This window comes from Vulpes vulpes, chromosome 12 (assembly GCF_048418805.1).
Source record: "Vulpes vulpes isolate BD-2025 chromosome 12, VulVul3, whole genome shotgun sequence".
Taxonomy (NCBI): Eukaryota; Metazoa; Chordata; class Mammalia; order Carnivora; family Canidae; genus Vulpes; species Vulpes vulpes.
This window is the reverse complement of record NC_132791.1, coordinates 169704631-169843754: the sequence shown is the minus strand read 5'-3', so window position 1 is coordinate 169843754 and position 139124 is coordinate 169704631. Positions and strand designations below refer to the sequence as shown.

The following is a 139124-nucleotide window of genomic DNA, read 5'->3' as shown; positions in this document are numbered from 1 at the left end:
ACAAAACCAAACCTGCAGGACATGAAGACAAAACCCCAAAATTTTTCTTCAGCAGTGTATAAAATCAGACAGTACTCTAGTGCTTTAAAAAAATTTTACTGAATATAATTAGAAATATATAAAAGCCTCTTTTGAGATGTCTTAGTGAAAGACAAAAGAGACACATACTATTGGGGAAATGCTCGTTCTTCCTGCTACCATAAAAATGGATAAAATAATACAAAGAAAAATGTAAAATCCGTCTCTTTGTCAGCATTGCCATGGGAAAAGGCATAGAAAATGTTGAAGATTTGGACAAACTGGAATTAGAAGAAAGTAGGTTCTGTGGGAGGTTTTCTATGCAACTGGACGAGAGCACAGATTTTTTTTTTTTAATGTCATAACTAATGGTATTTGCTAGATTTTGTTTCAATGGAGAAATGTACAAAAAACTACTTTTTGTGAGCTATTAAGTAAAAGCTTAACCGGGGAATACATATTCTTAATAGCATACTATTCTTTTAAGATGTTTTATTTAGTTATTTGAGAGAGGGAGCATGAGTGGGGAGCCCCACACAGGGCTCGATCCCATGACTTTGGGATCATGACCTGCGCCGAAGGCAAATGCTCAACCAGCTGAGCCATCCAGGTGCCCTTCAATAGTATATTCTTTAATGAGAATAATGTCTGTGGAAGAACTGTGTAAGTAGAACTAATGATGGAATAGGAACACTCAGACCCATGTGCGGGCGTGTGCAGGCCTAAGAATTTCAAATGAAAAAGTTTGCACCACAAATTGCTTAATAGATGATATAAGGAAAACCAACCCACTAGACAAGATCCCCACATAAAGCCTTACATAAAAGTGGCCTCCAGTGAGCTGAAGAGTTACAAGTGAGAAAAGAAACAGGAAAATAACTTTGTGAGCCAGGACAAAGGAAGAAATTCTCCAAATGCGTTTCAAAGGGTCAGCCATGAGGCAACAAAATCAATAAATGTGACTAGATCAAAATTAAGACTTTTTTCAGAAATAAAGGACACGGTGAATAAAGTTGATAAGAAGAGGACAGGCCAGGAAAAGATGTTTGTGATGTCTCAAATGTACGAGGGCTTGATATCTAGCCTTGTTCTTTTCACTAGAAATATAATGCAGCCCGTTCCATAATTTTAAGTTTTCTATAGTCACACTTAAAAACATAAAAATAGGGACACTTGGGTGGCTCAGTGGTTGAGCATCTGCCTTTGGCTCAGGGCATGATCCTGGGGTCCCGGGATGGAGTCCCACATCAGGCTCCCCGCAGGGAGCTTTCTTCTCCCTCTGCCTGTGTCTCTGCCTCTGACTGTGTGTGTCTCATGAATAAATAAAATATTTAAAAAATGTAAAAATAAATGAACTTGATACTTTATTTATATTCGGATATATCTATAATACCCTTACAACATGCAAATAATATAAAAATTATGGAGAATTTTGCTTTTTCTTTGTCAAGCAGAGGCTTCACAATCTTAAGTGCATTTTACACTCGTCAGCATACTTTGGACTGGCTGTATTTTGAGCAGTCAGTAATCACACATGGTCAGGAGCCACCATGCAGGGCAGCACAATTTTAGACTGTTCACAGAACCGAAAATCAGCAAGATGAAGGAGTAATCCCAATAAGAAAACGGACAAAAAAACATCAACAGGTCACCTATAAAAGAGGAAACCCAAAACGCTGACAAGCATCTGAAAAGATGCTCCAATTAGCAATCCTAGAAATTAAAACAATGACAAAGCACATTTTACACCTTTTGGGCTGACAATAATTAGAAAGCTGAAGAATGCCAAGTGTTGGCAAGGATGTAGGCACCATGGGACCCCCTGTCCTGTCGGCAGAACAGTTGGCATAGCTACTCTGGGGAGGAGAAAACCAGTACTAAGTCAAATGTGCCCAACAGCCAGCAAAGCTACTATCAGGTCTGTATCTCAAAGAAGGGTCCCCACAGCTTTATAACAGGACAGGTACAAGGCTGTCCTATGTGTTACTTCTTGTGGTGGCAAGGAGTCTGGCAAGCTGGTTGCCCATTGCTGGGAGAGAAAGAAAAGATGTGGTTGCTGACCACAGCAAGGCATTTGAGGGAAGAATTCAGACGCACATGCAGCAATATGAATGGATTTAACAACAGATGCTCAATGGGAAAAGTAATGAGATTTAACATAATACCATTTACATTCATTAAAAATACATCACACAAGACAATGGTATATATTTTCCAAAGACACATACCCTGAAAACCCCACATGAAATATGAGAAGTGTTGCTTGGTGACCTGGAGAAATGGGAGTGACCGATGGGGACCAGAAGGGAGTATTTATTTTCCATGAGAGATCGTGGGTGAGCCAACGATGCGGATGTGCTATGAGTAGAAGAGTAGGCTCGACTCAACTCTCCACCCAAGGTCAGAAGGGGGGAAGAGAGGAAGGAAGGAAGGGGATCTGGTGAAGTCAGAAGTATCACACATCTTAATGCCTCTAGATGTCATCGGTGCAGGTGACCCTGTGAGACCCAGAGCTCATAATGAGGGAGAAACCCCACAGATATGCAGGAGACCCCGTGGCAGAGGCCATAGAAGAGTCGTTGAACTTAAAGACATTACACTTGCTTAAAAACAAAATAACAGACATTTAACTTTGCTTAAGCTTTCCATAATGACAAATAGTTCTGAGGAATCTATAACCCCACAACTAATTTCAAGAGAATAAGCATATCCACCTGTTAAATAAAGATTCCATTCTTTATGCAGACAAGAAAGAGATTGTTTTTCTGAAGAAAATCCTGCTATGGAGAGAGCATTTGAGGGAAGGTTTTCATTTTTATGTCACTTTTCCCCCAAAAAAATTAAACCACTTTAAAATGTACAAAGTTTAAAGTTTAAAATGTACAAACCACTTTAAAATGTACCCTCTGGGCAGCCCGCGTGGCTCAGCGGCTTAACGCCACCTTCAGCCCAGGGCCTGATCCTGGAGACCAGGGATCAAGTCCCACGTCGGGCTCCCTGCATGGAGCCTGCTTCTCCCTCTGACTGTGTCTCTGCCTCTCTCTGTATGTCTCTCATGAATAAATAAATAAAATCTTTTTTAAAAAATGTACCCTCTAGGGATGCCTGGGTGGCTCAGTGGTTGAACATCTGCCTTCAGTTCAGGTCGCGATCCTGGGATCTGGGATCGAGTCCTGCATCGGATTCCCACATGGAGCCTGCTTCTCCCTCTGCCTACGTCTCTGCCTCTGTGTGTGTGTGTCTCATGAATAAATAAATAAATAGAATCTTTTTAAAAATGCATTTTAAAATATTATGTTTTGATTTTAACCTCTTAAATTTCTTTTTTAGTTTTTAACGTATCTGTTTGCTTTATATATGCATGCATCTGTACACTGCAAACTTTTTTACTGATGGGTATGTTTGGTCAAAAACGTTTGGAGACTATCAGTTTCCTATGGCCGCTGTAACAAAGTGCCTTAACTTTAATGGCTTAAAACAACACACAGTGTTTTACTAGAAATCTGAAGTCTAAAATGGATCTCATGGGGCTACAATCAGGGTGTCAGCAGGACTGAGATCCTTACAGAGGCTCTAAGGGTGAATCACTTGCTTTCCTGGCTTCTACAGGTCACCTGTGTCCCTAGGCTCCTGTGTCACACATGCTTCTCTGTCCCTCCTGCCTCACTTTTTTCTTTAAGTTTTATTTATTGATTTTAGAGACAGAGAATGCAAGTGGCAGGAAGGACAGAAGGAGAGCATCTCAAGCAGACTCCCTGCTAAGTGTGGAGCCCAACATGAGGCTCAATGGGGAACTGGATCTCCAGACCCTGAGACCATGACCTGAGCCAAACCAAGTCAGAAGTTTAACCAACTGAATTGCCCAAGTGCCCCTCCTGCCTTGCTTTTACAAGAATCCTTGCAATGAAGTTGGGCCCACCTGGACAATCTCTCCATCTCCTCAATTCACATCTGCAAAGTCCCTTTTGCCATGTAAAGTCATACATTTGTGGGTTCTGGGGATTAAGATGCAGACATCTTTTGGGGCCACCAGACTTCAAGCAAGAACTGTGAAATTGGCCCAAGGAAGAAAAAATTGTGCCAGCCAGGATCAGATTGGGTGTGGGAGCTGCCAGCAGGGCAATCTCCCCAAGCTCACTCTCAAGGCTGTGCTTTGAGAGGAGCTGGACCCCATCGTTAGCTAAGCATATGGCGTTTCTTCCATCACATGTCTCCCCTTTTGGCTAAACGTAATAAACCTCCTCCTGTCTAAGTAACTGGAAGCTGGAATGATATTTTGCTGTCTACTGGGTCAGCTGGACCAAAGTTCAGATCTTGATTCAGGTACTTCTCCCTATATGATCTGGACAAATTTCCTGCCCCTCTGATCCAGTTACTCTTTCTCTAAGAAAGAGAAGCTAATCTAGGCATTGCAGTGTGACAAGGAGGACAAAAGGCACAATGTATAAAAATCCTTGCACAAGGCAGTGCTAAGAAATGTCGGTTTCTCTCCCACCATGGGATCAGAATTTCCATCCATGCAATTTTGCATCCATGGAATAAACCTCATTGGTAAAGATGCAGAAACATGAGAGCAAAATGAGCCCACTTTGCACCGATCTCTTGGTTTCATTTAGGAATTAACAGACATAGAGCTTCATTCACAGCTTCCTAAAAAAGCAGGGCCACGCTTGACATTGATAAATCAACCAACTTAGAACCAAACACATCCTTCACCTGGCAGTGGGTGTCAAAATAATTTTCTTCAAAACAAAGACTTCCCTAATTTAATAGCTGTGTGTTTTGACAATTTCCCAGATTCACAGAACATAGCACAGTCAGCCATATTTGTTTTACAAAGTGCCTTGATTCTCATTGGAGATCTCGAAGGGTCTGTGTGGTGGAGAAACCCATTCACTGGTGGACATTCTCCAAAGGAAACGTCTTCATTTTTCTGCTCTAGAAAGTGGGGCTTGTCAAATCCCATTTTCTTGCCAAAGACTTTTTCTTTCATGCAGTAACATCTCCCTCTGCTGGAACTCACAGATTTTGCTACAGTATTAATTAAGAAATGTTTTAAAAGAAAGGAGGAAAGAAAAAACAGGTCCTAAATGGGGTGATCTCACACACACACATACACACACACGGTACAGGACAGGAAGCCTCCCCAGGAACATGACCTGTTAACAATCCATCTGAAATTTCCTGATCGGCACTGGGGAGGTAATCCATGTGATTAAAATCCTGCCAGTCCCTGCCCCCCAAAAAACATGTCCTTTCTTTTTCTTTGGCTAATCACTTCCTTCCCTGACCCTTTTACCCATAAAAACCTTCCATTTTGTCAAACTCCTCTAAGCATCTCTCTGCTTGCTAGAAGGGATGCCGCCCAATTCGTGAAATTTTTAATAAAGTCCATGAGATCTTCAATTTGGTCAGTTGAATTTTGTTTATTCTAATTCTAGTATAATCAACATATAGTATTAAGTTAGTTTCAGATATACAATATAGTGACTCAGCAATTCTATATATTACTCAGTGCTCATTGTGATAAGTGTAGTCTTTTTTTTTTTTTTTAAGTAATCTCTATGCCCAATATGGGCCTCTAACTCGTGACCCCAGAGATCAAGAGTCACATTCTTCACCAACTGAGCCAGCCAGGGGCCCCATAAAAAGTGTTCTCTTAATCCCTATCACCTGTTCCACCCATCCTCCTAGCCACCTCCCCTCTGGTGACCATCAATGAGTTCTCTATAATTAAGAATCTGGTTTTTGGTCTTTTTATTCCTTTGTTCATTTTGCTTTTTAAATTCCACGTATCAGTGAAATCAGATGGTATTTGTATTTCTCTGACTTATTTCACCTAGTATTATGCTCTCTAGCTCCATCCATGTCATTGCAAATGGCAAGATTTCGTTCTTTTTATAGATGAGTGTATATGTATGTATGTGTATATATGTGTGTGTGTGTGTGATATATATATATATATATATATATATATATATATATATATATATATATCTCACATCTTCTTGACCATTCATCAGTCTGATGGACACTTGGGCTGCTTCCATAGTTTGACTATTGGAAATAATGCTGCAATAAACATAGGAGTGCATATTATCCTTCCTAATTAATGTTTTTGTATTCTTTGGCTAAACAGTAGTGTGATTACAGGATCAAATGGCAGTTCTATCTTTAATTTTTTTGAGGAACCTCCATACTGTTTTCCAGAGTGGCTGTACCAGTTTGCATCTCCATCAATAGTGCACAAAGGTTCCACCCTTTTCCCACAGCCTCGCCAACACTTGTTGTTTCTTGTGTTTTCTTTTGAGCCATTCTGATAGGTGTGAAGTGATAGCTTGTTGTGGTTTTGATTTGCATTTCCCTCATGATGAGGGATTGGATTTTATTTTTTAATAGAACCAGTAAAAATTGAATAGAAGGGATGTCTGGGTGGCTCAGTGGTTGAGTGTCTGCCTTTGGCGCAGGGTGTGATCCAGTTTAGGGATCGAGTCCCACATCAGGATCCCTGTGAGGAGCCTGCTTCTCCCTCTGCCTATGTCTCTGCCTCTCTCTGTGTCTCTCATGAATAAATAAATGAAATCTTTTTTTAAAAAAATTGAATAGGAGATGCACTTTGCGTTCAAGCCAGTAGTTCTTAAACTTTCACGTATGTAAGAATCTTCCAGTGTACTGATTTTTTAAAAATGGAGATCTTTATACTCCATGCCCATCTCCTAAGACTTAGAAGGAGGAAGCCTGCAGTGGGGCCTGGTTAGAGTCCTCGCAACCGCACACTACATTCCTACTTGTACCAGTGAGTCTGATACACATGGCCTTCCCAGGAGTATTTGGCTGAATTCTGAATGAAGGAGGGCAGATGGGGATCCCTGCGTGGCTCAGCGGTTTGGTGCCTGCCTTTGGCCCAGGGTGTGATCCTGGAGTCTCAGGATCGAATCCCACATCGGGCTCCCTGAGTGGAGCCTGCTTCTCCCTCTGCCTGTGTCTCTGGCTCTCTCTCTCTCTCTCTCTCTCTCTCTCTCTTTCTCTCTCTCTGTCTCTCATGAATAAATAAAATCTTAAAAAAAAAAAAAAAAAAAAAGGAAGGAGAGCAGGTGCTGGACAGTGGAGGTACCAGTATCAAATTTGTCCCTCTAGGAAGATTTAGCAGGAAAAGGGAGATTTTCAAGCTCAAGAAATCTGTATCTTCTCCTATCTTCAGATTTATTGAGGCATAATTTTCTTTTAAATTGTTACTTATTCATAAGAGACACAGAAAGGCAGAGACACAGGCAGAGGGAGAAGCAGGCTCCCCATGGGGAGACTGATGCAGGACTTGATCCCAGGACTCTGGGATCATGACCCGAGCCAAAGGCAGACGCTCAACCACCGAACCACCTAGGTGACCCGAGGCATAACTGATATATCAAGAACTGTATGTATTTAATGCACACAGTTGATGAATTTGGACATATATATAAATCCTAAAACCTTCACTGCAATCAAGTTAATAAACATTATCTGTCATCTCCAAAAAAGTTCTTTGCATCCCATTTGTTTGTTTTATTTCATTACTTTTTTTTGTGATAAAAACACTTAACATGAGATCTACATCTTAACACATTAAGAGCACCATATAGTATTGGTAACTATAGGTCCAATGTTGTACAGCAGAGCTCTAGAACTGACGTGTCTTGCATAACTGAAACTTTATATAGTTAAAAAGGGACTTTCCATTTCCCCTTCTTCTTTAGCCCCTGGCAACCATTAGTCTGTGTTCTGCTTCTGTGAGTTTAATTGTTTTAGATACTGTATATAAATGGAATCATGCAGTATTTGTCCTTCTGTGTTTGGCATATTTAGCATAATGTCCTCCAGGCACATCCATGTGGTTGCAAATGGCAGGATTTCCTTCTTTGTTTTAAGGTTGACTAATGGTCTGTGTATGCATATACCATACTTTCTTTATTCATTCATCTGTCTGTGGATATTTTGATACCAGAGACTGGACGGGTTCCTGGGCCCTGCAACCTCAACCACCATCCAATGCCAGGTTCTTGACTTTGGACCGAGAAGAAATTCAAGGATGGGTCAGAGTAAAGCAGAGAAGAAGCAGCTTTATTGCAAAAGGGAAGAGTACACACTGGATGGGGGAATGAGGGCCCAGTCAGAGATCTAAGCCTCACTGGTAGATGTGGGGTTCTGCTTTATTTGGGTAATCTCTTAATAAAGGGGTGGGATATTCAAATTGGGTTCTGGGTGTGGGTGGGGACTTCCAGGAACTCTACATATCATTGCACATGCTCGATGCTGGTTACTCTGTGCAGGGTTAGTCTGATTTTTCTCCCACGGATGCTCCATCTAGAGTCAAGATCTACTAGGAGTCCTCTAGTGCCCCAGTGGAGGGGTCATTCTCGGTCATTTGCAGGCTCACTGGGACTTGGTGTGCTCAACAACAGGATGCATGTAGACTAGAGAAACCACAATGCTATTGCAGGGTTTATTCCATCGTGACAAACATACTGTTGGGTGTCAGCCTCCTTTCCCCCTCTTTTGTTCCTCCTGCAGTCAATTACCCAGCAGCACCCAATGACATGCCTCAATTTTGCATATTCCCATACATTGGCTATTGTGAACAGCACTGCAGTGAACGTGGGAGTGCAAGTATCTCTTTGAGATCTTAATTTAGTTTGGAGGGAAAATGTACTCAGAAGTGAGATTGCTGGATCATACATGGTAATTCTACTTTTAATTTTTTGAAGAAGAATACTTCCATAGAAGTATTCCATAGAATATTTCCATATTGTTTTCTATAGTGTCCGCTTTCCCACCAACGGCACAGAAGGACTCCAATTTCTCCACATCCCCACCAATACTTACTGTCTCTTGGCATTTTGATAGGAGCCCTTCTAACAGGTGTGGAGTGATACCTCACTGTGGTTTTGATTTGCATCTCCCTAATGAGGATGATGTTGAGAGCCTTGTCACGTATTTGTTGGCCCTTTATAGGTCTTCTTTGGAGAAATATGTATTCAAGTCCTTTGACCATTTTTAATTCAGGCTATTTGGTTTTTCTGCTACGGAGTTGTGGGAATTTTGCATGTATTTTGGAGGTATTAACCACTTACTGCAATACATGGTTTGGAAATATTCTTTCCCATTCCATACGATGACTTTCCACTCTGTTCATTGCTTCCTGTTGTTGGGCAGGAACTTTTTAGTTGGATATAGTCCCATTTGTCTCCTTTTGCTTCTGGTGCCTGGGCTTTTGGTGTTTCATCCATGAAATTCTCACCCAAATCAATGTCAAGAAGTTTTCCAACTGTGATTTCTTCTAGGAGTATGACAGTTTCAGCTCTTCCATCCCAGGCTTGAATCCATTTTGAGTTGGTTTTTGTATTTGGATGTTTTCTTGAAGGCAGACAGAAAAAAGGGAAAGAAGAGATATGGGAAATGATAACAGTGTTATTAAAGCAATAATCACAATCCTCACATTAGTTTCCCATGGCCATTGTAAAAAATTATCACAAACTCAGTGGTTAGCAGTTTAAAATACCGAAATTTATTCTTTTACAGTTCCAGGAGGTGATGGGGAGTGACGGCATCATGGAGTAAGAAGGGGTCACATCATAAAGGGCTCTGGGAAGGGTCTCCGCTTTCCCCAGGTCCCGGGTTGCAATTTTGTAACAGAGGCACAAAGCAGTGTTCCTACAATCAGAACAGCCTCAGTGGGTGCTCCGCTTTTGTGCAATTCCAAACACACAAACTCCACCTCCTCCCTTCCTTCTTCTCAACTCCTGAGAAGTTTCTCAGAAGGCAAGTGAGAGTGATGTGATGATTAACAGGTGAATGACTCCAAACCCATGGTTTTTAATGGGGCTACAGTGCACAAATTCTAAGGGTACAGTTCTATGGCTTTAATATAGATACACGTCCGTTTAATCTACTCAGGTAGAAATGCAGAACTTGAGGTGCCTGGGTGGTTCAGTAGCTTAAGTGTCTGCCTTTGGCTCAGATTGTGATCCTGGGATCCTGGGATGGACCTCCCACCCCCACCCCGCGTCAGTCTCCCTGCTCAGAGGAGCAGGCTGCTCCTCCCTTGCCCTCTGCCCCTCCCCCCACCCCCCACTTTTGCTCTCTCCAGTGTGCTCTCTCTCTATCTCTATCTCTCTCAAATAAACTTTAAAATCTTAAAAAAAAGAAATGCAGAACATGTCCCACACCCCAGAATGCTCTCTTCCCAGTGAATACACGCCTCCCACAGATGTAACCACTATTCTGCCTTTTGTCACTATAGATCAGTGTTCCCTGATCTTTCGTTTAATATATATATATATATATATATATATATATATATATATATATATAATCTATATATCTTCTAAAAGATATATATATATATATATATATATATATATCTTTTAGAAATTTCCAATTCAAAAAATGTTTAAGTCATCCGCAAACAGCCACATTTTAACTTTTCACAGTAAGTATCAAGTTATTTGGGACATAACCCACAACTGCTGCAAACCCAAAATGCTATAGCTTTGACCCATTCCTGAAAAATCTGTTTTGAGTGACCAAGGGTGTTGACAAGCTTTGAGCAGAAGAGTGATGCAGTAGTTTACAATTTGAAAACAATCCCTCTGGCGGCCGCGCACCACCATTTGTGACTAAACTGATGCCCTCATTTGGGGCAGCCCTGTGCTTTGGCAGCTGAAAACACAGAGGGTATAATCAAGAAAAGAGAATGCCCACTGTTGTGGGTTTGCTTGTTTTCCTTTTCACTTCTGCCATTTGTCACTCCATTTTGGAAAAGCCCGCAGCTGGGATTAAATTTCAGCTCAAGGAGCAGATCTGTCTCTCTTTGCACTGCGCCTGCCAGAAATCTCCATTCAGCAGACTGTGGTCCCATCCAGAGGTGATGGCACATCGTTCCCATCTCCATCAGATGCCACAGATACCATGAAGCAGAGAGTTCATGTTGTCCACAGCATGTCAGCCACCCATTGTTGCCTCCTGGGAAGCAAAGACATGCAGACAATGTTGGTTTCACCAAAAAACCCAACCTGAACAGACAGGAGCTGGAGGAGGCCTGGAAAGTGAAGAAGCGTGCAATGGGACATTCTGGGGGTGTCGCTGCTGCCATTCCTACATCTACACTCACTGCCTTCAGAAGGCAGCTCAGACCTCAGCTCCTCTGGCTGTTGCTGATCAGATCAGAGCTACACATCTGCCTCAGAATCTGGAAACAGAGTTCAGAGCTGCTGAGCCTCTGGGCTACCTCTCTCACGGGGCATGTGAGCCCAGAGATGCAAGTGGGCCACTTACTGCTGCTCCCCCAACACATCCTCTGGGCCCGGCTCTGCTGCAGACCCTGGCACGGGACAGACAGCAAGGCATATGTGGTCCCTGCTTTCAGGGAGCTTCTATCAAAGTGGGGAGAAGAGAAACAAAACTTACTTAAAACTAAATCAATAAAGGGATGCCTGGGCGGCTCAGTGGTCAAGCATCTGCCTTCAGCTCAGAATATGACCCCTCATCGGGCTCCCTACAGGGAGCCTGCCTCTCCCTCTGACTCTCTCTTTGTGTCTCTCGTGAATAAATAAACAAAATCTTTAAAAATACAACTAAATCAGTAAGTATCTATTTGTGAAGGGGATGCTATGATGGAAACAAAAGCTTGGACAGAGGAAGGAAGGAATGAGTGGGTGGTAGGGTGAGGGAGGTAGTGTTGGTAAGGATCCACCTCTCTGAGAGGTAGCAATGGGATGGAGCAGAGCAGCTGAAGAACAAGGGAAGCATTTGCAAATGCCCAGAGGTCAGAAAGCGGAAAGAGCCTGGCACACCAGAAGGGCTGAGAGATGCCAGCTGTGACTGGGGCCTGGGAGCAAGGGAAGAGCGACAGGAGACAAGATCGTGGAACTGGATGGGTGAGAACATGAAGGGTCATGTAGGACATGGCCTGGAGTGCAAATTTTATTTTGAATGCAGCAGCAAACTACACCTACCATTAAGCTGGGAAAGAATTATGTGACCCATGAAGACTTACAGAACTGAGTTCAAGGTGCCTCAGGGGAGGAGAGGACAGTGGGGAGTAGGGAATGGTGATAGTTCCTTTACCGTCATTTCAGTGTCATCCGTGGCTCTTGAGGTTTTCCTCTTCTTCTTGGGTCAGTTACTTTAGGCTTTGGATGCATAACGTTAAGTACAGCGAAGAGGATCTACTGTGATGAGTTTTCAGTAGGTGAATGCACCCCTGTAATCAACATCCAGATGAAGAAACAGAACATTACTCCCCACTCCCAACTCCCTCATATCTCAGCCCCCAGCCCCGAGGAACCACCATCCTGGCTTCTAACAGCAGAGCTTAGTTTTGACAATTCCTGAACTTTATAGAATAGAATCGCACAGCCTGTGCTCCTTAGTGACTGGTTCCTTTCACTTTGTACTGTGTTTGGAGACTTGCCCAGCCCATGGAGAAGGCTGAGGTTGCTCATTATCACTACTGCACAGTATTCCATGGTGTGATATGCCATGCCTTATTTGTCCATTCCACCATTGACGTGGTGGACAGACTCTAAGGGGATCCCACGGTGCCCACCTCCTGGTGTCCATGCCTCTGTGTGGTCCCCTCCCCTTGGCAGTGGGCAGGGTGTATGATGTGATTGTAGCCAATAGAATACAGTGAGGGCAATGGCATTCACTTCCATGATTATATTACAGAGCACTATGGCCTCCACTTTGCAAGGAGATTCTCCTACTTGCTGGCTCTGACGAAGCAATGGCATTCTGGGGAGGCCCATGTGGCAAGCCCCTGTGGCCTAGGGCAGCCTTTAGTGGCTAGGGATGGCCTCCAGCTGACAGCCAGCCAGAAACCAAGCCCCTGGGTTTTACAGTCAAAGATGTAAACTCTGCCAACAACCACATGAGATTGGAAGTGAACCCTTGCCATTGAGCTTTGAAATGAGCCTACTGCCTAGCCGACACCTGGATTGCAGCTCGTAAGGCTCTGAAGCGAGGGCCATCCCCAAATTCCTGGCTCACAGAAACCATGGGATGAAAATGTGTATTAGCTTAAGTCACTGATTTTGTGGCAATTTGTTATGCAGGAATATTATGGACATTTGGGTAGCGTCCAGATCTGGGCTTTTAAAACCTGGGCTGCTACGAATATTCCAATACATGTCTTTTGGTGAACATATGTTCTGTTTGGTGTATACCTAGGAGGAAACTGCCCAGTCATATGGGGTACATATGTTCAGCTTGAGTTGATTCTGCTAACAGCTTTACCAACCAAGTTATATTTACATTGGTAAAGATAGCATTTCAAAGCCAGGTATACACAGCTCAAAATCTCCCTGTTTTCAGCTACCATATTTGCTTTCTAAGTTATATGACAAGTGATCTTACAACAAGAAAATAAATGCTGCTTCGTAATAATTTTTGGTGAGCAACGCTTCCGAGCGTAAAGTACTTTAAGGCAATAAAACTCACTTGTATATCTCATTATATATCACCTAATAACTCATATCTCATTGAATTCCCACAACAATCCATTTAGGGAGGTGCTGGTATTATTGTGCATATATGGATGAGGACACTGAGCCCAGAGAGGATGAAGGGTGTCCCTGAAATCAGCCGGCCCTGGTCTGGTGCCACTTCAGCAGGCTGGCATCAGGCCCCCTCACTCCCGGGCCTGGACTCTGCACTGCCCTGTGCTCCTGTCTCCCTTTTCTCTTCCTTTCTTTTTCTTTGGGTCTCTTCCTTTTTAAAGAGATCATGGTCTGTGTCAGGATGGGGGCAGGCGGGGACAAGGAGATGCAAGGACAACTTTTCTCTCCCAGCATCAACTGCGTACACGCACCGGTACATAGTCACTGGTCAGGAGGTCAGGAGCCAGTACCGCGTGAAAATCCTCTCTGCTTATTTGACCTGAGAGGCTTCATAATTCTGAGTTTCATAGTCTCATAAACTAAATCCCAGGTCTCAGAAGCGCCTTCTGTTTCTCTAATCAACAAATATTTGCTGGGTGTCTTAGAATGGATCCTTGCCACAATTTAATTAGAAAGTGGTTTTGAATGCTACACATTTCTTTCCAGGGAGCTCAGAATGGTATAAACTCCTAGAGCACACAAAGCGGGAACACACCTACTGTGTGCAGGGCTTTCAGCAGCAGAGATGCCTGCACATCGTGAAGGATGACGGACCTCAGGCTCCCAGACCTCTGTCCGGTACTCACACTGGGTACCCACTGCCGGGCAATGGAGCAGCCTGAAACTCTGTGACTTGAAACAACCAGCCAAAGTTTACCTCCCAGGGCCTCAGTCCTGCAGGAATTTGGGAAGGGCTAACCCAGGCAGTCCTGGCTTCCCAGCTCTCCTGTGGTTGCAGTCCAGTGACGGCTGGAAAGGGAACAGGAGGGGATCAGAGTAACTGGTGGCTGGCAAGGCTTCTCCCTCTCCTTCCATGCAGCCCAGGGCCTCTCTCTCTTCCTCACTAGTCTGGGCTTCCTCACACCCTGGTGGCCTCAGGGGAGTCAACCTGCCTCCCTGGCAGCCGGAGAAGCTGCCTGCCCTTTATGCCCCAGCTTTGGCCGTCATGCAGCAATGCTTCCATCACGTTCTGATGGTCACAGGACAGCAATACGCTATGTCTGCTGAGCCCCCCTGGGAAGCAGGCACTGGGACAGGGTTAGGAGTATAAGAGGTTGCTTGGGAGTAAGGCCCAAGAGAGAACAGCAGACCAGCCAGCAAGACAGCCAGGAAAAGCCTTCAGAACACAGGGTGGATCTGACACCTGGTAGAAAAGGGAGTGCCTCAGATGGCAATGCAGGTTGGACTGTGGTGGTCAACCCAGCCTCCCACTGCAGGGTAAGACTGTCCACAGGAGGATGCTGTGCTGGATGGAAATGGCCTGGGCCCTAAACCTGCGCCCTGCTGAGGTGCTGATGGGGCTGACCAGGGACAGCCTGGCTTTGGCTTGAGATGGGACATGGGGTACACACTGCAGGTGACAGTGGTCTTGGCCTCAGAGCAGGAAACTTTCTTGAAGGGAGATCTGAGCAGCAAGTAGGAGCCCCGTAGCATTGGCAGCCTCACAGGCCCACTCAGCCTCAAGGGGAGACTGAGGCCACACCCCTTGGTAGGAATCTTTGAGAAGCAACATGCTGGACCAACAGGAGGACAGGAGTTATCCTTACCACCTCACTCTACCCCACCCCACCCCACCCCCAACCTTGTCTTGGGAACAATCTGCTGCAGCCCATGATGTGTACTGTGCACCCGGAAAGGTGGTACAGCAGGGAGATGAATGTCTTATGCCTTAGAATCAGCTGGAATGGGTTCAAATCTTGGTGCTTCCCCTGACTAGTTGTGTGACCTCAGGCAAATTACATAACCTGTCCAAATCTCAGTTTTCTCACTTGTAGAATGGGAAGACTAAGCCCCTCCTTCATGAGGTCATCTGAGAATTAAATGAGATCAAGTGTGCGAAAGGCTTAGCATCTCCCCTGGCATGTAGTCAGTGCTCAGAAGGTGTGAACATCATCATTATGATTACTCAGACCACTTGGTCCTGGGATAAGTGACCCTATGTGCTGCAGGAACATGCTAACCATGTCATGCAATAGGAATTTATCTTCAACAAAATATTTCACTATGACTTGGGTCTTTTTTTTTTAAGATTTTATTTTTATTTATTCATGAGAGACATAGAGAGAGGCAGAGACACAGGCAGAGGGATAAGTAGGTTCCCTGTGGGGAGCCCAGTGTGGGACTCGATCCCAGGACCCCAGGATCACTCCCTGAGCCAAATGCAGACCCCCAACCATGAGCCACCCAGGTGCCCCTATAACTTGGCTCTTGGTGAGAACACTGAATTATCATGAAGAGATTGAATTGTATTTAATACATTATTAAGGAAGAAAATGTGAGACATTTATAAACACCAGAAGTGGTGACTCGAGCACTCTGAGCTCTCTAGAAGCAGGAGCTTGCTTTCTTCATCCTTGTCACACCAGGGTGGGGAGCTGGCACACAGCAGATGCCCTCCAAGTATTCATGGGATCAAATCGCATCTAATGAAGGATGAAACAAAGCTTTCTCAAAGATGCACAAATTATGAGCTAGATATAGATATAGATATAGATATAGATATAGATATAGATATAGATATAGATATCTTCTTTTCCATCCAAAATGGAAATGGGGAAAATATGGCTTTTTCTTATTATTAAAAGTCACGCATGCTCACTGTCATATTTTTTTTTTAATTTCAGGTAAAAATTTCAGGCAACTGGAAAATATATTTAAAAGACAGTTTAAAAAAAGAAAAGTCATCCAGAAATAACTACTATCAACATTTTGATGAACTTTTTTTCAAGGGCTTTTCAAGAAACAAAAATAGAAGCATGATATAACAGTGTTTTGCAACCTGATATTTTTCACATGGCAGCATGATCACCAGACCTGCCATGTGCATTGCAGGGAATTAAAGCAGGACAGGAGCAGAGGAGCCGCGGGGCAGCTGCTCTGCTTGCCTGCCTGCCTGGGTCCTCTCCCTCATCCCTTTCTCTGTCCTGCTTTGCATGACCACAGTGTAACGGGGGGGGGGGGGGGGGGGGGGGGGGGGGCATTGTCCCTATACCTGCTCCTTCCCTGCAGGTTTGGCTGAAGCTCCAGCTGTTGGAAATGCCTGGTTCTCAGGCTCCATGCCTGACCCCTGTCAGCATTTCCCTTAGGGTCCCTCCTCCTCTCCCTCCTCCTCCTCCTCCTCCTCCTCCTGCTCCTCCCTGTCAGGCAAGCAGAAGGACTAACACCTACTGAGTTCTGGAGTCTCCAGCGCTGTGCCAAGTACCTTACACACACTCTCCCAATCAATCTCCACTAGCGCTCCATGAATGGTACTGTCGCCACCACACCCATTTTACAGATGAGGACGTTGAGGCTAGGGAGGTGGAGTACCTTGCCTCTGGCTACCATAAGCAAGTGGTGGCTTAGGATTTGAACTCAGGACCTAAGACTCCACGTCCCCTGTCTTTACCACTTCACCACTATCCTGCATTATAGAATGAGGTAGGGGCAAGAAGTGGAAATACATTTATCGAGGGCTTTCTCACACTTTCCTCACATCACTGAACTACCAGCCCTTTATGGTAGAGTTGAGTTGTTATCCAGCGAGGCAGCTAAAGCTCAGAGAAGTTAGGTGACTTGCCTGGAGTCCCACAGCCCATAAGACAGAACTATCCCTGGAACCCTCACCTGCCTGATGCAGAAGCTGGTTTGTGCTGCAGTAACACAAGCTTGTACCTCTCAACGCCGATGCCCTGTGGTTATGTCCCACCACACAGCTCGAAGGGCCACAGTCTTACCCAGAACTGACCTTTGAGTAACCAATCACAAGTGCAGCAGTATGTGGCGTGGACACTGGAGCCCGACTGGCTGCCCAAATAACCTTGGGTAAGTTATTTAACCTCTCTGTACCTCAGTTTACCTTATCAGTAAAAGCACAGACAAAGATAGAGCCTACCTCTCGGAGCTTTGTGAGAGCTAAATGAATCCATTTATGCCAAGTGTGTGTAGGACAGTGTCCGGCACCTAGTAAGTTCAATACCAAGCATGACCTATTCTGACTATTAATAGGGGCCAAAGTTTGATACAAAACCTATTTTTCCCCTTGCATTTCCTTTTGAAGCAAACAAAGCAAATCTCAGAGGGTATGTAAGTTTCCTTCGGTTCCTGTGGCAAATGACCACAAAGTTCCTGGCTTAAAGCAGCTCGGGTTCATTCTCTGACAGTTCTGGAGATCTGAAGTCCAACCCTGTTCTCACTGAACTAAAATCAAGGTGTTGACAGGCAGGCCTGCCTCCCTTCCGGAGGCTCCTGGGGAGAATCTCAACTTTACAGCTCCTGGGGGCGCTCACTATTCCCTGGCCTGTGGCACCTCCTCTGTCTTCCTCCATAGCAGCTTCAAATCTCTCTCCAGCTCTGACGTTCCTGCCTCCCCTGCCACCACGATAACTCAGGACAGTCTCCCCATCTCAAGGTCAGCTCATCAGCAGCCTTAATCCAACCAACAGCCTTACTTCCCTTCTATCGTGTGACCTAAGATAACCACTAGGACTTGGACATGTTTAGGGAGAACATCAATCTGCCTACCACAGAATGGTTGCAGGGTCCCTTCCCTCTCGTCTCTATTCACTTCTCTTTGCTCAGGCCTCCCCATCAAAGCCCTGACTCTTCTTTCTCAGCACCCTGAGCTTCTGATTCCTGCCCACCCTTCAGACAGCAAGGAGGTCCCTTATGTCCCTCTCTACAGTTCCCGCATCATCAGAATGTAGCATCTACAAATAGTCAAAGATATTAATACTGACCAGCTTCCTTAGCTTGACTCTGAGGACTATGCTCAAGACTCCTTCCCCAGTCACTGTAATTCTGCTTCTTTGCCTGTTGGACCCAACAACAAGGTGTTTTTAAATTGCAACTAGGGATCCCTGGGTGGCGCAGTGGTTTAGCGCCTGCCTTTGGCCCAGGGCGCGATCCTGGAGACCCGGGATCGAATCCCACGTCGGGCTCCCGGTGCATGGAGCCTGCTTCTCCCTCTGCCTATGTCTCTGCCTCTCTCTCTCTCTCTCTCTCTATCTCTTTGTGTGTGACTATCATAAATAAATAAAAATTAAAAAAAATAAAGATAGACATGTTATTTAAAAAAATAATAATAATAAAATAAATTGCAACCAAATTACGACCAACTTCAGTCATTCAACAACAACTATACATAATATATGTTAAACAGCTACTATGTGCCAGGTGCTGGGTTAGGCAACAGGAATGTAAAAATAAATGAGACACAGATCCTGCCCACACCGAGCTCAGTGTTGGAGGCATGGATGGGGCAAGGAAGGCAGACATTTGTAAAAACGTGGTGGGAAATGGCTGGCCGTAACTTAGCATGATGGGACCCTACCACCCAGCAATTTCAGATGAGTCCTAATGGTTTCCAACGTGGCTGCATGTGGGATTCACTTAAGTCTGCTTTTAAAAATCCCAATGCCTGGCCTTTCTCCAGCCCAACTAAATCAGAACCTCTGAATATATGGCCTGGGCATCAGTATTTTTTTTTTTTTTAAAGCTCCCAGGTGATTCAAGGCAATGTGAGAACAGGTACATTACACACAGCTAGCAGTGTGCCCCCAGGTTCTGATTTAATTGGACCTGCTGCAGTCTGGACACAGATATTTTTAAAACTCCCCCATGTGATTCTAAAGTATAGCAAAGTTTCAGACATACTAGGCCACAGCAGTGGTTCTCAAAAGTGGGAGGGCGCTTTTGTGCTCCAGGGGACACGTGGCAATGTTTGGGCACATTTGGTTGTTGCAATGGACTGGTTGTTGCATCTAGTGGGTGGTGGCCAGAGATGCTGCTAAACATCCTACAAAGCATAGGACACCCCCCCCCCATCCAAAGAATGATCCATCCCCAAATATCTATCGTGTCACGGCTCTGTGAAGGCCTAGAGAGATGCGCTTGCACATGTGCCCCAGGACCAAGAGACATACCTAAAGATGTTCACAGTACAGTGTAACAGCAAAAACAAACCAACCCGGATACAACCCAAATGTAGAGAGAAATCTACATTAGCATATTCATAGCACAGACTATCTGAGGAAAGAGAAGCATAAACACAGCAGGAGTGGGAGAACAGAGGCTTCCCTAGGGGGAAATGGGGTCTCAGGGAACCGTGGCTGCATTCCCAGCTAGCACCAGTTACTTGATGAGTCTCTTTTCTTTCTAGGCTCTTTGGTTAGTTTGCCATTTCCTGAGGAAAATTTATCCTATTTGGTCTTTTTAAGTAATTTGGGCAACTCCAGTAAAGAAAAAGAAAATCAGTATGCATGGAAGTATTTCCTGCAGCATAATTGATATATACATAATAGAAAAAAAAATTGAAAACCATGTAAATATCCAGAAATGGCAAAGTGATTAAGACATTATGGTACATCAACTCAATTGAATGTTATGCAGCCATTAAAAAGGATAATTATGAAGGTGATTTAGAAACGAAGGAAATGTTTGTGATATGATGGGAAATGAAAAAAACAGGAAATAAACAGCACAAACACAGTGATTACAACTCAGAAAAATACGTTGGCCTGTGGACAAATACTTGGAAGGATTTGCAGAAATAAAGATGGTCGTAATTAAGATGCTAGAATTATGGGGGGTTTTTTTCCCTAAAATTCTCTTTAACGCTGTTTTTTCATACTTAAAGTAGACATCTTTTGGGACCACTGCCCAGCCTATACCCCTCTCTGCTAAACACTGTTTCCCCACCCAAAAGGGTGAATGCCCCTCAGCCCTACTTGGTCCCTGTGACTCTGTGTCACAGCCTGGGCACCTGATCCTAGCTGGACCAATCAGATTCTCTTTACTGATTGGCTAGAGATTCAAGATGCTGATCCTCTGGGGCAGTCTTTTTTTTTTTTTTTTTTTTGAGATAAAATTCATAAACTTACCATAAAACTTACCATTTTAAAGTGTGCGATTCAGTAGTTTGTAGTACATTTACCGTGTTGTACAATCCCTGACACTATCTACTTAAAGAACATTTTAATCACCCCCCCAAAAAAACTCCATACCCTTTAATGGTCACTCCCAATTCTCCCTTCCCCTAGGCCTAGGCAACCACTAAATTTACTTCCTGACTCTACAGATTGGCCTGTTGTGGATATTTCCTATACATGGGGCCATATGGTATGCTTTGGTGTATCTGGCTTTTTTCACTTAGCTTAATGTTTTCAAGGTCCATCCATGTTGTAACATGCACCACGCCTTGGGGGCCCCTGGGAGGCACAGTCAGTTCAGCATCTGCCTTTGGCTCAGGTCACGATCTCAGGGATCCTTGGATTGAGCCCCGAGTAGAGCTCCTTGCTCAGTGGAAAGCCTGCTTCTCCCTCTCCCTCTGTTTGTGCTCACGCTCTGCCTTTCTCCCTCCCTCATCTACCAAGTAAATAAATAATATCTTTTTTAAAAAAAGTTTATCAGTGCTTCATTCCTCTTTATGGCTAAATAGTATTCCATTGTATGTTCCATCCCATATTTGGTTTATTCCATTCATCCATTCATGGACATTCGTGTTGTTTTTCTTTTCTATTATGAATAATGCTGCTATGAACATTCATGAACAAGTTTTTGTAGGCTTATAGGGTAGCTCTTTGTTTAATTACTTGAGGTACTCCCAAAATTATTTCCACAATGGCTGTATCATTTTACATTCCCACCAATAGTGTATAAGAGTTCTGATTTCTCAACATCCTCACCAACACTTATTTCTCTTTTGTTATTTTTTTTAAGGTTTCTTTACTATATATTAGAGAGCATGAGTGGGAGGGACAGACCGAGAGGGTGAGAGAGAATCTGAAGCAAACTCTGCGCTGAGCCTGGAGCCTGACAAGGGGCTTGATCCTACAATCCCAACTAGAGACAAACCAAGAGTTGGACACCCAACTGACTGTGCCACCCAGGTGCTATTATTATTATTACTATTATTATTATTATCATTGTCATCTTAGTGATTTTGAAGTGATATCTCATTGTGGCTTTGATATACATTTCCCTAATGACTAATGATGTTGACTGTTTATATATACTTCATTAGTCATTTGTATATCTTTTTCAGAGAAATGTTTATTCAAATCCTGTGCCCATTTTTTTAATTGGGTTGTCTTTTTTTTTCTTTTAAAGATTTTATTTACTTATTCATGAGAGAGGCAGAGAGAAAGAGGCAGAGACATAGGCAGAGGGAGAAGCAGGTTCCCTGCAGGGAGCCCAATGTGGTACTCAATCCCAGGACTCTGGAATTATGCCTTGAGTCAAAGGCAGACATGCAATGCTGAGCCACTCAGGCTATTCCTGTTTGTCTTTCTATTGTTGAGTTGTAAGAATCTCTATGTTATGGATACTAGATCCTTATCAGATACACGACTTGTAAATATTTTCTTCTAGTCTGTGGGTTGTCTTTTCACTTTCTTGTTGGTGTTCTTTGATGTATAAAGGTTTTTAATTTTGATGAAGTCCAGTTTCTCTTTTGTTCTATGTGCTTTTGATGCCATTTAAGAAATTACTGTCTAATCCAAGGTCATGAAGATTTATACTTATTTGCCCTTCTAAGTATTTTATAGTTTCAGCTCTTGCATTTGGGTCTTTGATCCATTTTGAGTTGATTTTTGTATATGGTGTGAGGTAGGGATACAGACTCATTTTTTTTGCATGTGGCAAAAAAACATCCAGTTGCATCCAGTTGTTCCAGCACTGTTTATTGAAAAGTCTTTTCTTTCCCTAGTGAATAGTCTTGGAATCCTTGTTAAAAATCAATCGACCATAGATGTATGGGTTTATTTCTGAACTCTCAGTTTTGTTCCATTGATCTCTGTATCTGTCTTTTTGCCAGCATCACATTGCTTTGATTGTAACTTTTGTAGTAAATTTTGAAATCAGAAAATGTGAGTCCTCCTAGTTCTTTTTTAAAGATTGTTTTGGCTGTCCGGGACCCCTTGAATTTCCATGTGAATTTTAAATTCAGCTCTCCCATTTCTGCAAATTGGAATTTTGAAAGGAATTGCATACAATCTGTAGATTAATTTGGCAAGTATTGCCATCATAACAATATTAAAGTTTCCAACCCATTAATAAGGAACGTCATTCCATTTATTGAGGTACTCTTTAATTTCTTTCAACAGGGCTCAATAGTCTTCACTGAACAGATCTTAAACTTCCTTGGTTACGTTGATTTGTATTTTTTCCTTTTCGATACTCTGGTAAAGTGAACTGTTTTCTTAATTTCACTCTTGGATTGGGGAAGTCTTTTGAACCAAGGGCATGAGCAAGGAGAAGGAGGAAGTGGCAGGGGACACCTAGAGAAAAATGATAAAAGCAGAAACCAGAAATCGTGTGAAAAGGAAGGCAGTTGGGAGGGAGAGATTGAGAACTGTACTTGAACCAAATGCTTAAGCAAAATAGGGGATTTGGAGACCAGGTTCCCGCATAAGTAGGAGTATCCTAAGCTAGATGAGAGCATGTTGAGATGTGGCCAATGTGGCCAAACACCAAAGAAGCCCATCTAAACCAGAGCAGCTCTGTAGCAGCTGATGACGAGCTTACGCCACTTCCTTGGTAAAGAGGAAATTCGGGGTGCTTTGTCTGTCTGTGTTTTTTCAGAATGAACCAAATGTGGTTTCCACATGCCCTGTGAGATCAGACATGCCCAACAAAGGCTAGTCTCCTAAAGAACTACCTCCCAGAATTTTTATACTGCTACACCTGCACTGGAGGGTTTCATTTATGAAATTCTGACCCCTAGAGAGAGTCAAGCAGGTGGCCTGCTCCCCTCTCCCTTGAACAAAAGATACTGTGCTTTCATCTGAGTGAAACAAAGTTCTGTCCTACTGCTAATGCCTCCTGTGGTTTGGCTGTGTGGGGGAACCTGTTTGATGTTTGATATTCTCTTCCATAAAAGTAGCAGATTGGGGAAAAGGAGGAGGAGGAGGAAATGAAGGGGAGTTCAGAACCTAACTTCCTGGAGGACAAAACAAATCTCTTAATAACTGTAACTATTTGAAAATCACTTCAAAAGTAAAAGTCTTGTCACCCTGGCAGTTGCCCAAGGACGTGGCTTTGGGTCACAGCTCCCCAACCCCTCTCCATCCACAGCTAACTCTCCCCTCACCTATTTTAGGATATCATAAAGAAGCTGCATAGGAATTACAGGTCTCAGAGTCATGAGGAAATAATCCTGCCCTGACTCAACATGGTGCTTCATTTTGAACGCATGAAAATATACACTCATCTCAAAATATTTATTTGCTTATAACACTTCACCCTCTTCTTTCATTTATTTGCTTATAACAACTTAGCTAAAATGTTACCGTCTTTACAACTTGCCATATGCTTGCCCTGGGTTGTTTCATTCAGTCCTCATAAGCCTGTGAGATAGATATTAATAACTACCATCTACATCTCACGGATATGGAAACAGCCTTTTAAAAGTGACAAAACCTTACAGACACTGAAGCCACAAGTGGCACATCCAGGACACCTACCTATGGCCTCCTGACTTCAGAGCCAGTGATTTTTGGTAGTATGTTGTCCTGCCTCCCTTGCTTGCCTCTGCAGATATAACTGCTCCAACAAGCTCCACACCAACCTTCAGTTTCTTACTGTCCAAAAGATTCTAGAGCAGGATTTTCAAAGCTGAGTCCCAGCCATCATCAGAGATGGTTCTTCCAACCCCCACCTGCATCTCCTTGGAGGCACCCAATAGGGTCCTTATCCCTGTTCCTATCTCCTAGTCCTGCTTGCTTGGGTACCACAAGTCTGATCCTGTCATTAACCCATTCAGCAGATCAGGTATTTATTAGTAAAAATTGCTGAGCCAATTTGCCATGTTGATAGATATTGCAAAGGTACCGTCTCTAGGGCCGATACCAAAATCTACTTCCAGCAGCAAGGACAGAGGGTGCTTGTTTCCCCACAGCCTATGAACATGGGTCTTATCAACTTTCTGATCATTACAATCCAATAATGAAAACTGGTAGCTGATTGGAGTTTTAAATTTGCCTTTTTAAAATTACAAGTGAGGTTGAGCACTTTTCATATTTTGTTTTTTACTTTTCATATTTTTAAGAGCTGTTTCAACTTCTTTTTCCAAGAGTTCCCTGGTCATCTCCTCTTTCCACTTTTCTGTTGGATTGACAGTCTTCTCATATTGCATTGTGGATTTTTATGTATTGGGGAAGTTAATTGTATGCAAATATTTTTCCAATGTAGTGTTTGTCTTTTGATCTTGTTTTTTAGCATAAAGAACTTTTTGGGGGGGGAACTATGTATTTAAATTTACCAATCTCCCTTTTGTGGTTTGTGTCATATTTTTTTTAAAAAAATTACTTTTATTTCATTTTATAAAAATTTTAATCCTTAAGCCATCTGGAATTTATTTTGTACAGTCTGAGGCCAGGCAGTGTTTTCAGGAGGATTAAATGAGATAATGTGTTGAAGTGCTAAGAATAGCAGATGACATTTAGTAAGTATTCAATAAAATGTTGTTGGGCTTAGCCAGTGCCTGCACACATCTCTCTTCTCAAAGGCATGTCCAGGACATCTGGGGGGCTTTAATCATACATCAGATACCATTGTGTGATTAAGGAAGGAAAGTGTTCAGTCTCTGGTACCCAGAGATCATGAGATGCCCCATTTATCCCCAAACAAACAAAAAGTCCCTTCTGCAGAGCCCACTGTCCACCCTCTGATCTCAGCAGGGTCTTTGATGCTGTCATTCATCCTTTGCACCTAGGTGAGGCTTCTCTTTTTCAAAGAGCACAGTGAGTTCTTGGCTAGACTTCTGGACTCCTCTAAACTTGGCATCAGGCCATGCAAATTCCCTCCAGTCTCTCACTAACCATGGAGGAACTATCACTCCTGTAAGGAGAGACGGCCATTGCTTGTATTTGAAGGGTATAGACTGTATTTGATTCCACCACCCTAGACACCAGCAACTCCGTCAACAACTGCCTTTCCCATCCAGTCTTGTGTTGCTCCTCCTAGTGTTTTAAGAATGGGTTCCAGAATCTAAAAGTCTGGGGCCACTGGGCCACACAGTAATAGAAATGAGGTGGGAAGAGACACGACATGTGGCTAGAAAGGAGGGCAGGGGCCGTTGGTGTCAGCTCTGCCTTGTTAAGCTGAAGCATTTGGTTTTCTTTTTTTTTTTTTTTTTTTTTTTTTTTTTTTTTTTTTTTTTTTTTTTTTTTTTTTTTTTTTAGCATTTGGTTTTCAAACAAGTGAATGACCTGGTTAGACTGGTGATTTAGAAAGTTCACTCAACAGCTGATGCAGAGAATGGATTGGAGGACTGAACCCAATGCAGAGGTTATTGCTGTGGCCCTGGTGAGAAGGGACGTGGGCTCTAGGTGCCGGGGGGCCAGGGAGAAGGGATGAATTCAGGAGTCCTTCTAAAGTAGAAATCAGTAAAACTTACGGTGGGATGAAGGGCAGGACAGAGGTTATGCTTAACTATGCTTCTGAACTTGGAAGAATGGATAGGACAGCTCAGACCCGCCTCCAACCCCCACCCCCTCATCCCACCCCACCCCCGGCCCTTCAAACCGTAACTAGCTTCTGGTCTCAGCTTAAATCCCACCTCCTCCTCAGAGACTCTCTCTGCTCCCAGTGGATAGTCCCCCCCAGCCCTGCTGGATCATGTCACTCCCCGCTGGTTATTTCCTTCTTAGCACCAATCACACGTTATAGTTAGGTTATCCTCTCCACTGGACTGTAGACTCCATGGGGCACCATCGGCTCTCTATCTGGCTCATTATTTTATCCCCATGTCTAATACAGGACCTGCCACATACCAGGCGGTGAATAAACACTCTGTTAAATGAACGTAGGAGGGAGGCAGGGGGGCCTGGGTGGGTCAGCTGGTTGAGCCTCCAACTCTTGGTTTCAGCTCAGATCATGATATTGGGGTTGTGAGATCAGCCCCCCTTCTGCTCCGTGGGAGGGGGGAGGTAGAGGGTGAGGTGGGGACATGTCCTTGGAATTCAGCCTCTCTGTCCCTCCTCCTGCTCGTGCACGTGTGCTCGCTCTCTCTCTAAAATAATTTGATTCATCTTATTTTTTATTTTTTTTATTTACTTGTTTGTTTATTTATTTAAAGATGGAGGGACAGGTTGAGGACTAAGATGGTTAGGAAAACCCCATTTAACATCCAAGAAAAACTATGGCGCAGGCAGCCGGAGACCTGGGTCCCGACCTCAGCAGAAAGGAGGGCTGCAGCTCCGGGAGTATTTCTTGAATAATCAGACCCTGGCAATGAGCGGAGAGCGCCTAAGCACGGGTTAGGACAAAGGCTGCCCTGGCAGCGAACTGCCACCACCGGGGACACTTGGTAGCAAGCACGCAGATTCCTAGGCTCCTCCCCAGACGCGATGGGCCAGGAGTCTGCAGGTGTAGCGCGTTCCTACAGGTGCCCCCAGGTGAGTCGGAGGCACCGTGCGGTGGCAGCGCTCGGCGCCGGGGCAGGCGGGGCGCGGGCGCGGCGGGGCAGGAGCTCAGCGGCCCGGGCGGCGACTCCGGGCGGCGACTCCCGGCGGTGACTCGGCGCGGCCCGCGCACCCTGCACGCCCGCAGCTCCGCGGGGGGGCGGGGACCTTTGGTCGCACTTGGCCTCGCGCCGGGCTCCGCCCCGCCCCCGCCCTGCGCTCCGATTGGCCGCCGCTCCGCCCGCCCCCTCGGCCTCGACCAATGAGGGGCGGCGCCGCGCGCCGGAAGTCGGAAGCCGGAAGCCCCGCGGCGCCGGCGCCGGCGCCCTCCCCCGGAGGCAGCTGTCGTGCGGCGCCATGCGAGGCCTGGGGCCGGCGCTGACGGCGCGGCGCCTCTTCCCGCTGCGGCTGCCCCCGCGGCCGCCGCGGCCGGGCGGACCCCGGGTGTCGAGCGGGGCGGCGGCGGCGGCGGCGGGCGCCCCGGAGCGGGCCATGGACGAGCTGCTGCGCCGCGCCGTGCCCGCCACGCCGGCCTACGAGCTGCGCGAGAAGACGCCGGCGCCGGCCGAGGGCCAGTGCGCGGACTTCGTGAGCTTCTACGGCGGCCTGGCCGAGGCGGCCGAGCGCGCCGACCTGCTGAGCCGCCTGGCGCGCGGCTTCGGCGTGGACCACGGCCAGGTGGCCGAGCAGAGCGCCGGCGTGCTCCAGCTGCGCGAGCAGCCGCGGGAGGCGGCCGTGCTGCTGCAGGCGGAGGACCGGCTGCGCTACGCGCTCGTGCCGCGCTACCGCGGCCTCTTCCACCACATCAGCAAGCTGGACGGCGGCGTGCGCTTCCTGGTGCGGCTGCGGGCCGACCTGCTCGAGGCGCAGGCGCTCAAGCTGCTGGAGGGCCCGCACGTCCGGGTAAGGCCCGCCCGGGGCCCCGCCGCCCCCCGGCCCCCCCGGCCCCGCCGGCCCCCGCGCCCCCGAACCCGCGCCCGGCCCCGGGCTCACCCCGGAGGGCGCCCTAGCGACTCCCGGCACCGCCTACTGTATCTAACGCGCCGGCCGCGCCTCCTTCCGGGTTAAGTGCGCTCCACGGAGGCCCCCCTTTTTATCATTTTAGCCGAGTTCCGTCTGTGCGGTCTACTTGAATGAGCAGCGAGCCGAGTATCCCGTAGCCCTCCGAAACCCCTGACGCTGTCGGCACAAAGTGCGCTGCGCACCCGCTCTGCGTTAGCGCGTTGTCTTGAGAAGCCGCGCGGAGCGCACAGAGATGAGGTCTCTGGTCTCCATCGCACCTTCCGGAGCGCAGCCCTGAAATGTGATGATCCCAGGTTGGGTCCTTGAGCGATCAGACGCTTAGCTCGGTGAGCTCGCGTTAGGCGCCAACACGTACTTGAGGATTGAAATTATGACGACCTGAAAGATTGAGGGCAGTTGAATACGGTCCTCTTCTACCTTCGGTATTAAATCCGAAGGGACCCCTAGCCTGCCCTTTTAGTGAACAACAAACAACAACAACAAAATGACGTAAATCTTTCAGGAAGCTTCTGGCATTCAGAACCTTTATAGGTGCAGTCGGCTTTTAAAAAACTGAGCAGTTGAACGGTTGTGTCATAATTCATTCAAAAGCTGGAACACTGGCATGATCATTTTTATGTTCACCGCCTCAGTCTTAGGCCGGTTAAGGAAACATGCTGAGGTTCGGAGACTTGACCAAGGGCTCCCAGCAAATAGGTATGTCTCCAGTCATCTACTCCCAGCTCAGTCTGAGGTTTGCACTATGCTTTTATAACCACATCATGTGAGTTATGGTGTTTGGAAGAGACTTCCTCTTTCTTGACTGTCTGGCCTTAGATGCACAAATACTGGGGATGGTTAAGAATGGAGTTAAGCTCAGTGATAACAGTGCTGCGATTGATTACTCATGACGGCTGATTCATTTATGACACTAAATGTTAATCCGGGGACACGGTCTGAATCGCTCACGTTTCTGACTCCGGCCCAGTCTGAATGGCTGAGGCTTCATGTTCTCCACTCTGCTTGCATCCCCATCCACTTGGGTTTAGTCTTTGATCCAAGCACATGGGTTATTTACTTAAAGCAGGTGGTGGTCCTTCTGAAGCTTGATTCTAATTGCATGGAAGCCTGGAGAATTAGGTAGAATGTCACTTGTCCCAGAATAAAAATCATCCACCCTTCTATCCATCCTTCCATACAACACTCAGCCATTGGGTGTTTATCTTATACCAGGCATGCTCCTAGCATTAAGGTCACCTGGTCAGGAGTTTCCATCATAGCTTAGTATGGGAAGAGTTAAGAGCAGGCTTGGTGGCTGGCAGGTGCTTTTCGCACACTTGGCTCATCTCATTTTCAGCAAGCCATAGGGACCTGTTGTACAGATGAGGTGATTAAAGATCATCAAGGTCATGTGCAGTGTCTAGAGTGCCCAGCTGGAACGCAAACCCAGTCTTGACTCCAGAGTTGTGTACTTGGTCAATACACGTTGATTCTCGAAGCCGGTGACTTTACTGGATCTAAAAGGGATTTAGTTTTCTTAGTATTTGCCTGATTGTGCAAAACCAAAGGCAAGATCAAACAACCCAGTTAATGAATGGCTTTGTTTTACATAGTCTTACCAAATGGGGAGTTTAATATTCTCTAGTTGTGAACGTATTTACTTTTCACAAGAGTAAACTTACAAGCTTCCGGCTTACCAGTAATATCAGCACTCATCTTTCTCTGGAGCCACTGGTCAGTCTTCCTTGTTACTGAATCATCAATCCTGCCATGGCCAGAAGGATCAGCATTTAATGTCTTTCCTTTGGCATTTCTGGTGCACAGCAAACCACCCTGGACATTTCCAGCTTTACCATTCCAGCTTTACAATTCTTCACTCCAGTCAAGCTGGCTCTTTGATGGAAAGTTCCCAACCCCACATTACTGCGTGCTTCTTGCCTGGGAGGCACTTAAGAGTAATTGCTGCTCATCACTCAGCTTTTTCAACAATCCCGTTCAAAGTGGCATCATCCAGTTTTTAGCTTCGTAGCCCGTGTTGTTATTTGTGTGTGCATTATTATTATTACTCTCTTGGATTTTATACCTTAACGTCAGAATTTAGCATTTGAAATGTATTATTCCTCCACACACATCCCCTAAACTCCAGCTAGATGATCAGCTCCTTGAAAACTAGGAGCCTTATTTTAAATGTCTTGCGTAGCCAAATGTTGAATGGCACCTGAGATGAGAGGCCTGGGGTTCCCTGCCACAGGACAGAGCACACATACTGGTCCCGTTTGACTTGACATCTGACTGCTGCACTCAAGAGTTCTGAGCCCGCAGGGGAGCCCAGAGGGCTTGGAACATGTCTGCACAGTAGAGACGCTGCGTCAGATGTCTGGACAGCCCGTGGTAGGTTTCAGCAGTTGGCCCCAGCAATGTCTAAGGACCCATCCAGTTCTAAATCCTCCCAGTGTGTCAGACACTACCAAACATCCATCACCTTGCTCTTCCCCATGCAGGAAAACTTGGCTGTCATGCAGGCAAGAAGGAGCAGAGCAGCTGAAAGCTGTAACAGGAAGACTTGATTTGGGGGCCAGAGGGTCTTGCTCTGGGGAGATCCTGAGCTGCCATCAATGCCAGGCCCTCAGGTGTGTTTTTTTTTTTTTTTTAACCAAGGCAGTCCACACACGGAAGAAACATTGTATACCCAGAGGCAAAAAGTAAGGTGGAATAATGACCTTTCTTGCAGAGGAGGAGTAACAATAGCCAGACCTTTGCCTCCACATCTGGTCTGGACACACCCGGTACAAGAAGCCTTTTCCAGTTGCTCAGTCAACCTCTCCCATTTCTCTACCTTGACATCCTGTCCTCCAGTCTAGCGCATATAACTGTTAGTTCTAAATCCATCGATTCCCTTCTCCCTTGCTCTCCATAGCCACATAACATTTTTTTAATCCCTTTAGTTTAAATCGTTCAGAGAATAGGGTTTTTTTAATCTATAGCAATTGTCACTGGATTCCAATTTGGTAATTTGTCACCAGAATCAGTGCATGCAATCCACTTTGATTCCATTTATTCTACCTCATTCTGGATTTTGCATAGAAGCTAAAGGGGGCAACACAGAATTTTTTGCTCTGAGGAATTCAGTGTTAGAAACTGCTGTAAGTTTGGCACATGAAGCTTTAGAGCAGGAGTCCCAAATGCTCAGGGTCCTTGTGGTGCCCTATGATGCTGGGGAGTAGGGAGCTTGCTTTGCTGTCACCCCAGATCTCAGCAGCCCTTACAGTGTCCACATGGCACCCGGTCCCAGCTGTACTACTCTCTCGCACCTGCTGACCTCTGAACTTGCTGGATGAAATCACGTGGACACCCACCAGTTTGCATGAGGGCTGCTGCGGGCTTGCTGAGCATCCATCCTGGAATACACTTGGTCTGTTGCCTGCCCACGGCAGGCTCTTGTTTACTGAAACCTGTAGGATTCAGTGGCATTTTTAGAGTACCTGACAAGTTTGAGGCCAAAAAGGAAGCCAATTAGGTGTCTTTCACAGGACAGCAGGTATTGAGGGAGCACTGTGTGGAGATGGAAGGGGCCGGGTCTCAGGACCACCTTTGCCACCCACTGAGTAGAGGCGTGATTTGAGGTGATAATAGGTCGGTTCACCCATGGGCCTGTTGGCTGTGTAGTGAGCTGAGAGATTGCACAGCAAGGCATGTTCAAGGTCAGCCTGCTTCTCTTCTAAGAAGCGCTCATGGGGTTACTGTACAGCATAGCTCAAAATCACAGATGAGGGCACAGTTTGTCACTGTCCCTGGTTGTGATTACTAGAAGTAGGGGTTGTGAGGGCTGTGTGGTTTAGAAGCTGTTTTTCTCCAGAAGTCGATTGGGATTGAAGAGTTATATTTCTTAGAGATAAAATCCCCCTTGAAGATGACTCGAGTTCCCGTTCTAGGAGGTCCGAGCACTGTTCAGTGGCTTGTGGGCCCCAGAGGAAAGTTGTCATTAAGAAAATAGGTTTCTTGATGGCAGTTTGGACATAGAAATTCCAGTGAGATGAAAGGTGTGCGGGTCTTGACAGAAGCATGGGGGGCAGGAGAGAGGGTTAAACGCACAGCAGATTGGCCAGCGTCCCCACTGTTGTGAGGTCTGGGCATATTGGACCCTTTCTCATACAACCTGTTTTGGTGGCTTGCCCTGTTTTTCAGTGAACATAGTGGCCTTGTTGGTTCTACTAAGTTCTGTGCTCAGCTAGATGGAAAAGGACCTCATCTGTAGTTAGGCAAGGATGCTGCACCCCACCCCCCGGAGGGGACAACAGCTTCTACCAGCTGAAACTACATAGAATGTTTTAGCTGTGCCACCAGGACCCTGTCCGGTGCTTCGAGCTCCCTGTCCCAGCTCAGGGCTTCTGAGCAATGACAACTAATTTGTCTGCACATTCCAAACACAAGATCTCGATAGCCAAAAACTTCAGAAGAGGGGGAGGGAGACAGCTTTTTCTCTGCCAAAAGGGGAGGTTGGCTGGCCTTCTGCACAGTGTCCTCCAAGATAACCACAGTTGGCAGGTCCAGAAAACCAAGCCCACGCAGACTGGCATTCCCAGCAATTGTGTGTGTGCCTTGGATCAATGGCTGAACTGATGAGCATAAAACAGAGGCAGTTTGGTCCCCTCCTGCAGCCTTGCTGCACGCGGTGCTGCCCTCCAGCCGGAACAGCTGTGCCGAGTGAGCACCGAGCTTGGGGACTTGTGCCCTTTCACCTACATTCCCAAATCTCATGTGGCAGGGTCACATTTCACAGCCATCAGTAGCCCAAAATAGAACCAAGAGACCTTGGAGGGAGAGCTCTCACTTGCCAAACCATTTCTTTCATCCTTAACCCTGAGTTGATACTGAAACTAGGCACTTCTCACATTCTCCTCTTATAAATGTGGCAGAGTTGCCAGCATTCCCGACCCAGAACTTGGCTAATCCAGTCCTAACCATGGGGAGCAACAAAGAAAAGATGTGCAAAGTATACTCCTGCCATTTTTTTAAGATTCCCAGGAGCTGCTCCAGGACACTTCTGCTTGTATCTGATTGGTGGGAAGTCAGTCTTCTGACTGCCCCTAGCTGCAGTGTGATCTTGAATCTGGACCACCATGTGCCTACTGAAAGCATAAGGCTTCTGTGCATTTGGAAGAAAGGAAGGCAGCTATTGAGGAACTACAGGCTGTGTCTGCTGCCCCAGGCATCCTCTCGCTCTGGCTGGCAGGGAGCCCATGCTGTTCCATGTTCAGTGTGTCATGGACACCACCCTGAGCCTGGTCTGCCCCTGCATCCTCTCCTCTCTCTGTGCACCTGCTGCCATTCTTGCTTGAAAGGTGAAGTTGGCTCATGTTATTCCTAGAAGTAGATCAGGTACAAATAAGTGAAGTAAAATTAGGATAATTTCATCAAATCCAAATGCACTGATTGCCAGACACACTATTTTACTTACGTTTTACTAAAGTAGGGAAAACCACTCCCAAGGAAACGGTGACCCACTCACATAAAAAAAATGCATCTCGACTTCAGAGATGTTCAGATGTGAAAATAGGTATCTTAAGAGTTGACAACTGTAGCACCTGGATCCAGCACTGGTTTCTCTTGGGGAACAAGGGATGATGTTTCAGCACATCCCAGAGTGTTCCTGAGATGGTGAGGACCGGAGCCCCATGCTGCCCTTCATGGCGCACCATCCTTTGCTCTGTCAACTTCACATTTTCAGTCGTGTTCACTATGGTGAATGCATCAGAACATACCATTTGATTGGGGCAGCTCAGCTGAAATTGAGTGCTCCCTTTGAGGTCTCTTACCTACTCGGGCCACAGAGAGCTGGATGTCACACCCCTGCTCTGATAGGTCCTGCAGAGAAGCCATTTGGGGAACCACCCCGCAGGCTGCTTTTGTGTCCTGCTTCGCTGCTTTACCCAGTGCGCAGCTGGTGACAAGGCAGAGGTGGGCTTGCTCGCTTGTCCCTGGAAGCCAGCACTTTATGTTCTCCCTTTCAGGAGATGAATGGAGTGCTGAAGGCTATGCTCTCAGAGTGGTTCTCTTCGGGCTTCCTAAGCCTAGAACGGGTCACCTGGCACTCGCCCTGTGAGGTGCTGCAGAAAATCAGTGAGTAAGTATTAAGGCTTTCACTTTTCCTAAATGTTAGCTGAAAGCCGGTCTCCATCCACACGTGCATTTGGTTCCAAGCGGTATTCACAAATGTGGCTGTCCTGGCAGGTGATGTCGAGATCACAGATGGGCACCGACCATTCTGCTCACAGGCCTACATCTGAGGTCCCACTTGTGTCCTTGTGCTTTCCATCACAAGGCCCCATCATCAGAGCTGTAGGACTTCACTGGACTGAGTATGTGCACTAGTATCTCCCCTAGTTGTGAAAACTTCTCCCTTGGCTAAATCCCTGAACGGGCTGTATGGTGCATGATGCCAGCATGCCTGGGACACGGGAAAGCCCAGGCTGCCATATCACATGGTCCTCAGACAGGAGAAGCTCTTTCCATCTCAGGATCTTCACACTCCATGCCATCTTAAGGAAGAGAAGGCTTACAAAAGGTTGCACTTTGAAGCATGACAAATTCCAGAGACTGCCATTTCACGTGTTGAAAACAATACGGCGGTTGGGGGAGGTTGCTAGACAAGTGGGACCAGGATGCACACTGGCAGCACTGACCCCCACACCACGGAGACTCAGAGGAATAAAAGCCAAGATGTTCACCCATGAAGCATGCAGCTAGTTTTTTGCATTAAAATCTGCTGTATGGGCACCTGGGTGGCTCAGTCGTTTGAGTGTCTGACTCTTGGTTTCTGCTCAGGTCAAGATCTCAGGGTCATGAGATTGAGCCCTGTGTCAGACTCCATGCTCAGTGGTTAGTCTGCTTGAGATTCTCACCCTCCTCTCTCTCTCACTCAAATAAATGAATAGATAAAAATCTTTTTTAAAAATACAATAAAATCTGCACAACTGCTTCCCAAGGGCCCTGCAAACTAGTCTTAAAGTGTTAAAAATAAGAGGACAATCTGTGTAAAATGGTCATTAGTTGGAGTTCCTCTAAGTCATTGCTGTTTCATATTAAAATGATTTTCTTTGAATTCTCCTCAAGAGTCCATTGAAGATGGACTTGAAGGATTTATTTGACTTTAGTGAGTCATATGAATAGGAATCAGCAGTAGATATTTGACTCGTGACTTGTCCAACCATCTTCCTTTTTTCTAATTCAGGTCGGAGGCTGTGCATCCTGTGAAAAATTGGATGGACATGAAGCGCCGCGTTGGGCCATACAGAAGATGTTACTTCTTTTCTCACTGTACAACCCCCGAGGAACCCTTGATTGTGCTGCATGTGGCATTGACCGGTGACATCTCCAACAACATCCAGGTACCTGCAGGTGGTCACTGTACAGCCAAGCATCCTACAGAGCCCCTCACATTTTTCTAAAACGTGGCAGGATCCCCCTTTACAGAGTACATTGCATGAGGCATTTATGTTTTGAATTGGCTAGAGCTCGGTAGCTATGGAGGGTAGGCGCCTTGTAGGGGGACGGTTTCAGGAGAAGGATGGTGTTCCCCTGCAGGAAATGACTTTGAACAAAGATGTAGCTAAGGAAGAGAGGGTACTCACTTCCGCATCTGAGCTTCGTTAAGTGCCTGTGGGCAGGTGTTTTTTTTTTTTTTTAAGATTTTATTTATTTATTCATGAGAGACACAGAGAGAGAGAGGCAGAGACACAGGCAGAGGGAGAAGCAGGCTCCATGCAGGGAGCCCGACACGGGACTCGATCTGGGTTTCCAGGATCAGTCCCTGGACTGAAGGTGGTACTAAACCACTGAGCCACCAGGGCTGCCCTGTGGGCAGGTTTAAAAGACTGTGCAGTCAGCCTTCTGCAGGCTCAGGGCTCTTCCCCAGGCAGCAGACTGTGGAGAGAACAGGCCCGGCCTGCTATGGAGTTGGTGAGAAAGTCTACATCCTTCCAGAGGATGCAGGGTACAGCACGGGGAGGGCAGGCTGCAGAAGAAGAACCAGTGCAGGGGTGCTAGGGATGGGGACAGACCGCGAGGAAGGGAAAGGCAGGTGAGGGAAACAGACACCCGAGTCGCTTCGAGCTCATGGGACACAGTGGGCTGGGGCTTTGCATTAGGAATGGCTGATTAGGAAGCTGGAAAGATGAGAACAGATCCAGGATGGGCTCACAGGCAGCATTTCCTGGTAGCAGAGGGCAGAGAAATCAAGCAAGGCCAAGGGGCAGGTGTTCCTGACCACCAGGGAGGAGTTCCCTGACAGGTTTCGTGTCTGAGGGAGCCAGCCCTCACACACTGGAGGCCTGGGAGTCCACGAGCTTTCTAAAATTGAGTCTGGAATGGGGGAGCCCAGGTGTGTCCCCCAGGGGAGAATGACCTCCAGCTTTCATCCCCTTCAAATGCTCAGGGCAGGTGGCAGCATCTATGAAAGTGGAGAATGAGCCTTCTTTCCGACCTATGATTTCCTCTCTGAGGGGTTGTCCCTGGGAGATGCTCTTACCCAGGAGTCCAGGCGCTTGTTCAGCACAGCATTGTGTACTATTTCAAAAGGCTAGAAATGATGGCTGGACCACCTGCTACAGAGGATGCAGGGAAGAAACGAAGGCATGTGCATCTGGTACATCCTCACACCCTGGAGCTCCATGCATGCATTTAAATGTTGATTTTGTTGTGTTGATTTTGTTCTACAGTTTTGATGCAGGAAGCCAGCCTTGACTCACTTTGGAGTAAAATTCAGATCCCAGACTAGCATGTGTAGTGCGCTCTTCCTTATATATATCTCGAGTGAACATTTGCTTGGTGCCCATCAGCCCCTGAAACATGTCCCCTGTGTCCCTGCCATCAGCACCATGTAAGTTAGGCATCATTCCCGGTATTACTGTCCTCGTTTAAGTGCGAGAAGACTGAGGCTTAGGGGTTTTCCCCCAGTCCCAGAACCAGTGAGGAGGAAACAGGATTCCAACCTAGCCCTCAGAGCAGCACCTTCTGTGTGGGAGATTGGGCATATGGGGGAGGGGGTCATGTGCAGGCATGTGTATGCACGCACGCGTGTTAGTGTTAACATACCTATAGCCAATGAGACAGACTGGAAGTGTTCACCCCAAGGTTAACAGCAGGACTTGGCATTAGGTTATGGAGTAACTTGTGATTTCTTCCTTAAGTGTTTACTTCTTATCTCCTTGCCATTGTACACATCTCCCTTATAAAACAAAAGAAAGATTCATCTGCATTTTGAATACTTTTAAAAAAGATTTGCCGGAGCTTTTTGAATAGGGAACACAAGATAACCTACAAAGTTCTGGAATGACAAAGGTGAAGACCCACAAGGTGAAGACCAGGCTCAAGATGCGCCCTGACCCAGCCCTGCATCAGAGCCCAGCCCTAGGAGAGGGCATGGCACAGCCCCAGGGGTGCCCCTCCCTCTGGGTCACCATCCACCTTTCTTTCTTTTTCTTTCTTTCCTTTTCTTTTCTTTTCTTTCTTTTCTTTTCTTTTCTTTTCTTTTCTTTTCTTTTCTCCTTTCTTTCTTTCTTTCTTTCTTTCTTTCTTTCTTTCTTTCTTTCAGATTTTATTTATGAGAGACACAGAGAGAGAGAGGCAGAGACACAGGCAGAGGGAGAAGCAGGCTCCATGCAGGGAGCCCTACACGGGACTAGATCCTGGGTCTCCAGGATCAGGCCCTGGACTGAAGGTGACGCTAAACTGCTGAGCTACCCGGGCTGCCCTACCACCCCACTTTGTTATGGCAGCAGTTCTTGATTTTTAAGGAGTCACAGGAAAGGGGTACTTAGGTGACCATCTCAGGGTCATGGGATCAAGTCCCACATCAGGCTCCCTGTTGAGCAGGGAGCCTACTTCTCCCTCTCCCTCTGCCTACTGCTCCCTCTGTTCGTGCACGCGCTCTCTCTCTCTCTCAAATAAATAAATAAATAAGTAAATAAATCTTTTTTAAAAAGGGAGTCTCAAATAAATAAATAAATAAATAAATAAATAAATAAATAAATCTTTTTTAAAAAGGGAGTCCCAGGAAAGACCCTCTGAGCATCTGAAGGGGTTGAAAGCTGGAGGTCTTTCTCCCTGGGGGACATGACCGGGATCCCTTATTCCAGACACAATTTCAGAAAGCCTCTGAGGCCTCATCACAGGCTCTGGTCCAAACCCCCTACTGCAAGAGTCAGATGTAGCTGGTGCAAGTTAGAGTAGCTTAGATGTATTCTGGAGAAGCAAGCTGGTGTACCTGTATTAAAGAAGACCAAAGGTAACCACCTGCCCTGTGGTCAGGCAACCTTCAGATGGTAAGGTCCAGAAATCTCTGCATTCAGAACTCACAGCTAATGAGATCAGCCCCGACGAAGAGTCTTTCCTAGATAGCTGGGGCGGGGGGGGGGGGGGGGGGGGGGGTGGCGGTGCACATGTGTGCGTGCATGGATGTGTGTTTTCCCTAAGGAAAAACAAGGTTGTAGCACAAAATCAAAAAGGTACACAGAAAGATGAATTTTCTAAGAGAAAAACTATATAGGAGCATGTGTGACCTATTGAAAAATCTAAAAATCTAGAGCTGGGCAAAGAAACAGAAATAACTAGGGGCTAGAAGCTGCAGGCCTATGCCGGGCAGCCCCGGAAAGTAGAGGTGTACCTGCTAGGGCTAGGTTTGGGTGCCCGGGTTAGATCTGGGTACCATAGGGGAGGAGATTCATCACAAAGGCCTGGAAAAGACAGAGGAGACACTCCTTGTTTTTCCAGAAGTTCAAAGTGACCTGAACGGTACAGGGTGAGCAAACAGCCCTGGGGAGGCTATGCAGTTGCTGCCTCCAGAGAGATTGCAAATTGGAACAGGCCTTCCATCTCCAGAGCCTGGTCCTTGGTCTCCAGGCTCCCGCCCAGGGACCCAGGCCCTGCCATCACCACTGTGGTGTTTTCTAGGCCATAGTGAAGGAGTGTCCTCCCTCGGAGACAGAGGACAGGAGTAAGATCTCTGCGGCCATCTTCTACTCCATCAGCCTGACACAGCCTGGACTGCAAGGTGTGGAGCTGGGCACTGTCCTGGTCAAGCGAGTGCTCAAGGAGCTGCAGGTGGGCATGGTGCAAGGGCTGTGGGATGAGAGAGGGTCTAGAGGGGGCTGGGAGGGGTGGGAAAGAGCCAGATTGCCTCTTGGCATGTCCCAGGTGCCCGGAGACAACTCGGGAGGATGAGGCAGTCCTGAGAAAGATATCTTCTGAGGACATCAGCCCTTCCAGGGAACTCACCCCATGTGGCCGGGGCCTATCTCATCTTGTATGTGCTTATCCGCCTTCATTACCACCAGCCCCTTCACCCCCCACCCCCCAGTGTGGATGGCACACTCTGTGGTCCCTCTGGCTATGCCTCACTGGCCCCCACACCGCTCAGCTTCCTTGTCAGCCGTGAGGTATGGTCAAGGTTAGACCAGGCAGCTTGAAGGTAAACACACTGGCTTTTTTCGTTGTTTTTTTTAATACCTTCCCTCTGTTGCCCTGGGAAAAACCTTTCACCATCCTACAAGAGATGTTCATATTTACTCCAGGTCTAGCTTTCTGAAATGATCTCATAAGGGGCTTGAGTGAGCTACAGTGAGCAAAATCTAATTATTAGGTAAAATAATTAGATTGCTAATAATTGGCTCTGAGAGTGGTGCTCTCTGCTTAGGGTGATTTCAGCACGATACCCACAGCAGCAGCCCTTCCATGGAGAATGGCAGAATGGAATTAAAATACTGACGTGCTTTGTATTAAATTCATAATCAATCTTAAATCTGAGAACTCAGGATTCGGATGGATATGAGCTTCATTTAGAATCACTCTCTTGCCACCTTTTCCCCAGAGGCGATAGAAGCCACATCTAATTAATATAAGTTTCTTATTTCCTTCTTTTTGACGCTGTTGATAAATGGAGCAGGGGGTGTATTAGAGGGCGAAAGGCCATCAGAAGAGCCGTATCCAGGGTTCTGGGTATTCACCCACAGATTTGACTTGTGAGTCGAGCAGAGTTGGCCACTCCACCCAGTAGCCATCCTGGGGTGAGGGAGGAGGAGGGGTCACGGGTCCTGTGCTCGGCTGTGCGCTGGGAAGTCACCAGGGAGAACACCAAAGAAAGCCCTGTCATTCTCCTGCATGAGTGTGTGCATCACAGTTCATAAAGGCAGACAGGAGAGCTGCCCGATATGCCCATTGAAAACAGCATAATTAGGAAAATCATGGTATAGTCTTATCTTTTAATACTATTCTGTTGTTACAGTTACATTTTTGAATTTTGAATGATAAATGAGAAAATGCTCATGATCCAGGTTCATAAAGCAGAGACATAAAATAAATGTCTCACGCCAGGAAAACACTGCCTAGAGAAAGCAGAGGAGTTACACTTTATCAGACCTGGAGGTTAGGTATCTCAGAGTCCTAGAGGATGTTAGGGGGTTTTTGTGTGTGTGTGTGTGTGTGTGTGTGTGTTTGATGATAGGGTTTTTATGGGGTTTTTTTGGTTTTCTGTGGGGTTTTTTTGTTTGTTTCCATCATAAGTTAAAAAAAGAAAGTTCTTCTGTAGTGAGCATACATTACATTTTTAATCAGAAAATCCTGGGTTTTTATGAAATGATTCTTGAGATCTGTCATTTAACCATGAACCGTGTCGCCTGATGTACTGCCTGATATGGAGAAACACCCGGTGCCCCTCCTTCTAGCCCACCATCCGCGTGCATTGTGGTAGAGCAGGCAAGCAAGTATTCGTTCACGACAGTCACTGAGTGTTTGGTGCCAAGTGCCGAACCAGGCTCTGGCCACAGAGAAGTCCTGGGAGGGGCATGGTGCGCCAGACAGGCAAAAGCTGTGGTCAGAAGACTGCATATCAGGCCTCACATCACAGCAGCCCCTATTGCTCATTTCGGGCCCAGCTCCTGACTTGCCACTGTGATAGATGACTCAGATAGAGAAGCTGTCGTAAAGGCTCACCCTGGGGACTCGGGATACCTCCAGGGCCTAGCATATGTCAGGTTCTTAATAAATGTTCCCTGAAAGGAGAAAATTAATGCACAGCAAATGCCGTGTTGGAAACTATACAGCAGCATGCAGCACCTAATGATGCCTAAATGATAAATGGAGGGGCGTTTCTGTTTCAGTGACATACCTGCTGAATCCTGTGTGTGTTTTCTCCACTTTCCCTTCCCAACCAACCGTGCCTTACAGAAAGAGTTTCCTCATCTTGGGACATTTTCAAGCCTGTCTCCTATACCTGGATTCACCAAGTGGCTTCTCGGACTCCTGAGCTCACAAGGAAAGGAACACGGGAGGAGTGAACTGTTTACAGATGCCGAATGTAAAGAAATCTCTGAGATCACAGGTGGTCCCATTAATGAGACCCTCAAGGTCCTTCTCAGCAGCAGCGAGTGGATCAAGTCTGAAAAGCTGGTCAGGGCACTCCAGGCCCCTTTGATGAGGCTCTGTGCGTGGTACTTATTTGGAGAAAAGCACCGGGGCTTCGCCCTGAACCCCGTGGCAAACTTCCACCTGCAGAATGGGGCTGTGATCTGGCGCATCAACTGGATGGCCGACATGAGCCTCAAGGGCATCACTGGTTCCTGCGGCCTGATGGTCAACTACCGGTACTACCCAGCAGAGACGGCCACAAACAGCACCAGCTACCTCTGCTCAAAGAACATCAAAGCTTCTGAGCAGGTCCTCAGCCTCGTGGCCCAGTTTCAGAAGAACAGCAAACTTTAAACCCATCCCAAAGCAGATGTCCCCGACTCAGAGGAGAACTTTATGGATGGGTCAGGGAGGGTTACATATGAAAAGGAGCTTTTTATAGTAAAGCAGGGTTGGCGTGTGTTATTTTGCCCACAGCAAGGTCACACTGGGAGGCTGTGCCCTGCCTTCAATCTCAAGAACACAGGTGCACAGGTGGATGCAGACTGGGCGAGGATGCTGTGTTCTCCCCAGAAAAGGGGCCCAGGCCCGTGCCAGAGGTGGTGCTCTGGCACCTCCATCCTCAAAGCTCTAGAGCCTCTGCTGGCTGTCGTCCCAGGGTGGACTGGCCAGCATCACAAGGCCCCGGGCATATGGCCCGGGTGAGAACAGATTTTCCTTCAAGCTTAGAACATAATCCAGCCATGGTTATCTTAGCCATTTCTCTCTACTCACTACAAAGGGACAGAGGGCTGTGCTACATTGCCTCAAATTTTGGAGATCCTGAATATATGAAAATGTTCGTGGTGCACAGGGTTTACTAAATTAAATCGTTGAGTACACAAGGTGGTGGTGCTTGGGGCTTGAATGGGATTGTAGACTTTACAACTTTGGTGATGCAGGTTCATAATGAACCTAATAGTACCAAACAAGCTCATTCTGTGCAGCATTAAACATATAACAGTTATTTAAGACAGTGTAGTGGCCACCTCTGAGAGCCAAGACCTCAGGAGCTGTAATGAGCTCTGAAACACCAGCTGTGTCGTTGGTCCCCAGGGGTCCTCAGCCTGCCCTAGGCAGGTCTGGGTTCTCTGTGAATAGAAGCAGGCAGGGGTGGTGCCTGGGCTTATAGGAGGAGTGGAGGGTGTGTGCTTGGGCTCACTGTTCTCACTCCTGCAGACGGGTCCACTGGCCATCGTGCTCTTCATCTTCCAGACCCAACCCTTGGTCCTTCTGCATCACCTCCTGCGTGGGTTCATTGCCTGATAACAAACGATGTGACAGTAATCACCACGAGAAATTGCTCCTTTTCTGAATCCTGGTGGAAGCAGTCCGGTGCTGCTTTGCATGGCTCTGAGCTAATGCTGATGGGGCTTGAGCTGTGGAGCTCCTCACAGGGGCCCCAGGGCACTGCCATCTAGGAGTTTGGGAAGAGTTCATGCACGACCTGCTTCTGTGTGGCACGTGTGCTGTGAGACTGCAGTCCTGACCCCTGACCCCCCACCTCCACGTTTCATACCTTATATCTTTTTTATGGTGGACATTTTCAAGCCAGATACACAGAAGTGGACAAGACAGTACAATGAATCCATGTGCCTGTCCCCCCACCTCCCACCTCACTCTGAGTTCTCTTGCTTGTCAAGCCTCATATCTTGACTTCTTAGCATGGTTTAGCAGGTGCCCTGTAAGATGGGACCCAGCTGGCGGGTCAGGGATATGGATGAGGCTACAGTCTGGACGTTATACCCCCCCACACACACACTGCCACATTCATATCTCGGACCGCTGTCCCCCAAAAGTGATGACATTAGGAGGTGGGGACATAGGGAGTGCTCAGGACATGAGCATGGGGCCCTCGTGAGTGGGATTTGTGCCCTCAACAAGAGGCCCCACAGAGCCCCCTTGCTCCTTCTACCATGTGAGGTTACAAAATGCCTGTGACTGGAAGAGGGCCCTCACCAGACTGTGCTGGCACCCTGATCTTGGGTTGCCAGCCTCCAGAGCTGCGAGCGGTAAATTCCTGCTGGGATTTTGTTTCAGCAGCCCAGACAGCCTGAGATGGATGGCTGTGGGTGGATGAGTATCCTGTCCCTGTGCATCAGTCCTAATCACTGACGGGAGGGAGCCGGGCCGCGTCATTGTGCCGCACTCTGCCCAAACCCACACCTCACACCACTTAGGTTACAGGAAACCCTGTTGTCTGTGCACTCCTCACACTTACCTCTGCTCCTAGCAGGACAGCGGTGGCTGAAAGTGGCCGGGCTCCCCACTTCCTCTGAGGGGTGATCAGACTGGCCTAGTATACATACAGCATCCTTTGCGAGAGGACCATGGCAACAGTGGATTTGGGAGGCAGCCTCGGGGTACTGGATCCTGGCATCGTGAATTTACAGCTCTAGGAGAACACCCACTGCCGTGGTGACCTGGTGGCAAGGAGGATGCGGGGTTACAGGTGTAGCTGCTGTCTCCTGGCCCTGGGCTCCGTCCAACTCTCAGGGGACCCAGGGCAGCCACTCGGACCACAGTATCTTCCTCTGTAAAGTGCCCACAGTAGGATGGGCTCACAAGAGGTGCTCAGTAAATTGTGGTCCTTCGTTTCCATAGCGTGCCAGGTTCCCCCCAACCCCAGAGCCTGCTTCTCACCGTGTCCCCCAGCCCACCCTTCAGACCCTGTCTCAGGCTCTGCCTCCCTCCCCCCGAACCACTGGTCCAGTGGTACTGCTCCAGTACCGTTGCTTTGGGGTCTGTAGTTCAGACACAGCCCCGTCTCCATCCCCTCCATGAGGGTTTCCCCACAGGCTCAGGCCTGGGCTTTGCCGGAAATGGGATTAATTACTGTTCGGGCCTGCTAACAGACGTGGCACCGACGTGCTCAGAGTTGGTCGCAGGGCTCCTTTCTGTTCTGAAAGGTATCGTGGCGCAAAAGTGGGAGATGGCTAGCCTCACTTTGCCTCAGTCTCCTCCTCTGTAAATGGGGGTGACCACAGCACACAGGCATTTTCAGGGCTGCCCAGAAGCCGGAAGGAATGAGCACCATTCCCGGATAGAGGTCCTGCATCCTCCCTTCCCCTTATTGGGAAATCAGAGCGTTTGGTGGTTTTCTGGCTTCTGTTCACGATTTCTAACGGCGACTACGTGGGCTACTGTGTTCCGGGTGGAGAGGGGCGAGGAACTCCCACCCTGCACTGTACACGCGGGGAAGGGGGATCACTGATGGTGGCCTGCTTTCTCCCCCACCTCCGCGCCCCCTCTCCTCCCCTTCTGTCCCCGCCGGCCTTCCCTCTGCCCTTCTGGGTGAGGGCTGGACCTTCCCTACCCTCCAGATCCAAAGCCACTATGGGCTGCACAGGGCCACAGTCCCTTAAGCACTGGGGGCAGGTGGGGGGCATTAACAATCCAATGAGGGGGCTGCTTTCTCCTTGTTCTGTACATAGCTTAAAAGGTGGGGAGGATTCTCCTGACATTTTTGCAAGGATCAGCTTATTCCGGGCTTTGTTTGAAATGAAGCCTAAGGTATATTTAAATTTTAAATGGAGCAAACATCTCTCTGATTTTTAATTGCATTCTAAAGCACTCATTGGAATATGAGGTCCATTTCCATCTATTCTTAGAACGGACAGCTGCCTGGTGATTTGCACGCACCGCAGTTTCTGCACTATTTGCAATTTAGTAAAATTGATAGAGGGGCCCACATCTCTTTATTGCCTTGGTTTTTTGTTGTTGTTGTTTTCCAAATAGGCATTTGCATTTCTCACCTAGCTAATGTCCTGTCATCCAGAAAAGGAGGAAGGAGGAGCAGTTTCTCTCTCCTCACCTCCCAACCAGGGTGTCTAAGGGTGTTTCAGATGAGGAAACTGAGCTCTGAGAAGACTGAGCAGCTGGTGGGGGAGGAGCTGGGACTGCCCCGGGCCGCCAAGGCCAGAGTCTGCTTTCCCACTCACCGCAACGACAGCCTCCAGGCCCACAGCCTGAACAGAGCCTCAGCGGAGGTGCCCAGCCACCTGGCAGGAGTGAACCGCAACAGAGTCAGCAAAGCGATGAAGGACAGGGCATGTGGGGACACAGAGGTTCTGGCAAGGAGGAGGGGTCCCGGGCAGGACTTTCCCAGGGTGGAAAGCAAGTGTTAAATTTTTGTTACTCCTCTATCCCAGCTGCTAACCAACCAGTAAGGCCTGGTGCTATCATGGCCAGCTGCTCCAGTCCAAGGGATCCCAAGGGCTGGGCAAATGGGGAGCACGGTTCCGGCTGGGTTTGCCAACACTGTTGCTGAACAAACTCGATGAAATCATGAGAGAAGCCGATAACTCAAGAGATGAGGAATGTTATTTTGGGTGCCAGCCACGGGGGGAGGTGATGGGCTCAAGCCTTAGCAACTCACCTCTCCCCCTGCAAGATGGATAGCTAGGGTTTTATAGAGAGGTTGGGGGTGGTACGTGCAGAACAGGCAGGGAGCGTGAGGTCATGGGGTGGGGATGGGGGCGGGCGGGTGTGTTCAGCATGACCAAGGGCTTGCAAGGAGGTTGCATGGGGTGTGGTCTTCTAGGCATTCTGTTGCTATCAGTGCTTTTCTGTCCAGGCTTGGCCCTCGGCCCTGGCTCTCCCCACAGCATCCTGCCCCAGGGCACTGTGTGACATGGAGGCACAGCCCTCCCTCCCACTGGAACCAATGAGAACACGCTTCCTCCAAATCTAGTTCCTGCCCAGGAACCATAATCCCAGCTGCCCCTGGTGAGTGCCCTTCCCTGCAGGCGTGACCTGGGCCTTGGCTTGCCATGATTAATGGAGACCCTGTGGCAGCCTGTGAAGGAGCGCCACTGCCCCCGGGTACCGCTGAAGATCCCAGGGCAGCACCGCTGCACCACCGGGGACCTCTCTTTGAACACAGGGAAATTCCAGAGTCCTGCCTCTCCCAAGCCAGACAATGTCCCCAGATCCCACCACCTGGCTGTGCAGGCAGGACTGCACCCTGTGCTCCTGTCTCAGTGCGCTCTCCTGGGGCTGTGCGGCAGGTGGGACAGAAGGAGCAGGTCTGGAGCCCAGCTCAGTGCCTGCCACACAGCAAGCTCTTGGGAGGTGTGGTGGCCCCTTGGATGGTGACAGGCCGTGGTTGGAGAGACAAGGAGCCACGGATCCCTGTTCTGCCTCCAGCCACTGTCGTTGGAGGTCAGCGACACCTGCCAATGCTAAAACTGCTTCTGCACCTGGGAAGGCTGGGCCTGCATCTGCAGATTGTGGGCGCCGTCTGCCCCGTTTGCCACTAGATGGCAGTGTTGCCTCTTCCTTCCTGGGACTCGCGCTAGGGGCTTAACCCTGGAAGGCATTAAACCCGCACCCAGATCCCGCACAGCAAGCCTCCTGGCTCTCACAGGGCGGGAGGAACAACACTCAGGGCCACTGCCCGGCCCGGGGCCGCCCAGGCCTGCAGCTCTCTCAGTTTCCCCAAGGCAGCTCCACTGCAAGCCCTCGGGCCCGAGGCCAAATCAGAGCTCTCAAAGGACCCCCCTCTCCAGTCCCTTAGGTGGGTCTCCACTCAGGTTGAGGACATGACTTCTGGGTTCAGGCACGGAGCCCAGATAGCTAATCCTGCTACACTGAGAAGCTGTGGCCCCAAACTACACTCATTTGGTGACCATCGTGACTTTTTATATCATTGCCATAAATAAGAACTTAGTATTTCCTGTCAACAAGTAGAAACGCAGAGCACAAAGAATACAATAGAAACAAGACAGTGTCCCTAAATCCTAGTTAGGTAGTGCCTTCCAGAGCTCCACGATGGTAGTTAGGTCCCTCTCCCTCCCTGCCCTCCCAAGAAAGACGTGAGTCCGTGCCAGGGAGGATTACAGGTAGACCAGGCACCGTGCAGACTTACAGATGTTCTTAGGGACTCAGTTCCCAAAAGTCTTTTGGAAGAACAAGAATTGGCAAAAGATTCAATGAGATCATTGCTCCATCCAAGAGCCAGCATATTAGCACCCATCTCACACTTTGGGAAATGCTTTGAGGGATTTTGTCTCCAGACACACTAAGCGAACTTTTCCTTCAGGCTCATCTAAGGCAGGTTCTCCAGGTGTGTCCTTGAGAGCCTCGCATAAGTACGAGGACCAAAGGAGAGCCACAGGCAGGAAGAGCTCAGAACCAGGCGTCCGGCCAGAGGAACTGCCCTCGGTGGCCAGGAGGCGGGCAGGTCCCCGGGGTGACCTGGTGACCAATGGCACGGTGGTGTTGGGCAACCGTCCGGGCTCTCTGCACCTTCCAGAGCTCCACAAATACTTCATTAAACTTTTTCTTGAAAAGCATGTTTCTAACTAACTGCCACGAAACCAGCCTATTCAGAAATGTGATGTATCAACCCCTAGCACATTGGAGCCACCAACCTGTCCGCTTGTGGTACCAGGGACTCTTGGCTGCATTAAGCCCCGGGCAGACCCAAGCTGGCCCCAGATCTGCTGAGTTGAAGCACATGCTGGGAGAACAGTCGAAAACCAGTAATTTGCAGCCTTTTATCTGCATGACTCAGCTCTCCCTCAGTACCGTGCCCCCACAGAAACCGGCCAGCTTGCCTAAACAAGCACCGGACACCCCAGGCCCCTTGTTCCCAATCTTTGTGATTTTCAAATCCATTTCATTGCTAAAGTAAATATTTCAGCCCCAGACCTCCGGATCACACAGCCAGGACCCTCCAGCGAGGCAGCTGATGGCTGACCTTCTGAAGAGGGGTTGTGAGGTTCTGGAACAGCAGGGGCCGTCAGTACCGGCCTCAGCCCCAGGTGGTAGGGGGGACCTCACGTAGGCCAAGCGCATGAGAGAGCTCTATCAGCCGACACGAGGCACCTGTGTCCCTCCAAATGAAACCCCACTTCTGCAGTGACAGCAGCCGAGACCAGAGGAATGGTCCACATCTCTTGCTTTATGTCCTTGCACCCAAAGCCAGCGTGCTGGTGCTGCTGGCGGAGATTAGGTGAGGGGGGAGACACATCACCTCCACTGTCAAGGCTTCCCTTCCGGCAGCGGGAGCTGGGGAGGTTCTTGCAGGACCCAGGATGGCTTCCTGCAGCCGCCAGCCGGGTGTAGGAGCGCACACCCGTGATAGACACACGCATCCAGACGTCGCTGTGACTATCACACACGAGCAAACCATAGCTTTACACAGGGGTCTTCTTCCATCTTGCCATTGCCAAGGACCACTGGTGGCCACAGAGGCTGGGACATGCTTTATTTGAACCTAGATGGGGTTCCCAATCCAGACATCACCCCAACTGCGCTGTGTGGCCATTACTGAATTTACACTGAGTGAGTGTGTCCACTTTAATTTACTAGATGTAAGCTAGTAAACGGTTGTTTCACCTAAAGGCTTCTCGTACTGGCACCCCAAATGAGATTTCTCTGTGTATTAAAAGCCTCTGTGGCTGCCGAGGGAAAAGTTTTGGAAATGCTGGATGAGACGATGGATGGGCCCTCCCGAATGGCAATGGCGAGCCCAGATTCTGCGTGGCCTCCTCCCTCTGCTGCCTGTGGGGCAGCTGCTCGCGTGGTGGTGACACCCCTGGGTTCTGCTGGCTCCAAGGCCTCCTTTCAGGGTGAGCTAAGGCTCGCTTCTCTTTTTGCAGCTCTGTCCAGAAAGCTCCAGTAAGTAGAGGAAGACATCCGCCCCATCCCGGGCCCCGACAGCCACCCGTCAGAGATGCCCAGGATCCCCACAGGCCTGGTGACCTGGTCCGCTCCCACACCACAGATGAGGAGACGGAGTCTTCCAGAGGCTCAGACCTTGGCTCCAGGCCACACCCTTGAGCAGGTGTGCACGTCGCAGTGCTGGGCTGACCACGGTGGTGCCTGGCCCAGACCAGGGCACTGAAGCATGCAACCACAGGGCCTCTCGCCCAGCTCCCTCTTGCTGGAGCCTCACCTTGGCAAGATGTGCCCACTTCCGTGGTGCCCCCGTGGAGGCAGTGGTGCCGTGGCAGAGGCCTGCAGAGGGAGGACCTGGGCCAGGTAGGCCCCTGCTCTGAGGCTTCCCCCTCCTGACTCCCCAGCCAGCACAGGGCAGGACTTTGTGATGCGACAAACAGGACAGCCTGGCCTCTTGTCCCCCTACCCTCCTGATGCTACATTCAAGTCAGGGGAGGGGGTACCCCCCGAAGAAGGACCAGCTCCAGGGTGCCTGCCCCTCCCAGCCATCACTGGTCACCTGTCACCTTGCAGCAACCACCCTGTTTGTCACCAAGTAAGGAAGGGGCCCTTGGCAGGGAGGGGCAGGGCCTTCTCCAGGGAAGCCCTGGGGTCTGGTGTGGGGGCCTAGCCAGGCCAGAGAGGAGGAGGAGGCTCCAGAGAGGCGGCAGCTAGGCCCTCTGGCCCTCCAGGACTGCAGCAAGCATGTGGCCTGGGTGAACCCCCTGCATAGCACCTGCTGTTGTACAGTCTTGGGAAAATGCCGTGACTCCTGAGCCCCAGTCTCCCCAGCAGTAAAGTGGGCTAACTCTGGTCCTGCCCACACGGAGCTCCTCCATGGGAGGCCCTAGGACATACCTGCAGAAGATTCTTGGACCAACACATTGACCTTTGTCATCAGTTCCCATCCCAGCTAGGCGAGGGGGCTCTGCTCGGGGCACCTACCCGTCCCAACTCCCAGCACCACGTCTTTCTCAAAGACAGACCCTCACCAGCCACAGTGGGGCCAGGGAGAGAAGGTGGCCAGGAGCAGGTCACCCCTCAGGCCTCTGTCCTGGGTCTTTGTCCTCTCACCTTGGCTCTGTATCAGGCAGCACAAGACAGGGCTTTGGTTTCCTGACTCAGAGTCTCTGAAATCAGGCCAGAGCCTGACATATGGTGAGGGAGTCCTGAGACCGTGTACTCCACCGTGTGAGCCTCAAATTCCACAAAGGGACCCCAGATCTGGCAAGGACACTCTAGGCCCCGAACCCACATCTCCACCCACCCTACTGCCAGGAACTCTGGCCTGTTGGGGCTCCAGACAGTTCTTGAAGGTTCATGCCTGATTCTCATGCTTTCCCCTAGGTGGTGTTTCTGCCTAGCTAAGGCCATTCAAGACTCAGCCAGGGCACTGGCCCCCCCTTCCTGCCAGCAAAGGCAGGCTGCAATTTGACCCCAGATCTCTCTGATCCTTCCTCCAGGACTCCTGGCGGCCCTTGGGAGTCAGCTCTGAAGACCCTGGGCCCCAGCTCCCACCCCAGACCCAAACCAGAGTCCCATGCAGGGGTCCCGCCCATCCACGTCTTCCAGTTCCACCCCAGAGAACACACAGCTGGGCTGGGCAGCGTCCAGACCTCAGTTAGCCCTGGCCTCTGCTGGCTGCTCCAGCCCTGCTCTACCCCAAATCTAAGCCTCTGCTCCCCCTGGGCCCTTAACTTGGTCAAGAGCCCCTTTTATGCCTTTTAGCTGCTCAGCCAAGATGGGGCTCTTCTGGTTTCTGACCCCAGCCCTGCCATTTACTGAGGGGCCAGGGGTAACCTTGGGAAGGTCATGTGCCTCGGTTTCCTTGTCTATAAAATCCTATAATTGCAGCTCCCCGGTGGGGAGGCTAAGGTGCCTTGTGACGTAATCCAGGTGCAACGCTGAGCTTCCTGGCGGGGTGAGTGATTTGTAAATGGTGCCACCCTCCCCGTCTCTGGCCTTGGGCGCTCTTCTTCCCATCTTTGAGAAGCAGCATTCACTCCGCTCATGCTGGGGTCGCTCCCCCAAGGTTGGGAGAGCATGGCTCCCGTTTTCCCATTTGAAATGGCCCCCCAAGTCGACAGCATAGCTCGGGGGCTTGGAGGCCGCAGCCACAGGCAGATGAGCCCAGCCACACTGCTCACTCCCCTTGCTCCCTGGCCTGTGGCATCTCTGTCTTGGGTAGACATGAAGCTGAGGAGTTGCTCCCAGAGGCCAACGGCCAGGTGCCCCAGAACCGCCTTCCTGCCCCCCCAACTCCAGGACAGGGAGCAGGTGTACAGCGGGGCGGGCGCCCGAAGCTCGGGAGGAGGGAAGGTGGTTCTGGACAAAATCGTCTCTCGGTCAGATGTCCACGCACCTGCGGTCACTTCTGTGTGAGTGTCCAGGGCCGTGGTAGCATATAACCTCAAGTGGGGGCACTTCAAGCCCCAGAAATCTATCCTCCCCCAATTCTGGCGGCCAGACCCCAAGATCATGGTGGGGGCAGGACCAGAGGTTCTGGGGGAGGACCCTCCTGCCTCTCCCGGCTCTGGGGACTCCCGGCGTCCCTGGCCTGTGGCTGTGCCCTCCAGTCTCCGCCTCCACGGTCCCGTGGCTTCCCCGTGTCTGTCACCGCTCCTCCTCTCTTACAAGGACACTTGTCTTGGGATTTAGAGCCCATGCTAAATCGTGATGAACTACTCTCGAGATCCTTAACTGACAATATCTGCAAAGATCCTTTTTCCAAATACCGTCTCGCATACAGGTTCCTGGGGTTAGGACACGGGCATGTCTATTGGGGGAGCTACCCTTCCACCCCTGCCCCCCGTCTCCTGCCCGTCCACGATGGGATGGGTCTCAACGCTGCCATAGAGAGAGTGTGGGGTTTGCATCGCAGCCGTTCACATGGACTAGCTCACGCTCTTAGACAACGATGCCTGTTGCCTCCTGCTGCTCCCCAAGCCACCTAATGAGATGGGGGGAGGGGAACTGGCAGGGGGACATCCAGGTATCTGTGGCAGAAAGTCAAGCCCCCCAGAGAGCACCCAGGCTGACCCCTCAGTTACAGATGAGAAACCTGAGGCCCCGGCTTTGCTCGGAAGCTCCCCTGCTCTTGCCCTCCACCCCGGCACCGCCACTTCCACGGACTCCCGCTGACCATCACGGCAGCTCTAGCCTTGGCCCTTGGGGCCTTCTGTGTTCTGGAATCCCCACAGGGGCCGGTCCCTGCCCCATGAGTCCTCTGCCTCCCCCCAAGAGCCCCTCTCTGGTCTGTGTACCCTGAACCCCTCTGGCCTCTGCCTTCACGGCCACCTGCTGCAGGCAACCTCCCGCTCGCCCAGCTTCCCCAGGCTGCTGCCTTTGGCTTTCGCCCTCCCCTCGCAGAAAACCTCCTGATGGCTAGACAGGGCTGGAGGCTTCTGTGCCCATCCCTTCCCTCCCCCGCCGCACCCATCATCAGTTTTGCATTTGCCCTTTGCCGGCTCCCCTCCTCTGATCTCTGAGCCCCACCAGGAGCGGGCAGCATGATCTGTCCGCCGTGCTCCTGGCCCTTACCCACACAGAACACCAGCCCCACACTGGCTGAATGAGTGGAATGTGACCTACCCCAGTTCCACGCCCACAGAGCGGCCAGCTCCAGCCTCCTGGCTCCCACCAGGGAGGGAAGCCACCACGCCTGCTCCCAGGGTGCCAGGGGCTTGAGGGCACCCTGTAGGAGCTGACCTCTGATGCTGTGTCTCCAGGAGCAGGAAGGTCAGGCCCAGAGGAAGGAGCCCAGGAGAGTGCTATCTTGGTGGTCTCTTGCTTAAGGAACACCCATAGGCTCAACTTAGGTAATGATGTTTGTGGAGCACCTGCTATATGCCAGGCCCTCTAGTAGGCTTGGGATGCACCAGGAAACAGAACAGAAAACACCCTGCCCTCTGGGAACTTGCAGCCCAGTGTGGGGATCCAGATAAACAAATGAACAAGTAAGTGTGTAGTACATGAAGTGGTGGTGAGGGCCGTACAGAGACACACAGCTGGGTAAGGAGGGTGGGAGTTACTATCTTATACAGTGTTCCTGTCTCACTGAGAAGACGTTTGAGCAGAGACCTGAATGAATTGAGGGAACAAGTCACGTGGACCTCTGAGGGAAGAGCATTCTCGGCCCAGGGAATGGCAAATGCAAAGGCCCTACAGAGGAAGTGTGTCAAAAGCAGCAAGGAGCCCAGAGGGCAGGGGGGTGGGAGAGGAGGTCAGACAGGCGAGGGGCAGGTCAGAGGGGACTGTTTTAGGCCCCTGGTAAGAGGGAAGTCATCCAAGGGCTAGGGACACCATCTGGCTTTGCGTGGTGTGGTCATCCCAGCAGCTGGGTGGAGGGTGGGCTGTGGTCAGAGCAAGACCAGGCCCTGTTCAGTTAGGACGCTGTGCCGCGGTCCAGGGCAGGGACTTGGCGGCTGCAGGGGCCACACGAGGTGGCCAAACTCCCGATGGGTTTGCAGGTAGTGCGGGCGGGCTCTGCTGAGTCAAGGCTGACTCCGAGTCGCCAGCGGGAAGGAGGAGCAGCTCTGGGGAGCGGGAGGGCAGCGGGGGCGGTGAGCAGTCCAGGGCCCCACGGGGAGCGGAGGCCGGGGCGCTGTGGCCTCTGAGTCTCCCTTCCCCATCTGGCCGCACTGTCCCTCTGCCTGTCACTGCCCCCCCCTTCTGGTCCCCGCCAGAGCCTGCGGATCACGCAGAGAGACCTCAGCTCCTTCCCACCTGGCAGGAGGCAGCAGGCCTGCCGAGGCACACGCAGCCTGCAGGGGTGGGCAGGCACGCCAAATCCTCTTTCCAGGGATGTGGTCACAGTGGTAGAGACACAGAAGCTCCCAATTAGGGGCCTGGACAGGATCCAGAAGCCCTGGGCCTCTGCCAGCTGTAGACTCTTCCAAATCCGGGTGTGTGCACAGGGAGAGGTGGGAGGGAGCGGTCAGGATGGAAAAGACCCAGAACCCCAAGCCCAGCCGGTTGACCTGGTTTCCAGGCTGAGCTCTGTCTCCCGGGATCCTCCGTGGAGGGGGAGGGGGGCGGGCAGAGGGTGGTGGCCAAGATCTCTGCAGAGCTTACCACATGCCAGGCCCTATTCTCCACACTTGGCGCCCTTTCCAATCCTGTGCGATGGTCACCCTTTTTATGCCCATTTTACCCATGAGGGAACTGAGGCCTGGAGCCATTAGGTCACTTGCCCCAGGTCACACCATTGGCAAGCAGCCCCTGAGGTATGTTCCTCACCATGCTGCCCCCCAGAGCCCCGTGTGGCCGGCCACTGCCCACCTCTCCAACACCCCCCGTCCCCCAGCCCCAGAGCTCAGTACCCCCAGTCCCACTGCTCACACACACCAGACCTTCCTGCCCCAGGGCCTTTGCCTGTGCTGCCCTCTACTGAGAATGCTCTTCCTGTGACTGGCTCTCCACACGCTCTTCAGGTGTCCAGGAAATGCCACTTCTCCAGAGACATTCCCTGACGACCCACCCTTCCCCCCAAATCCAGACCTCTTACGCTCCTCTGATACCTCCTTCTTTCAGGAAAGCCCTCCCAGGGTTGTAATACAATGGTGAGCACCGAGAGCAAGGCCCTCCCTGTGCCCTCACCCAGGGGACAGAGCCCCGCCACCAGCTTTCACCCCCAGGGTCATCCTGAGCCCTCACCTCTCTCCTGCCTCTTAAATACACATGAACTCCTTGAACGGTGCCTCAAGCTAGCCCATCCCCCCACGTGGTTGGAAGAACTGGCCTCTCTCGGCCTCTCCCCACCCCCCTCCCTGCCCCCCCCCCCCCACATCTGCAGCCCGTCCTCAGGGAGCCTCTCCTGGAGTGAGCACCCTGCAGGGCGGTAGAGAAACCAGAGTGGCTTCAAAGACAAGCCCGAAATCGAAGACCTGAGGGCAGGTGACACACAGGGAGCCACTGCTCCAAGGGGTGCCTGCCACCTCTCTGTCTCTCTGGAGAGCAGGCCAAGGGGGGGGGGGCAAGCTCGAGGTCTGGGGACCCAGGAGGTGGGGAGGCGTCTGTGGAACTCCACAAGCGCTTGTGTACTTATGTTGGGATTTTACCTACGTATTGACCAGGTGTCCTACGTGAAAATAGTACAGCACTCAAAGTGCACATGGGTGTAGGAGGAGCCGTGGGGCCCAGCCCTGGGAGAGAGCCGCCTGTCCTCCTGGCACGTCCCCCCCACACCCTTCCTTCTTCCCCTCAGGCCCCTGCCCTGCACTCTCCCTCTCTTCTGTCTTGCACAAATGGGAGCCGACTCCAGCACCTCCCGGGACCCTGTTCTCACTCGCCACCCCGGGCACCTTTCATGCAGTTCCATAAAGAATGCCTGCAAAATACTCCATCGTAAGCATGTGCCAGAACCTATTTAACGAGTCTCTTAATGACTGGCACTTGGGTTGCGTCCCGTTTTCGGCTCTTCTCAACAATGCTGTAATGAATAGCTCTAGACAGACATCATTTCGGATGGGTGCTAGTCTGTCTCTAAGACAAATATCTCCCAAGGGACTGCCAGGCCCGCTGCCATGTGCATTGTTCTGGACAAACCGGGCATTCCAGCGGCCACACCCGCCTGCCGCGGGGAGTAGGGGGGCCACGGGAGTGGCGGGGAGATGCAGGCCCTCTTCTAGAGCGCCTCTCTGTCCTAGGAAAGGACGTGCCCCCAGGGGCTTCTAGCTTCTGGTCTCGGAATCATTTCTTCAAATGATATTTTATGCAGAAGGTTGAGAAGCAAAAGAAAGAGTAGGGGTTTCGGCTGGGGTGCAAGCAGTGGGGAGCAGCTGCTCTATTGTCTGCCGTTCCCACGACGCCCTTTGGGGCTGCTGGGAAGGGAACAAGAGGTATTGGTGTACCCTGGGGGTGGCAAAGCAAGAAGCCAGTTCTGTCCCCTGGGGCCAAAGGCACAAGCAGGGAGAGTGTGACGGGAGCTGAGGGAGACCAGAAAGAGGAATCAGAGGGCTGAGGCCTGGCGCAGAGGCTTCTCCAGGCGGCCACGAGGGAGGCAGTGTCACCTGGCCACTGCTGCACCCAGAGCGGCTTGTGCCCATTTACTTGCAAGAGCCGATCCTTAAATTTTCAGGAATTTTGTGAGCCAGTTGGTGAACACACTCATGATTAAAAATGATATAAACTGGGATCCCTGGGTGGCGCAGCGGTTTGGCGCCTGCCTTTGGCCCAGGGCGCGATCCTGGAGACCCGGGATCGAATCCCATGTCGGGCTCCCGGTGCATGGAGCCTGCTTCTCCCTCTGCCTGTGTCTCTGCCTCTCTCTCTCTCTCTCTGTGACTATCATAAGTAAATAAAAATTAAAAAATATATATATATAAAAAAAAATGATATAAACTTACAATTAATGAATCAAATTCAAAACAATGATAATCCATCCTCCGAACTCCTCACTTCCTGATGATCTTGCTGCATTTTTTTTTTTTGTCATTTATTCATGAGAGACACAGAGAGAGAGGCAGAGACACAGGCAGAGGGAGAAGCAGGCTCCCCAAGAGCAGGGAGCCTGATGTGGGACTCCATCCCAGGACCACGACCTGAGCCCAAGGCAGATGCTCAACCACTGAGCCACCCAGGTGCCCCAATCTTGTTGCATTTTGCGACAAGCTGTGGTCCTGAGGTCATCCACATCCACCTGTCTGTGCGGGGGCCGGACTCCCATCCGCCTCTCCTCAGCTCAGCCTGCAGAGCACCAGCCACGGTAGCTTGGGACTGACCTGGTAGCAATAGCGATACCACAGAATGTGGCCAACACTGCACTCAAGGGCTTTCCCTTGTGCTCCCTGAGGCTGGCTGTTCAACATCTGCCTGCCTCCACCCCGCCCACTCCTCTCCCCTCTGCACTCTGCCCTCCTGCCCCTGCCTTCCATTGATGGAACAGCTGCTCAGGGCACCAGGCTCCCGGGGCTCAGAGCAGGACAGGGAAGGTAGGGAACAGATGTGGGAGAAGCCAGTGGAGAACAGTTGGCAGGGACGCCTGGGTGGCTCAGCGGTTGAGCGTCTGCTTTTGGCTCAGGGAGTGATCCCTGCATGGAGCCTGCTTCTCCCTCTGCCTGTGTCTCTGCCTCTGTGTGTGTGTGTGTGTGTGTGTGTGTGTGTGTGTGTGTGTGCCTATCATGAAAAAATAAATAAAACCTTAAAAATAAAAAAAGAAAACAATTGGCATGCCGGGCCCCTCCCGTCGGGCGACAAAGGCACCTTGGGATCCCTGTCTCCCTCCGTATGGGGTGGATGTTTGTGCAGGGTCTCAACCTGCAGCTGGGAATGAGCCAGTCCACTGGGTAGACTCAGGCCACTGCTCTGATTATGTATCAGATGATGTCAGACCCGTGTACCAGAGCCCTTCCACCTTTCTGAGTGTAACGATAGCATCTTTTTACTCCAAGACAGTGGTGTTCCCATTCTGCCTGACTCATCACCAGCACACTGATGCCAAAGCTGCCTCAGAACCCCTGGACGGTTTGTGGGAACACAGGCTGCCAGGCCCACCCCACCGCCCCGAAGTTCTGACCCAGTGAGTGCACTGTGGCCATGCAAAAAATGCATAATTTGGTCTTTCTCCCAGCCGCCTGGCCAGAGCTCCTCAAACCTTTGTAATTTTCTGACTGACAAATGTGCTTGGAGCATCTTTTATTGCAGATCATTGAACTTTGACCCCAGTGTGGACACACACGCTCTGGTCAGATCTTTCCTGGGTGACCCTGGGCAGCTCCAAGGGCAGCTTCAGGATGAGACCAGTCTCCAAAAAGACCATGATTCAGCCCCACCCCTCATCCTCCTGGGAGGGGAGATGGAGCTCACGGTCCATCCTGCCTGAGTGATGAAGTAAGTGTCCATAAACGTCCCTAAGGTATGGGGTTTGGAGGGTGTCCAGGCTGTGGGCACATCCATGTGCCAGGGGGTTGACACATCCCAGCTCTACGAGGACAGACGCTCCTGTGCCTGGGACCCTCCCAGAGTTCACCCTGTGTATCTCTTCATCTGGCTGTTCATCTGTGTCCACAATAGCCTTTGTAATGAATCACTAATCCTAAGTAAACCATTGATCTGGATCCTGTGAGCCACTCTAGCAAGTTGGTGAACCTGAGGAAGGGGTCATGGGAGCCTCTTATTGTAGCCAAGTCAGAGTGTGGGTAACCGGGGGCCCCAGCCCCTGCAATTAGTGTGTGCCATCAGGGCATCTGTGGGGCTGAGCTCTTAAGCTGCAGGGTCCATGCCAGCTCTAGTTGGTGGTGGAACTATGGGACACCCAGCTGGCGGATGAGAATCAGTCAGTGTGGGAAACACCCACACATCTGCTGTCAGAAATACCAGGGGTTTGAAATAAAGGAAAGAAACTGTTTTCCTCGACAGTGAGTCTGGGATGGTGCCTGAGGATTTCCTGAACTCTCAAGAGCTGATGCCTGACAACGCACTGCCCCAAGTGGGCCAACCCGTAAGGCTCCTGCCCCACAAATACAAAGCGTCTCATTGCATTATCTCACTGAGCCCAGGTATGTGACCAGGTGGACCAAAGGGACCTGCACTGGCCAGGGTTTGCACTGATGGAAAGGCCTGGTGGCTGCATAGAGGGGACCCAACAAGGCCCAGGACACGGGGAGGTCTGCACAAAACACTCAGGATCCCTCTGTGAGTGGGGCCTGGCTCAGGAGGAAGAGGCCTTGCCCGCTCACAAACCAGCAACGAATCCAGGCAGCAAAGGCCTGCCTGGATTAACGAGAGAAGTGAGGAGTGGCAAGAGAAATGTCGATGGAGAGGGAAGTGATCATATAGGGGACAGAGACATGGGGCCACCAAGGCAGAGGGATTCAGGCTCCAGGGAAGAGGAGTCTGAGACAAGCAAAGGAAGGCAGAGACCGGAGAGAATGTTCTGTGTGATTCCTTTTATAGCAAGTTCAAGACACGCAACGCAATCCTATAGGGAGAGAAATCGGACAGAGAGCTGGGCGTGCTCTACACCTTGGCCACGGTGACGGTCACACAGGCGTACACATCTGCAGAACTTCGTCGAGCTACACGCTTAGGCCATGTGTGAGCTTTATTGCTGCCTGCATGTCCACCCGGCCTCGGCCTGACCGATCCAGTTATTCCACGTGTACCAAGGCTTCCCACATGCGAGTCCCTAGCTTGGAGTGGAAGCCGCCATCCCCCACCACAAGGCAAACTCGGGGTGCTCAGGAGAGCTCAGGCTTATAGGAGGCAGGAGAATGTGAGCCAAAGCTGCTGGCCAGGATCTGGGGGACATCAGCAGGTCGTCAAGATGCACTAGTGGGATTTGAGAGGCCGAGGAGGCTGTCCCCAGGAGGGCAGTGGAGGAACGTGAGCTCCAGGCAGAAAGAACAGTTCGTCCAGGAGGACAGAAGTGACATGTGTCCAGGGAACCATGAGCCTTCGGTCTGGCTGCCATGTGCGGCTCGGGGTGGGAGAGAGCGGGAGACGCAGCCCAGGGAGATGAGCAGGGCTGCTGGGGGAGGACCCTTGACTCCTAAGGGCAGAGGCTGCCTTCAGAGCGCTGCAGGCCGCCGGGTGTGTGACGGGGCTGGGGGGGACCAGCACAGTGGCAGCTGCAGAAGCCCAGACCAGGTGGGCACAGCTTCCGGAAAGCCACGTGTGGTTTCTAATACACTTGCATAGTCGCCCTCCCGATGACCCGCGGTTCCACTCTACTCCAAATAAACAAAAGCAGATGTCCGCACGAAGGCTTGCCTGGGAACGGTCACAGTGAAAGCTGGAAATAGCCAGATGCCCAGGAAATGGATAAGCCAGCTGCGGTGTACGCAGACGGTGGAACTGTGCTCAGTAACAGAAAAGAAGGAACCACCGGCCCACACGTCCATGCGAGTGAATCCCAGGGCCAGGAAGTGGGGCACAAGATCCAGACACAAGGGAGGACATTCTGTGGGATTCCATGGATGTCAAGATGAAGAGCAGGCCAGCCTAATGCATGAGGACAGAAGTCTGAAAGGGGGCTGACAGAGGGAGGGGCCCTGGGGAGGCTTCGGGGGGGCTGGGCATGTTTCCTGCCTTGACCTGGCCGGTGGTCACGGAGGCAGCACATGCGCAAACCTCGGTGTGCGCTGCAAATGTGTAGGTTATAACTTACACCTCGTTCTATAAAATAATGATAATGCAGGTGCGCAGAGCTGCAGGGGGTCCGGGGTAAGGGACAGATGAGGGATGTGAAGGGCGAGGGCATAATAGGACTTTGTGTCCCATTGCTCTGGACCTTGGGGCGGAGGAGAGACCACACCCACAAGCCCTACGACCTTTCTTCCCACTGCACGCCTCACCCGCTGGCACTTTGACCTGCCTGTCAGCCACCCGCATCCCCACAACACACAGGCACCATACATACACACACTCCCGCGTGTATACACACAACACACTCCCACTCTGCCACGATCACACACAGACACACACACACACACACACACACACACACACACAGCATCCTGGAATCTGGCTGGTCCCGAATGGAGCTTCCTCCTAGGAACAGGAAGTGGCCATGGCCTTGATGCGGTCCTGGGACAGCTGCCACAGCCCCTGACACATGCTTACCCTCATCTTCCCAACCACCTTTTCACACTGCAGGCCTGATCCCGTCACCCTCTTCTGGGATCTTCCCTTTGCTCTCAGGGTGGAAAGACCAAACTCCTTCCATGGTCACCAGGCCTACACGATCTGGCTCCTGTGGCTCTGGCTCCTGTGAGCCACTGCTGCCCTTACCCAGACACATTCAGTTTCTCAAAAGTCTCCTTCCAGCCTCAGGGCCTTTGCACCTGCTGCTGCCCTCATCTGCAAGGCTTTTCTCCCTGGTCAATCCTTACCCCTCTGTGCCCGGCCCAGTTGTCTGTCTCAAGACAGCTTTTCCTGACACCCCCAGATAAGTCCATTTGTGATAACATACCTATGCCCTTACCTCCCCACTGAGTCAGCAGCTCTTTGAAGAAAAGATCTGTGCCTTTCTCCCTCATAATATGTCCACTTCTCAGCACAGTGCCAAGCAATAAATTCCTATGGATTGAGTCACTGATGGGTGGGAGAGCTTTGAGCTCCCTCCCCAGAGGTCGCAAACATTTGGAGGGGGAAACAGCACTTGAGCAGATTTCTGAGCTTCTTCACCCGGGAGATGGGGCACTGGGCTCGTGGGACAGCACCCTCTGAGCACAGACATCCTCGTGCCCCAGGATTCTGGGCCTCACTGTGTGCGTGAAGGAAACGTCTAGGTGCTCGGTGGACCATAGAGATCTCAGAGTGAGGAGGGCACAAGAGCAGCTGCCTCCTGGCTGGTGACACAGCAGCTACCCCCCCTGATGAAATGGAGGGTGGAGGTCAGGGGTTCCAGAGAAAGAAGAAGGCCATGGCGGCCTGGACTCAGGTCTGCAGGCCCTGGCGGCCAGAGGTGGGCAGGCCCATCCTTGCACAGATTCATGAGGGGAGTGGAGCCAGGCCCAGCCTGATGGCTTTTTAGCCTTCTTGCCTTGAATTCCCACCATTCAAGCAGCATCGCCTTGGGTGCAGGAATGGTCCCGAGGTGAGGCTGGCTGGGGGCCCCTGCTCGTGCGGTAGATATCTCGGCAAGTGTCCCCACCCCCAAACAGCCAGGCCGCTCCTCCACCTCCAACCAGGCACCAAGCACGCAGAGCCTCCGGGGCCCTGCCCAGACCTGACTGTGCCAGTTGGCAGCCCCCCAGCGCTGCAGAGGGCAGGCAGCAGGGGGGTCAGGTGGCGGGCTGCCCGGCATGCTGGGGAGAAGTCAGTCCAAGGGGCCCGGGGCCTGTCGGGTCCTGCTGGACACTGCCCTGTCAGCAAGGTGGGGCTCCCGTCTACTCGGAGAGGCGCTTCCGTCCCAGCCACATCCCCCCACCCCCCCGGCACTGGTGCCAGTGCCCGCATCCCACTGTTGGACCAACCCATCCCATGTGCGGGTGAGGACCGATCCTGCCGTCGCCCTGCCCAGGCTGCTGGTCTGTGGGTGGTGAGCATGATGGTGGCGGTGGTGGCGATGGTGATGGTGATGGTGATGGACTTGGCGGTGACGAGGACCACCAGCCCGAAGCCAGCTGTGGTTCTGCTTGCTCTCGGGGTGGTATCGAAGGAGACTACATAGGTCTAAACTCCTCAAACCCCAATGACTCACCGAGAGGGCTGTGCGTTGTGCTCGGGGAGGAACCAGGCGCTGGGGTCACAGGCTGCCGGGCTCGGCCCCTCACCACCCCTCTGTCCGCTCGTCTGTGAATGTGCCTAATGAGGGTTCCCGCCCGAGCCCTGGCCCCAGGGTCCGGCTACGGTGGGCTGCGTGATGCTTTCATCATCCTCACAGTGGTCTCGACCTTCCACTCTCCACCGGTGAGCCCACCCCACTTCTGTCCCCATCCCCGTCCCTCCGTCCCCGCCATCCCCTGCTGTCCCCATCACCGTCACCTTGGCCCCAAAGCAGGCAGGCCTCTACGCTGCGTTGTCAGATCCTCATGGCATCTGCCTGAGGTCCGAGCGGGCTCCAGAGCCGCAACCAAAGGGGGACGTCACCAGCCCCGTGAAGATGCGTCCTCTGAGCACCCCTGGGCTCCACCTCAGAGCAGGACAGCCTCCTCATGGGGTAGTGGGGGTGCAAGCATCTCAACAGGCTTATGGGAATAGGGGATGGCTCCATCCTGGCCTCCCCTCTCTCTTCCGTGACCTCCTCTGATCCCCAGACTTTTGACGTCTTCTCTTTGCCAACAGCACCCACACTTGCACCCCAGCCAAGACCCCTTAGCTCCCACACCCCAGCCTTCTGTGGCCAGCTGGGGAGGTCCACAGAGGAATGACGGTGCCTAACCACCCGCTCCCAACCTCTCTCCTTCTCAGGCTTCTCAGCCCAGCAAATGGCCCGCCACCAGGAAAATACTCTTGGCGCCGCTCTGCCCTTGCTCACCGCCGTGGGGCGCTGCACACCACATTGGCAGCCTGAGTCAGCCTTGCTTGGGGGGAGCCTTGCACTCACAGCTTAGGAACTGGCCTGCGTGCAGATAAGGGCCCTGCTTCCTGAGGGGTGGGTGCTTCCACGCTGAGCAGGACACCACTGCTTATTTTCTAACGGGGATCTGTCACCAAGGCCCGCCTGTGCCGGCTCCGCAATGGGTCAACACCCCATCCATCCTTGGTCTGAGGCACCTTCGGGTCTCACTGGACAGGCCCCCACTCTGCCCAGGGCCTCTGGGGGCTCCCCACCCCCTCCCTACCTTCAACCCCTCAAATACAGCAGCCCAGCTCCCACTCCGGGGGCTTCTCCTGGGAACACCCTTGCCCTGCACTCCCTCACCTCCCTGCCCCGATTCTCTGAGTGGCCAAGAGCCACTTCTCCAGATGGAGTGCCGCAACACCCACTGCCCCGGAATTCCCTCCAAAGCCCTTGTTTCCCACTCCAGACACTGGGGCATGGAAGCGTTTGATGGCTGTTGTCTGGTCTGGTTCACGCACGAGGTGGGCTCTGTCGATGAACAGAGCTCGTGTTCATAAAGCACTAGGTATGAGCCCAGTGCTCGGGGGCCCGGGAAATACCCCCGGGCTCCAGTACCCCCACCCTAGTCTGAGCAGCAGGAATGGGGACAGCTACAGAGGTTTGCCCAGAACCAGAGGAAAGCAATGCAGCTGGGGAGCAGAGTAGGGGGCCTGGAAGGGGGGCAGGGACCGGGCGAGGAGGCCTTTCTAGGTCAGCTCCTGCAGGGGCCTGCCTCTGCCTGAGACCTGGGTGGGCCCCAGGGCAGTGGAGAGCCCCTGGAGGTGGTTCAACAGGGGAGTACAGGCTCTTGTTTGCAATATGTGAGCTTCTCAGAAGTTTTGCAGCCACTTGGGACCTCGGAAGGGAAAGGACAGGGCCCTGGAGCCCCTTCTTAGGACTTCTGTGCTTCTGTGCACAAGCAGGGTTCTGGGAAGAATCGTGCAAAATGCTTTCAGGCTGTTCTCTCATCCTGTCCTGTCCCCAGGGAAGATCTGGTCACCTGACACTAAGTTAAATCCCTGAGACCCTGACCCCACCTGCCCGAGAAGGCAAGGCCCCCAGGGTTTGTAAAACCTGATAACAGTGGCAAACATGGCTTTTTTTTTTAGCAGCTTGTGGGCCAAAAGAAACAAAGACAGTGGCGCCCCTGCTCCCAGGGCCAAGGGGCAACAGCCACAGATGCCAGAGAGAAAGCAGCTCAGCAACCCTGACCCGCTTCTGAACTGTGGCTCCAGGACCATACGCTGGGGCTAGGATGAGCCATGCACCCGCTAGAAGGGCCTGGAAGTTTGGCGGAGGGGCTGGTTAGACGTCCCTGCCAGCCTGGAGTCTACAGGGATACCCCACACTGCAAGCACACCTGTCAGGGTGCCGAGGGGCTGGGGCTCACAGATTCCCGGCAGGACCCTCAAAGGTGGGGACAAGCAGGGGGCCCCTGGTGTCCTGAGGAATGAGGTGCACGCTAAAGCCCCAACCCCGGACCACAGGTTACTGATGGATTCCCAGCTGGTAGAGAGACGGGGCAGGACCCCGGGGCCCAAGCCTGGGTTCACCAAGAGTAGTCCCGGCAGATGGCTTGCTCCGTCTGCTGGCATAGAGAGAGCCTTTCCTTTCCTTTCATTCACGGGTTCAAAAACCCAAGGGAATCCCCCTGGAAGCATGGTAAAAATGCAGGTTGCAGGTTCCCCAATCTAGTGTGGCCCGGGCTTCTGCATTTCTAATAAGTTCCCAGGGGCTGCTGCTGCTGGTCTGGGGACCACATTTTCAGAATCCCCGCCCTCAGGGAAGTTTGTGGGGGACAGGGACACGGGCTGGGTGGCTGGAAAAGGAGCAGGCCAGAGCCACGTGCATGACTGCCCAGAATGAGAGTGGCTGAACTGGGGTACACAGAGGTGAGGGGTGTCCACCACCCCTTGAGGCCCCACAGCATGCCAGGCAAATGGGCTCCCTGAGGGGACAGGTATTCTATGGTTAAAAAGACTGGGGCTCAGAGAAGCCAAGTAACCGACCCAAAGACCCATAGCTTGTAAGCTCCAGAGCTGACGCGCCACCCAGAGTCTCTGAGTCCACAGACCCTGTTCACTCAGCCCTCTGCCAGTCGTGGAACCGTGTCTGGGGAGGGAAGGTCCCTACCGGGGTGCACAGAGCTCCGCCTTCAGCCTTGGCCAATTCACAGCTGCCATCTAAGATTTAAATATCCAGAAGGCATGCCAATCCTTCCATACGGTAGGAAGCATATGATATACAGAGGGCTCTATTCGCGCTCAGAAATGTTTTTAAGAGTCTATCAGGAAGGTCTGAAAGCAACAAGACTCATTAATTCATTCGGTCAGTATTATCTGAGCCAGCGCTGGGTCCCAGGCCGTGCTAGACGCCTGCCCCGCAGTACAGCAGTGAACAAAACACAAAGTCCTTGTCTCAAATGTTTTTTTTTTTAAAGCTTTTATTTATTTATTTATGAGAGACACACACAGAGAGAGGCAGAGACACAGGCAGAGGGAGAAGCAGGCTCCCTGCAAGGAGCCCGATGTGGGACTCGATCCTGGATCCCAAGATCATGCCCTGAGCCAAAGGCAGATGCTCAACCGCTTGTCTCAAATGTTTTCCTTATGCTGATTACCGCTGTTTGTGACACAAACGTAATGGAAACGAAATCCATCTGAGATTCCTCGGCCTCGGCCCCCCGCCTCGCTGCGTCTGCTTGCCCACCCCGTTGGGTTCCTGCCCCCGTTCCTGCGGGGTGGGTGGGCACCACCTCAATTTCCAGCCTGCTTCTCCTGCTCCCATCATACCGAGCTTCCACGTCGCTTCTGACTCCCAATCTGCTCTTTCCAAAGAGGATTTCTGTCCGGGCTTTTGCCGCCCCTCGATGCCCCGCGGTCCGCAGCAGGCACAGAGGTCGCGCGCAGCCTCTGCCGGGGCTCCTGGTGCTGTGGCGGGGTCTCCCGGTTTAGCGGAGCTGGTCTCCACGCGGGGGTTACCCCGGGACTAGAATGACTCGTGGTGTGGCTGTGCAGATGCGTGAGATGAAATGCCAAGGGGACAAATGTCAGGTCCTCCTCTGACTTCAAAAGTCAGTGGCATAGAACCGAGTTGGGGAAACCGAGTCACAGTACATGAGCAAGGCGGCAGTGAGGTTCGTCCAGTGGTTGAGTCGGTGGTGCTTTGGGGCTCCTGGCAAGACCGCCACCGGGGTCACCAGCTCTCCCCTGCAGTCCTGGTGATCTGGCTCTTCTGAAGATGTATTTCCATGAGACTGCCCAAAGAGTGTGGCCCCCAAAGGTCAGGCCGCGGGCTGGGAGGGGCGCTAACACGCTGGGCCCCTCCACAGGCCAGGTGGTTTCCAGGCTCTGTTGATTCAGCTCATCCTCCAGCGGCCGCAGGGACAGAGGCCTCTGGCCCCACTGGACATGCTAGTTGCAGCTAAAGCTCCCCAGGGGTCTGTTGCACCCCAGCCCAGCGAGGTCAGAATCTCTGGGACTGCAGATTCCGGCACCAGGCGATTCCCATGAGCCTCAGGGATGAGAAGCTGCTGGGCCGTCTGCATCCCACACATGAGGCAAGGCAAGCTCAGAGGGCTTAAGTCACTTGCCCAAAGCCATACAGCTCAGAGTGATGGAGCCAGAGGCCCCATTTGTCTGACTGCTGGGCTGGACCCACTCCACCCCAAACGTAGGGCAGGCACGTTCACTCTCTGGCTATAACTTACCCCCTAGTTTCTAAGGAGAGGAGGGGTGAATCAGGAAGCAGAGAATGTGGCTGCAGGATGGGGCTGAGCACCCCCTGCAGACTCGCCCCTGGGGGCCGACCCCACACTGTGCCCGCGTGGCTCCTGACCTCCCCGCTTCTTTCCATGGGAAGAGGGGACCAGGCCTCCTCCTACTTTGACCTGAATTGTATCTGTGGTGACTCCCTGGGTCATGAACCCACACTGGGCCAGGCCCTGGAAGCTCACACCACTGTCCTAGGGCAGCCAGCATGGCTCTGCCACCAGAGTGTGAGTCCCCTCCGCCACCTGATTGGGAAGAGTGGCCTTGGGCAAGTCCCCCCACTTTCTTCATCTGCAAACTGAACTTGTTATTGAAAATATTTGCCTACCCCCTGGTTGTGGGGAGTCAGTGAGATAAGGTGGTGACAACCCTTTGTAAGTGGTGAAGGCAAATATTAGCTTTGGTGTCACGTGCCGGAAGGGCCCGGGCTCCTTGTGCCAGGGCACCTGGTCACAGTCCCACTGTACTGTGTGTGGTGACCTGGGGCTGCATTTTACCAGGGCCTCGGCTTCCTCACCTGCAGAGTAGCACCGCGCAGACTCTCCTCACTGGGCCAGCGCACAGATCAAATGCTCCAGTCCCCAAAAAGCTTTATGTGTGGGCACCTCAGAAAGAAGGTGGCCATGGGGGAAGTTAGGCCCTTCTAGTGAGTTCCCCAGGCCGTGCCTCCGTGCTCCAGGCAGGAATGAGACTTTGTTCCTTTGCTCATTCATTGTCTGCCCTTTCCCTGGAAGCACCCAGACCCTGCAGTCCCAGCCCTGGGTTCAAGCCCCAGTTCTGCAGCTCATGTTGTGTGACCTGAGGCTTAAGACTGGCCTCTCTGAGCCTCAACTGTGTGTAAAGAACATTCCGTCTCCATTTGGTCTACAGCCTGGAAGTGTTCAGCCAGTGGCGATGCTAGGGGAGCCGCCACGAAGGAGGAAGGGAGAGAGGGGGTCCAGGAGCAGCCCCTGGGAATCGTCTTAGGATTTTTTGTAGGGAGAGAAAAATGGTTGTTTTGATCTGGAGGCACACAGGATCCTTTCAATTCCAGGACCCCCAGGGAAGCACCCTGAGGCCACCATAGCCTCACTTCCACTGGTTCCTCAGTTCTCAAGCACCTGCAGGGAGCTTAGGGGAGCCTGGGGGGCCGGTGGAGGCTGCTGCATCCGAGTTCCTCTTTAGTGTGGGACCCCTCCCTCAGCTGTCACCGCCTTGCAAGTTCAGTGCCCCGATGGCCAAACTGGGCTCAGGAGGGACACACCTCTCCCAAGGCACCCTGCCCCGCTGCTTGCAATGTTCCAGATGCCCTACCGGTGTCATTTCCCAGGGACTGAGAGCCTTCCTGGAACACGGCAGGGCTTTCGCTGCCGCTGCCGATCCGATCCGGGAATTGGCATGAGCAGTGAGCAGCAGGTGTCCACATCCAGTGGAAGCTTAACCAGAGCCACATGTGGAAATTTCCCAGCCGCCACGTTAAATACATAAAAAAGAAAGTAGAAATTAATTTTAATACCTTATTTAACCCAAGACGTCCAAAATATTTTCAGTTTGACACATAATCCATATAAACATCATTATTCAGACGTCTTACCTTCCTTTTTAGGCACTAACTCCTCAAAATCTAGTGTATTTTACACTTACAGCTAGATTTGCCAAATACCAGCTGCCCAGGTAACTGAATTTCAGATAAACAATGAAAAAAAAGTGTGTGGTTTTGTTTTGTTTCTACTGTAAGTATATCCTATGTACTGCATGGGACATATTTACACTCAAACTTCTTTCTCAGCTGAAATTCAGGGGCCTGTATGTGTCTGTAATTTTATCTGATACATCTTGCGACCCTAGTTTCAGCACTTCTGCATCTGGAGGCTTACCAGCCACCTTAACTCATGGTGGAAAAGGGGACAGGGCAGGTGTGGAAGGATCGAGGCACCCAGGAGAGTCCGAGAGAGCCAGTCACCCAAAGTCAACCTGCAAACACCTGCCTGGTTCCTTCCTTCTCCAGGGCCCCCAGCCACCATCCCTTTGTTGCCTGTGACATATCTGTCTTTGTTTTGATCGAGCTTTTTGGAAACAACACATTCTATTTCCCACCATCTCCTGGCTGAAAAACAGGTGACAGGGAAGAAAGTCCACATCTCCAGGCCCATGATTCTCTGTATCAGCAAATTTTCAGGATCCAGAAGAGGGGTCAGGGCCAACAGGAGTGGCAGGGCAGGTCTGGAGGGAGGACAGGCCAGACCCAGAGATGGGGGACCCAGGAGCCAACCTCCTTCCGGGGCTTTCCTCCCTGCACCCCGAGCCTCAGCCTCACCCTCAGTGTGGGCTGAGACACTCCAGGTGTGAGTCTCTGACTCTGAGTTGTCTCTCTCTGCCTCAGTTTACACATCCAAACACACTGGGAAGTTGCAGACCAAAGCCCTGGGATGGGGAAGTGGACACAGCCAAGCGGCTGCTGGGGAAAGATGCAGCCTGCACAAGAGGTAGGTCACAGGGAAGCTGCCCTCCCCAGGCTGTCCCTGGGCTCCTGGCGTGCGTGCGGAGGGGGGCGGTGCATGTTCAGAGTGTCGGGAATGTTGGAAACAAGGCCACGGCTGGAATAGACAGAGGCCCAAAGAGGTAGGCCACAGCCAAGGTCACACAGTACGCCTCCAAGGGGCTAGACGCCAGCTGGGGAGCTGGGAACCAGAGCAGTGGGCTTCCCCACTGGGTCACATGCCCCCATAGGGCACTGCTGCCCAGGACCCCAGGAGAAAAGGAGGATGAATGCCAGTTTCCCCTGGGTAGGAGGCAGCAAGGGGCCAGTGCCTGACCGGAACTCCCCCAGCCCATAGGGCTGAGCCCAGAACCCCTCTCACCCAGCACACCACAGGCAGGCTGTGGCCCAGTCTGGCCCATCCCATGATTTGTGGGGGATCGGTACAACCGGAACACAAGCAGACACTTCATCCAACAATTAATAAGAGGGGGGGGGGTTGTTTTATTTTTAAAGATTTTATTTATTTATTCATGAGAGACACAGAGAGAGGGAGAGACACAGGCAGAGGGAGAAGCAGGCTCCTTGAGGGGAGCGCAATGTGGGACTCGATCCCAGGACCCTGGGATCACGACCTGAGCCAAAGGCTCAACCACTGAGCCACCCAGGTGCCCCTTAATAAGGATTTTAAAATGGGAACAGCAGAGCATTAAACTGAGTGCAGGGCCCTTCTGAGAGTGGCTTGTGGACACAGAGCACATACCTATGAGTCTCCAAGGAGGAGAGCAGAGGCAGGAGAGAGGTGCAGGGGCCCACCTGGCCTGGTGCAGTCACCCACCCAGCTTGTGTCCCCTAATCTCCTCCCTAAGCCCAGGGTCTCCCTCCTCAGCCTGGCTTTTCATGCTGCCCACTCATCCATGGGTTCACCCACCCTAACCCCTCCCTCCCTACACCAGGTCACCTCCCTCCCTCCCTCCTTCAGACTCTGCTCCCCGCTCCCGCCTCTTGTCTATCTGTCTCTGATGGTCCCAGCAGGACTCTGCATCCTCAGAGGTATCTTTCATTGGTGGGATGCCAAACCCTGTCCCTAAAAGAGCCCTACAGTCTAACCTGGCCCCTGACCTCCTCGTCCTCCCTCCCACTTTCTGCACTCTGCATATCCCAGCCCCAGACCCCACACTAGGAGAGAGATTGCACAAACTGTCCAGGGCACCAAAAGCATCCCATAACCGAGACCCACAGTGTTGCGTTCCTGTGATATTTTTTAACAATCAAGAGTAATGCCAAAAATCCAAGATGAAGAAAATAGCAAAGTTTTAAATAAAGACAGCATTAGTATTCTGATTTTTCTTCTTGCATCAGGCTCCAATATGGCTCAGCACGACACTGTGACAGATCCTGTTTGGTTCTGAAATTTTAATGTTTCATTTCTCTTTCACTTTTTGGCATCACTTTTGATTTTTTTTTAAGTTTGTTTGTTTATTTTTAAGTAACCTGTACATCCAACCTGGGTACTAAACTCATGATCCCAAGAGCCACATGCTCCTCCTGTGAAGCAGCCAGGCACCCCTAATTTTGATTTTTTTAAAAATTGCACTAAAATACTATTTTCTTCATCACTGTTTTAGGTGATCCCTTAAATTTTGCATGCAAGGCGAGTGCCTCCCATGCCTCCCACAGGCTCCCCAAGCTACAAGCTAGTCCCCAGACAGTAGGGGATGACGGGATGAGCAATCCTATCAATGATGAAAATCACAGCTGATGTGCACCAAGGTCTACGGCCACATAGTGTTCCAGCTCTGCCCCTTCCTCCCTTCCTTCCTGAGCACCTACTATGTGCTCAACACCATCCTAGACTCCCATAGAGCAGACACGAAACACTTCCCTGTCCACACAGAACCCACATCCGGGGCTGGGGAGCGAGACAAGGAAATAAGAAGTAAGGGTCAGCAAAATGCGAGGTGATGCAGAGAAAAAAAAATAATTGAGTTAGGAAGCCGTGAACCAGGCAGGCGAGAACCGCACCCACCCCAGGAGGGGGAGGGGGGTGTTCGCTAGCCCCATTCCTCAGATGAGGAAACTGAGGCAGCTTGCCCAGGAAGTGGCAGGGCCCGCTTCTACCCCGTCACCCTGGGCAGGCTGATGCCAGAGAGCTTTGAACTGGGTGTCGAGCATTGGGAGTCACCGTGGTTGGGGCAGGGGGGGCGCCAAGCGCATCCAGGGGGTCTTTCTCCACCTTGGGGGCCACCTCCCCAGGGGGTAAGGCTGGGCTGGCTGGGTCGGGCCCCGGTCCCCCGTGTGCTGGCCGAGCCCCCCCCGCCCCCGCCCCCGCCCCCGCGGCGGGGCCCTTTAAGGCCGCCCGGGTCTAGTGCAAGTTCATTCATCCAGGCGCCCCTGCTGACTCACGCTTATGAAAGTGGTTTTCTGGCCCCGCCCCCGCCCCCGCCCGCCTCCTCCCGGCCCGTGAAATACCCCGGGCTCCCGCCGCGCACCGGCTCCTCGGTCCCCACGGGCGGCGGCCGGCTCGGCGCAGGCTCCCGGAGCGCCCCCCGCGCCGCCAGGTGAGTGGCCGGGCAGGGCCTGCGGGGGGCCGGGGGGGCGGGGGAGGGGGGAGGGGGCGGGGGGCCCCGCGGGGCCCGGCCCGACGCTCCCGCCGCGCCTGCCCGGTGCCCGCGGCCGCCCCCGCAGCCGCCCCGCCGCCCCGCCACGTGACGCGCCTCGGGCAGGAAGGGAGGCGTGGCCCCCCGGGCCTGGGTCCCGCGGGCTGGGCGCTGCTCCGTCCCTGCGCTGCTGCTCAGCGCGGCCGCCCGGGGTGCGCGGGGTGTCCGGGGTGCTCGGGATGCCCTGGGTGCGCGGGGTGCTCTGAGCGCGCGGGGTGCTCAGGGTGCCCGGGGTGCTCAGGGTGTCCGGGGTGCGCGGGGTGCCCTGGGTGCGCGGGGTGCTCGGGGTGCCCGGGGTACTCAGAGTGCCCTGGGTGCGCGGGGTGCTCAGGGTGTCCGGGATGCTCGGGGTGCCCGGGGTGCTCAGGGTGCCCGGGGTGCCCGGGGTGCTCAGGGTGTCCGGGGTGCGCGGGGTGCACGGGGTGCTCAGGGTGCTCGGGGTGCCCGGGGTGCCGAGGCTGACTGGGCTCCGTGGGGAGGGCCCCGGAGGGGAGTGCGGCAGGCGGCCCTCGTGGGCAGTGCCCCCCACCCCCCGCGGCCTCCCTCACCTCGGCGCGGGCTCTCCGACCCGGACCCCGGGGCCTCGCCCACTGCCCGCCCGCCCGCCAGCAGGTGCTGCGGGCAGGACCCCTGCTCGGCGGCTTTGTCGGGGGCATTCCCGGGGCAAGGCCGGGCCCCACCGCGGTCTGCGCCCCCAACCGGGATAGGAGCACCCTCCAGGGAGGGGAGGGCTGGGGGCGCCTTCAGAGCCAGGCGAGCCGAGGGCCCCAGCGGTGCCCGGTGAGTGCAGCCCTGCCCGCGTCGGGGCGGCTGGAGCTTCAGGGAAACACCTCATCATTTAGAGCTGCCGGCGCTGCCATCTCCTCGTGCTTATTTGCTTCTGTGAACGGTGGCGTCTGTCCTCTGAGCTGTTTTCAGCTGGCACTTGCCGTCTTCAGCCCAGAGGGACTCAAACAAAAACTTAGCACTTAGAGTTGGCCGTTCCCAGGCCACAAAACTAAAGCGCATAAATGAAAATGGAACTGGTCTCAGACTGGGCTGTCAGTCGGCGGGGTGCGCGGTCTTCCAAGGTAACCAGAGCGCTCAGCTGCTGGGGGGCCTCAGGATGCTGCCCAGGAAGTGACCTCTGGGTGGTGACCTCATGTGTATGGCATCTAGAGGCTTCCGGGAAGGAGCACTGGACTTGCAGCCCAAAGCCATGGTGGTAAATGGGACCCTCCAGCTCCTGGGAAGCACGACAAGACACCAAGGGCTCCTGCCAGCCCCTCTCACCCAGGAAGGGGGGGGGGGACCGTCAAAGGGACAGAAAAGGTGAAAGGCGTGGCCCAGGGTGGGGATGCTCATTTTGCAGAAGCTCTGGGGAGTTCAGGTGGATTCAAGCCTCGGGGGTCAAACTCTAGGTCTGTCACCCACTGGCTCTGTGACCTTGGGGGCATGGCCTCACCTCCCTGAGCCTCAGTCTTCACATCAGTGAAGTGGGTGGCCATGAGAATTAAAGTTGTAGGGCATAGGGAACTCTCAGCAAGGCCATCGCGTGGGTCCCCAGAGGGCAGTAGAGACTTGAGGTGGGTCCCTGGGGCTGTGAGGGAAATTCCAGAAGAGAGTGTCCCCAGGACCACCAGGGTCCCCCAGTGCTCAGCAGGTAGTGAGAAACTGTTCCCTCCCAGTGGGGAACGTGGGCCCGTGGCCTCCTTGCCAGCGCAGGGGACAGAGCAGAAGGGTGAGCAAGGACAGATGGGTAGGCTGTGCTGTCAGCCTGGCTCGGCTCAGCCCCTGGCAGAAGCTGTCACACCCTGTCACCCTGTCCTCCTGAGGCCGGCTCCCTGACCTCACTGCCCTATCTATAATATAGGTCTGAGTGTAAGAGTACATATAACAGCCCAGTTAAATGAAGATTAAGTTAGTTAATGTGTATAAAGTGTTGAGAACATGCTTGGCACCTAGCCAGCTCTTCACAGACGTGCAGAAATGTTGGCCCTTTGTGGTGTTGGTAAGTGGTGGTGGTGCCACCCCGAAACCCTTGCCCCGGGGCAGATAGCACATCCCCTGCAGGGAACCAGGTATGGAGAAGGCCACGCAGTCCCTGATGCCACTTTGTTCATCTCCTGGGGACCTGGGGCTCACCCAGATAGGAGGAGGAGGAGGCCGTCCATGGGCCTGGGCCCCGGCCCCAGCGGAGGCAAGGAGGGCAGTGCTCAGGGCACCTCAGAGCACCGATGAGGGAGTCCCTGACACACACCCCCGCCGTGCCACTTGCCGCTGTGTCTTCACCTCTGAGCCTCACTGTCCACCTGCCAGCGGAGGAGGTGACACGGCTCAGCTCTCAGGGTTGCCCGACCCAGTGCTGTCACTTAGGTGTGAGCCCCTTAGAAACTGTAAAGTGCGGGGAGAAAGGCCCGTCGTCACTGTGAGAGCTGTTCCTTGTCCACCCGCTCGGGACCTGCCTGGGGGTAGATGCTGGTCATTGCACATATCAAATGTCATATTCCGGCCGTGATCATGTCTTGTCACCATTCAAGATTGCTTTCTTTCTTTTTTTTATAATGTGAATTAGTTGCCCACTTTTCTGAATCTGAGAATGCACATAAAAATCCAATTTTCTGCCTTCTCTGGAAGAATTCTGAAGGCAGTGGCCCTGGGCCCTGGGCCCCCATCCCTCGCTGCTCTGGGTGGTCCAGGCCATGTGACAGCCTGCTCCCTCCTGTGCGCGCGCGCGAGAGAGAGAGAGAGAGAGAGAGAGAGAGAGAGAGAGACCCTGGGCTGAGCCCCAGGTCCCCCTGGGGCAGGCCAGTGGCACGCACAGTGGCCTCGGCACCACTTAGCCCTGGGTTTCAAAGCCAGCCTCATGATGCTGAGCAATCTGTGTGCCCTCTCTGGGCTCCAGCTGACACGTCTGTGCAGGGGGGTCGTAACTGACTGTACTTTATGCGTGGGTCAGGGTGAGGAGGGCGTGAGAAGTAGCTAGGTCCGTGCAAAAAGCCACACATTCCTCACACGCCCGTGTGGATGTTGCCTTGTGGCCATCAGGACAGCAGGGGATGGGGGCAGTGGGTGAGGCCGGAGGCTGGTTTGGGGGACGTGGTGCAGGTGGGTCTGGACCCTGCCCCCGCCTGCAACGCCAAGAACTGGGTTGAGGGCCCTATGAGTGATGTGATGTGGGCCTGTGGCCAGCAGGGGGCGCGGGTGTCCCAGAGACGAGCAAGTTTACAGGCCTCTTCCCCTAGGACTCTGGCTTCCAAAGTTTCAAGTCCACCTGTTCCAACTGAGCCGCTGAGCAGCCAGTGAGCTCCGGTCCTTTCTCAGGGGCACATTTGCTCCAGCCAGTGCGTCACGGCCATCACCTCACTGTGTCCCCTCCCCCAACAACGCTACGGGGTAGAGAGCATCATTATTCCCATTTTATAGATGAGGAACCAGACTCGGAGAGGTGCAGGAATGGGCTGTAGTCACCAGCAGGAAGCACCTTGCCAGGTGATGGCTCCAGAGTCCCCCCGGCCGCACCAGAGACCTGAGGGCTAGATTGGGGGGTGGGTGCTGTGGTGGTCACAAAAGTGCTAGGCAGGGCTTGCCCCCAGCGGGGCACAGGAGGCCTTACAGAAGATGCACCATAAGCTTTCATCTGCTGATGAAATGGGGAGAGTGGGGTGGGGCCCAGAGATGGAGGTGGCTGCCTGGAAGAGGGGACCCTGTCTAGCGGGGCTGGGGGGGCGTGGAGGCAGTTTGTTTGGAATAGAACAGGTGTAAGGAGGAGAGAAGAACAGAAGAGTGGCCTGATATGTCTCAGCAAGGACCTTGGACTTGACCCCGAGCACCACAGGCCAACACCCTGCAGCCTATAGCTGGGAAGTGAGTGCATGACACCGCAGGCTCACCCAGTGGCTCTTCTCCCCCCTTCCCCCAGGTCAGCTGCCAGCTCCGAGCTCCCCACCAGCCACAGCCATGAGCAACTGGAGGAAGGACCACCTTGGCACCAGCGCCTCGGAGCCCCTCCCTGTCCTCATCATTGGTGAGTGCACCCAGGGCAGGGAGGGTGCTGCTCTGAGCCCCTAGGGTGGAAGGTCAGGAGCCAGGCAAGCCCAGGCCGGGCCTTTCTTTACAAGAGCAGTATTTTTTTTTTTAAGATTTTATTTATTTATTCATGAGAGACACAGAGAGAGAAAGAGAGACAGGCAGAGAGAGAAGCAGGCTCCATGCAGGGAGCCTGACATGGGACTCGATCCCGGAATCCAGGGATCACACCCTGGGCTGAAGGCGGCTCTAAACCGCTGAGCCACCCACCCTGCCCTGGCTTATTGTTTTAGTTTGATTTTTATGAATAAAGAGCAAACCAATGAACCGGTCAGGTCAAGACCAAAGCCCTCAGTGCTGGTGGTCTCTGGCACCTGAAAGCACCGCCCTCTGACCCCACCCTCTCTCCGCAGGCAATGGCCCCTCGGGCATCTGCCTGTCCTACCTGCTGTCTGGCTACACCCCCTATGTGAGACCGGATGCTGTCCACCCACACCCACTGCTGCAGAGGAAGCTCACGGAGGCTCCGGGGGTCTCCATCCTGGACCAGGTAGGCCCGAGCTCTGGGGGTGGGACAGGGGACACGCCCACCCGGGGCAGGCAGGGCAAAAATAAAGACACATGTTTGTTAGACACAGGACCAAATGGGGAACACGCAAGACCGCAAAGTCAGGCAGGGAAATTGTGCAAGAGGAACCAGGGCTATCTCTTGAGACCAACAAATTCCACACCTGCTTGTCTCACATCCCCTAGACCGGTGGGTGGGTCCTAACCTGCTCTCCTGGGCACACTTGGCAACATCGGGAGACAACGTCAGTTGTCACAACTGGAGTGGTGGCCCCACTGGCTCACAGGGTCCCGGCCCAGGGATACCATTTAACGCCCTACGGTACACAGGAGCGTGCCCACCACAAAGCACGAGTCTGCCCAAACGTCAGTAGTACCTAAGTTGAGAAATCTTGCCCAAATACTTTGGTTTGCTACACCCCTGCCCAAGAGGGCCCACCAATCCTCCATCCATGCCCCTTGCCTTCCAGAAGGCCACTCATCGTCCACTCCCTCTACTTCCGACATCATTTATCCTCCTAGCCCCTCCCACCTTTAAATTGGCTGATGAGGAAGTAAGCTGGTCCAGATCAGCAATTTTCGAAATGCCTCCTACGGGACTTTAGTTCCACAGACAAAATGCTCCTACCCCAGTAAGTGTTGGCAAAACTCAATGTATAAAGTCGGCTGCAGGACTTGTCAGAGCCTTTACCGCATTGATGGGCATTATCTCCTTCTGCGAGGCAGCATTTTCCAAGCTTGTCTGACCTCCCTAATGTTAGGCTGAGGGTGCGAGACTGGGCAACCTTGCGCCATTAGCGCCTCTGACCTATGCACCACCTCCAGGACCTGGATTACCTGTCCGAAGGCCTTGAAGGCCGGTCCCAAAGCCCTGTGGCCCTGCTCTTTGATGCCCTCCTGCGCCCGGACACAGACTTTGGGGGAAACATGGAGTCCGTTCTCACCTGGAAGCACCAGAAGGAGCGAGCCATCCCCCACATGGTCCTAGGCCGGAACCTGCCTGGGGGAGCCTGGCATGTGAGTGGGGGCTGGGGGAGTATGAGGGGGGCTTTGGGCCTGAAGTCAAGGCCTCCCATGCCCTGCCTCCCTGCCTCCTTGTTGGGCTGGGGCTAGGAGAGGCCTGGACCAAAGGTCTTCTTTTGCTCACAGTCCATCGAAGGCTCCATGGTGACTCTTAGCCAAGGCCAGTGGATGGGGCTCCCAGACCTGCAGGTCAAGGAGTGGATGTGCAGGAAGCGAAGGTGAGGAGGCTCTGGAAAGCCCGGGGTGGACAGGGATGAGCGGGGCCCACCCCCACATGCAGCCCAGGAGCCAGAGCTATAGGGGCTGTGAGGCTCCCCTAGCCTGCCCTTCCTCTTACTCCAGGGTGGGATATGGAGGCTCCACTGGGGAAAGGACTTGTCTGGGCCCACAGGGGGCTGGACTCACCCCAGGAGCCTGCCAGTCTGATGCATAACTCCCCAGCATGGTCCCTGGGAGCGTCCCGGCCTCTAAGGAAGGCGTGATGGCTGGCCCTGCTCTGTGCCTCTGGCCAGGCTCCCTGGCCCTCTGGCCTCCCTGCTGCCCTTCATCCTGCTCAAGCCTGGCCTGGAATAATCTTTCCACTTCTAGATCAGCTAAGAGGTTGCACTTCCTTTAAAAAAAAATGCTTTTGCAATAAAATCATAACCACATATAGAAAAGGAAGACAACTCACCCCAACCCCATGCCTGTACCCATCACTGTCCCGTTTGGGGGTCCTTCCCCCCATCCTCCTCCATCTTGTTTCCTGTTCCATCATGACCACGCTGCACACGTCTGACCATCCTGCAGGAAAAAGCCCAATCACTGAACAAATGAATTCCAGCCCCTGCTCATCCTGGGGAGCGAAGCAGCAAGTTCCCGGGTGCTCCAGGGGGGTGGGTGCAGGGTCGCCACTTGGGTGGTGGCTGACCTTGTGTGACCCTGTTCCCTCCGACCCCAGGTGCCATGACACAGGCTGGTCGTCCCCACCCAGCAACTCAGTTTCACAAAGACTTTGTGTCCCTGCAGACTTGGCAGGAAGATACCCAGGCTAGTGCAGGGATGTGTCAACAGAGCGACAGGAACTGAAATTTTAATCGTAGACATACTTTTATATTTCACTTTCAAATTTAACGTTCAGGCATAAGGGTTTCACGTGGTGAAGACAGCGTTTGCAACTGTCTTTTACGGGGCCACATGGTATTCCCCATCAAGCACATCTGCTCCTGCTCCTGTGCGCCGGGCCACACCCACGGCAGCCACACTCCCTGCCCTCCTGGTGCCGCCAGGGCTCCGAAGCCCCCCCTACCCCCAGTCCTGGGGCTTTGCTTCTTAGAAAGAACCCTAGATGTCGCACCTTAGGACCGTTCTCTGGAACAGTTTTTACTCAGAGAGGGGAAAGTGACAAACCCACAGAAAGCAGAGTTCCAGTTTCAGGAGCAGACCGGCGGGCTGGGCTGCGTGGCATGGCCTTGGGGGATGCGATGTGAGCTGGTGCTACCGTTGGTCCTGCTGGGTGTCACGTAGGATTCTCTGTGTTTTTTAAATTGAGAGAGAGACAAGCAGACCCCACACTGAGTGCAGAGTCCAGTGCGGGATTCGAAACCCAAGAGTCAGGCACTCACCGACTGCGCCACTCAGGCGCCCCATGTAGGATCGCCCTTAACACGTCCGTGGTTAGAGTAGGTAACGCGTCCCAGGTCACCCAGGTAGACGGAGGAGCTGAGATCCTGCCGAAGCCCGTAGCTCAGGCACCTGGAGACGCTGGCCCTGCGGTCATTGCCCTGGGAGGAGCGGCAGTAAAAGTGAAAACGAGAGTAGCAACCCCGATAATAACAGTCTGCTGGGGCTGTGCGTGCAGGGGACTATGCCCAGTGCTTTGCACGGCTTGTTTTGAAGTGAACCTGTTGTTGAAATACAGTCTTTCCTAGAGGAAAGTGCATGACTCCAGCGCACACAGGTGGTTGCAGTGCCTCAAAGTGCACACACCTGCACCGCAGCTGCCCAGAAGCAAGAACTAGGCCCCCTGCCCCCCGCAGCCCTGCTCTTACCGTCCCCATCACGGCCCCCTTCCTCCCGCCCCAGGGGAGCCACTCTCTACCGCTAACCCCGTAGAGCAGCCTTACCTGTTTCCGAGCTTGGGAGAGATGGAAGCCCAGCACCTTCGTGTAGATTCGTAATTAGTCTTTGGAGGTAGGACCAGTGGCTGACTCTTCCCTGCCCCCCACCACCTGGCAGCTTCTATCCTACGATTTCTGTGCACATCACAGCCGACCCTCAACAGCCGCGTGAAATCACTCTGTCACCACCATCATCCCTGTGTGCAAATGAGGAAACTGAGGCATGGAGTGTTTCAGGCACGTAGCTCACCAGCAGGATTTGAACCCAGGCCACCTGGCTTTAGAGACCACAGTCTCAACCCCACCCTACTGAGGAAACTGCATTAGCTCTGTTTTACACATGACGAGCTGCAGGCTCCGAGGGGATAAACTAAGTCCCACAGCGGGGGAGGCAGAGCCACAGTCCAGCCGCCGGCCTGGTCACCCCCAACTGTGGCCCTCCACCCAGGTCTGCTCTCTGACACCCGCCCCCCTGAATCCTTCCCTTCAGAGGTCTTCGTAACAGCCGAGCCACAGCTGGGGACATCGCTCACTACTACAGGGACTACGTGACCAAGAAGGGCCTGGGTCACAACTTTGTGTCCGGTGCCGTGGTCACGGCCGTGGAGTGGGGGACACCTGTGTCTGGTGGCTCCGGGGCTCTGGCCTCCAGCCCCCTCTTCCAGGTGAGCGGCGTCCTGACCACGGAGGACCAGAGCCAGCAGCCCTTCTCCCTATGTGCCCGCAATGTGGTCCTGGCCACGGGCACATCCGACAGCCCGGCACGCCTGGGCATCCCCGGGGAGGCCCTGCCCTTCGTCCACTACGAGCTTTCGGCCCTGGAGGCGGCCACAAGGGCCGGAACAGTGACCCCGGCCTCGGACCCCGTCCTCATCGTCGGCGCGGGGCTGTCGGCCGCCGACGCGGTCCTCTACGCCCGCCACTACAACATCCCCGTGATCCACGCCTTCCGCCGCTCCGTGGATGACCCCGGCCTGGTCTTCAACCAGCTGCCCAAGATGCTGTACCCCGAGTACCACAAGGTGCATCAGATGATGCGGGAGCAGTCCATCCTGTCGCCCAGCCCCTACGAGGGCTACCGCAGCCTCCCCGAGCACCAGCTGCTGCTCCTCAAGGAGGACCGCCAGGCCGTGTTCCGGGACACCCAGGGCCTCCAGAAGGTCTTTGGCGTTGCCCTGGTGCTGGTGCTCATCGGCTCCCACCCGGACCTGTCCTTCCTCCCCGGGGCCGGCGCCAACCTGGCTGTGGACCCCGACCTACCACTGAGCGCCAAAAGGAACCCCATCGACGTGGACCCTTTTACTTACCAGAGCACCCAGCAGGAGGGCCTGTACGCCGTGGGGCCCCTGGCTGGGGACAACTTTGTGCGGTTTGTGCAGGGTGGAGCCCTGGCAGTGGCCAGCTCCCTGCTGAGGAAGGAGGCCAGGAAGCCGCCCTAGCACCGGGCTTGGCATCCTCGTACCCAGGCCCTAAAGAGGAAGGGAGATGACCACGGCCCTGCTGGACGCCCCAGTGAGAGAAGGGGGCCTCTCCTGGCAGGAGACAGGAGGGGCCGTGAGCCCAGGCGACAGGCCTCTTGGATGAAGAGGAGTGGGGAGCCCAGGCTGCCGGGACTCAGACTAGTATCAGGGTGGGAACAGATGCTGCAGGCCAGGCGGGGGCGGTGATTTAGGGTGAAAGCTGCTGGTAAGAGCTGGGGTCACCAAGGCCAGCTGAGCCAAGAGGACTCCAGGCTCTACTGCTTCCAGAATCAGGTTCCAATTAAACCCAGTGCCTGCCTCCACTCCCGTGTCTGAGGATTCTGTGCGTGGGGAGGGGGCTGGGTGCCCCGGGAAGCACAGGGCCATGTGGGAGGTCCTTGGGATGGGGAGTTTTGTGATAAGGGATGGTGCCCAAGTCTGGGTACAGCTGCGTTAGGGACGTGAGGGGAGGATGTGTGTGGGGAAGGGTATGCTGGGGAGGCCTTCACAGCCCTGCCCACCCCTCCAGCCTGGCCCCTGACTGTCTCCCACCCTCCCTCCTGGTCACACTGTCTCTTCAGTCCTTCATGCTCCCTCAGCTCCCACCGGCCACAGGGCCTTTGCAGGGGCGGGTCTCCCACCCAGGACACTTTACCCTTCTAACTCCTCTTCCACTGCCGTCAACCTAAGGGTCACCTCCTCCAGGCAGCCTCCTCCGTCACCAGGGCAGTCCCGTTGGTGGCCCAAGGTTCCGGGGCGTTCAGAAGTAATAGTTGGTTTATCTACGGACTCACTCCCCGCTGGGATGTAGGTTCCAGGAGGCCGAGGGCAGCCCCGCCCCCGCCCAGTCCCAGGCCCTCACTCATCCTTCCGACAGGTGGATGGTGGTGGGTGGGGCGTGAGGGCAAGAGGGTGCTGGGGCGCCGGCCGGGCGCTCCGCTGCGGCAGGGGGTGGGGGGCTCGCAGGCCCCGGGGGGCGGGGGAGGCCGAGCGCGCGGGCGCCGGTTCCCGGAGCTGCCGCCAGCAGGGGGCGCCCCGGGCTCGCCGGACACCTGCGCTCCGGCCCCTGCGTCGGCGCCGCGGGGGGCTGGGGGCTCCGGGAGGGGCGGCCCCCGGGGCAGGTCCGCGCCGCGCAGCCCCGCGCCCCGACCCCAGGCCTCCCGGGCGCCCCTTCCGTGCGCGGGCTGGGCCCGGCCCCGCAGCCCCCCGCGGTTACCCCCTGCCGCGGCGCCGGGCGGGGCGGGGCGGGGCGGGGCGGGGGACGCGGGCACGTGGCCCGGGGTCCGGGCGAGCCCCCCCCGCGGTGGCCGCGGCCGCGGGGCCGAGGGAGGCGGGGCGGGAGGGGCGGGGAGGGGCGGGGGGAGGGGGCGGGGGCGGGGGCGGGCCGCGGGCCGGGCGGGGGTCGGCGGGCTTCCGGGCGGCGCGGGCGGCGCGATGTGCGAGCGGGCGGCGCGCCTGTGCAGGGCCGGTGCGCACAGGCTGCTCCGGGAGCCGCCGCCGCAGGGCCGGGCGCTGGGCGGGCTGCTGCGCTGGGTGGGCGCCAGGATGGGCGAGCCCCGGGCGCCGCTCGGCCCCGCCGCCCCCGCCCCCGCCGCCGCCCCCGCCGCCGCCCCCGGCCCCGGCCCCGCCGCCCCCGGCCCCGGCTCCCCGCGCGGGGGCACCGCGGTCATCCTGGACGTGAGTACGCGCCGGCGGCCCCGGGACCCCGCGCCCCGCGCCCCCCGCCCCCGGGACCCCGAGCCCCCGGGACCCCGGGACCCCGGGACCCCGCCCCCCGCCCCCGGGACCCCGCGCCCCGCGCCCCCCGCCCCTCCCGCCACGGCTCGGGATCCCCACCTGCTCCGGCCGGGACCCTTCGGCCCGGCCCCCGCCCCTCCCTCCGCCGCGCCCCCGCCGCTCCCTCCGCCGCGCCCGGTCACTTCTCCGAGACCCCTCCCGCCCGCCCCAGGCTCCGGTGCCGACCCTCATCCTGGCCGCGGACCCGGAGCCCGCGTGTTCCCGCCCCAAAGCCCCTTCCCCCGCGGCCAGCAGCTCTCGGGAAGCGAAGCGCCCTCCTGTCCCCCCCTCAGCGGACCGGGGCCGCCTGGACCCTCCCGGGCTCCCCGCCCCGCTCCAGCCTGAGCCGCGTCGGCCCTCCGCCCCTGCACGCCCGGCGCACCCGGGAGCCCCCCCCCCGGGAGCCCACCTCACCCCCCCCCGGGAAGCCCACCTCACCCCCCCCCCGGGAGCCCACCTCACCCCCCCCCGGGAAGCCCACCCCCCCCCCGCCCTCTCCCCAGGAGTGGGAGGAAGCTTCTGCGGGGCGGCCGCTGGGGGTGGGGGCGTGGGGGCGGGCGAGGCGGCGGGGGCCCTGCCCGGGCACCACCCCAGTCCCGACAGCCCGCGTGGCCACGGGACCTGCATGTCCCGGGGAGGGTCCTGGGCCCCGGGGGCTCCTGGGTCAGTTGTGTCTGCATGTCTGATTGTTGGGGGAGCGTGGATCTCCTCTCCCCCTTCCTTCCTCTCTCCTGGAACCCACAGCTGGCCCTGGGCAGAGAGGGCTGGGCAGGGAAGGGGGAGCTGGGCTGTGGGGTGCTGGAGGCTGCCCCCAGAGACATGCAGGCACGCGCACACGCACACACACTCTTGCACAGCCAGATCCTCTCTCAGGTCCCCCACACAGTTCGTGCGGGAAAACCGGGGCCACCCTTGCAGGGAAACCCTGTCCAGACCCTTCCCTTTCCCAGCAGTGCAGGCAGGAGGCTCGGGGTCCTCCTGGTGCTGGTGCAGGTGGGCTCCGAGACTCCTCCATCTAGGAGATGGAGTGATGAGTGGGGGTGGGGAGAGGACTCCTGGAGCCACCTTAGGTGGTCTGCACCATTCACTTGCTTGGCGTGGCCAGCATGGGCACCTGCAGGGGGGACCCCGGCCCCAGAGAACTTTGCAGTGGGGAGCCGGGGTGTGGAGTGCTCAGGCGGGGAATGGGTGCTCTGCTAATTAGTCTCCCTTCTGCCCCAGCCACGGCAGCTCCTGCTCGAGCACCCCCAGCTAGGGTTTCAGCTGAGGGAAGAGGGGGGTGATGTGTAGGAAGCCCTTTCTGAGCTGCTGCTTCAGTTTGTCACAGTCTCGAGTACTTGAAGGGATGGGGAGACATCTGTCCTTGGCCCCAGGGCAAGCACCAAAGGTCAGATGGTCAGAGGGGTTGGTGCCTCCCCCTGCTCCTTCTGTTCACCTGGCTCACCTTCTTCTAAAAATACCAGGAGGACTTATCTGGTCTCAGCTCAGGTTTGGGGGGGTGGCTGTCACTCCCCCATCCCTCCCCCACACCCTCCCCGTGCAGCCAGAACCTGGCACCTGCAGCTGGCTTTCTGAGCTCTTCACGGCCTGCTTCCACCCACTCCCCCACCTGAAAAATAATCCAGCGCTGCCCCTGGCTGGCCCAGTTGCCAGGCCTGGAGGTTCCCTTAGCAGACATCTCTGTTGACACTAAACCAACCTCCGTGGGGGGAAATCGGGGCTCCCACGGGCTTCCGAGAGGGGTGCAGCGGTATGAGGCGTGTGGCTGTGTCCGTGGGACACAGATTCCCATTGTGTGACTGAGCGTAGCACAGTGGGTGAGGCCGCGTGGACTGCTGGCTCTGCAAGCACACCCGCAAGCATGTGGATCGGTGTGAGCGTGTGTGTCCACGTGTGTGTGCGCATGTCGGCACAGAAGAAGAGTGGGTGCTGCTTCCTCGCAGGCGCCTGGGAGGGCTGTGCCTGAAGCATCCCTCCTGCCCTGGATCCCAGCCGGGGCCTCCTGGGGGAGGGGCTGCTCAGCTTCTCAGGCCCCCCTGCACCCCCCCCCCCCAGGAGTGGGATCTCAAGATGAGTTGGGAGCCACTGGAGGGCGCCTGCCCCTCTGGGGCCCAGGCTGACTCTACTTCTCTTCTCTGCAGATTTTCCGCCGGGCGGACAAAAATGGTGAGTTTCCCTCCCAGGCTGTCCCCTGAACAAGGTCCTGGCTCTTTCTGTCCTGACGCTTCGGGGGCAGGGACCCGGGCTTGGGACACGGACTGCCTTGTACGTGATGGTTTCTGAAGTCAGAAAGCCGAATCCTGGCTCTGCCCTGTGCCTCAGTTTCCCTGTCTCACAGTGGAATTCACATAGTTCCTGCTTGGTAGGGATGCCACAGGGATTCAAGGAGTTGGTGTCTGTGATGCCAGGATGTCTTGCACATAGTAGGTGCTTGGTGTACTTCAGCCCTCATCCCGCTGGGCTGGGCTGGAGCAGCCCGGGTAGGGGTTGCCTAGGGAGCACCCTTGAAGGAAGCCCTCAGCCTCACTCCAGGCCCTGCCCAGGCCCTGGCACAGGTCTTCCTCGCTGCCACCTAATATACTCGGTGCTGTTGCTCCTGTCCTGATGATTCCGTAGTGGCCCAGAGGGTGTCAGTGACTTGCTCAGGGTCACCCAGCTGCCTGAAGGCAGTGGAGCTTGTGCTGCAAACGCCTGGACCTTTCCCCACGTCAGGCATCCTCCCCAGTGATGTGAGCAGCACATTGTCACGGCCACTAAATTCATGACACGGCACCTCTCCTGACTTCGACAATCTCCCCCGTACAAGGAAGGTGGGGGCCTGAGAATGACCACGTTTCCCAACGCCCCCCAAGCCTGACAGTTGCAACAAGGAGCAGCACAAATTCATGTAAACACCGTGGTCCTTATTCCTGGGGCCAGAGCAGCTCTCTGTGGACTTTAGCCAAGACAGTCCTTCTGCAGGCCTCAGGCTTCTCATCTCTAAAGTGGGGTGCTAACGCTTAACTTGCCTGTTTTCTTGGCTTTTGGGAAAATGTAGGGAGGAGATGTGAGAAGGTGGGGAGCAGATGGCCCTGGGGCCCAGCACCTCTCATGCATGGTTGGAGGTGATGGTGGCAGCGCTAACCTGGGTCCCCAGCACCCTGTCCCTCTGACCCTGGGGGTTACTGCTGACCCTTCCCCAACCCCGGTGTTGAGAGCTAGAACATGAGGCCTTGGGGGCTGGGGGTACATAAGCCTGGCCTGGAATCAGGGCCTCAGGGTCTCTATCCCTTGCCCCCTTGCCTCCCAGGCCTCTTGGGACACGGGACTCTCAGCAGCAGTCCCATTTGGAGCAGGAAGGAGGGAGAGGGATGTGGGGGGCCTCCAGTGACCTCGAGAAGCAGTTGTGACCTCTAGGCCCAAACAGCCTCTGAGCTTCAAGCAGGGGGCCGAGGGGCTTCATCCCTGACATGGGCGTCTCTGTGGCGTCTTCAGAGCGCAGCCACCAGGGGCTGTGTGGTCACCTTCACCTGCTGGCCAGGCCCCCTCGGCAGATCGTGAGCCCCTGGCCGGTAGGAATCAGAGCTTGTCCCTGTCATGGGCCTGATGCCCGGCACCCAGTGGGTCCTCAGCCAGCGTCTGTACGCTTACAGGTACCAGGTCTATTCCTCGTTGAGCGCAGCTGTGCACGGCCACGGGGTGCAGCGTGAGTCTGGCCGGGGGGGCCCCCCACGGCGGCTGTCTGCATGGCCGTGTCTCTCTGGTACTGCTGGACATATGGCACGTGTGGACCTGGGTGCCTCATGCACCTGCTTGCGGTGGGAGGTGTGGGTGGCACACTGGCCTCCCTTCAGGCACAGATGGGGACTCCTCCTTGTCGCCTGTTGCCCTGTCAGAGGCCGTGTTTCCACCCCCTGAGCAGAGCTGTGGGGGTCCCTCGACGTGGCTCTGCGGCCCCCACAGAGGCTGGGCCCGTCCTCCTCCTGGACCTCAGGTCTTCCTGGCCACCGCAAGGACCCCCGGGAGGCTGTCACCAGGGTTGATGTGGGCATGTGATGTGGGTTCCAGGGGAGCTTCTGGGGCCTGTAAGCAGGTGAAATCCCTTCTCTGTCGCAGGGACTGCCGCGTTCGAGTCCTGGCTCTGACACTTGCCAGCTCTGTGACCTCAGGCCTCAGTCTCCCCATCTGTAAGTGGGCATGATGACGCCGGGACCCCCCCTCAGAGGGCCCTGCTGGAGCTAGCACAGAGTCCAGGCACCCGTGCCACCTGTGGGCTCGGACACCACGGTTTGCCAGCAGGTTTTGGGTTCCCACCTGTGCTCCCTGGGGAGTTCCTACCTGTGTCTGGGGGGGCTGCCGGCGGCCACTGAGCACCCACTCATCGACCTCATTGGGGCTTTACGGTGCTACTGCTGGGATCAGAAGCATCACCCTCTTTCTAGACATGACAAAAGCCAGGCCCAGAGCTCGCAGGTGCGGGACTGCAGATCCTTGGCTGGGGAGCCACGCAGGCAGTTCTGATGCCGCCCGGCCCCATTTGAGAACGTGTGTGGGTTGGGGGTTAGGAGTAGGTGTGGACGCAGGTGCAGCCAGAGCTGCACACAGCGCACACGCACTGAGCAGTTTAACACAGGTGGGTGCCTGCCCTGCCCCAGGCACCCACAAGAGCGACCCAGGGGTGCAAGGTGGGGTGTGGTCTCCTGGACAAGCTTCCGGGATCCCAGGGCCAGGCGCTCGGGTCTGGCCTGTGCCGGCAGCTCCCAGGGCTCGGGCTTCTTCATTGAGATAGCCCCGTCGTCACTCCTAGGGGAGGCTGGGGGTCAGGGTCTGCCCACACCTGGGGCATGAAGCCCAGACGGTGGCATGTGGCGTCCAGCGGAAGGGTGAGCGCCAGAGTGCATGTCTCTCCAGGGACATGGACATGCAGACTCCTGGCATTTGAAAGGTCACCGCGACAGAGGCTGAGCTCATGCTAATTAGCGAAGACACCTGCAAACGCCCGCTCGGGGTCCTTGCTGGGAGGGAGGGGCGCCAGGCCTGCTCCTCTGATGCTACAGAGGCCTGGGTAGGAGATGTTACTTCCCTCATTAGCGGATCTGGGTTCATTAGGGCTGTGGTAGGACATTCAAGGTAAATGTCAGCCGAGAGGACTGTGCTCGGGCGGCCCGGTGGGCGTCCCAACGCCTGCTCTCCCGAGGGCAGAGGGGATGGAGGAACCCGGAGGCCGGAGGAGCTGGAAGCAGAGAGATCCCCCCCGCCACCCCCCGCGCTGTGTCCGTGGCCGCCGTGACCAATCACCGCCGCTTCCACTGAGTGCAAGCATGGCCTCAGCTCTTGCACACAGCCCTGGGGGGGGGGGCAGTTAGGGGGCACGGTGGGGGGGTCTTCTGGCCAGAAGACTCTGCCCCGGGTTGGCGTGAGAGCATGGGCTTGGGGGCCCGTTGGCCGAGGTTCTAACACCAGTTGTGATACCTTTAGCGGTTCTGTGCCTCGGTTTACCACTCCATGAAATGGGAATCTTGTGAAAATCGAATGCGTAGAAAGAGGCCCACGTGTCGGCCGTGATTCTGCGTGGTGCTTCCTTGTTTTTCTCAGCAGTCTTGTCAGAGGAAACCAGGGAAGCGTCCTCTTTTTCACAGACTAGAAAGAGCCAGCGGAGAGCTTGCGTACTACGCAGCTGGTGCCGGGAAGTCCTTTCCACAGTGGTCTTTTCTGGGTGTGCAGGGGCGGGGCGGGGCGGGGCGGCTGTGTTTGGGGACAGGGGACTCTTGTATTTGAAACTTACAAACCCGTTTCCCTCTGTGATGCTGAAAGTGGAGCCCGGATGTGAGGCAGCTGGGAGGTTGCACATTCATATCCCCCCTCCCCGCCCCTGACGCCGTGTGCCTGCTGGGCCAGAGGGGAGACGGGGCGGGAAACCGAGGCAAGGTGCGAGGCTGTCCCTCCGCTGAGCTTCTACTTCCGCTCTACTGGGAGCCCCTGCAGAGCTTGTGGGAGCAGAGCTAGATCATCCCGATCCCGAGCCTTTAAAATACAAGAATGGGGGTGCCTGGCTGGCTCCGTCGGTTGAATGTCGACTCTTGATTTCAGCTCAGGTCGTGATCTCGGGGTCCTGGGATCGAGGTTCGTGCAATAAGGAGTCTGCTGGAGATTCTCTCCCTCTGCCCAATCCCTCCTCCCTCCTGACCAGGAAGGGGCATCTCTTTCTAATCCACACAGGGGTGCCATGTGGGCTTGTAGGGACTTTGATTGCAGAGTGGCTGGAATAGAAGGGGGTCTGTGCTGAGGGGCTGGGGGCTTCCTTCCCTCTGACTCCCACGGCCCCCACCCCACAGGTGTGGCTCCTTTAAGGAGCAGCGGGAGCTGGGCTGAGATGGTTGAGGAGGGGGTGGTGGAAGTCCTTGCAGGAGCTCCGCAGGTATGCCCAGGTGGAAGGAAGTTGCTGAGGCTGAGGGTGGAAGTGTGGGATCTGCCTCTCCCAGAGTCACTGCCCTTCTGCTGTGAGCCCCTCCCTCAGTGACCACCTGCCCCCCGCCCAGGAGACTGCCCCCCACACACATGCTGGTGCCCAGGGGTCCTGTGTGTGGACGGAGAAGAGGTGCAACAGAGGGTGGGACCGTGCTGGGCCCTGGGCAGCCTGGGTGCCTCCCTCCCTTGCGGTTTGGCGTCTTCACGGTTGGGTCTCTGGCAGGGTGAGAACTCCCTGCCAAGTGTCGGCAGCTGTTGCACATCAGACCGCATGAAGGTCTGGGCTCGAAGTTTGTCATGAGGAAGGGGCAGAGGGGAGGGGGGTGTCCCTCCCCCAAGTCAGGACCTGGGTGCTGAGGTTGGAGAGCATGCAAGTATGGGGGGGGCACTTGGAAGCAAGAGAGAATGGCCATCACACCCCGTGGCCTCCGTGCAGTGCCGCCTTAAACCACACCCAGCTGCAGGTGGTCGGCAGGTGAGGAGAGAGGTGCACCTGCCGGAACAGGTGCTCTCCCGTAGTTGAGCGCATCAGCGACGAGCCCTGGCAAACTCGCTGCTGCTTGTGGTGGTTGCCAGTTTGGGGATTATCTGTAAGTGGGTGTTGAGGTGTGGGTCTGGGAATTAGCCGGATAAGTCGGCGATATTCTGTGAACTAGAGTTTTCTCATTTAGTTGGGCATTCGCTGGGCGGACGGAGATGATCTGGCCGGAGTTTATCTGTTGATTTGGAAATTGTCTGGATTTGGGGGACGTCTTATCGCTTAGACACCAGCTGCTCTACCTTCTTCCTCCCTACTTTGCAGACGATGGGAAGTTGTCCTTGGAGGAATTCCAGCTCTTTTTCGCAGATGGCGTCCTCAATGAGAAGGAACTGGAGGATCTCTTTCACACCATCGACTCTGACAACACCAAGTGAGCGAAGCCCTGGTCGCTGGGGCGTCCAGGGGGTCTGGGGAGGACCGTCTTTCCCCTCAGCTAGGGCATCAGTCTCTCCTTCCCACTCCCCTGGAGGAACAGGAGATCCAGAACATCCCCACATTCACTGATCCGAAAGTCGGATCTGTTTGGCCCCCCACTGGCCGGGGTGACCTGGGAAGTGGGCAGTTGGCATTGCTTTGGCAGTTTGTCCTTCCTGAGCACACATGGCTAAGAAGGGACAGACCCTCGATCCTGCAGCACGAACACGGGGGAAGTTGGCCTCCACCTGCTGCCGACTCAGCCTAGCTCTGACCCCGGCACCTGGTGCTCCTCCGCAGTCCGACCTGAACTCCGTGACCTTGATCTCACGGCTCTTGTCTTAAACCAGACTGACCAGATACAATCCTAGCTCTGACTTTAACCTCACTCCTCTGTATCTAGCTAAACCCCACTGTAACCGCCGGAACTTGCATCTCAGAGCTAAAAACTCTGGCCTAAGCCATCCCTAAGTCACGCAAAGTGCTCGTTCTATTGTTCTACTCACAGGTACCTGACCCCACGACCTAACCCCTTGCCCCCCAGCCCCACAGGATTCCCAAAGCAGGATGAGGCCCAGCCCCCTTCTCTGCCCCTCAGTCGGTCACCTTCCTCGAGCCCACACAGGCCCACTGGGAACCAGAGTTCCGAGGGTGCTGCTTGGAGCAGATTTGATGAGTTGGGGTCCCCTGAGACAGGCTGGAGGTGGTCTGGACAAGGAGCTGCCCCCAGGCCTGCTTGCAAGGGACACAGCACAATCAGTGATGGCCTGGACCAGAGGTTGGGGCTGAGAGTGTCCTGGGAGGCACAGGCTGGGGACCAGGGTGGGCAGGTGTCCCTGTCCGGGGAAGGCCACTTGAAGTGGCTTCCTGCCCTTCCTGCCGTAGACCCAGTGAAGGGCTTTGGTTCTGCAAACAGATGGAGGTTTCTGAGTGGTTCCTGCAGCGCCCCCAGGGAGCCCTGAAAGGGCTAAGCACAAGCCTCTTGGTTTACTCATTTTCATGGTGCCTTTTGTGTTGAGCCAGCTGGGCAGGTGGGAAAGGAGGCTTTGGTTGGAGAGTTTAACCAATGAGTGTGTGACCTCACAGAAGGTCCGAACTCTAAAGACTTTAGTATTATCTTCTCCAGCATCCCCATTCATTCTTTGGGATGCTAAACAGGCTTTTTGCCCAGAACAGTTCACATGGATCAGAAAGTACTAGTAAAATCCTAGTTTAAGCACAATTAAACAAGCTTCCTTTCTGCAGGACTTATCAGAATATCTAATATGTGATGTGAATTGGAGGAAGCTCCAAGACGGGGCTTCCAAAGCCTCTGAACGTAGAAGCATCTTACTGAACTCGGGGTTCCAGGAGCTTTCCAACCCAGGGCAGCCCCTCCTCTCTCAGGGAACTGTGGCCCAGAAAGGGCCAGGTTATCAGAACCTGCACAGACACTCAGGTCCCCGGCATCTGATGCTAGCACCCCGCACCACTATGTCTCTGTTCTGAGGCTGCTACACGCAGCTTCTCCAGCATGGGTGGCATTCTGGTGCCCAGTCTCCTCCGAGGAAGGACATTATCCTCTTGAGTTGTAGGAATGAGGATGCGGGGCACCAGGGCTAGGGTGGGGACGAGGAGGGCTGTCCCAGGACCCAAAGATAGGGAGGCCCCGGGGCAGCCTACACTGGTCTTGGGCCCCCCACCTTCTGTCCCGTTCCCTCTCTTCTCCCAGCCCCCGGCCTAGCCGTGTTTCGGGTCCCCTGTGCTTGTGACGCAGGGGGTGGGGAGGGGCACGGAGAGGAAGTGAGTGGTGGTGGGGCCAGAGAACACACAGGTGTGGGTCCCTGCTCTGTCCTTGGGAGAGGCGTCATCCTTGACCTGCTGCAGCCTCACCTGCAGAGCAGGGTTCACAGGGCCAGCCCAGCACGTGGGGTGGGCAAGAGAGAGAGAAAGAGATTGTGCGCACACGCACACACTTGAGCGGCGGGCACTTCAGCCCGGCCGTGCACACTGCGGAGGGGGAGGGCGGGTGGGACGGGACAGGCCTGACCCAAGTCTCCCTCCTTCTCTCTGCAGCCACGTGGACACCAAGGAGCTGTGTGGTAGGTGCCCAGCTCTGCATGGACCAGGACCAGGGTGGCGGGATGGGACTTGGGGGAGTGACGGGGGCACAGGTGGGATCCTCCTCATCCTCTGCCCCTGACCTTTGCTTTGCCTTCCGTCAGATTACTTTGTGGAGCACATGGGGGATTATGAGGACGTCTTGGCCTCCCTGGAGACCTTGAATCACTCCGTCCTGAAGGCCATGGGTTACACCAAGAAGGTGAGAGGGTGTGGGTGGCCCCTGGGGCTCCAGGGCCTCAGTGCTGGTTTGGTTTCTTCCAGGACGTCCTCACCCAAAGGGGCCCTGGATGTGTGATGCCGAGGGTTTGGGTGGGTCTGGCTCTGGGGTAGACTTTCCTCGGGGCACCCAGAGGGGGCTGATAGACACTGTGAAGTGGATGGAATGGCTTGGCGAATGGCCTAGTCCTGTGGTGTCTGGTTTGGAGCAAGAGGCCCTTGTGTGGAACTGAGTCTAGGTGCGTAGTCCTAGAGAGGGGGCGGCGGCCTGGCTGAGCCCTCCGGCATCCTGGGATGGGTGGGGGACCCAGCAGGCTGGCACCTTCTGTAGCAGAGTTACAGGATGGGGTCCTGCATCTGCATCTGACTCAGCCTCTGGCGTGAGAACTGTGTCCAGGCAGCAGGGCCATTAGGAATGTGGGGAGCAGGCCCAGGGCAGGGTCCCCTGTGTGTTCCAGAGAGAGGTCTCGGAGGTGGCCCAGCGGCTCTGCCCACAGTCCCGTCACCCCTGTGGGCACGTGGGCCCTGGAGGAGGACGGAAGGCAGGGAGCCAGGCCCGAGGTGGGGGCTGGGCGTTGTGCAGTCTCTGTTGAAGTTCATGGGCAGAGGCAGCCCGTTCCCCCAGCCTTGGTCTGCACCCTACTGGGCCGGCGGCTGCTGAAAAGGTAGGCATCCAGGGAAGAGGTGCACACAGAGCTTGCTGAGACCCACAATGGCTGGCCCTGGGGGTAGTCACTGCCACTCCGTCACTGCCACTGTCACCAGCCCCATTTCACAGCTATGGAAACAGGCTCAGAAGAGGGACCCCTGCAGAGTTGTAGCTGGATGGCCGTTGGCTGAACGAACCATTGCTGGCTGAAATGAGAGGAGACGCTGAGGCAGGGACCTGGCGGGTGGTCTGGGGCATGGCTGTGGACTCTGCACTTGCCCAGGGGTGACAGGAGGGCCATTCAGCTGGGAGGGGGATAGCAACTGAGCGAGGCATGCAGGGAGAGAGTGGGGAGCAGGATGCAGACCTGGCTGAAGGACCCTGAGCTAGCCCCTTCCCACTGCGAACCTCAGTTTCTCCATCTGCGGAATGCAGCCAGTGTTTACCTTATGGTCCTCAGGGGAGAATGAATTCATTAAGGTCTCTGAGCTGCTTAGCACAGCACCTGGCACAGAGCAGAGGTGACTCTTTCATCATTAGCCCGGACAGAAGCAAGACGACGTTTTTTGTCAAACGGTAGCAAGTTACTGCTCTGCACGGATCAGAGAATCCCTTTCCTCCTGTAGGTCTCAGGAGAGCGAGGCCTGATCCCGAGCCTCCCCGAACCCACGTTCCCATTCCTGTCCTCGCGTCCTGCTAGCACAAGTCTTGGATTTTCAGAGCGTATTTTAAAGACTGTGTAAGACCAGTTGCCTGTCATTGTTCATCTGCCTGGACTTTGTGTTGGACGTTCTGAACGTATCAGGTGGGCGGTGGGTGGCAAGGGAGCGTGGAGAGACCCCAGACTCTGGAATCCCTGCGGGGACCAGAGTATGAGCCCAGCTCTGCTCCCGATAGCCTGTGTCCCCCCGGGGCTCCTCGAGGCAGAGGCACTTCCCTGCGATGTCATCTTGAGGCGTTACTGCCGTGCACAGTTACTTCTTGGTCTGTGGTCACAACTCTTCAGAGGGGCCACCTAATTCTCCATCGGGGAGAGGATTTTGGCACCTACCAACCCCACTCGGGCCAGTTTGGGAGTTTCCGATCTCGGAAAGAGCGCGCACGCCGTGTTCAGTGCAGCCTTGGGGTGTTTCTGGCGCTGATGGTTGGTTTCTGCAGCAGCGGTGGGCATTCCTTTTGTTGGCAGAGTTTTGGTTGTAGAAATGCAACTTGTTGATTATTTCCAGTGCTTCACTGATATCATCGATCTGTGTTGACACGTTTGCACTTTTTTTTTTTTAAGATGTATTAATTTGAGAGATAATAAGAGAGAACGCAGGCAGGCGGGAAGGGGTGGAGAAAGCAGCAGACTCTCCGCTGAGCAGCGGGGAGCGCGATGTGGGACTCGATCCCAGGACCTCAGGATCATGATCGGAGCCGAAGGCAGACGCTTCACCGCCCCGTAGGCGCCCTCGTTGGCTTTGTCAGTCAGCAGTGCTGGCCTGAGGTGGGATCCGGTGCACTTGCCTGTTCGCTCCTGGCCTGTGGTCCTCTCCCCTCTCTCTCCCGCCCCGCCGTGTCCCCTCCCACGTTCCGAGGCCCCGTGCTGCTCCTGCGTCACGCATCCTTGTTTGGCTCGTGACTTTCAAGTGCCTCTCTCCTGTATTTCTCCACTAATGACAATATTAATACCACATCTTATTTTTAGAATCCTCTTCAGCCTGTTAAAAAATATATGTATTTTTGCCTTCCCTTCGTTGAATTTCATCTTAGGAGGTGGTAGTGAATTTTTTAAATTGCGTCTCTGATGACGTGATTTTTCTTCAGCGATTGATGGGGTGGATTCTATTCTTAGAGTCTCTCCTGTTGAAGGATCCTGCCCTTCCTGTGATGAACCCCGACTGGCACCCGAGCCCTCCCGCTGGCCGAGCGCTTGCTGTCTCTCTCGGACATTGAGGCTGAACCTTCATTTGGGAGTGAATTGTAGGTGGTTTTGAGTATCTGCTGGGTGGGAATCAGCTTCTCTATCACAGAGTCCTTTATCTGTTCAAAAAGAGAGAGAAGGTATCCCTGAGGCCAGGGTCGAGGTCCTAAGCAGGGGAGGGAAATATTTTCAGAGATGTTTCAAGGTCAATCCTAGTTTCAGTGAAGCATTTTATTTTTTTGTGGCCATTTCAGTGTAGTGTTAAACAAGACTGGCGTGGACGCGTTTGGTTTCGTGATCAGTCTTGCATAGTATGTTGAATTTTTTTAAATCTAAAACCTTATTTGAGGCAGAACAGGTACTTCATGAAGATTAAGTTCAACAAAACATCTGCGTTTATAGCTCAAGCCTCGTTTTAATTTTTATCCTGTTTTGCTACATTTAAAAATCTTATATTAGACAGTTTTTCCTTTTTTTTTTTTTTTTTTTAAGATTTATTACTTGAGCAGCTGGGTGGCTCAGACGGTGGAGCATCTGCCTTCAGCCCAGGTCATGATTTCAGGATTCTGGGTTCTCTGCTCAGCAGGGAGCCTGCTCTTCCCTCTGCCCCCCACTTGTACTTGCTCACTCTCAAATAATATCTTTTAAAAAATAAAAAATTGTATTATTTATTTTAGAAAGAGAGTGGGAGGAGGGGCAGAGGGGGACAGAGAGAAAATCTCCAGGAGACTTCTCACTGAGTGCCAAGTACAACAAGGGACTCGGTCCAGGACCCTGAGATCATGACCTGATCTGAAATCAAGAGTCGGATGCTTCACCAGCAGAGCCCTCCAGGCGCCTTGGTTTTGCCTCTTTTAGTTTCTAGTAATCAGCTCCTTGACACGTTTCTTTAAATTTCCCCATATTTTCTACTGTGTCTACAGTTTTCAGCCTTTTTGCCTTCTTCCTACATCCTCATGCTGGTGGTTGCTGCACCTTCTTTTTTTTTTTCTTAGGATTTTATTTATTCATGAGAGACACAGAGAGAGAGGCAGAGACACAGGCAAAGGGAGAAGCAGGCTCCATGCAGGGAGCCCGATGTGGGACTCGATCCCAGGACTCCAGGATCACACCCTGAGCTGAGGGCAGGCGCTCAACCACTCAGCCACCCAGGCGCCTGCTGCTCTTCTTTTCTGCATGTGACATGCAATGCTTCCATTCTTTTGATAACTAAGTTTGACGTTTTAAACCTTTGATGGTCTCCCTGCAGCCATAATTCTTTTTTTTTTAAGAATTTATTTATTTAAAAAAAAATAAATAAATTTATTTATTTATTTATTTATTTATTTATTTATTTATTTATTTATTTAAAACACAGAGAGGCAGAGGCAGAGGGGGAAGCAGGCTCCCTGCAGGAAGCCCGATGTGAGACTTGAGTGGTTTGAATAATGACCTCATGGATGCTGGAGATGTGCATTGTACTCTCCAGAATGAAATCTGAAAATGTCATCCCTTCTGGATTAGGATGTGTGTATGACTAAAAGATGCATTGTAAAGACACGATTGTAAAGAAGGGACACCATATCTCTAGACAAATGTCAAATGCACGTGTTCTCTCTTTTTTGTCAGCCCCAGCATTTTTGCTTATGTTACGCGTGTGAATAACATCACCAGTCACTCCTTAAGTTTGGTTTCCAAATTCAGGAAATCACAAGGCTTTTTTTTTTTTTTTTTTTTTGTCTCCAAGATAAGAATTTTCTCCAATAATTTTAATCCCAGAAATACAGAGTTCACATCACTCATTTATATCTACTTGGGTTGGGTGTACGGTTTTTCACACAAAATCTTTATATATCATGTACTATATTGTCTCTACTAATTTAATAAAAAGGTATTCACGACCTAATTTACGATCCTATTTCAATGACTGAATAATCAAAATAAAGTTAAGAGTTATTTTTGTTATTCGTCTTACCTTTCTACTCTCTGTAGAGGGAATATGAATATTTTAAAGGACTCCCGAATTAGTGTGAGAACGGGTAAGATGTCACAGCAAACTCAAAGGGAAATTCAAAGAACACACCATCTCTTAAAAGCAACCGGGAATTCTGGAATGAATTTGTGAATAAATACAGAACTAGCCACTGTGCCCAGTGACAGTGACAGTCACTCACATGCTGCCAGTCAAAATTCATGTGTGCTTCTGTGGATGAGAATTATTTGCAATATCATCATTATTCTACATTTTGCAGAGTTTTAAAAGCAGCTCCAAAACAAGGAAGATTCTGTGAGCCCAGAGGGCATACCAGACAGGAGACACAGTAATCTTTCTTGGCCATTTTAAGCACTTTCACATTTTCCTGACAATGTGCTTTCCATCCCTGTTGATTATTGTTTAATTTATCCTCGGGCACAATGATGAGCTATTTTGTCACACTAAAGTATTTAATCTCTCTATTTTTAATATTTTCCTTTACTAATTTTTTTGGTCATGTTGTTTGATACATATGGACTTTTGCTGTGTTTTTAATATATAAATGGTACGTGGTCGGTCAACTTGCAAAATTTAGGAAATAGAGGAAAGTATGAAGAGTTTTTTTTGTTTTTTTTTTTTTGTATGAAGAGTTTTGAATCATTTCTAACTTCCACTGGTCCTCACCACTGATAACATGCTACTTTATGACTTCATTGCCTCTGAGCCTTTTGTTCCCAAGTGTGTTTAATGTGCTTAATATCATTCCTGTACAAAAACTTATTTTTTTTGCTTTTCTCCCGCCTAATATTTTAACACTTTCCCTGGGTTATTAAAGCTGTCCAGAAGCATCTTTTAAAATATTCATATTTAAATGTATTTGCTCTTCTTCTGTTTGGGGCATAATAGATTATTACCAGGTTTCGGCTGCTAGGAATACTACACTAACCTGGGGACATAAGCCTTTATGCACATGTGCGTGATTCCTTCAGGATAGATGATCAAAAGTGGAATTACTGGGTCAGAGAATACGAGCCGTGCAAGGCTCTTGATCTGGAGCGAAAGTGCTGTGTGAAGTGGCTGTGTCCGTCTGAATCCCCATCGCCGTGTTTATAGCACTTTGCTGTCTCTCATGCCATGAGGGTTCGGTAACATCCTGCCCTTGCTCTGCAAGATTTCCCCATCCTGTTCTGACCCTTCTTATCTTGTGCGATATTGTGGCCTCTAAATCCTGTCTTTGAGCAATATTGCAGCTTGTCCCATTCATTTGACCAAATGTGGTGGTAGGATTTTTGCACAAATCTTTCTTTGTGAGTCTTCTGGTGCTGTTTTGGTTTCGAGGCGCCTCCGTTTGGATCTGGTTGCGTCAGATCTGGGAGTGTGTGTTTCCAGGAGGGGCTCAGGCTGCTGTCTGCTTGTCTTTATTGTTGTCATCTGGCTGTCTGCTCCGGCAGGACAGCTGTTATCCTCTAGGCTTCCCATCTTGTGTGCTTCCTTTGTCCCCTTGATGTTTTACCTTTGGATGGTCAGCTTTCTTAATAGTATTGATTGTGATTTCTATGGTAAATATTGTAGCTTTCGTTTCACTGGCGACTTCTAAGACGGGCAGGAGCGCTCTGAATCCTTTTATACCTAGCTAGTAAAAAAACACTTCCTTTTGTGCAATTAAAGGAAATTTGAAATTTCCAGATGTTTTTTCCATACTTTTACCCTCTTTATTCACATAATCCAATGTGATTAAAATTAACCTATTATTGATTAATGTTTTCATTTCCTAATCTCTATAACGTGAAATTTTTTAAAAAGATTTTATTTATTTATTCATGAGAGAGACACACACACAGAGAGGCAGACACTGGCAGAGGGAGAAGCAGGCTCCATGCAGGGAACCCGACGTGGGACTCAATCCCAGGTCTCCAGGATCACGCCCTGGGCTGAAGGCGGCACTAAACCACTGAGCCACCAGAGCTGCCCTATAACGTGAAATTTAATTTGAGTGATCACTGCTACTTCTTTTCACAATTTCCCTAATCAAGAGTTTTATTTTTTTTTTCTTTTTTTAAGATTTAATCTATTTATTTATGAGAGACACAGGCAGAGGGAGAAGCAGGCTCCACGCAGGGAGCCTGATATGGGACCTGATCCCGGGACTCCAGGATCACTCCCTGAGCCAAAGGCAGACACTCACCGCTGAGCCACCCGGGCGTCCCAAGAGTTCTTTGACTCGACCCTAGATTTTTAGGGGAAATTCTCGGCTTTGTTTGCTGAAAAGGTGCTCATCTGGGAGCATTTCAAAGAATTGCAGATTTCTTTCATTTTTTAAGATTTTATTTATTGGAGAGGGAGAAGCAGGCTCCCCACTGAGCAGGATCATGACCCAAGCCAAAGGCAGACACTTAAGTGAGTGAGCCACCCAGGTGCTCCGAGGTTTGCAGATTTCTGAGTGTGTCCCTGTCCTCATGCAGATGCGCCGTGTGTCCGCTGGGTACAGAATTCCCAGATCGGATCCTTTCCCTCTGGAATCTGTGGAGTTTGTCTCTTGGCTTAGGCATCGATCATGGTGGAGGAGAAATCTGTGAAAGCTGCATGTTCATTCCTTTGAAAATAACTTGTCTTTTTGGAATTCAGCTAAGCAGTTACACTCGTGGGTCTTTGCAACCTCAGCCACTGGTCTGGCTGCTTCTAATACACTTACTTCAACTCATTTTTCTGCCCGCTGGCTTTTAGCAGGCTTTCTCTTTGCATTTAAATTTCTTACCACACCATAGCTTCTTGTTCTTGTCGGCCATTCATTTGTCCAGGGCCCATTGATCCCTGGATTGAGTACGGTTTCAGCCGTTTGCTAGGGAGGATAATCAATAATTGAAATGCATTAGGTGACCAGAACCTCATCTACCTTCTGCCACAGATTCACTGTGTGTCGGGGCCCGTCTCCAGCGTTGGCATGGGACGTCCCCCTCATACACCTCCCTGTGCGTGTGCCTGCCTCTCCCACCCCTACCTCTGTTTCCCTCTCTGTCTCTGGTGGTGGTTCCTTTGTACACTCATTGCTAATTAATTCCCAGTCAGAGTGATGGATGGCTTAATTTGCTTTCCTTGAAAGCCCGGTTTTTCCCTGGCCTTGCCAGAGCCTGGGCAGCTGGCTCGATAGGGTGGGGTCTTGGCAGAGGAGGTGGGAGAGCTGCACAGGGTTTTGGGGTTCAGCGTCCCCAACACAGTGCCATTGGATCCTTACCGTCCTTGTGTGGCCTGGCCAAGTCAGAACCTTCTCAGTGCCCTTGAAAGCCTTCCGAAGCCAAGGGAATCTCAGCTGGATCCTAAAGCCTTGAGAAATGTCTTTGTCGCAGACTCTTGACAGAAGGGGAGATTCTCACAACACAGAGGGAGGTCTGTGGAAACTCTCTTCCTCCTTCTTTCCCCCAGAGTTCCTCTCCTGGTGGCCTCTGAATCCTCCTCTCTCAGTCCACCCCAGGTTCTCCACTGACTCCCTCCTTCTGAGACCAAGTCTCTGGCATTCTCTGGAGAGGAGCCAGTTGAACCTCTCTGGTTGCTTTTGAGTCTTTCATTTCTCTGAGTTGCATCATGAAGGGTCAGGAGCCCACGGGATCCTTCTTGGAGGAAGGAGGGGAATGGGGTTGTGTCATACTTCATCCCTGTCAACAAGAACATCAGGAACATCACCACCAATGAGCTTGCTTATCACCACCACCCCCACCAGCATCGTCTTCACCACCACATCACTGTCCTCGTCACTGCCATCATCACTGTTGTCATCTTCATCACCATCACTATCCTTACTATCACTGCCACTATCATCACTATCGTCATTGTCACTGCCATCATCTTCATCACGACCACAACTTCATCACCATCACTGCCACTATCATCATCACCACTGCCATCACCACCATCACCATAATTATCGGTGTCATTGTCTTCATTGTCACCATCATAGTCATTGTCATCACCTTCATAACCACCACAACCATCATCATCATCACTGCTGTCATGTTCATCTCCACCATCCTCCTCATCACCATCAATCGTCATCATCATCATTACTAGTATCAACATGGATGGTGGCATCATCCATATCATCATCGTCATCGTCATCTTTATCATAGCAGTTACAATTCCTTATTTGCTATGACAGGTACTATGTTGGGCATTTTATTTTTTTAATATTTTATTTATTTATTTGACAGAGCATGAGCAACAGGGAGGAGCAAGGGGAGAAGGAGAAGCAGACTCCCCTAAACAGGGAGCCCGAGGCGGGACTTGATCTCAGGACACATGATCTCAGATCATAACCTGAGCCAAAGGCAGATGCTTCACTGACTGAGCCCCCCAGGCATCCCACATTGAGCATTTTCTCTACGTTTTGTCATCGTTATCTGTGTGACCTTGTAAGATAGACACTAGAGTGACTCCTCTCATGGTCGCAGAGGTCAGGAGCTAGTATGTGGTGAAGCCAGGGCTCCAGCCTCCATCTATTAATCCATAGCCCCCACCCTGGTGCAGGAGCCCTACAGTGTCCAAGATGCAAGAGGTGCCGGGGTCCCTGTTTCATCCTGTGAGGCAGAGACACCGACCCCAAGCGCACACCCAGCTCTATGCCAGACCCCACACCTAGATCCTTTCTCTGACCCCTTTCCCAACTGGGCCCTTCCCTTCCCTCCGCAGGTGTACGAGGGCGGGAGCCACGTGGACCAGTTTGTGACACGCTTTCTTCTGAAGGAGACGGCCAATCAGATCCAGTCGCTGCTGAGCTCTGTGGAGAGTGCAGTGGAGGCCATTGAAGAGCAGACCAGCCAGATCCGGTGCGTCACTGGGACCACAGTGTCACCTGGGGACATGTCACATATGCACACAGCAGCCTGCTTCCAGGGACCATTTGTGTGCTTGCAGGCTGGGGACCTTGGGCAAGGGGCTACACCTCTCTGTGCCTCTTTGTCCCCAGCTCTGAAGTGGGGACCATTATACACCTACCTCTTCAGTGACTGTGGATTGAATGAGATGGCATATGTGCAGAATGATGCCGGGTGTGTGTGCATAACCTGCATGCACCGTGTACGCACATCGAGTTAAGACTGTTCCCTAGACTCATCGATTGTACCACTCACGTTATTGTTTACCTAAGACTATCCTATTATTTGCCTCATTTTTGAAAGCTGGAAATCAGTTTAGGAAGGTACGTGGTTACCATAAGTGGAGAGATTTCCACGTGCCATAAATGAAGTAGCTATAAAACCAAGCACCTGTGGTTGCAGACAGTCGCGGAAGCCCGGGGCCTGGCCTCCCTCCATCTGTTAGGAGGAGAGACTGGGGAAGCCAAGAGAGGCCTGGAAGAAAGAGCACCAAATCCTGACTCTCTCCGCAGGATTGAAAGAGAAGCAAAGTGAATTAAGTGACCGAGGGCCTTGTTTGTGTGCCAAAGCCAAGGAAAAGCATGTGTGTTGGGAAGGCCAGCCTGGGGTCCAGAGAGGAGCAGGTCTCCCTCCAGGCCAGCTCCTGGTGCCATGAGCCCTCACTTTTGCTCTGTCCCAAGTTGAGACAAACCCCTCTCTGCCCTTCTTTCCAGAACAGCCAGTGCGTCTGGTGCAGAGGGGACACAAAGAGGTAGAGATAGACAGGAACAACAGCCAGGCATCTACACTGCTGGGCCCGGCATGCCGTTCCCAGGCGGGGGCTCGGTGGGGCCAGGGTGAGGGTGGCTGATGTGTCGGGGTTTGAGCAGGTGATTTTTGGCTGCTGAGGGCTGGTCCCAACCAGATAGGATTGCAAAGACTGTTCAATGATGCTGGTCCCAAGATTTGTTTGGAGCATCTGTGGGCAAATCATGTGGGAAATGGGAAATGCAGATCCCTGGCCTCGGCCATGCCTGCAGGTTGGGAGTCCCTGGGAGCCGAGGCCAGAACTCCACATTCGCGCTCAGCCTTGTGATTCTGAGGGTCCCCAAGGTGAACAGTCACCGCTCTGGAGGCTGACACAGAGATTTCCTGCATTTTTTGGTCACTATCTTGATTAAAAAGTTCATGTGTTCCTTCTGCTGTAGAATAGATAGGCTGCTGCCCGATGGTGGCGAGTCTCCTGCCCTGTGCCGGCTCCACCCCGTGTCAGCACGTACACCTGCGCATCCCGTGTTGGGACTTTCCTTTGGGACTTTGGCAATGGGAATGGCGCTCCTCGATGGGGAGTCACATCTCCACATGCATTCCCACCTCAAAGTGCACCAAATCTCAGCTTGTGTGTCTCTGGGCTGCCAGCCTCCTCCAGCTACTCTGTCTGGGCACAAGCCACTGGTCCAAAGCCTGCAGCCCCTGTGGGACTCCTGCTGCACACATGTCTGAGGGCCACGCTAAATTTGTGGAGCATCAGGATTGACCCCTCAAAGACTCCACCAGCCTCCCCGTCCCGAAAACTTGGGGTGGCCCTGCTGCACCCAGGAGAGGCTTGCTGAGCTTTCAGGATCATAGGAGACAAAGCCCAGAACACACCAGGGCAGAAGGGGAGCCAGGGACCGGGTGCAATGGCTGTGTGCACAGAAGTGTGTGTCCGGGTGTGTTTGTGTGTCTGTGGTGAGTTTTCCAACATCTCTTTGCACATGGGCATTTGGCCCTTCACTGAGCACTGGTGGAGTCCCCACTGCTGTGCCAGGCACAGTGCTTGGAGAGCTGTGTGTGCCTGTCGGGCGTGTGCGGGCTGTGCACCTGTGTGTGCATCAAGTGCATGGGGACAGGAACTGGGGCTAGGCCCCTCTCTCTAGGGCCTGCCTGCGGTCAGGAGCACAGATTGTTCTGTGCTCTTACATGCCTTCTCTGGACTGTGTTTTCGGGCTCCCTTTGAGGGGGTACAGACCCAGGCTCCCCTCAACCCACAGGGCTGCCAACACGGATGGCTCCCAGTGAGACAGGGAGGGGAAGCGTCGCTTACACGGTGGGACAGGAGCCCGGCTCAGTGTCAGCCCTGGAATGGGGCCTCCTGGGGAAACAGAGCCTGGGCTGTGCGGTCCTAGATGCCAGTAAATTCGGATCCCGACCGTCCTGCGAGCTGTGTGGTCTTGGTGAGGTCACCTGCCTGTGAGCTTCATTTACTCCTCCAGGAAACCAAGGCCATTGCACCCACTTCCAGGAATGGGGATCCACCGGGTAAACTGAGGCCAGATCGGCTCACGGGCCGTGCGTCATGTTTGCCAAAGTTGAGAGAGGCCAGGTCCTGTGGCCTCCCTCATGTGTGTGTGTTTCCTCCATCACACTGCAGACAGAACCACAGCAAACCCAGCTCCAGTACAGTGGAGACCCGGTATGGAAGCGCTGCCTCCCCACACCCCCCCAACCCCAAGCTGGGGGCCGTGGAACCAGGGAAGAGTCCTCCATCTGGTGAGAGCATGTGGCCTGGGGTGGGGAGCACTGGTAGTGGGCAGTGGTCTTCCAGGGACTCTGACGGTTGGACTGGGTGGGCTGAGGGCTCCCCTCCCCTGCCCCGGCCTCACCCTGCCCACCAGCAGCATCTCTGTTCCTTTTACCCAGTCATCCTGGACCCCAAGGAGGAGGGCCTGGAGGCCCAGATCAGCCGCTTGGCAGAGCTGATAGGACGGCTGGAGAGTAAGGTAAGCCTGCAGGCCCTCGCCCCTCCGCCCCTCTGCCCCTCTGCCCCTCCGCCCCTCCGCCCTGCCCCAGGTGAGTGCAGGGTAGTGCAGGGTCAGGCCTGGAGTCCAGACAGGGGCCAGGGAGCCCTGGAAAGGACATCACCCAGGGGGCCTGTGGGAAAGCAGAACAAGACTGGGGGAACACGATCCTCGCTCATACCTGCCCGGGGAGGGGTGTGGGGGAGCAGGGGAGCAGTCACAGGGCTGGGGGCAGCCGGGAGGGGCGTCTCTAGGAGCAGGAAGGAGTCAGCAGGGGGAGGGGGACTGGGGGACCAGGCTTCCTGCAGCTTTGCTCTAAGGTTGGCCTGGCCTGGGCAGGTGATGCCAAAAGGCAGTGGGTGAAGGACGGCGACGTCCTGGGGGGCGTAGAGACATCCCGGTGACCAGCGGCTTTCATGATTTGGCACGTCCACGGGTCAGAACGTGGTACGGAATCCCACCTTCAGAGATGGTTTGGGCTCAGTAGGTCCCGGGTACCTCGGTTGGTCTCCCCCGGGGGGCCAGAACCTGTACGGCAGGTGGGGCCGAGTCTTCTGTGGGGCTGAGCCTGGAAGTCTGCGTGAGGCTGCGGGCAGGGTTGCTGCTCCGGTGCTGGCTTCTCCTGCTGCTGCGCCCTCCGTGTCCTCCTCTCCTCCTGAGGACAAAGGTCATGCTGGACCAGGGCCCACCCATGTGACCTCACCTTAATTACCTCTTCAGGGGCCCTGTTTCCCAACATAGTCACGTTCTCAGGTGCCAGGGAAATGGGGTTCGACATACGACTTTGGAGAGGAAACAGTTGAGCCCATGACAGTGGCCGCTGGTGGGCAGGATAACAGGTGGCCTCGAGGTTTCCCAAGGGGCGCAGGTATCCGCGCGCCTGTTTGAATCCTGTCCGTGCCACTTAGCTGTGTGCCCCTGGGCCAGTCACGTCCCCTCTCTGAGCCTCGGAGTCCTGCTCTAGCCGCGAGGAACGTTCAGGATAGTGCTCCTCCCGGCGTTGTTGCGAGGATTCCAGAAAGCCAAGTGTCCATGGCCCAGCCGGCGCCCGCCGCGCAGTGAGCATCTGCCCTGAGCAGTTGTTAGCGACGCTTCCCGGATACACTTGTCAGCCTGCATGACCCAGGTCGCCGCAACCTCCGAGCTGTGCCCTTGCAGCCACTCTACGGTTCTCCTACTTCTCTGCGTTTTTTACATCTTTGGCAAAAGGGCCAAAAAATACTTTGGTTGGGTTTGGGGGGTTCCGAGGATTCGTGGGGGCGGGGCTCCCCGCGCAGAGGGAGGCTGAGGCAGGAGGCGGTGAGCCACCTGCAGGCGAGGCCGGGGTGGGATCCCCCCTCCGCAAGCCGGCCGCTGCGTGGGAGCCTGGGACCCGAGGCCCGGTTGTCATAACAACGCGGAGCGCCTGGGGAGGGAGGTTCTTTGAAGTTTATTTTTAGCCTCCCGTCGCCTTAACAACCGCTGGCTGGAGACCCGGAGCACCTGGGTGTCCTGGAGACTCTGATTGGTCCAGGCCGCCAGCGGGAGCCAATCTGGGGCCGGCAGGGGCCCCGCCCTCCGCGTGCCACCTGCGTGCACCTGGGGGCTGTGCCTGGGTGGGTGGGGCTGATGGGCGCAGGGCTGGGTGCCTCTGCACGGCCCTCACGTGCCCCCAAATCCTCACCCTCCCGTGGCCCTGTAGGCCGGGAGAAGCCAGCGGAACCAGTGCAGCCCCCGCCTCTGGGGGCAACCCCCCCTCCAAGGTTGTAAAAGGATGGAACTTGCCCCTGCCAGGCACGCCTTGGCCACCTGTAGAGCTCTTTGCAGTCCCGAGTCTCTGAAAAGTCAGTACTTAATGCAGGACCAGCCGTGGAGATTGTGAGGGCCCACATGGGTACCTGCAGAAGGAGCATGCAGGGCCCCGTGTTCAGACATGAAGAATTTCCAGGTGGTGGCGGCTGCACAGGGTCTCGTGTGCAGTTACCATAGTTTCCCTTAACCAGCCGGGGTGCCTCCTCCACACGAGAGAGGACAGACTCGGGTCTGTGTGCCGGCGACACAGGCTGTCCTCGTGGAGGATGGACAGGGATGACACAAAGGTGGCCTTTATTGGGGTACCCAAGTCAAAAAGAAATCGTGAATTTGTGGGTCAGGAGGAGAGAGGCCCTGGCTTCAAAGCCAGACTCCAGCGCTAGCCCCGAGCCCAGGTCCTCGGCTGTGGGACCGTGAGAGCATCCAGCAGGTGCTCCGTTCTAGACACAGGGCTCCTGCCTCCTTGGGCAGCCCCTACCTCAGAGTGTCTAGAGAGTTCAGCAAGACGTACTTATAAAGTGTTCGGAGCAAGGCCTGTGGAAGGCCAGTGATACAGACCACCCCGTTCAGACCATTAGATCCACAAGGCCCCAGGGGTTATGACTTGGGGTGAGTGGTGGTAAGTCGATGGGGAATCTCGGGACCTTTGCCAACAAGTGTGGCAGAAAGACTCAAGCCTCATTGCTGCCTGTCCCAAGGCCACCTGCTGCGGTGGGTCTGGTTGGCTTCTTCCAGATGCCAAGGTCAGAAGGGATCTCTGCTGCTTCCTCTGGTCTGGCTGCCAGCCTGGCTTCCCAGCTCCCCTCGGAGCCAGCACTGTGCGTGGAGGATGGACCGAGCCCTGTCTAGCTGCCGGGGGACCCCAAAGCCCCTGGAACCTTGGGGTGGAGAGGCTGGAGCTCTTTAATGGCTTCAGGCTCGTCATGGTGGTCCTGGAGGCCTCCCTGGGGGAGGTGGCCTCTGTCCCCAACACGTCTTTGTGCTTGGTGTTTCAGACCATTTGGTTTGACCTCCAGCAGCGCCTTGCGGACGAAGAAGGCACGAACATGGTGAGGCCTGCTCCCTTCCTGCCGCTCCCTGCGGCCCCATCCCTGCCTGAGCCAGGACGTGATGCAGGCAGCTCGATGTCTTTGGCACCCCTCCCATGGGTGCCCCGCGAGGGGAGATGCAGCCCCGGCACCTGGCCACCTGCTCCTCCAGGGCTGTCCTCTGATCACAAACAGCTTGGCTCAGAGCAAAGTGACCAGCGCAGTGATGCCAAATCCACCCAGAAGTGGATTTTGCCGGGCGCTGGTTTTGTTGTGCGTCAGCCCAGACGCTCCCGACGCCCGTAGGGCCTCTTTAAACACCCTTGCCGGGTATCGGCCCTAGTGGGGCCCCCGTCTGCTTTTAGCTCTTAAGCCCTAGTTCTTTATAGCCAGCTTGCATGTGGCAGGACGAAGGGCGTGTCGCACACGTGAGGGGCATGTGGCAGGACGAAGGGCGTGTCGCACACGTGAGGGGTTGTTGGTTTTGTTCTGACCAAGCTGTCCCGTGGTCTTGGAGGGCAGGCCTGGGGAGGCCGGGTGTGGGGCTGTGTCCAGGGGCGGGGAGGGGGGTGCCAGGCCCGGGGCGCCCAAGCTCACTCACCCCGTGGCCCCACAGCACCTGCAGCTGGTCCGGCAGGAGATGGCCGTGTGCCCCGAGCAGCTGGGCGAGTTCGTGGACTCCCTGCGCCGGTACCTGCGGGCCACCGCCGGGGCCAGGAACTGCTTCCAGTGAGTGAGCCGAGGGGCAGCGGCCGCAGCTCTGCCGGGGGCGGGGGGCTCCCCCAGAGAGCAAACCGCACCCCAGGGACCCCACGATGGCCCGGGCTTTGCCCCCCGCACAACCAGGGCAGTGACTCCAGCTCCCTGGCTTTAGCATCCTCGTCTGTAAAGTGGGGCCACTGCCCGGACCCCCCTCCCTGGGGCTGTGGGAGGTGAGCATGGCCTAGGGGACGTGAAGGCCTCAGGTCAGGGGCTGGGACAGTGGGTGCCCTCAGGGTGGCCTCCCTGGGGCCCCACCCTCGGCTCCCTACCCTCGGCTCCCTGACACCTGCTGGGTCCTCGGCAAAGCTGAGCTGACGGCCACGTCTGAGCGGTCCCTCACCCTTGCCAGGTGGCCGTCATCAAGGCTGCTGGCCCAGGCCTCCCGGCTCCGGCCCGTCCGGTGTCTCGCCCCCAGGAGAGCGGCTGTGGCCCCTGCTTGCTCTCTCCCAGCTCGCAAGCACGTGTGCTTCCGGGGATGCGGCTGGGAAGGGAAGCAGGCCGCTGCTCTGGCCGAGCACCTGTTCTAGGTGGGAGAGGGGCAGATGGAGAGCGGGGTGCTGTGGAGGCCATGAAGCAGGGTCCTGGAGGGGCTGCAGGGGTGGTTTGCTCCGGGGTGAGGGGTGGCTTGACCTGCAGACTCGGAGGAAAGGCCGTCTCTGCTAGGGGTCAGCTGGTGCCGAGACCTGGAGTGGCAGACGGGGTGTCCTGTGTGGCACCTGCTGTGGCCCGATGGTGACACCAAGGGTGCGGACTGGGGCTGGTCGGGACTGTGTGGGAGATGCTGGAGCAGAAGGCAGACGTGCCCTGGTCTCTCCTCTGTGTGATGAGGGCTGAGTGGGGACTGGGGTGCAGCAGGGCCAGGGGAGGCCCCGCAGTCACTGAGCAGGGTGGCCTTCCTGTGCCGTGGGTTCTGGAGCAGAGCTGACCGGCCTCTCCAGTGGCTGCAGTGGAGGGAGGTGGAGGGAGGAGGCAAGGCCGAGTGGGAGAGTGTTTGTCTCCAGAAACCCTGGAGAGGGTGGTGCGTGCACTGAGCTGGAAGGTCAGGAGGAGGCCAGGTGTGCTGGTGGGGGCGTCGTACAGGCCGCCTGGGCCACGTTAAAGTCAGGCTAGCAGCCAAGGTGCTGACGTACAGGTGCAGCAGTCCTGGGAGGAGAGGTGTTCCCCGTGGGCAAGGCTGTCAGGAGCAGAGGGGCGCAGGCGGGTGGAGCGGGGCTCCCTGCCTGTCTGTAGAAGGACTGAGTCCTCCCTACAACCCACGCTTGCGTGTCTCCCCGCCCGCCCAGAGGCATTCCCCCCACAAAAGCAATCAGTGTGTCACCAGCCACACAAATGCAGCCCCTGTGGTGGCTTTCATCTCCCAGTAACCAAGTGCCAACAAACCAAATCACTCCGACGACCTAAAGCCTTGCCATCCATGTCTGGTGCAGGGTTACATCTGATCGGAGGGTGACAAGTGTGCCCTGTCCTCTCGGTGACGACCCCACAGCCCCACGTGTCATTTGAGGCTGGAACCTAATAAGCTAATGCTATGATTGGTAGCCTGGTTCTCTGCTTCCACCCTGGGCGGTTAGGGCGGGAATCGCCCGTAATTATATGGGGAATGCCACCCATGACAGCGATCCTCCTCCTCGAGGGATGCTGGGGTGCTGCTCTGCAGAGCGGTGAGGAAGCAGCCAGGGGCCAGATCAGGACAGGGTTAGAGACGGCAGCTTAGCGCCTCCCTGCCAGGTCCACCACACTTGGGGAGGCAGCCCCTGGCCCAGGTGAGATCAGCCCTGTTACAGGGAGGTGGGCAGCTGGGTGCTCCCCCAGGTCCTGCAGGAGTGATGGGGGCAGGGGGTCCTGGCCTGCCCACCCACTGACCCGGACACAGCCCTCCCCCACTGCTGTTGGGCCAACTCCAACTCACAAGAGTGCTTTAAGGATTAAATAAAATAATTCTGGAGGAGAGCCTAGCAGGAAAAAGGCTTTTATTTTTACAGGTAGGGTTTTTTAATGAATGTAAAACCTTGAATTACAATGAAATGATATTTTAATTCAGTGAGCATTTGAGGAGCCTGGCCCTGGGGGAGGCGGCTGGGATACTCCTGCACCGGGTGCTGGGGCCCTCCCACATCCTGCCAGGCTGGTGGGGTGGAGCATGGGGGGCACCCGCCGTGAGAGGGCAGCCAGGCCCCCTGCAGCTGGAGTCTTTCCTCTTACAGTATCGCGGCCCTGAGGCTGGCGGATGGCTTCACCTTCGTGGTCTACGAGTTCTGGGAGACGGAGGAGGAGTGGAGGAGGTGAGCAGGGCTGGGGATGCGGGTGTCCTCGTCCCTCGGGCCCCTTCCCTGGAGAGGAGAGCGGGGAGGGCAGGGGAGTAGTGAGCCCCCATCCCTGGGGCATCCACCCACAGAATGCTGGTCTCAGGGCCCTAAATGCAGCTGGAGGCATGTTTCTCCAGGTGGAGGGATGGACCCCTGCACCCCATCGCACCTGCTGGGCTCTGAACCCAGGCTCCAGGCCAGCCCAGGAGGTAGAGGCTAAGGCTGTTCCTATTTGAAAACTGAGGCCCCGGAGAGATAAAACTCCAGAAAGGTCTCTGATTAAGAGAGGCAAGAACCAGGCTGTTCCTCCCACCCCAACACCCCCACAGTCAGCCTGAGGCCTGGCTTCCTTGGCTCTCAGTACCAGGTGTGGCTGGCATGGGGTTCAGTAGGGCCAGGGTTACAGGATTAGGACCCCCACCTGAGCCCAAGTGCTGGAGGCTCCCCCACTGCCCCCCAATCCCCGGAACTACCCCTCCATATCTTGGGTTGCAGGCACCTGCAGAGCCCCGTGTGCAAGGCCTTCCGGCATGTCAAGGTGGACACGCTGAGTCAGCCTGAGGCCCTCTCCAGGATCCTGGTGCCAGGTAGATGGAATTTGGGGCTGCAGAGGATCCTAGAGGTGGGGGGAGGGCAAGGGCCAAGGGGTGATGCCTGGGAGAGGGCTGGAGACCTCAGGCAGCCCTCCAACCTTGAACCAACAGAGCAGCTTGCAGGGGCAAGGGCAGAGCCTCAGCCAACAGGACTCTGGGGGCCCCCCCCAGGGGACAGGGGCTGGATGGAGAGTGAGCTCCAGGGGAGCAGGAGAGAGGAGGTGTTCGACCTGCCTCTCACTATGGGACAGGGGAAGGGGCCGCCCTTCCAACACCTTCTCTCCCCCCTTTCCAGCTGTTTGGTGTACCGTGGGCCGTGACTGACCGCCTTCCTGAGGCCTTTGGAGCCAACTGCCACCCCGCCCCCTTTTCTAGAAACTTTGGTACACAAGTGGTCTTTTCAATCTACTTCCAGACAAGAATGTATTTTCCCTGTTTGAAATGAAGGAGCAGCCCCTTCCCCCAGCCTTGCCCGGACACCCACCCCTAGTGGCAGAGCAGTCTGAGCGGCTGGAGCCGGAGGACAGCACCCCACCCCCCGGCCCCCCAGCCCAGTGGCCACGCATGACCCTCTCCCCCTACCCCTTACCACCCCTCCCCTGCAGCCTGCCCTGGCCTCACCGGGACCGGCCCCTTCACTGACCCCTGCGTCACAGGCCTGGTCAACTTTCCTCTACCTGGTAGGAGCCAAGACCCTGTAGTGCCCAACCTCGGCCTGTGCCCAGCTGCACATGGCAATAGAGCCCACGTAGCCAGTGCCATGCTTGGCAGGCACCAATACACTCTGGTTGGGAACGCCCGCGTGCGGTGTTGTTCTTTTGGACTTTCCAGTTGAGGACGACTGGAGGAGTAAAGCCGTCACTGTGCACGGGGCCCTGTGTTGGCCATGAAACCCTGACCAAATCACCCCAATGCCTGTTTCCTTACCTGCACCACGGAGCTGATAAATCTGAGGTCAGGCCCGTCACAAAGTTCAGGGAGTCTCCAGCAGTTCTCCTCTGGCTCATGTCACAAGGACTCCCAGGATGCAGCAGAGCCATCTCGCTCAGCTATGAGTTACGGCAACAAAAGGGTACAGATTAAAATCTGTGAAGGGAAGACATTCAGGGGTCTCGGAGAGTCCAGGCTCCTCACTTCTTGCTCCCAGTAGGGACGCAAGTGAGACACTGCCCATACAGCACTACCAGCCAGGAAGGTCTGCAGAGCCTGGGAGATCAGGTTCCCCCCGGGGGGGGGGGGGGGGGGGGGGCGGGGGTGGTGGGGACAGCCCTGCAGAGCGCTTAGCCTCCAGCCCCTCTGGAGGTCAGGGCTGAGACCCAGGCTGATAACAAGGCCAGGCCACTCTGGGCACAGCTGATCCTTTACTGCACACACCTGTCAGTGAGCTATTCCTAAACATCAGCTCAAGTCCCTGTTCTGGAATCCCTAACCTCCCTGTCTTAGCAGCCAGGCAGACACAAAAATCTCAAGGGACAAAGAGCCATGGCTCCCATCCTAAGGCAGAATGCAGGCGGAGACCGAGAGAGGTCCTAGGCCAGGGCAACAGTGGGTCAGTGAGGCCTGGTGGGAGCCCCGGGGCCACAGACGTGCCCAGAGTGGCCAGTCTGAACGGGGGACGTGAGGACGGCCGTCACTGCTGTCCCACCAACTCGGGCTGCTGGCAGCCATGAAGCCCCCTCTCCCCCCTTCCTCGGGTCCCACCACCCCCCTGAGGCCACACTAGTGCCTTCCAACATGGGCTTGCAGGACGCCTGCAAAGCAGGTTCGAGCCCCCGCTGTCCACATCCCCACAGCCGGCCTCTCCACACCCCTATTTCGTCATCTGCAAAGCCAGGAGGAGACCCTTCAAGACCAGAAAATGCCTGGCTCCTGGGAGTGTCACGTAACTGGGTCCCGCCCACAGCATCAGCAAGCACCCCGCAGCCGGTGCTGCTCTGATGGGCTCCGCTGTTTCAAGAACGTTCTCGGGCTGAGGCTCTGTGTGGCACAACGAGGAACCCCCCGAGCTGAGCATCTTAACGCTTCTGCTGCACATCACACCTGCTGGTCCGAGCTCTCTCCCCGTGGTGTCCCAGCTCTGCTGATGGCAGCTTCAGCTCCTGCAGCCTCAGTGGCTTCTGAGTGGGTGGGAATGGGCTCCAAGAACACATTTCAACCCTAAAAGGTATCAGAGCTCCCACCTAATTCACACTTCACTGCCAGGCACACAGACACCATCTCCCTCAGCCCTGCCTGTACCATCCTGTGATTGGCAGGTCCCCCGGGGGAACGGAGGCACAGAGAGGGCAAGAAACGTGCCAGAGGTCACCAGCAAGCAAATGGCACCACTTGTATCCAAACCCAGAGCCCCCTGCCCCCAATCCTGTGCCCTAACCCCTGAGCCACACAGCATAGACATGCGGGGGAACAGCTCCATCAGCCTCCTCAGTTAACGACAGGATGGTTCTAGGAGCTGGCCCTTGCATTCCTAGGTATGTACCACGCCCAGCAGAACCCAAAAGACGCATGTAAGCACGTACGAGTTACAAACGTCCAGAGCAGCGAAAGGGTGGAAACCTCGCCAACATCCATCGGCGGCTGAAGGACAAAGCGGGGTCTGTCCACACCAGGGAGTAGTATGCAGCCACGAAGGAACAAGTGCTGATCCGTGCCGCATGACGAGTAACAACCCTTGAGAACATGATGCCGCGTGAAAGCAGCGTCACGGAGGGATCCCGTTCACACGCAACGCCTAGGAGAGTTACAGCTGTGGAGACGGAAAGCAGAGTCGTGGTTGTCAGGCTGGGGTACGAGGCCGCAGGGAGGCAGCGCCGATGGGGATGGGGCTGCTTTCTGCGGTGATAAAATGTTTTGGAAGGAGGCAGAGGTGGTGACACAACACCGAGGTACACTGAACCGGATACTTTAAAACGGTTAACTTCGTGTCGTGTAAATCTCCCCTCAGTTAACTGCCCCCCCCCCCAATAGTCCAAATCCGCTCACCTGCTCCAGTAACGTTCACCACCTGCATTCAGCGGCCAGTCCACGTTCTTGCCGTGTCCTGTTCAAAACCCGAACCTCCTTTGGGGGGCACGCGGAGGCAGTCCTGGGTGGAAGGGAGGGCAGCTGCTCAGGGGACCGGCAGCTGCTCAGGGGACCAGCAGCTGCAGGACAGCACCTGAGCCAGTGGGAAGGCCCCCGCTGCCGCCCAGAGCACTCTGCGGCCCACGCCACTCAGAGCAGGAGAACTCATCACCTGTAACACACCATCACTTGGCCACACCTGCAGTATTGCTTGAGACGTGGGTCTCTACCCTCAACTATCACCAAGGCCTGGGACCCGTGACGGGCCTGGCTGTGTGCTGCTGCTGGTGGTGCAGGTGGGTCTCCACTCCCTCTCACAGCTAAGCTGCCGTGGGGACAGGGGCTGTCCTGAGCTTGGTTCTAGAGGTGAACGAGGAGGTGGCTTGGTTATAGAGGAGGGCTGTGACCAAGGAAGAGGGAAGCGGGAGCTGCTGCCCTAGCCCAAGGAGGACGCTGAGGCTGAGAAGAGCACGAAGGCAACATGCTGAGGCCAAGGACTAGCCAAGGTTGCACAGCTGCTAGCTGGCAGGCAGAGCCAGCTCAGATCTGGCCAACCCAGAGCCCAGGCATGAGGCCACCCTGACCTGGAGGACACGGCGGCAGCCCTTCCTTCCAGCTGCCGCCAGAAGCCTGAGGGGTCACCTAGTATCAGATGAGGACAAGCCTGAGTCACCTCATAGCTTCACAAGTGAGACCGTGGAAGGTCACGTCTCGGCCTGCATTTCTGTGCGGTATGTCCTTGTATTGTGATGGCTGAGCTGACACACAGTTCTAGGAGGATCACAGCCTGTCCCTGACACAAATCAAGATGAAAATTCTCGTCCCCAGTGGTGAAATGCATCACCCTTAAAGAGCCTCATCGTCTTCTCATCACTAAGGCTCGGTCCACTTTCTCCCTGATGTGCTTTCCTACTTTTGGATGGGCCCTAGCATCCAATTTCCCTCTTTCCCTTGGCTACCAGGAAGCTCGGTGTTCACCTAATCTCAGCCCAGGTTTTTGGGAAGTAAAACTGCCATTGCTCGGGCCTCACCACTGCTGCAGTAGATGCGTGATCACCTTTGATTCTCATGGTGACCCTGCCTAACATCATATACAATTTTGCTGGTGGGGAAACAGGTTTCATAAACTCACCAGATCTTGCAAATGGCAGAGCCAATGTTCAAAGGCAGTAGTCTGACCCCAAAGCTGGTTGGTTCACACAGTGCCCCCTTTGAGGGCCCTACCCTTACTCCACCACACTTTGTTCTTACCTATGACTCCATGGATGGCCCTACCACGGCCCCAACCTTCCCAGCCAGCGCTGTGGCACTCTCAGGAGGCACACAGGGTCAATGATGAATGACTCCATTCCCACTGCTGCCCCAGGGGCAGTTCTGCCCCAGTCACATCCCAACGCTGAGGCCCTCGTCCAGGGGATGCTGTGGCCCCTGGACATAGGGTGTGGAGCTGGCCAGAGGGCACTTGAAGACTCCTGTGTCCCTCTCACTGGGTGGTTGTCTACACCCGCAGCCAGGGTGGAGGAGGGCACAGGGGCCATTCCATCTCTGGGGTCCGGCAGACCAGGTCCCACCCCCTTGGCCACTCAGAGCATGTGAAGGAAAGCAAACAGACAATGGAATTTAAGCCCAACTCGGTCCCGACCCCAGCTGGACCTCACAGGAAGGGCAGCCCAGATTATCTCCGAGCCTCCATGCCTCACCTGTAAAATGGGCCAAGTGGAAAACAGGCTAAGTCAAAGGAGCCAGACCCGAAGGCTGTGTGTCGTACGAGTCCCTTTGCATGGAGCGTCTGGAAGGGACAGATCCATAGAGGCAGCAGACTCGTGGTCCCCGGGGCCGGGCAGTGACTGTGAACGGGAGCGGGCCTCTCTGGGGATGACAAACACACACCGCAGTCAGATGTTGGCGACGGTGGAATGACTCTGTGCGTGGACTAACACCCACGAACTGCACACTTTGCAAGGGTGAACTTTATGGTAGGTGAATTATAGCTCAAGAAAAATTAGTACAAGTGGACGGGCTGGAAAAAACAATCAAACCCAGTTGTAACACCACTAGCCTCAAGTGGTCAGGCACACATTACACAACAACAGAGGGCCCGGCCCCCCGCCTACCATGTCCGCACACGTGGGCCCCTCCTGGCTGTGGCACCACCGGCTTCCGCAGACGTCCCACGGCGGAGGAAGAGCGGCCCGAATCCAGGGCCATCCAGGACATCCCAGTGCAGGGTCAGTGCCAACACACACAGCAATGGAGGAGCAGCAGGGCCCCTGGCCACCTCTCCCCCCACCTCCTCCCACCAGGCTCCTTTCCCCTACACCCTGGCCCCTGGCAGATCCCTGTCCCCTCGCCCTGGGCTGCAGGTGAGACTCCTCACCCCAGGACTAGGGTGCAGTCAGGAGGGAACAACAGAGCCAACAGTCCACTGGGCTCCCAGGCCCTGCAGGTCCAGCCAGAAGGGAAGTGGGTGGGGGGGTCTCCTTGGGGTCCTCTCAGCAGAGTGGGGGCCAAAACAGGGCTCCCTGGGCCTCAGCCACTACTTCCGTTATGAATTGTATCCCCTGAAAATATTAAAGTGAAGTCCCAATACCTAGAATCTGTGGTTGTGACTCATTAGGAAACAGGATCTCTGTGGTCCCTAAGGTAAGAGGACATCACACTGGACCAAGGTGGCCCTAATCCAATGACTGATGTCTTCAGGAGAAGAGGGAAATCTGGACGGATGCACAGGGCACACAGGCACGTGGGGAGGGAAGCAGAGGCAGGAGGGATGCATCCAGGGGCCAGGAAATGCCAAGAACACCAGCAACAGCGGTGGCTGGAAGAGGCAGGAGCACCCTCCCCGAGAGCCTTCCGAGGGAGCAGGGAGCGAGGGAGCGAGGCCCTGCCCACACCTCAATCTGGGACCCGGGCCTCCTGACCTGGGAGGATCAACTTCTGCTGAATGAAGCCACCACCACCCCCCACCCCCGCCCCCGGGCGTGTGGCCTTTTGTTAGGGCAGCCCCAGGACACCAACATAGCCTCCTGAGCACTGCACCCAAAACCCTCTGAACCCGCAGACGCCCCAATGAGCAGCCTCAGAAGGCAGAAGGTATCTGTTTCTGCAGCATCTTTATGATGGAAGGGACACAGGTCTCACCGGGGGACGCAGGCAGCCGTACCAGGACAGCGTGGAGGCCGGGCCGACCCCCTCCCACTCAGAAGAGTTCCAGGGCCGCAGCCACCGTGCTCTGCCCGAAGATGAAGGTGCCCACGAGCACGGAGACCACTCCCCACACCTCCAGGCAGCACCTGCCAGTTAACATATACACATCAACACGCTCTTCTCGACTCCTGTGCAGCCAAGCCAAGCACGTGCAGAGGGCGTATCCCATGAAGCCAGCAGAGTCACCAATTTGGAGAAAAACCCATATTATTCTCCCTCACCTGTAGGGATGGGTTCCGAAGGCAACTGGGATAATTAAAACCTCACACTGCAACTGTTAATTGAGGACTTCATTCCTCCCTAGCATTTCATCAAAGCCAAAGAAATGGCAGGGGGAGACACCTTTCCACTCCTTTCCCTCTGGGAGCAAGGGGAGGGGAATGAAGCCCCGCTGAAAATGAGGAAGGAGGAGAAAACCCAAAGTCACCCACGATCAGGACAGTGTTTGGGGCTCCAGGGTAAGGGAGGCAGAGGCGGTCGGCCCTGGTGGCCACTGAGGACATGGGCATCTGTGAGCTTCATGACGTACCGGCCCACACTGCACAGATGGGAGACGAGATTCCCACAAATGGCAGGGCTGCCAGAGACATTTCTGGCCCCATTAACAAAGGCCACGGGACCCGCTGTCACGGACAGACTGTCCAGTGAAGCAGAGTCGTGAACGCCCCCGTGTCGGAAGCAGGGAGAGCGTGGTCCGTGTGCCTGGGGCCTGCAGGCTCCTGGAGCAGCGCTGAGGGATCACAAGGCCCTGCAGCGGCACCAGCATTAAAAATATCTTCAAAGCCCGCCAGTAAGAACTGTTGTGAGCTTGGATCAAGGCACAAAACAGAAGCGGCAGGACCTCAAAGACTGTCGTGGGCAAGAGCCCTTGTCCGGTTCAGAGACATCCAGAAGGCCCTTCTCCACCCAGAGGGAGACAAAGCCTATCCATGGGTAACTCCCTGTCCCCTCACCTGCAGGATGGCCGTCCTGTATGGCAGGGAGGGGAGTGAGGGCTGCCACTGAGGAGGTGACTGGCCAGGACCTGCTGGCTTGCAGAGGGGATGCGCGACCCTACTGGCCACATGGCCTCCAGAACACAGGGTTCCATTAACAGGACCAACCTGTGCCCCATTCTGCCTGGGTCTGAGTGCAGGATGGGGAAAGATGTGGGGCTGAGGACCTCCAGGGCCCAGGAAGAACCTAAACCCACATACAGCTCCCAGCATGGACTATTCCCCTCTGAGCAGCAGGGAGAGCCGTGCTTAGACGGACAGCACGCAGGCCCCAGGGTCACAGGCCGGGGTTCCATTCCTGTTGGACTCCCTCTCACCGCGTGGATGAGGGCACGTCCCATGGTCAGCAGTTTTCTCATCGGCAGGACAACGGGTCTCCGTGATCCCTGCCACGTGCTCATTCTGTGTGCCCTGAGCCCATTAAGTGCCCACCCATGCTGCCACCATTGCCTGGGGACACTCACTTGACTCGTGGTGCTATGGGTTCGACGCCGACGGCACAGATGAGGCACAGCCCTGCAGAGGAGACACCACGGCAGCTCTTCATGGTCAAAACCAGAGCAACCACGCGCTCCAGAGAGCCCCATGAGCACCCAGTCAGCACCCAGCCATCCCCAGGGACCCGGGAGGCCAGCCAGGCCTTTGCCCAAAGCGGCCCCCCAGGCACAGCAAGCCAGCTGTGGGGTCCTGGCTCAGCAACCCCCTCATATCTTGGCCCCTCTGAGCCAGTCTTCAGATGCCAGGGTCTCTGGGATGACACCTCAAGGGCCAGACTTGGGGCTGGACGCCTGGGATGCTTTGGGCAGCAGGCAGCTGTGGATGTTTTTTCTTTCTGGCTAATAATTCTCCTGGGATTTGAAGCCAAACAGTTCCGCCTAAAGCTTCCACGGCACCTTCCTCCTTGAACCCTTCCTGGCCGGCCCTTCCCAGCATGGACAACAGCTAGGGCTGAAAGGGCATCCAGGCCAGGGGCACCGAACCCCACTGACTGGAGTCTCAGACTCCAAATAAGCAGGGCCGAAGCCAGCAGACCCGGAGCAACCGGAGGCCAAGGGAGGCGGCCACGTGACCACGGCCCTCGCATCGGAACGCGCTTCCCGGGGCAGAGGGAGCCGGGGTCGTGCCCTGAGCACCAGCAGGCGCCACCAACGTCTGCTTCCCCGGGAGGCCCTTCCCGGGCTTCCCAGGCCGCGATAACCCTCAGGCCACCTGGACTCACCTTGACGCACTCACACCGGGGAGGTTTGTCAGAAACCATCCATCGTGGAAACCACGTTTGCCTCCCAGGTCAGGGAACAAGGTAAGAAAAAGATGCTCACGGGGCACCTTTGAACCATGTGAACTCCGTGTAACTGGCAACGTTTTTTTAAAAATAAGAGGAAATCCCACAGTGAGCGGCAGCAAGGCGAGAGTGGGCGTGTGGAGCTGACTCGGCCGTGCTGTGCGGCCAGGCCTCGGGCCTCGGCGTCTCCCTGGCAGGAGGGGATGACGACAGCACCCCCAGCAGGCACGGCCCCGGGCGGCCAGCGCGATGTTTAACCTCGGGTGTGTGCGGTCCCCAGCCCGGGTCTGGCTCAGTGGCCAGGACCGGGAGCCATCCTACGTCTGTGGGGCTCCCACAGCCTCCAGGCCCCAGAGCTCCAGGACTGGGGGGCCCCACAGAGCGGAGCAGGTGCCTCACCTGGGAAGATGAAGATGAAGAAGGAACTGATGCCCCCGATGATGCCGATGATCTCGCTGAGGTCGGGCAGGAACAGGGCCATGGCCAGTGTCACAGCGACCCACAGCACGGTCAGCAGCCCCCGCACCCACGGCCCCGAGGGCTCCGCCAGGGTCCTGGGCCCACGTGCCCGGCAGCAGCTCCTCCTCCAGAAATCCTGCATCACCGACCTGGAGGCCACACCAGCGTAGGCGGCTCCAGCCCCGCCTCGGGTGCCCCGCAGCCCCTCCGATTGCCCTGTACGCCCAGCAGGGCTCCGGTCCCCCAAGGACCACGCCAACCCTCCTGCGGCTCGGTGTGCAGCAGGCCGTCACAGAGAGGGCCACGCGGGGTGCGGTTCTGGGAGGGCTGGGGAGCCGGGCTCCAGTCCCGACCCTCACTCTCTGGGCCGCTCTGGGCAAACCGTCTCAGTCCCCCCTCTGCATTCTCCTCTATGGGGATCCCCCCAACACATGAGCCCGCGAGGTACCTGGCGGGCCCTGAGCCTCAGTGGAGCCTCATGCCCGGTGGCAAGCAGAGCCCCAGAGGGCCGGGCCTCACCTCCCCAGGAAGAGCGCAATGGGGTAGACAGTCACGATGGAGACCCCAAAGAGAGCCCGGGCCACGATGACGACCACGTCATTGCCTGGGTAAGACATCAGGATGTCGGCAGAAACTTCTGTCCCAAAGGTCAGGAAGCCATAAACCCCTGGGGAGCCGAGAGGATGGAAGCCCAGAGAGAGGATTAGGAAGACACCAGGCCGGTGGCAGAGACGAGACGGAGAGCACCGCACGGGTCACATGGTCAACGACACTGCCAGAGTGGCACAGACACGGACGGCAGCCACACCTGCCGTGGGCACTGCCTCGCACAGGGGCCCCAGCGCTGTGTCGTACGCCTGAGGCTGACGTAACATTGTGTGTCCACCACGTGCAAAAAGTACTTCTTTTTTTAATGTCACATCCCCACCTGCTCCGGTACGGCACACTGACCGCACCCAGCTCCTAGCATCCTGAAGGCCCTCTTGGGAGCCAACAGAGGTTCTAGAAGGATTCTCCAAGTTGCGGAGGCTTTCCTGCCAGCGGATACTCTGCGCTTCGGACTCAGAACGCCTGCTGGCCGAACCACGGCTCATCCTTTTTTCTGCTCCCAGTGCTGGTGTGAGAGGCCCACTCTCGGGAGCACCCGGCGCTCTGGCAATTATCACGACTGCTTCCGTGCCCCGTCCACCCCACACCTGGCAAGGCACCCACTTTCCTGACCAAGGGTGTCAATGGTTGCCGGAATCACACAGCGAGTGACGGCAGGATCAGGGCACCAGGCCCTGGCCCCACAACCCAACCCCCTCGGCACCCTGGGCACCTGCCCTGTCACGGTACTGTTCATCCCTGGCCGAGAGCCACACCTCATTTCAGTTTCTCTTTAGGCCCTTTCCATGAACCTGCTGGCCCCGGAGGGGACTCTCAATCACCAGGTCATGGCCCTCCCGCCCAGAGGCCACAGATGGACCTGACCTCCCCTGCCGGGGAAAGGTTACCCAGCTAGTTTCTCAGGTGATCACGAGAGTCCAAGGAGCCTGAGACGTTGGCGGCAGCCCAAGGGCTTCCCAGGTCCGCAGCTCCCAAAGCTGGGTGGAAGAAAGGGCCCCTGGGCTGGAGGGAAGCGGCCAGCCAGAGTCAGCCTGAGACCAGGGCATGCTGTGTGACCTTGAGCATGTCACAGCCCTCTCAGAGACACGCTCTGTCACCTTTGGAGACCCTTCTGCCTCTGGTAGAGGTTTGCAAGCACCCAAACCGGTCAAATCCACAAGACCGTTTTGTGAAGTGACCCAGATGTGACGCCGTGATGACCACCATCACTGTGCTGACAGCCGGGGACAGGGGGCAGCGTGTAAGAGCAGGGCCGTCGGGGCCAGCCGGGCCAGGGTTTGGGTCTCAGCTCTGCACATCTAGTCAGGAGACCCTGGAGAAGCCGTGGAAACCCTCTGAGCTTAGTCACCTCATCTAGGAAACGGGGACCTTCCCTACAGGGTAAGGATTCAGTGGGTGAGAGCTCCCACACCGCTGAGCACACGGGAAGCACCCTATAAGCACACGTTAGTCGGGGTCCCCTGCACTCCCTACCCAGCTCCGCAGCGCCCCAGCGGGGCCTTACCCGTCAGCGAGTAGATGAGGCAGCAGGCCAGCAGGGACAGCACGGAGACCAGGGCCCAGTGCGAGAGGCTCTGGTTGCGCATGCTGCGGTAGATGGACACTGCAGCTTCGTGACACTGGAAGGCAGGGGTGGAGCTCAGTGGGACTGGGGCTGGCGCGAGAAATACCTGTAGCAACCTAAAACGTCCCAGCGCCCCAAAGCTCAGAAGACCACCCAAACATCCGCCAACCGTGGAAGGTGTAAGGAAATCGGCAGAGGGTCACACGTGGAATATTACACGGCACCGAAGAAGGATGGACCCGACCACATGCCTGCACACGGGAGAGCCTCACAGCTGTAACGCTGGGCAAGATGAGAAAACGTGCTTCCGTGGACGGGAAGTTCAAGTTACAAGCAAAGCACGCCAGGACCAGGGATCTCGTCGGCAGCACCACCGACGTCTGGGGCAGTCCTGCCCGAGTCCTATCATAGGATATTGAGCGGAGTCCTACGATTCAGTGGGCCTCGTCCCCCCACTGGATGCCAGGAACACTACCGAGGGCGGGGCTGCCCCCTGGGACAGCGTCTGGGATGGGGTTGGGCGGAACGTGGCCACACAGCCACCCACCGAGGAACGGATACACAGGCTGTGCTCCATCCGTGCAGCGGAGCATTCCGCAGCCGCAGGAGGCTACAGGCTACGACACGGATGAACCTCAAAAACACGCCAAGGGACAGAAGCCGGTCACGAGGGACCGCACGCTATAGGTTCCATTAACATGAAATGTCCAGGACAGATCTGGAGAGAGACAGGTGTGGTGGCCGGGGCCCGGGGACGGACCGGAGCAGGCAAGGTGTCCTCCTGGGGCGATGGAAGTGTCCGAGAACAGACTGTGGGGAGGGCCACACAACTCTGTGACCCTGAGGTACAGAGGACCTCTGAGGCGTACTCTGCAGAGGAGTGAACTGCTATGTGAGTTACAGCTCAACCAAGCTGTTTAGAAATCACAGCAGCAGGGGAGTCTCGAGTGTGGCCAGGAGGCTGGGCGCAGGGCCCGCAGCCCACCTTGCACCTCCCCGGCCCTCGGGACCCCGCACAGGCTGGACGCGGAGCCCTGCTAAGTGTAGGGGGAGGGGAGCCATCTGACCAGGCCAGAGCTCCTGAGGACAACAGGCGACCTCCCCCTGCCCCTGCCCCTCTGCCTTGCCGCCCCCTCACCTACCTCCTAACCACCCTCACCTACAGCTGCCCTACCCCCACCCCCAGGTTCCAGAAGCTCCCGGCATCGGATCCTGGCAGCCCTGGGCCCCAGCCCCATCTCCACCCGCACCCCCAGCCTGCAAGTCACATCCTCTCCCAGCTCCCCTCGCTGCCTCCCGTGTCCCTGGAAACCACAGCCCAGGCCCCGGTTGCTAGGAGAGGCGGTTGAGGGAGCCAAGGCAAAGGTGAGGGGGGCACCCCTCGTAAGCATCTGGAAAGCCGCCCCCGCAGCGCAAGCCTGCCACACCATATGGTGCCGGGGCACGGGAGGGAGGGATGCAAACCACATCCAGACAGACCGCTGACAGCAAAATCATCGCTTCAGATCTTTCAAAATATTGGGTGTGCTAGAAAAAATGTGAGAAACTCCTGTAAGCGGCTTGCTAAGCCCCAGAAGCGATCTATCAAGTGATTTATAAGGAAGATAAATGGAAATGTTCCAGGATTTTTTTTTCAAACACGATTCTCAAAGAAAATGCAAGATGAAGAAGAGAAACAGGAGCTGGTTGGCACAGAAGGGAAGAGAAATGTCAGGCCAGGAGGCCCTGCTGTCGGGCCTGGACCACATGCCCCTGCAAACTAGATTTTACTTTGGGATGGTTTTGGTGGTGGTGGTGTGCTGCGGAGGTGGCTGTTTTTAGGAGGGAGGCAAAGCTTTCCTAAAATAAACAATGAATGGAGTCAGCTGCCAGCTGCGAAAAGACTGGAAGACCCCAACCAGGACCAGAGGCAGGGAGCAGGGGCCCAGCCCGCCACCGCTCCCCTCCTGCACCACGTGGGTGCCTGGCTTGCCCCATGTCGCTCTCCCTCCGCCCGGGACCCTCTCCCCCAGGCTCCTCAAAGTTCTTCTTTGGCATCGGTGTTTGGGAAAGGCCACCTCTGAATCTGCCCCCTGCAGGGCTACCTCAGAAGACCTCCCGCTGGACTCCACACACACGGCCCATCCTCACCGTGACGTCCGCTCAGAGACCCTGGATGTTGCACCCCGTGGGGCCCACCACACAGCCACCTGGACACCTGCCAGCCCTCCTGGCCTGCAGGCCTCCTGAGGCAGTATCTCTCCCCTGCAAGGCGCCTGGGGCAGGACCCACCTGCATAAAGGTGTTCTAGGTCTCTGGTCATGCGACAGTCCTCTGAGAATTTTGCAGAGGACAGAACAAGCTCTGGATCCCCACACTGTACCCCACACCCAACAAATGTGCTGTTGGTGCTGGGTTCCTGGGTTCAATGGCAGCTCACTCCTCACTGAGCCCAGATGCCAACCCACATGCACCGTCCCCAGGAGACAGCCCATCTCGTCCTATGGCAAGTCTTTGAGCTTCCTCCCTGACAGGGGGCCACACTCTCCCCAGGGAGCGGGGCATCACCACCACAGCGTGCAGCATCTCACTCCCCCACAGGCCCCTGCTGAGATTACCTGGAACCCAAAGCAGATGGTGGGGAAGACACTAAATACAGAGGTCCAGGAGGAGGGTCTGCAAAAAGACAAGAATGGATGTTTATCACGAGTGCAACTCAAAACAGTCTCAACTTAAAGAGGAGTTTTCAAAAAAAAAAATAAATAAAATAAAGAGGAGTTTTCAGCAATACCAGGAAAGTGCAACAGCCCGACCATGAGACCGGTTCTTCATTACCAGGAGGAGGACACATGTTAAATGCTGTGCCTTTTTTTGTTTTTTTAAAGATTTTATTTATTCATGAGAGACACACACACAGAGAGAGAGAGGGGGAGAGAGAGAGAGAGAGAGGGAGGGAGGGAGAGAGGGGCAGAGACAGAGACAGAGAGACACAGGCTCCATGTGGGAGCCCGACGTGGGACTCGATCCCAGGTCTTCAGGATCATGCCCTAGGCCGAAGGCGGCGCTAAACCGCTGAGCCACGCTGGCGTCCCAGTGCTGTGCCCTTTAAGTGAATCTGCGCTGATGTGGGTTCATGCGACCTTCTCCACGCAGGCTGAACTCGGGCAGGACGTGGCTGGAAGGAATTCCCACCTTCCTGCTGAGGTTGCCTGGTCCCATCAAGGTTAGGGGCGGGGACACAGGCAGCACCCCTCAAATCCAGCAGCGCAAGGATGGCTCAAGTGCCATCCTCGCTGCCTAAGAGGATGGAGGTGCACAGGGCAAGATCATTAGGTTCAGCCCTCTCGGTGGTCCCCAGACGGGGAGCCCCCAGCTTCCTCTGACAAGGAGCTCTGGATGCCAGCCCCTGGAGCCTTAAGGGACAGAGAGACAGAAGCAGCACCTGCTGGCCTTGGTCCCTGGTCAGCTCTGGCCCATTCCTCTCTTCCCTTCCTCCCTCCCTCTGCCCTGGGCCCCATCCTCCTGGGCCCTCATCTCCTTGTCCTGCCCTGATGAGGTTGTCACATCAGCAGCAGCCTCCATAGCTAAACCTAAGGCTGCGGCTCAGCCCCATGTGACCCCAGCAACAGCATTTGGCAGCAATCACTGCAGCCAGCCTTCTTGAAATTTTGTTCACTGACTTCTGATTCCTACCTTCTATCCTCTTCTATCCTGGGTTGAAGAATATCCCCCCAAACGTATATCCCCTGGGAACCTTGGGACAAAGACTTATTTTAGAGGGGCTCCTGGGTGGCTCAGTCAGTGAAGTGTCCGCCTTCAGCTTAGGTCATGATCCTGGGGTCCTGGGATCGACCCCGCATTGGGCTCTTGGCTCATAGGGGAGTCTGCCTCTCCCTCTCCCCACTACTCATGTGCGCGCGCTCGCTCTCAAATAAATAGAACTTTTTTTTTTTTTTTTTTTAAAAAGGCTTATTTGGAAATAGTCTTTGTAGATTTAATTGGTTAAGGTGAGATCACACTGGAGTGGGGTGCGTGCTAATCCAACGACTGGTATCCCTACAGAGAGAAGAAACAGACAAGGGAAGAAGGCCCTGTAAGGACAGAGGCAGAGACTGGAGGGATGCGCCCACGTGCCAAGGGGCGCCATAGATGGTGGGGTCACCAGAAGCTGGAAGGGGCAGGAAGGAGCCTTCCCTAGGAGCTAGAGGGAGCATGGCCCCACCATACCCTGTCTCTGGGCTTCCAGACTCAACTGGGGAGCAACTTCTGCTCTTCTCAGCCACCCAGTTTGGGGTCATTTGTTGTGACACCCCCAGCCTCCTGCTTCACCTTCACTCTCTCCTTCCACAGGCTCCGCCCCCCTGCCCCTGAACTCCTGGGGCCGGGCTGGGTACCAGCTCAGGGGCGGTTCTTACCCAGCCTGGCAGCCTGAGGTGCCACCTCTGGGCTGACACCAACCACATGTCTCTTTCCAGTCTGGAGCCCCCTCTGACCTCCAGACAACAGGTCCAACTGGCCACCTGATGTCTTCGCCCGAGGCCTCGGAGCTGCCTCCAGCCTACCACGTCCCCACATGACTTCCTCCCCCAGCCACCTGCTCCTGTCTTCATCCCAAGAAGAGCACGGCCACCCTTCCCAGTGTTCAAGCCCAAAGCTCAGTTACCCTGGTCTCTTCTCTTTCCAATGTTCTACTTCCGATCTGTTGGCCAGGAGGGGCCACGTAATTTGTGGAGCCTGGTGCAAAATGGACATACTTCACCCCCAATCCCCTCACTTATTCAACGGAGAACTTCAGGACAGCAGCAGCAGAACGTTAAACCAAGTACAGGGTCCTTCTGGGACAGGGCCCCAGTGACCATACTGGTCACAGGCCTGTGGCATTGGCCCTGCCATGAGCAGATGTGATTTTAAGCCCTACTTTGCTCAAAATCCTGCAGCAGCTTCCCAGCCAAACCGAAGTCCTCACCATGTGCGGTGTCCCTAGAGGATACCCCCACCCACCCCCAGTCTTGGCCTCGCTTCGGCTGATCAGGCCACACCAGCCTCCACACATTCCTGCTCCCTCTGCCCAGGCACCTATGCCTTGCTGGCCGGCTCTGCTGCCTCCATGCTGTGGGGGGACAGGTCTGCAACAGCCTAGGAGCTCCAGACTGCTGTGGCATTTAGTGCCTGTGTGTCCCTCATCTGTCCTTGGCCCTTGCTAGTAACAGCTGAGTCCATCCTGAAGAAGGACAGGGGACTCCATGGAGCTCTGTGGCATCAGAGACATGAAGGATTTCACAGAGAGGTGCCCGGACTTTGTGCAAACCACAGGGAGGCAAGTGTCCCTCCTGCAAGGATCCCCCTGCAGCGCCCCCGGGAGCTGTAAAAAGCCACCCCCTCCAACTCACCTCAGTGCAGGCCGGGTCTCGTGAACGAGGCCCTGGGGCCCGAGGTAGTACTGCACCATGATGACCAGAGCCAGGTAGCAGGCGGCCAGGGTGCCTAGGATGCTAACAGACGGTGTGCAGCGTTAGGGGCCTCTGTGGTGTGGCCACAAATGTGAGGGGACACCAGCCCCGCCAGGTAGAGCCCAGGGGGCCACCCAGAGTAGGGTCTGAGTGCCAGCTGTGCCCAGCTGTTGGGCAACATTCTCACTGCTGAGTCTCAATTTCTATGTCTGTGCAATGGGGACAGTGGGAAGACAGCTTCAGGCAGGGCGCTCCTCTGGCCCAGAGGTCAGATGAACCAAATTCCTGACCAGGCCAACACCTGTGAAGGTGTGATGGCTCCAGGTACCCCCGTTTCGCCAACAAAAGCCGTACGGCTGCTCAGATTTGGCATCGCAGTCGGGATGCCTTGGGCTTGGCCAGGCCCCAGCGGGGAGCACCCCGACCCAGCTGATAGGACAGGGGAGCCAGGCGAGGGCTGGACACGCCGAGGGACTCGGTCTCCTGCGTGCTGCTCCTCTGTTCTAGCTCCCAAGTGAAAGGTCTGTGGTCACACACAACAGGAAAGGCAGGCGGCAAACCCTGACGGATGCTTGTCCCAGACTTTATCTTTTCAAAAGTACACATCAAGCCTCAGATGGTAAAATGAGAAAAGTGCGTGTGTGTCCGGTGTCTGTGCCTGAGTGTGCGCAAGAAGCCTGTAACGATTAGAGAACGACGCGCCAGCAGCAGGTCACGTCAATACGGGGAGGGTTTATCTGTTTTCCATCACGTCTACATGCTACTTGTATCATTTTCCATCTTTTTTTCTGTTTCCGAGTGGGAGGACCGATGCCGGCAGCTTCCCTGATCCCAGGCGGAGAGAAGACCGGCCGAGGGGGACCCGGCCCGAGCCAGCACCCTGCCCGGGAGCAGCTGCAGAGCCCGACGTACCTCGTGTACTTCTGGAACCCGATCTCCCGCGGGGCCGACAGGGGCAGGATGACCAGCGCGGAGAGCAGGGTCAGGGTGAAGCGCTCATCGGCGTACCAGGGCGGCGGGGCCGGCGGGGCGCTGGGCAGCAGGAAGTCACTCACTGGCGGTGGGAGGGCGGGAGGGCAGCACCCGCTGAGAGCCCTGCACGCCCCCGCCCGCGCTCAGGGCTCGGCCCCGGGGTCCCCTGCTCCGGGCCCGTGGGGGGTTGGCCGTGGGCACCAAGTCAGCCAAGGGCGGGAAGTCAGCAACAAATGAAAGACAAATAAGAGGCCCTAGTGTTTTCGTAGGAGATGCCTCTGGTTTGCTCCAGAGCTGGATGGGTGTGTGGGGTGGGGGCCTGGAGTGGCCTTTCGGTGCCGGTGGTGGGACACTGAGCAACCACATGTTCACATGCCCTGGACCGGAGGAGGAGGGCAGGGACGAGCTGCCCAGGTCTGCTCCGCAAAGTGTCGGCTAGGGGTCACCTGGGGGTACTTGGCTGACCAGATGCCTCGGCTGGAGGATCCTCGATGGCTCCACACTGGGTGCCTGGTGGGGCCGCCTGGGATCCACTGTGCCCTCCCCTGCAATCTCGGGGACTCTGCACCCAGCAGGCTGGGCTGTGGCAGGGGAAGCTCCTGAAAATCCCGGTACAAACTGCGTGTCCTCTTAAAGGCGAGGCCTGAACCTGGCACCGCATCACATGGGCCAGACTCTACTGGGCCAAGGGGTCTTGGAGCCCCTCTGATTCAAGGTGGAGGGGACACAGACTCCCCCCACCTCACTCCCGGCTTCCACCCACCTCTCAGTGGAGGCGATACCCACGAACCTGGGACCATTTCTTCATCCTGCTGTTTGGGGCGGGGTGGGAGAGCAGTAGTGGGGGGAGGAGGGTGTGGATGGCAAAATGGGCTGACGCTGGGTGGGGCACTGAGCTCCCTATAGCCCTGCTGCTGGGGCTGGGAGCTAGGGGTGGTTCAAGGCCACACGGGGCTGCTGGCTCAGGGGGACTCTAACCTTTCTTTGGGCTTCACCAGATGCTCAATAAAGCCAGCCACGCAAAGATGCAAAGAAATGAATGGCTTCTCAGAACAGCTTTTTTTTCTACTGAATCACTGCAAAGGGAGAGTCCTAGCTTGAGGTCGCTCCAACAGGCATCCAGTTCTGGGCAGGACAGTGAAGCAGGTGTTCTGGGCCACAGATGCCCAGGCAACGCGGGCACCCAGAAGCCACATGGCCTGGGAAGGGGTGCAAGCCCCGCTCATGCATCTGGAACTCCTCAGTCAGGAACCCAGCTCTGACACCTGGGCTCCAGCAGCTCCTCTTGAGCCCTCATTTTCTAGAGCATTCCTCGAGGTCTTTTAGCACCTGTCACTTTTCATCATTTGTGCTCAGTGCATGCAGCGACAACCCCAAGCTCTATTCAGCCCTCCTCCCAAGAAGCCTGGGCTTGCCTACAGAGAGACACAGTCCCAAAGACCTAACCACCAACACACACGCAATGCTCTGTCCATCCCAGTCCATCTACCCAGGGCCAGGATGGCTTGTATCCTCCTCATTGCTCTAATCTCTCCAGCTGCCCTACTCCTGAGCCGGAGCGCAGCCTCTGAATCCTTTTCAACCCAGCACCACCCCAGACAACCAGAGGTAAAATCTGACGTGACTCTACTTGCCACTGGCAGGCAGGGTGCTTTTGTGCCCATTTATGCACTGAGAGGTTCAGATTTACCAACCTCTGTGCTTTCTGGGGGAAGAGTACTGCCCAAGACATGGAAGCCTTGTGTTTCAACATCCCAGCACCGGGGGCCTTCTCATTTTTGGTTCGAGTGGCAGACCAGAACAGCCAAGTGGAGAGACCGAAATCCAAGCATATACATAACTGCTTTCCAATTAAAAATCTAAACACAATGAAAACCAGAAGCCATCAAGATGATAGAAAAAAAAAACCCAAACAAACCCAAGACCCAATCACATGCTGTTTGCAGGAAACGCATCTGAAACTCCCAGGCACAGTCAGGCTCACAGCGAAATAGCCCGGAAGAGAGAAAAAGCCAGAAAATACTCATCTTAAGGAGGCTGGGGTGACTATAATTCATAGCTGAGAAGGTCGATTTGACAGCAAAGTACTACCAGAGACAAAAAGGGATATTTCATGATGATCTAGGGACAACTCATGGGCATGAGCCTGATAACTGAGCTTCAAACACCAGGAGGCAAAAATGGACAGAATTAAAAGGGCAAATAGGGGGTGTCATCTGGGAGGCTCCGTCTGCTAAACGTCTGAGTCTTGATTTTGGCTCGGGTCACGGTCTCGGGGTCATGAGATGGAGCCCCGCATCTGAGCTTGAGATTCTCTCTCTCTCGTTCTCTCTCTGCCTCTCCCCCTGCTCACACTCCCTCTAAATAATAAATAAAATCTTTAAATGGTCAAATAGACAAATCTACAATCACAGCTGATTTTAAGACCCCTCTTTCAGGAACTGATAAAGAGACAGATCTAGTTATTCCAGTTAGAGAGAGAGAGAGAGAGAGAGAGAACATGAGCAAGTGGGAGGATCAGGCTTCCTACGGAGGAGGGAGCCAGATGTGGGGCTTGATCCCATGACTCCAGGATCATAACGCTCATCCAACCTGAGCCACCCACGTGCCCTGAATAACTTGATTTGAAAACAACAACAACAAAAAAAACCCCCAGCAAGGCTATGGAGGACCACCTGGAGCTGGAGCAGAGCTCTCGAACACACCACCCAACTGCAGAATGCACGTGCCGTAAGAGTGCATGGCGCGCCCACCACATTGGGGCCCAGCCCAAGTCTGAAACCATGTGCAGGGTCTTCTCTGACTGTGGCACAAGAAAGGCAGAGACCAAACGGGATCCAGAAAACTCTCAAGGATCTGGAAACTGAACCACACAAGTCCAAACATCACAGGAGCCAAGGAAGGAATTGCAGCAAAAATTAGCACAGATGTTGAGTGGAATAAAAAAAGGAAAACAGAGCGTATCAAAGTATTCGGGAGGGAGGGTGGCATGCAGCTAACGCGGTGCTCGATGGGGGCCAAGAAGCCAAGGGGGCCTGGGCTCAGTCCTGGAGGCCCACAGATTCAAGCTGTTACTGGCTCTCTCTCCATCAGGCTTCTTTGCAGCTGGTTTGGCTTCCCCGCCCGTACACTGGGTCATTGCCACTAGACGCCCAGCACAGCCCTCTCCCTTTGTGACCCTCGGGGTGCCCATAATTACTACTACGGATCTCCCTCTGCCACAACATGAGGAGCTTGGCCCTGCCCCAGGCCCTGCCCAGTACCCACACCCCGCTGGTCAACCAGAAGCCCCTGGGGATTTCCCCTATTTCCCCTACCCCCACCCCAGCACCAGTACGTACGCTTCTCCAGCTGGTCGCCAATCACCCTGAGGAAGGCCACGGAGATCATGAGCAGGTTGATGATGAAGCAGGCCTCACACAGCTTCCCGACGGTGGGGCCGCACAGCCCTCCAACCACACCCTGGTAGGTGGCCTGGCCGCTGATGGAGGCGGCGTAGCCGAGGATGACCAGCCCGCTGATGAGGAAGACCAAGGAGACCTGGGGAGCGGGACCGTGGGGCCAGGGCATACCCCGCACTCAGCACCCGCACCAGCTGCCCCTTACACTTTTGATACCACTTCCGCCTGCAGCCCAGGGGCCTCTCCCCGATGGGCCACCAGGCCTTCCTCTGCCCTGAGACCAGAGCTACAGAGCAAGCAACCATCCAGGCCTCTAGGGCTGTATGGCCGTGCATCTGGGGCTCATTCATACCACCCTGCTCCACTCGGCAAATGAAGCATCAGAAACCCAGAGAGTCTAAATTCCTCTCCTGAAATCCCATGGTTTCAGGTTAAGAATACATATCACCGGGAAGGGTACGACAAATGCGTGTGCACAACCCACACCCATCGAGACAGCACACACTGCCATACCCTGAAGCCTTTTTCTGCCCTTTCCCACTATCATTCTGCTCCTGTCCTGACCCCAGAAGAAACCACTGACCGATCTTCACACCTGGCTGCTTCCACCCACAGTAACGTTTGTGAGGCCCAACCATACTGGGGGCACCAGGACTTTATCCCTATTTTTGCTGAGTGCTAGCCCATCACCTGGAGAGAACCACACTTGGTTTATCCAGTCCCCTGATGACACACATCTTGGGAAGGAAGTGAACTTTCTAGAACAAGTGACGTGGAAGACGTACGTTTCATCCTCCTGGACACACACCTAGGAGGAGAATTGCTGGATCACAGAGTAGGTGCAGGTCTACCTTTAAGAGTTCACCCGGCCGCTTCTCACAGTGGTTGGGCCACAACACCCTCCCCTGGTGATGTTGTCCCTAAGCTGGACTCGGTCTCCACATTCCCATGAAGCAGAGCCATGCAGGAGTTGGGGGACATGGCCAAGAGGCCTGAGGAAGCTGGAATGTCTGTCTTCAGACACAGTTCATGCCACTGGATGAAAGTATTACCCCCAAGAGGAACTTGAAGTGTCAGAATCAGAAGGAACATCTTTATCCAGGCCGTCCCTGTGCCTGGGCCCCTCTCTGCCTCCAGCACCCCCCTCACCTGGGCCACTCCCACCCTTCCCCCTCCTCTCCGAGGACACCTGCTCCACAAGGTCTCCTAATGCACGACCTCGCCCCCGAGATGGGCTAAGCCCTCCACTTCGGGCTCCCACAGAGCCATGTCTTTCTTGGGCACACTTCTGTCCATACCCAGTTGTGACTTGTTGGCTACAGTCTCTGCAGATGTAAATAATATGGATGTAATTCAATAAAAAAGGAGTCTTTGCAGGTGTAATTAAGCATCTTGAGACGAGGTCCTTTTGGATAGGCCAAGTGTCTCTTCGAAGAGAAGGTCATAGGACAGTGGGGCAGAGATTGGAGAGATGTGACCACATGCCAAGGGACACCTGGGCCCACCTGGAGCTGGAAGAGGCAGGAAGGATCCTCCCCTCGAGCCTCCAGACAGAGCATGGCTCCACCCATGCCAGGTCAAGACTTCTGGTCTCTGGGACCCTGCGAAGGGACTTCTGTTGTTTTAAATGCTCTGTTTGTGGTCCTGTGGTCCAGCGGCCTGAGGACACAGGTACTTACAAGTGTCCACGTATCACGAGGTTCTCAGGCCTCTCTACCCCCAGACTCCAAGCTCCATGAGGGCTGGGATGGTGTCTGTCCTGCATTATCTTTTAGCCCCAGGAAGACACCCAGTACATGGCAGGCACTCAGGAGGAATTGTGGACAAAAGGAGGGGGTGGTGGGGTCAGACAAAGCCTCTGCCCATGAATGCCTGTCTGCCAACGCAACGATCCATCCATGTAGGACAGGGTAGCCCACAGGAATGGCCCCGAGCGGCAGGACAGCAGAGCCCTTACCCCATGCCCAGGCCTGCCCAGGCCTGGTCTCTGAGGCTCCAGAGAGGGTCAAAGTGCATTGAAATTTCATGAAAGCGCCAGCACTAATGGGATCATCAAAGAGACTCACAACCTCACACCATGACCTCCCAGCCGTGTGGTGTTTAAATGCTAATAAAGGGCTAGGTGGGCTCACTGGCCAAGAGAAGTGGGGGAGGTTGTTGTCTGGGGGGCAGGGAATGGGGTGTCGGTCCCCAGCCTCATTCCTTTCCTTGTTGGCAGTTTAAGTTGATTCATGTTTGGCCTTCCATCTACTCAGGGCAGGAACCTTGAGATCAACCTGCAAGCCACGCAGGCAGCAGCCCCATCACCTGGGAGCTCCTCAGAAATGCATGACCTCAGGCCCACCCAGACCTGCTCAATCAACAACCACATTTCAGCAAGGTGCCCAAGGAGACTGCACGTAGCGTAAAGGGTGGGACCCCACGTCCCCGCCTCACAGCCCTCCCCACTGCCCTGGCAATGGCCACACCTGTGCCTGACCACCTGCTTCCTCATTAACTGTGACTGGAGATCAGGCTTCTTTCTTGTTGTTCTGAAGAGGGGCCTTTAGGCTCCACACATGCCAACACAGCTAGCTTTCCCTTCACACGCACCTGGACAAGTTCTTCATTTCTGCTGGGGCTCAGCTCAAGGCCACCTCTGCAGGGAAGCCTTCTCTGACAGCTCCGCTCCGTGTGCTGAGACATCCCACCCCTCCATGACATGACCCTTTCAGCACCGCCACTCCCTGAGACTATCTTATTTGACTTCTTGTATCTTATCTGATTTCCTCATTAGAACAAGCTTCCTGGAGGACAGAGGCTGCGTGGTCGTAGCCACCCAACATCAGAACAGGCGCTCGGCCAACGCTGGGGGGGTGGGGGGGCACGGTTACACCGGACACTACATGGGGTTGGAGGGAGCCGTTTCCAGGAGGACAGGAAGGCCCCATGGCCCTCACCAGCCGGCTGTGGAAGGGCTGACCACCAAACTCAGCAGTCGCCATCAGCTTGGGGGAAAGGATTTCAAGTAAGATGCAGCTGTGCTAGTGTGCGGCCGTCTCCCTGACGGGCGCTCAGGCCTGGACGTCCTGCGAAGGGAATTCAGGCCCGACGTCGGGGCCACGCCAGAGGGCTGAGCCTGCTGAGTGGGTGTGAGGGTGTCACAGCGGCTTACACCTGATCTGACTGCGCTCAGGGTTCGACTTTCATCATCGGGCTGCAACCAGCTGGTGCAAGAAGTCAACTGGCCAGGTGGGCGGCTCCGGGGCGGCGCCTTCCCCGCCCTCAGCAGCCTGGGGGGGGGGCTCTCTGCCCAGGGCCGCAGCGGGATGATCCTCTCCCCAGAGCAGTTGAGGGGGCCCCAAAGCAAGTCTCAAAGGTGTCAGCTTCCACAACAGGCAGCTCCACAGAAGCAATGCCAGAGATCCCACCCCGAGACACCCCCCCCCCCGAAATACTCCACAGGGGCTTACCAGCTCCACCAGGAAGGCGGGGACCACCCCACCCGCCTTGTAGAAGGCCCAGGGGAAGTTGAGGAGGCCAGCCCCCAGTGCAGATTTCAGGAGGATGAAGACGGCGCCCAGCGAGGACAGAGTGGGGCTGGCGGCCGCAGGGACCGGCTTCTCCCGGAGGCCTGGGCGGCCGCGCGCGGGTCCCTCCAGGGCTAGAAGCAGCAGCGGGGTGGCAAGAGGGGCAGTCTTCGCCCTGCCTTCCAGGCTGTGACGTGTCTTGCTCCCCGAATGTCCCTACGCCACGGTCGACCTCGCGTTGCCCCCTTAGGTTACCTGTTTCTGGGCTGGCCCCCCCTCCCCGCCTTGGGTCTTACCCCTTCTGCCCTCAACCTCCCACCAGTCATCCTCACTTGGGCCCTCCCATGAAAGCCTGAGGCCGCCCCTGCCCCCCCAACTGCTCTCCCAGCCTCCACTCCCCCTGCCCATCCCAGCACATCACCCTTACCCCCAAACCCAGACTCCAGGGTGAGACTGTCCTCAGCCATCAGGGACAGGGCTCAGGCTCGTTCGAGGTGGTGCAGCTGCATTTCTTGGGTCCCACCAGTGGAAGAAGGAAGATTCTAGCTCTGCCAGAGGGTGGGAAACGAATCAGGAATTAAGAGAGCCTTAGAAAGCATGGGCTGGGGTCACGTCCCCACACCTAGGGGGACAAGGACAAAAGGCTGAAACCATCTGTCCCAAGAACTTGGAGCTTCTGAGACTCCCAGCCTGAGGAGGGGTCTTAAGACTCCCTCCCCTCCCCCGCCCTGGTGAAGGCCCCTCCCAGGAGGCGGGGCTTGCCTGGCCGCCTGAGGGTCAGAGGGAGCCCAGCTGGGAGAGCAAAAGGGGCAGGCCTGCACCTCATCTCACCCACTGGCCTGGGTGCGGGGTCCCCCTCCAGGCCCCCAGTCGAGGAAGAGAGCTTAGAGCTCAGCGTCTGCACTTGCTCACAGTGTGTGATCTCTCTGAGCCTAGTTCCGCATCTGCAAAGGGGTCCATGCACCCACCCTGCAGCTCGCAGTGGGCTGCGGGGCCGCTGTAGACTCCGTGCAAAGTCCTGGGCAGTCAGCAGGTGCTGCGTCAAGAAGCCTCTGAAACGAATGTACACACAAAACACCTGGGGTCTTGTTAAAAGGCAGATTCTTCTTTTTTTTTTTTTTGTAAGATTTTATCTATTTATTCATGAGAGACAGAGACACAGACAGAGGGAGAAGCAGGCTCCATGCAGGGAGCCTGATGTGGGACTCCATCCCGGGACCCCGGGATCACACCCTGGGCTGAAGGCAGGCGCTAAGCCGCTGAGCCACCCAGGTGTCCCTAAAAGGCAGATTCTAATTCATTGTACTTGGGGTGTACAATCTTAGCCCAGATCGCACGTTACTCACAAGCTACGAGCTCCGGAGAGGCAGGTGTTGCTGGTTGGGACCAAACTTTCCTCCGACCTGATCTGTGGGCTGTGATGGTGGAGTACAGGAAACTGCATTCTGAAAATGCAGGCCCGTCCATGAACGTCACACCTTGTATTCAAATGGGAACCTGCTTATGCCCGGCACCCAGCTTCGAGTGCCCTTGAAGGCGCGTCACAACACAGCATTTCTGACTCCCTGGGTCTGAGAATCTGCATTTCTGACCAGGTCCCTGGTGATGCCGACAGAGCTCATCCAGGGACCTCCTCTTGAGGACTGAGGCTCTAATTAAACATCTGCAGTGGCAGGGCCTCACCCCATCAGTCCTTATCTGGCAGACACCATATCAGCGCTGAGGGCCTTTTCTCCGTGTGGTTTCCAACGGTCTCAATCCCCTGTGTCACCAGAGGACTGTTTATGCCTTTGCAGGCTTCGCATGGAGCGTGCTCAGTAAGCGCTAGGCCTGCTAGATGGCCAGCCTGTTGGCACAGACAGGAAAAGGGACCTGGGATTGTCCCCAGGAGCACGCAGCTGGACCATGACTTGGGTGGCATTTACGTTCCCACCAAGTGAGCAATGCCAGGAGCCCAGCCCTGCAGCTGGGGCCAGGCGTGTATCTGAGTCCTCACATCGAATCCCAAGAGGGTGTCACCATCGTGCTCCACAGGGGAGCACCTGTCAGGCCTGGGTATGTCATCCCCAAACCTGCATCCCCCCTGCAGCCTGCCCAGGACAGGAGGTACCGAGTGAAGAAATGAGTGAATGCATGAGAGCAGGATGGACACAGACTCCAGAAGAGAGAGAAAGGTCATGGCTTCCTCCACATGGGAGTCTCCCGAGGCTGCCATAACCAACGGCCACAAACTTGGGGGGCTTAAAACAGAAGTTTATTTTCTCATGGTTCTGGGCGTTGGAAGCCTGCACCAAGGTGTCGGCAGGGCCCCCCTCCCTCCAAGGCTCCAGGCAGGTCATCCCTCCTGCCTCATGCAGCTCCTGGATGCTCCAGGCTCCATCTTCACATGCCACCCCCCAGGATGACCTCATCTCTAGCTCCTGACCTTCACTGCACCTGCCAAGGCCCCTTCTCTGTGTAATGTCACTCTACAGGCTCCAGGGCATGCTATTCAGTACCCTGTTCCCACATACCTGGAATCTGAGTATGTTCTCGGTCATTCTGTCGGACAGTCATTCAACAAACACTGACTGGAAGCAAGTCAGAGGGGAAAGAGCTCCCCACTCCGGAGGAAGGGGTGACCTGGGAGGAGATGGGGGCTAGACAAGTAGCTATGGTCCAAAGTGACTGTGAGACTCCAGGAGCAGGGGCATCTGGAGGAGCTCAGGGAGGAAGGTAAGAATGTGCACCCTTGGTGAAGGGAGGAGGGGACACATGGGGGGGGTCCCCCAGGGCAGAGACTCAGATCAGGCACCTGGGAAAGGCCTTTCTTGCTCAACTGCATGTTGAAACCGCCCCCCTCTTCCAGAAGGTTTTCCAGGAACACAGTGAGGTCACTGGCCCCCCAGGAGGGCTCTGGGTACCTGCGCATCAGGTGGAGCCGGGCAGCAGCCCAGGCAGGTGGAGGGCACAGACCAAGCCCAGGCCATGTTCCGAAATCTGCACAGCTCTGACCCTGTCCCCCCGCATCCACCCGAGGCAGGGAGAGGAGATAAAGAAAAGAACCCTCGGCAGCGGCTGGCTTTGTACTCCTTAATCTGGGCTCTGCGAGCCTGGGGCACCTCCAGGTCCCTGCCTGGACGCCTCATTAGCTGCCCATTAACGTGCATGACTTAGAAATTGGCCACTGGGCTGTGAAATTCCACTCAGTGAGGAAAACCTCTTAGTTCTGAGAGGCTTTGATATGCACTCCCTGCAGGCCTCCCAAAGGCTATGTGACCTTTCCGGGCAGTGCAGAGGCGCCCTGGGGGCCCCATCCGTGTGGGCGTGCTGGCGCCTCGGCGGACCAGGCAGGTGGCCGCGCGGTCCAGTGTA

General features: G+C 54.6%; 4 protein-coding genes and 1 long non-coding RNA gene across 9 annotated transcripts; 3 read left to right on the top strand and 2 right to left on the bottom strand.

Annotated features, from left to right (window-relative positions):
* Positions 1-27374: 27374 nt before the first annotated feature.
* MLYCD (malonyl-CoA decarboxylase) lies at positions 27375-42321 on the top strand. Its single transcript, XM_026004852.2, has 5 exons — positions 27375-27937; positions 34048-34160; positions 35268-35424; positions 38987-39136; positions 41258-42321. The coding sequence occupies exons 1-5, from the start codon at positions 27392-27394 to the stop codon at positions 41789-41791; spliced, it is 1500 nt and encodes a 499-aa protein (XP_025860637.2). The 5' UTR covers positions 27375-27391; the 3' UTR covers positions 41792-42321.
* A 29466-nt stretch (positions 42322-71787) lies between these two features.
* On the top strand, positions 71788-81496 carry OSGIN1 (oxidative stress induced growth inhibitor 1). 3 transcript variants are annotated; one of them, XM_072731440.1, is made up of 6 exons: positions 71788-71917; positions 75918-76022; positions 76438-76574; positions 77417-77608; positions 77741-77832; positions 80204-81496. In XM_072731440.1, the coding sequence occupies exons 2-6, from the start codon at positions 75956-75958 to the stop codon at positions 81150-81152; spliced, it is 1437 nt and encodes a 478-aa protein (XP_072587541.1). In that variant the 5' UTR covers positions 71788-71917; positions 75918-75955; the 3' UTR covers positions 81153-81496. The 3 variants fall into 3 exon arrangements, with proteins under 3 accessions (XP_072587541.1, XP_072587540.1, XP_072587542.1); XM_072731439.1 differs by lacking the exon at positions 71788-71917 and adding an exon at positions 73124-73327; XM_072731441.1 differs by lacking the exon at positions 71788-71917 and adding an exon at positions 75414-75487.
* LOC112924585 (uncharacterized) lies at positions 79038-79851 on the bottom strand. Its single transcript, XR_011996103.1, has 3 exons — positions 79720-79851; positions 79219-79377; positions 79038-79126 (listed from the first exon to the last, which is right to left on the bottom strand). It is a non-coding gene; the product is annotated as an uncharacterized lncRNA (long non-coding RNA).
* A 766-nt stretch (positions 81497-82262) lies between the features above and the next one.
* NECAB2 (N-terminal EF-hand calcium binding protein 2) lies at positions 82263-112079 on the top strand. Of its 3 annotated transcripts, none has more exons than XM_072731444.1 (13): positions 82263-82294; positions 85091-85115; positions 90199-90307; positions 92407-92432; positions 92556-92653; positions 101857-101993; positions 104434-104552; positions 104703-104782; positions 107587-107640; positions 108236-108348; positions 110586-110663; positions 111183-111274; positions 111576-112079. In XM_072731444.1, the coding sequence occupies exons 5-13, from the start codon at positions 92573-92575 to the stop codon at positions 111602-111604; spliced, it is 783 nt and encodes a 260-aa protein (XP_072587545.1). In that variant the 5' UTR covers positions 82263-82294; positions 85091-85115; positions 90199-90307; positions 92407-92432; positions 92556-92572; the 3' UTR covers positions 111605-112079. The 3 variants fall into 3 exon arrangements, with proteins under 3 accessions (XP_072587545.1, XP_072587544.1, XP_025860691.1); XM_072731443.1 differs by lacking the exon at positions 82263-82294 and adding an exon at positions 82577-82850; XM_026004906.2 differs by lacking the exons at positions 82263-82294; positions 85091-85115 and adding exons at positions 86384-86634; positions 87045-87115.
* A 5358-nt stretch (positions 112080-117437) lies between these two features.
* Positions 117438-137539, bottom strand: SLC38A8 (solute carrier family 38 member 8). Its single transcript, XM_072731442.1, has 13 exons — positions 137117-137539; positions 136739-136822; positions 136198-136318; positions 135714-135904; positions 132202-132400; positions 128801-128942; positions 127829-127930; positions 125057-125114; positions 122400-122514; positions 120806-120953; positions 120227-120435; positions 119010-119061; positions 117438-117636 (listed from the first exon to the last, which is right to left on the bottom strand). Exons 3-13 carry the CDS (start codon positions 136235-136237, stop codon positions 117543-117545), a joined length of 1350 nt encoding a protein of 449 aa, XP_072587543.1. The 5' UTR covers positions 136238-136318; positions 136739-136822; positions 137117-137539; the 3' UTR covers positions 117438-117542.
* Between the last annotated feature and the right edge of the window lie 1585 nt (positions 137540-139124).

What these genes read in the sequence shown, in the direction of transcription:
- MLYCD (XM_026004852.2), top strand. Translation starts at nt 27,392, where the DNA reads ATGCGAGGCCTGGGGCCGGCGCTGACGGCGCGGCGCCTCTTCCCGCTG. An exon ending in TGGAGGGCCCGCACGTCCGG is followed by an intron (nt 27,938 to 34,047) that starts GTAAGGCCCGCC and finishes TCTCCCTTTCAG; the next exon opens with GAGATGAATGGAGTGCTGAA. An exon ending in GAGTGCTCAAGGAGCTGCAG is followed by an intron (nt 39,137 to 41,257) that starts GTGGGCATGGTG and finishes CGTGCCTTACAG; the next exon opens with AAAGAGTTTCCTCATCTTGG.
- OSGIN1 (XM_072731439.1), top strand. Translation starts at nt 73,225, where the DNA reads ATGGGACCCTCCAGCTCCTGGGAAGCACGACAAGACACCAAGGGCTCC. An exon ending in CCTCCCTGTCCTCATCATTG is followed by an intron (nt 76,023 to 76,437) that starts GTGAGTGCACCC and finishes CTCTCTCCGCAG; the next exon opens with GCAATGGCCCCTCGGGCATC. An exon ending in GGGTCTCCATCCTGGACCAG is followed by an intron (nt 76,575 to 77,416) that starts GTAGGCCCGAGC and finishes CACCACCTCCAG; the next exon opens with GACCTGGATTACCTGTCCGA.
- NECAB2 (XM_026004906.2), top strand. Translation starts at nt 86,399, where the DNA reads ATGGGCGTCTCTGTGGCGTCTTCAGAGCGCAGCCACCAGGGGCTGTGT. An exon ending in CCATGGGTTACACCAAGAAG is followed by an intron (nt 92,654 to 101,856) that starts GTGAGAGGGTGT and finishes TTCCCTCCGCAG; the next exon opens with GTGTACGAGGGCGGGAGCCA. An exon ending in TAGGACGGCTGGAGAGTAAG is followed by an intron (nt 104,783 to 107,586) that starts GTAAGCCTGCAG and finishes TTGGTGTTTCAG; the next exon opens with ACCATTTGGTTTGACCTCCA.
- SLC38A8 (XM_072731442.1), bottom strand. Translation starts at nt 136,237, where the DNA reads ATGGCTGAGGACAGTCTCACCCTGGAGTCTGGGTTTGGGG. An exon ending in CCTCATCTACTCGCTGACGG is followed by an intron (nt 120,954 to 122,399) that starts GTAAGGCCCCGC and finishes TCGGCTCCCCAG; the next exon opens with GGGTTTATGGCTTCCTGACC. An exon ending in CCCATAGCACCACGAGTCAA is followed by an intron (nt 117,637 to 119,009) that starts GTGAGTGTCCCC and finishes GTTAACTGGCAG; the next exon opens with GTGCTGCCTGGAGGTGTGGG.